Genomic DNA, 115000 nt, shown 5'->3' with positions numbered 1-115000 from the left:
TGTAACCCTCTCTACCATACTATAACCCTGAAACCCCCTGTACCATACTGTAAACCTCTCTACCATACTGTAACCTCCTTCTACCATACTATAACTCCCTATGCCATACTGTAACCCCATCATACATACTTTAATCCCCTCTACCCCCTCTACGATATTATAACCCCCTCTACCATACTGTTACCCCCTCTACCATACTGTAACCCCCTCTACCATACTACAACTCCCTCTACGATACTACAACCCCCTCTACCATACTACAACCCCCTCTACCATATTACAACTCCCTCTACCATACTACAACCCCCTCTACCATACTATAACCCCTCTACCATACTATTACCCCCTCTACCATACTATAACACCCTCTACCATATTATAACCCCCTCTACCATGTTGTAACCCTCTCCACCATACTATAACCCCTTCTACCATACTGTAACCATCTCTACCATACTGTAACCCTCTTCAAACATACTATAACCCCCTCTGCCATACTGTAACCCCCTCCACCATACTATAATCCCCACTACCCCCTCTACCATACTATAACCCTCTCTTCCATACTATAACCCCCTTGACCATACTATAACCCCCTCTACCATACAATTAACCCCCTCTACCATACCTTTAACCAAATCCACCATACTATAACACTCTCTACCATACTATAACCACCTCTACCATACTATAACCCTGCAACCCCTTCTACCATACTGCAAACCTCTCTACCATACTGTAACCCCCTTCTACAATACTATAACCCCTTCCAACATACTATAACTCCCTCTACCATACTGTAACTCCCTCTACCATACTGTAACCCCCTCCACCATAATTTAATTCCCTCTACCCCCTCTTCCATACTATAACCCCCTCTACCATACTATAACCCCCTTTACCATACTATAACCCTCTCTACCATACTATAACCCTCTCTACCATACTATAACCCCCTCTACCATACTATAACCCTGTAAGCCCCTCTACCATACTATAACACCCTCTACCATACTGTAACCCTCTCTCCCATTCTATAACCCTGTAGCCCCCTCTACCACACTGTAACCCTCTCTACCATACTGTAACCCCCTCCACAATACTTTAACTCCCTCTAGCCCCTCTTCCATACTATAACCTCCTACACCAAACTATATCCCCCTCGACCATACTTTGACCCCCTCCACCATACTGTGATCCCCTCTAATCCCTCTACCATACTATAACCCCCTCTACCATACTATAACTCCCTCTACCATACTATAACCTCCACCATACTATAACCTCCACCATACTATAACCCCCTCTACCATACTTTAACCCCCTCCACCATACTGTAATCCCTTCTAATCCCTCTACCATACTATAACCTTCTCTACTGCAACCCCCTCTACCTTACTATAACATCCTTTACCATACTATAACCCCCTCTACCATACTATAACACTCTCTACCATACTATAACCCCCTCTACCATACTATAACACTCTCTACCATATTATAACCCCCTCTACCATGTTGTAACCCTCTCCACCATACTATAACCCCTTCTACCATACTGTAACCATCTCTACCATACTGTAACCCCCTTCAAACATACTATAACCCCCTCTGCCATACTGTAACCCCCTCCACCATACTATAATCCCCACTACCCCCTCTACCATATTATAACCCTCTCTTCCATACTATAACCCCCTTGACCATACTATAACCCCCTCTACCATACAATAACCCCCTCTACCATACCTTTAACCGCATCCACCATACTATAACCCTATCTACCAGACTATAACCACCTCTACCATACTATAACCCTGCAACCCCTTCTACCATACTGCAAACCTCTCTACCATACTGTAACCCCCTTCTACGATACTATAACCCCTTCCACCATACTATAACTCCCTATACCATACTGTAACTCCCTCTACCATACTGTAACCCCCTCCACCATACTTTAATTCCCTCTACCCCCTCTTCCATACTATAACCCCCTCTACCATACTATAACCCCCTTTACCATACTATAACCCTCTCTACCATACTATAACCCTCTCTACCATACTATAACCCCCTCTACCATACTATAACCCTGTAAGCCCCTCTACCATACTATAACACCCTCTACCATACTGTAACCCTCTCTCCCATTCTATAACCCTGTAACCCCCTCTACCACACTGTAACCCTCTCTACCATACTGTAACCCCCTTCACAATACTTTAACTCCCTCTAGCCCCTCTTCCATAATATAACCCCCTCTACCATACTATAACCTCCTCCACCATACTATATCCCCCTCGACCATACTTTGACCCCCTCCACCATAATGTAATCCCCTCTAATCCCACTACCATACTATAACCCCCTCTACCATACTATAACTCCCTCTACTTTACTGCAACCCTCTTTACCATACTATAACATTGTTTACCATACTATAACCCCCTCTACCATACTATAACCCTGTAAGCCCCTCTACCATACTATAAACCCCTCTACCATACTATATACCCCTATTCCATACTATAACCCCTTCTAACATACTATAACCCCCTCTGCCATACTATAACCCCCTCTGCCATACTATAACCCCCTCTGACATACTATAACCCCCTCTGACATACTATAACCAACCTCTGCCATACTATAACCCCCTCTGCCATGCTATAACACCCTCTGCCATACTATAACCCCCTCTGCCATTCTATAACCCCCTCTGCCATTCTATAAACCCCTCTGCCATACTATAACCCCCTCTACCGTACTATAACCACCTCTACCATACTATAACCCCTCTACCATACTATAACCTCCTCTACCATACTGTAACCATCTCTACCATACTGTAACCCCCTTCTACCATACTGTAACCCCCTCTGCCATATGGTAACCCCCGGGGCCATACTGTGATCCCCACTACCCCTTTTACCATACAATAACCCCCTCTACCATACTATAACCCCCTCATCCATACTATAACCCCATATAACATACTAATTCCCCCTCTACCATACCTTTAACCCCCTCTGCCATACTATAACACTCTACCATACTATAACCCCCTCTACCATACTATAACCCTGCAACCCCTTCTACCATACTGTAACCCTCTCTACCATACTGTAACCCCTTTCTACCATACTATAACTCCCTCTACCATACTATATCCCCTTCTACCATACTATAACCCCATCTACCATACTATAACCTCCACCATACTATAACCTCTACCATACTATAACCCCCTCTACCGTACTATAACCACCTCTACCATACTATAACCCCCTCTACCATACTATAACCTCCTCTACCATACTGTAACCCCCTCTGCCATACTATAACCCCTTCTACCATACTATAACCCCCTCTGCCTTACTGTAACCTCCGGGGCCATACTGTGATCCCCACTACCCCCTTTACCATACTATAACCCCCTCTACCATACTATAACCCCGTCATCCATACTATAACCCCATTTAACATACTAATTCCTCCACTACTATACCTTTAACCCCTCTACCATACATTTAACCCCCTCTACCATACTATAACACTCTACCATACTATAACCCCCTCTACCATACTATAACCCTGCAACCCCTTCTACCATACTGTAACCCTCTCTACCATACTGTAACCCCTTTCTACCATACTATAACTCCCTCTACCATACTATATCCCCTTCTACCATACTATAACCCCATCTACCATACTATAACCTCCACCATACTATAACCTCTACCATACTATAACCCCCTCTACCATACTATAACCCCATTTAACATACTAATTCCTCCACTACTATACCTTTAACCCCCTCTACCATACATTTAACCCCCTCTACCATACTATAACCCCGTCATCCATACTATAACCCCATTTAACATACTAATTCCTCCACTACTATACCTTTAACCCCCTCTACCATACATTTAACCCCCTCTACCATACTATAACACTCTACCATACTATAACCCCCTCTACCATACTATAACCCTGCAACCCCTTCTACCATACTGTAACCCTCTCTACCATACTGTAACCCCTTTCTACCATACTATAATCCCTTTCTACCATACTATAACTCCCTCTACCATACTATAACCCCTTCTACCATACTATAACCTCCACCATACTATAACCTCCACCATACTATAACCCCCTCTACCATACTTTAACCCCCTCCACCATACTGTAATCCCCTCTAATCCCTCTACCATACTATAACCCCTTCTACTGCAACCCCCTCTACCTTACTATAACATACTTTACCATACTGTAACCCCCTCTACCATACTATAACACTCTCTACCGTACTATAACCCCCTCTACCATACTATAACCCTGTAACCCCCTCTACCATAATATAACCCCCTCTACCATACTGTAACCCTCTCCACCATTCTATAACCCTGTAACCCCCTCTATCATACTGTAACCATCTCTACCATACTGTAATCCCCTTCTACCATACTATAACCCCCTCTACCTTACTATAACTCCCTCTACCATACTGTAACCCCCTCCATCGTACTTTAATCCCCTCTACCTCCTCTACCATACTATAACCCCCTCTTCCATACTATAACCCCCTCTACCATACTATAACCCCCTCTACCAAACTATAACCCTGCAACCCCTTCTACCATACTGTAACCATCTCTACCATACTGTAACCACTTTCTACCATACTATAACCCCCTCTACCATACTATAACTCCCTCTACCATACTGTAACCCCCTCCACCATACTTTAATCCCCTCTACCCCATCTACCATTCTATAACCCCCTCTACCATACAAAAAACCCTTCTACCATCCCATAACCCCCTCTACCATACTACAACCTCCACCATACTATAACCCCCTCTACCATACTTTAACACCCTCCACCATACTGTAATCCCCTCTAATCCCTCTACCATACCATAACCCCCTCTACCATACTATAACTCCCTCTACTACAACCCCCTCTACCTTACTATAACATGCTTTACCATACTATAACCCCCTCTACCATACTATATAACCCCCTCCACCATACTGTAACCCTCTCTACCATACTGTAACCCCCTTCTACCATACTATAACCCCCTTCTAACATACTATAACCCCCTTCTGCCATACTTTAACTCCTTCTACCATACTGTAACCCCCTCTACCATACTGTAACCGCTTTCTACCATACTATAACCCCCTCTACCATACTATAACTCCCTCTACCATACTGTAACCCCCTCCACCATACGTTAATCCCCTCTACCCCATCTACCATACTATAACCCCCTATACCATACTATAATCCTTCTACCATACTATAACCCCCTCTGCCATACTGTAACCCTCTCTACCATTCTATAACCCTGTAACCCCCTCTACCATACTATAACCCTCTCTACCATACTATAACCCCCCTCTACCATACTATAACTCTGTAACCCCCTCTACCATACTATAACCCCCTCTACCATACTGTAACCCTCTCTACCATTCTATAACCCTGTAACCCCCTCTACCATACTGTAACCCTCTCTACCATACTGTAACCCCCTTCTACCATACTATAACCCCCTTCTACCATACTATAACTCCCTCTACCATAATGTAACCCCCTCCATCATACTGTAATCCCCTCTAATCCCTCTACCATACTATAACCCCCTCTACCTTACTATAACATCCTTTACCATACTATAACCCCCTCTACCATACTATAACCCTCTCTACCATACTGTAACCCTCTCTAACATTATATAACCCTGTAACCCCCTCTACCATACTGTAACCCTCTCTACCATACTGTAACCCCCTTCTACCATACTGTAACCCCCTTCTACCATACTGTAACCCCCTTCTACCATACTGTAACCCCCTCTACCATACTGTAACCCCCTCTACCATACTGTAACCCCCTCTACCATACTATAACCCCCTCTACCATACTGTAACCCCTCTGCCATACTGTAACCCCCTCCGCCATTCTGTAACCCCCTCCGCCATTCTGTAACCCCTCTTCCATACGGTAACCCCCTCTGCCATACTTTAACCCCCTCTACCTTACTATAACCCCCTCTCCATACTGTAACCCCCTCTCCATACTGTAACCCCCTCTCCATACTGTAACCCCCTCCACCATACTGTAACCTCCTCCACCATTTTGTAACCCCCTCCACCATACTGTAACCCACTCTACCATACTGTAACCCACACCATACTGTAACCCACACCATACTGTAACCCACTCCACCATAATGTACCCCTTCTACCTTACTGTTACCCCTTCAAATTCAGATCTAGACTTTGAAGGTTGTTTCATTGATTTGTTTCATTCTTCTCCGCTAAACAGGAACTGATTTAGACCTGGGAGACCAGGTGGTGCATTTAACGATTAGGTAGAACAGAAAACCACCACTAGTCCAGACATCGTAGGGTCAGAGTTGAATATCTCTAGTCTATTACATTCTACTGAGAGGAAGAAGCAGGGTTTTTAACAGCACCAGGACATTTAACAGCATGAGGATATTTAACAGCAGCAGGATATTTACCAGCACCAGGATATTTAACAGCACCAGGATATTTACCAGCACCAGGATATTTAACAGCACCAGGATATTTAACAGCAGCAGGATATTTAAATTAACAGCATTAGGATAGGGTGTAGAAACTCAAAGAAAGCCAAATATCACATGGGACAGGAACAAACATTCAATCCCAGAGTAGATAGGTGAGTATTTAAGAATGGAGATTAGCCAGGGGCTAGAGAGGGTGTTTCAAAATCTGCCAGTTTCCACAGTGTATTCCTTTTTAATATCAGGATAAAGGCCAAGCGTGTTTTTTTAGCATGTATTCTGCGGACAGAAAGGAATCCCTTTGGTGGTTAAGAGACCTGTGCTGGATTTTATTGGGCTGTGGTGGATCAGGCCAGGAAACCTCTCTACCACTTCAAACACATGCCAGGACCTCTTTAATGTCATGAAGTGGAGGGGGGGTGGAGGGGGTGAGGGTGAGACAGAAGAGAGATCAACCTGGAAGGCAGGAGATCTAGGCTTAAACCTTGCTTATGTCAGGGGGAGGGATGGATGGTATGAGGAGGGTGGGAGGTGGGGAGGTGGAAGATGGGAAGAGGGGAGGTGGGGAGGGGCCTCTGTATGCCTATGTAGCTATTCCATAAAAAAATCTGCCATTTCCAGCTACAATAGTCAATAACAACATTAACAATGTCTACACTGTATTTCTGATCAATTTAATGTCATTTTAAGACTTTTTTTTTTAAACAAGGACATTTCTAAGTGACCCCAAACTTTTGAACGATAGTGCATATCTTTTTCAGATATATTTTTAGAAATATTACAATGTTTCTTCCACATCACAGATTATTTTGTGTAAATCGCTGACAAAAAATGACAGTTAAATCAAATGTAATCCCTTTTTGTAACACAACATTTTGAAAAAGTGAACTTCTGCTACCAGTCTCTTATACTACTCAGTTTTATACTCTGACTCAATGGTTGACCTTTTCTTATGGTAGCAGGTCACACATCTTGCTGCTGTGATTGCACACTGCGATTTTTCACCTAACAGATATAGGAGTTAGAGCTCTCACTCACTCACACACACACTCACTCACTCCCCTGGTTTCACTGCTACTCTTTCAATGTATGACTACAGTCATTGCTGTTCTATGTGGATGAGAATAAAGGCTTGAGGGTTGTGGGGTGGAGTGGGCTTGTTGCAGGGTTGTTATGTGGCAATCCCAGGATGTCTTTCTAGTCCTGCCAGCAGTAACGGCAGCGTTTATGGGTGAGAGTTAGACTCAGTTTCTCCGATGTTAATGTCTTTCTGTAAAGACAGCCATGACACATTCCCTCCTCAAGGTTGTTGTTGGAAAACCTAGATGGTCTAGGGATGTCTCTCTCTGTGTCTGTGTCTCTCTCTGTGTCTGTGTCTCTCTCTGTGTCTGTGTCTCTCTCTGTGTCTGTGTCTCTCTCTGTGTCTGTCTCTCTCTCTGTCTCTCTGTCTGTGTCTCTCTGTCTCTGTGTCTGTGTGTCTGACTCTCTGTCTCTGTGTCTCTGTGTCTGTCTGTCTGTCTCTGTGTCTGTCTGTGTCTGTCTGTCTGTCTCTGTGTCTGTCTGTCTTTTTTTTCAAAGTTAGGGTGGAAGAGGACAGAGTTAGTTTCCTGGGGTTTGCAAGGTGTGGTGTGCGCGATGGCTTCTCAGCCTAGCGCGGAGGAGACGCTGTCGATACGGCATGGATTCAGGTGTGTTCCTGAGAATGGAGTTAAGGTGGAGGAGGTTCCGCTCGCGGTCGGTGAACAGGTAGGAGCTGAATTTATACATTCTGCTTCCAGAATGAACAAAGCTGTGGTGGTGTTCATGAAAAGAGAAAAATTTGGTTGGTAGGCTAATTGCAAGCGGAATATTTGTAAGGGATGTGTTGGTGCCAGTTTTTCTCTACCCCTTCGACAAGAGTAGTTGTTGCAAATTTGCCTCCGTTTATTACGAAGGATCAAATCAGGAAAGAGCTGAGTCGTTTTGATAAGTTTGCTAGCGGTTTTCGTGTACTGTCGGCAGGTTTTCAGGCAGATGCCGTTAAGCACGTTGTTTCGTTCCGGAGGCAAGTGTTTATGTTTCTGAACAACAATGAGCAACAGCTAAATATGCATTTTAAAGTGAGGCATGGGGAGGGGCTCTATGAATGGTTTGCCAGCACAGACAGTCTACGGTGTTTTGAGTGTGGGGATTTGGGGCATAAGAGCTTTGCATGCCCACATAAAGGCCGTAGACAAGGTGAGGGTACAAGCGCCAGCGGGGGAAATCGAGGTCAAAGTACAGGGGGTAATGAGATGCAGACAGCAGAGGCTGGGCCTAGTCATGCCAGGGATGGTGGGGTAGATGAGGCTGGGCCTAGTCATGCTATGGAGGGTGGTGTAGAGGATGCTAGGTCTAGTCAAGTTATGCTAGTGGATGAGGAGAGTATAGTGGGGAAGTGTAAGAGACCAGAGGGGAAGGAGGAAGGTGTCAAGCGGAAAAGGAAAAAGGGTGTGGTTAAAGGCACAATGGCAACTTTGCCTTTTGCTGTGGGGATGCCCTGACCAGAGAGGAAGAGCAGGTGTTCAGGGTGGGAGATAAAGATGAGGAGGAAAGTGAGTCTGAGGAAGAGGATGAGGAGTTATTTTTTTCAGACTCCTCTTCAATAGGCCCGGAGCTGACAGCCAGTCAAGCAGAAGGGTCTAAGTACACGTTGAGAGAACTGACAAGGTTCCTGAATGAGACCAAGGGGAAAAAAGTTAATCTTGAAGCTTTTTTCTCTGATCCAAGAAAGTTTGTAAGATCAGTACAACATGCTATGAAAAATGAGGGGCATGGTGTCCTCTCACCCAGGAAACGGTTGAGGAAGTGGGTCACAACAGTGCATAAAGGTTTACATTCAGACACTGTTTAGATGTATATTTTCTTTCTGACATTGGGGCTTTTTGAGCTTTGCTATTGGTCTTTTTCTCTGCTGGCTTTTCTCCCACTTCTTTTAGAGACTCTTCAGGTAGGCTCACTCAATATAAATGGTGCCAGAGATGCGGGAAAGAGGAGTGTGTTGGGTGAATATGTAAAACAAAAAAAAGTACAGGTGTTGTTTCTGCAGGAGACACATAGCGATGTGTTGAATGAAGTCGATTGGGGGCTCTGGTGGAAAGGGGCAAGTGTGTTGAGCCATGGGACAAATCTTAGTGCAGGAGTGGCAGTCCTTTTTGCACCAGGTCTGTCTGTAAAAATTTGCTCCTCAAAGGAGGTGTGTAGGGGTAGGCTCCTTGTTAAAGCAGAAATCAACAACATGGGTTTTGTCTTTATAAATGTGTATGCGCCTAATACAGGGAGAGAAAGAGGGGTTCTATTTGGGAGTCTTAGACAGGAACTCTCACAGGTAGCGCCTGAGGAGATGCTGGTGGTCGGAGGGGACTAGAACTGTACAATGGATTTTACAAAAGACAGAAATGGGGAAGAGCCTCATTCAGTGGGAGTGTTAAGGGACATCATGAATCAGTGCGACCTAGTGGATGTTTGGAGAACTAAACATCCAAACACAAGACAGTATACATGGGTGAAAGTTTTTGGGGCTAGGGTGAAAGTTTTTGGGGCTAGGGTGAGTGCAGCCCGACTTGATCGGTTTTACATGTCTAGAAATCGGAGCAATAGGCTGTTGGGCGCTACCATTCTCCCGGTGGGATTTTCGGATCATCACATAACTTTGGCTCGGCTGTCTATTTCACCAGGGCCTCGGCAGGCATCTTATTGGAAGTTCAATGTAAAGCTCTTACAAGATGCCACTTTTTGCTCAGGTTTCCAGACCTTTTGGGAAAGGTTGGGGCAGCGAAGAGAGGAGTATGAGTCTCTGAGCCAATGGTGGGATGTGGGGAAAGTCCAAATTCGGCTTTTCTGTCAACAGCATACAGCTCTCTCATCCTCAGAGGCAAGGAGAATATTGGGGGACTAGAGCGGTGTATTAGCGAGATGGAGGTAGAGATGGTGGGGCAAGGCAATGTAGGCCTCCCGGCTAATTTAGCTGAATTATGTAGGGACCTGGGCAGTTTTTTCCAGGTTAAAGCAAAGGGAGCACTTGCAAGAGCTAGGTTCTCCATGCTCAAGGAGATGGATGCTCCCAGCTCCTTCTTCTTTGGTTTGGAAAGACAGAGCAGTGAAGCCAAGGGTATGCATTGTCTACAGCTGTCTGATGGGCGGGTGACCTCTGTGGTGGGTGAGATGCGGGAGCGGACTGTGGAGTTTTATACTGAATTGTATAGGGAAGAAGTGTGTGGTCCATTGTGTGCTCAGGTATTGTTCACAGGACTACCTATGGTCCGTCTGGCACAGAGGGATGAAATGGACATTCCTCTGTTGTCCCATGAACTGGCAGAGGCCATAACCCAGATGTTCCCCGGTCGTGCACCGGGGGTCGATGGACTCCCAGTGGAGTCCATCAAAAAATTCTGGGGAATAATTGGACAGGACTTCTTTTGCGTGTTGCGTGACTGCATCGGGGTAGGAGAGTTGCCGATGAGCTGCCGTCAGACGGCTCTGACTCTCCTGCCCAAAAAAAGGGACTTGTGTGAACTTAAGAACTGGAGGCCTGTGGCATTACTCTGTGCGGACTACAAGATATTTGCCAAGGTCCTCTCTAACAGACTGAATTCCCATTTGGACTCGATAGTACATAAGGACCAAACATATTGTGTACCGGGACGCTCAATCACGAACAACTTGTTCTTAATTAGGGACATGTTGGACTTGTCGAGAGGTTCTAATGTGAACTTTGGAATGGTCTCTTTAGATCAAGAAAAGGCTTTTGATAGAGTGGACCATGAGTATCTGTTTAATGTGATGTTTGGGTTTGGGAAGAGTTTTTTGATATGTGTGAAGCTGTTGTATGCTGGGGTGTCATGTATGGTTAAGGTGGGAGGGGGGCTCAGTAGGCCAGTCTGGGTGAGACGGGGCATTAGACAAGGATGCCCTCTATCAGGGCCGTTATATACACTAGCCATTGAGCCTTTTTTAGGACTGCTACGCAGGAGACTGCAGGGAGTGTGCTGGACAGGCATGGATGGGGTGACAGGCATAGCATATGCAGTGTCAGCATATGCAGATGACGTTTCTGTGATGGTCAGGGATGGTCAGGATATGCAGGCACTAGAGACTAGTCTGAAGGTGTACGAGGGAGCTTCATCAGCTAAGGTAAACTGGGGCAAAAGCAAAGCTCTGTTATGTGGGGCAATGGGGGATAGGGCTCCTCCTCTGCTTCCAGGGGGTTTGCAGTAGGGTTGTGAAGGGCTTAAAGTGTTGGGGGTGTACCTGGGCTCAGAGAAGTGGGTCAGGAAGATCTGGGAGGGGCTTTCACAGATCTTCCCCCCCCCCACTGGTCTGCAACTCAAGCTGGTGGACTTCTTCTGGTAGGCCATCACTGGCTGAGGGTGGCAGTGTTGTACATGAGCGTCCACGAAAGAGGACAGGGCCTGGTGGAACTGGAGAGCAGTATGGCTGCTTTCCGGATAAAGGCTGTGCAGAGACTGCTGTACCATACTGATGTTGGCTGGAGGGAACCAGCATGCGAGCTGCTGAGGAGAGCTGGCGGATTAGGTTTGGACCGGCAGCTGTTCCTCATGAAGCTGGAGAGGCTGAGTACAGCAGGTCTCTCAGATTTTTACTCTGCAATGCTGAGGGCCTGGCAGCTGCTAAGGCACACACGAGAAGGGGGTGTGGAGCCTGGGCTGTGGGTGTGGGAGGAGCCTATCTTCCACAACCCAGCCATTCCTTTGAGATCGGTCCAGTCGGCCACCCTGCAGAGGCAACTGATGGCAGGGGGTGTCCAAAGGCTGGGTGACCTGAGACTGCTGGTAGAGGAGGGGTGGAAAAGCCCGGAAGTCTTGGCACAACAAACAGGAATAACGTCTCTTAGGCTGCTGGAGAGATTCCTGGAGGAGTTCCAGGAGGCACTATCTGAGCCGGTAAGGGGGATGTTTGAGCGGCCAAAGGGAGAGGGGCCACCAAGTTTTCCGCCACTGCAGGTGACGGCAGAGACTGGAGACTTGCAAGGGGGTGTGGAGGACTTTTTAGATTTTAACACTCCGAGCCTGGGAGATTTTGAGGGGTTGGGAGGTAAAGCCCTCTACAACCTCTGCCATAAGTTTAGGAATATTAGGAGCCTAACAGGAGTGAGGGCACATCAGTGGCAGGGGGTATGTGGGGCAGAGAGTATGGTGGGTTTTAGATGGAGGGGGCTCTACAAATCCCCAGTACCAAAGAGGTCAGGGGACCTCCAGTGGAGGGTTCTACATGGAGCCCTGGCCACTAACAGCTGGTTGGCACGGGTTGAACCAGGAGTCGGGCAGGGGTGTCCTTTCTGTAAAATGAAAGAAACTGTGATTCATGTGTTTTCTGTGTGCACCAGGTTAATGTCATTAATGTCTCTGTTGGAATGTCTGTGTGAGAGGTTGGGGGTGGGTTTTACTGTTGGGATGTTTATAATGGGATACAGGTATTCGAGCAAGGAGAAGGCCAAATGTGTTTTGTTGAATTTTCTGTTTGCTCAGGCAAAGTTATCTATTTGGCTAACAAGGAGGAACAGGGTCAAAGGTGGGGGGATAACAAACCCTTTATTATTGTTTAATGGGATGGTCTCTGCGCGCCTTAGGGTTGAGTTTGAGTTCTATAAAATGATAAAAAGTGTGGAGATGTTTCAGGAGATACGGTGTGTTGGGGGGGCTGTCTGTCTAGCTGGGGAAGATGTTTTGGATATACGGTTGTAGGAGTGGGTATTGTTTTGGGTATTGTGATGTTGGTTTGTATCATGTGGTAGCTGGAAAGGTGAGTATGGTACATGTATGCAGTACAGGATATATTTTTGGTTTTATTTTTAGGGGGGGGTGAGTTTTAAATGAAATGAGAATGTTTCAGTAAAGACAAAAAGTCTAAAAAAGTCTCTCTCTCTCTCTACCTCTCTCTCTCTCTCTCTCTACACACCTATTTTTGTCTCTCTCTCCCTCCACCTCTCTCTCTCAATTTCAATTTCATTTAAGGGCTTTATTGGCATGGGAAATATATTTTGGTATTGCTTTGGCAATGTTACCTGTCTTTCTCTCTCTACACACCTAGTTTTGTCTCTCTCTCCCTCCACCTCTCTCTCTCAATTTCAATTTCATTTTAAGGGCTTTATTGGCATGGGAAATATATTTTATCATTGCCAAAGCAATGCCACCTCTCGTGCTCTCTCTCTCTCTCCACCTCTTTATTTATCTCTCTCTCTCTCTCACACTACCTCTCTCTCTCTCTCTCTCTCTCACTACCTCGCTCTCTCTACGACTCTCAATTTAAGGGCTTTATTGGCATGGGAAACATATTCACATTGCCAAAGCAAGTTAAATAGATAATAAACAATACAAAAATGAACAGTAAACATTACATAAACAATGTGGAAATAGTTAAACTACAAAAATAAATAAATATGAGTAGTATTTAATTATGGGTTGTATCACTTTTTACTTGTGGCAACAGGCCACAAATCTGACACGCTGTAATCATGCCATACCCTTATCTGTCCAAGTACTTTCCTCTCTGGGATTCCTCGCTACTGGGACATTCCAGAGGGAAATGAGTGACAGGTCGAGTATATCACAGCCATCATTCAGCCGCATCCTGCCACAAGTGATCGAGGCGATTCTACACGTATTGCCCACGAGAAACATTAGTTTCCCAACAACAGGCGCGCAATCAAAGCCAAATTTGTCCACTCATTTAATTTCCCAGGTGTCATAGGTGCGCATATTGCCCTACACGCGCCGTCTATAGCTTAACATGTATATGTTAACAGGAAGAATTTCGGTTCATTGAATGTTCAGATCATCTGCAATGCTCATATGCTCCAAGTGGCCAGGGTCTATGGACAACTCATTCATTCACACCACAGCAGAGTAGGCCTGCGTCTAGAAGCTGGTGAGAGTGGAGGCAGGTGGCTTCTCTGTGAGTTATTTTTTTTTGTTTAAGTGTATAATAGTTTATTAACCGTGCAAAATAATGTAACACAACAGTTTTACCCTATTAGGTGACTGAGGCTATCCACTGAAAACGTGGATTCCGACTCCCGAACAGCAGAGGAAATGCGCTACAATTTGGTGCACGGCAGATCAAGGTTGGCTGTGGAGCATACCATCGGACTGCTGAAGGGCAGGTGGTGTTGCCTTGATGCTTTAGGTGGAAAACTCCTCTACAAGCCAGAGAAGGTAACTTCATTTAATAAAAATACAAAACTTACATTTTGTTTTAAAATTGGTCAACTTAAAGCAACATATACCAACATTCTATATTTAGCATTTTATTGAAATTGAACCCAAAGGTTCCGGCCAAATATCTGAAAACAGTTTTTTTTAACTTGACCCTACGGTTACTGAGATGTCCCCTTGAAGCTTGTTCATTTTGTAGCGATGCTAGTGTAAATGACTGGAATCAGCTGATTCATGTCGTTTCCACTAGCATTGAACAGATTTCAAGGGGACATCTCAGTAACTGTAGTGCCCATCAGTAGTGCAAGTTTGTTTGACAAAAACATTGCGGTGTGCAATTTCAAACCTAAATATAAAATGTTGGCCTGTTTAAGAATCAATGTTTTCCCTTCCCAATCAAAGTTGACACGCATAATACTGGCATGTGGTGTGCTCCACAACATAACCCTGAGGCATGGTATTGAAATGGATGCAGAGATTAGAATGGACTCCCAAGAGCCTCCTAACCCACCACCCAATGGTGCAGTGAGAAGGAGGCGGCAGCTTGTACGGAGATTGGTGGTAAGAAACAGAATGCCAGACAATATACAAAGTATAGGTTTTTTATTCATGTTGTGGAAAACGTTCAACAATTGCATTATGTAAATTAATCAAAACCCTGTGTATTCTCCCGAGTTCAGTCACAATCTGCCAAACCAATGTGTTCAACTCGTTCTGGGTTTGCAGGACTGAGGGGTCAACATGCGAACAGTAGACGTGGACCCAAACGTGGATGGACCCTCGACAACTGTGGCCAAACATTCCCCTTCACTCCTGGCACCTGCGGGTTTGCGACACTTGGGAACCGGGGCCTCACGGACTCCATCCCGGCGCACGGACACAGATGTGGACGGACCCTCGACAGCTGTGGACAAACCTTTCCCCACTCCTGGCACCTGCTTTTTTGGGAGCCTCACACACTTTATCACCGGGGGGGGGGGCGCACATGGGCTGCAATGCAGCTTCCCTTGGTGGATGGGATTCCCTGTTTCTATGTGAATAAAATAATAAAATAAATCAGTGCATGTCTTGTATATTAAGTGACTGACAACCAACTTCCACATTCTCTTAATTACTTACCGTGATCCAGTGATGCAGTCATGGAGGTCTCACGCCTGACTTCACCATTTCCGATGTTACCGCTAATGTAAAAGTTGATATTAAACCATATCAAAAATTAAAAGAAAGCAGAAAAGAAAAATAGAAGAAACTCACCTTTTTTTAAACATTCACTGTTGCCGTCGGAGCATGTGCCAGTGTATGTGCTTCCCCAATGATTGCCCCGATGCGCTAGTCCATTTGTGCTCCGGCGTGCTGCTGGTTATGTTATTTTCCCCCTTGCAGTTTAAGGTCAGACCATTTCTTATTCACATCAGCCACAGTTTCTGTCTTGCTGACCCACCTCGTTCACTGCAGCGGCAACACACTCCCAAGATACCTGTTTGGTCCATCGAATAATGTGTTGCCTCTTCAATCTCCTCTACCATCACCGTGATCTCGTCTTCCAAAAAGTTAGCTTTTCTCTTTTGGTCCATGGCTATTCCTGACGAAACCTTAATTTGTGCTTGCATTCTATAAGGGAAATCACTGATTGCAAGGCATGTTCAGCTACCATAAATTTTAAGTTAATTTGAGATTTATAGATCACAGGTGAGTAAGTTACAAATGGGCTTCTTAGAAGCTGCGTAAGCAGGGTAATTTATGCTCAGTAACTTTTATGAATTGAATGTAAGCATACCGTCGAAAATAATCTTACGACTATGTTCAAGTATAGAAAAAAATCGAATAACATTTTTAAATTAACCTCTACGGGCTAGGGGGCAGCATTGAGAATTTTGGAAAAAATATGTGCCCATTTTTAACTGCCTCCTACACCAACTCAGAAGCTAGAATATGCATATTATTGTTCAGGTTTGGATAGAAAACACCCTAAAGTTTCTAAAACTGTTTGAATGGTGTCTGTGAGTATAACAGAACTCCTATGGCAGGCAAAAACCTGAGAAGGTTTCATGCAGGAAGTACCCTGTCTGACAAGGTGTTGTTGTTCTTGCTTCTGTTTATTGAAGAGTCAGGATCTTAGCTGTAACGTGACAATTCCTAGGGCTCCAATATGCTCTCAGAACCCGGGAAAAACCTGAACGATGACGAGGCAGCCTCAGGCTGAAACACAGAATCCCCTTTTCCAAGTGTCGCATCAGAGGACAATAGAATTAGGCACGTGCGCGATTCGACCCCGTGGAGTATTTACCTTCGGCTGTTTAGCTAATTGCAGATTCCCGGTCGGAATATTATCGCTTTTCTACAAGATAAATTGCATAAAAATTGATTTTAAACAGCGATTGACATGCTTCGAAGTACGGTAATGGAATATTTAGAATTTTTTGTCACGTTCTGCGCCATGCGCACGACCGTGATTTAGCATTCTGATAGTGTCTAGAACGCACGAACAAAACGCCGCTGTTTGGATATAACGATGGATTATTTGGGACCAAACCTACATTTGTTATTGAAGTAGAAGTCCTGGGAGTGCATTCTGACGAAGAACAGGAAAGGTAAGACCATTTTTCTTATAGGAAATGTGATTTTGGTGAAGGCTAAACTTGCGGGGTGTCTAAATAGCTAGCCCGTGATGGCTGGGCTATGTACTTAGAATATTGCAAAATGTGCTTCATCCGAAAAGCTATTTTAAAATCGGACATATCGAGTGCATAGAGGAGTAATGTATCTATAATTCTTAAAATAATTGTTATGCTTTTTGTGAACGTTTATCATGAGTAATTTAGCAAATTGTTAATAAATTCCCCGGAAGTTTGCGGGGGGTATGCTTTTTCTGAACGTCACATGCTAATGTAAAAAGCTGTTTTTTTATATAAATATGAACTTGATTGAACAGACATGCATGTATTGTATAACATAATGTCCTAGGTGTGTCATCTGATGAAGATCATAAAAGGTTAGTGCTGCATTTAGCTGTGGTTTGGGTTTTTGTGACATTATATGCTAGCTTGAAAAATGGGTGTCTGATTATTTCTGGCTGGGCACTCTCCTGACATAATCTAATGTTTTGCTTTCGTTGTAAAGCCTTTTTGAAATCGGACAGTGTGGTTAGATTAACGAGAGTCTTGTCTTTAAATAGCTGTAAAATAGTCATATGTTTGAGAAATTGAAGTAATAGTATTTCAAACGTTTTAAAAATCGCGCCACTGGATTCAACTGGCTGTTACGTAGGTGGGACGAATTCGTCCCGCCGGCCCCATAGAGGTTAAAGTATAAATCTAACGTTTTTATAAATGAGGCACCAGATCATCAGCAAACAGTTGACATTTGGCTACAGATTCTAGTAGGGTGAGGCCGGGTGCTGCAGACTGTTCTAGGTCCCTCGCCAATTCGTTGATATATATGTTGAACAGGGTGGGACTTAACCTGTTTGGGCTAGGGGGCAGTATTGAGAATTTTGGAAAAAATATGTGCCCATTTTTAACTTGTTTCTCAGGAAAGCACATGAGTTCATTGGCGCGCATTCACGTGAGACTTAGCTGTGTTCCAAAACGTTTTTCAAGACACTGGAATCATCCGGTTGGAATATTATTGAAGTTCTAAGTTAAAAAGGCACTAAAGATTGATGCTATACAATGTTTGACATGTTTGAACGAATGTAAATATTACTTTTTTTAACTTTTCGTCGTGACATTTTGGCCGCGCTTCCTACACTTGGAGTAGCTTACTGAACGCGGAAACAACAAGGAGTTATTTGGACTTTATCGAACAAAACAACATTTATTGTGGACCTGGGATTCCTGGACGTGCCTTCTGATGAAGATCATCAAAGGTAAGTGAATATTTCTAATGCTATTTAATATTTTAGATGACTCCAAAATGGCGGGTATCTGTATTGCCTGGTGTATTTTTCTGAGCTCAGTACTCAGATTATTGCAAAGTGTGCTTTCCCCTTGAAGCTTTTTTGAAATCTGTCACAGCGGTTGCATAAAGGAGATGTTCATCTATAATTCTTTGAATAACAGTTTAATATTTTAGCAACGTTTATGATGAGTATTTTTGTAAATTGTTATGCTCATTCACTGGCAGAATTGGAGGCAAAATATTTTCTGAACATCATGCGCCAATGTAAAAGGCTGTTTTTGGATATACAGATCAACTTGATCGAACAAAAAATGCATGTATTGTGTAACATGATGTCCTAGGAGTGTCATCTGATAAAGATCGTCAAAGGTTAGTGCATAATTTTAGCTGAATTTCTGGTATTTGTGATGCCTGTCCTTGCTAGGAAAATGGCTGTGTGGTTTTTCTTGTGATGGAACTGTCCTAACATAATCTAACTTTATGCTTTCGCCATAAAGCCTTTTTGAAATCGGACAACATGGTTACATTAAGGAGACGCGTGTCTTTAAAGTATGGGGATTCATTTTTCTCTGTTAAGATCATTTCCTTTTGAGTTTCTAGCCAAATGTAAAATGTTCCTGTTTTGATTAATTTAATAGAGTGAGTTAGGTCTGCTCTATGTCTCGCTGGTCTGGGCGGGGTGCCTATTGATCTGTTGGTCCTGTGTGAAGTGATGGGGCTGCGTTTGAGGCTGCATTTGAGGCTGCGTTCTCTCTCTTTCGCTCTCTCTCTCTCTCCACCTCTCTCTATCACCTCTCTCTCTCTCTCTCCACTTCTCTTTGTCTCTCTATCACTTCTCTCTCGTCACCTCTCTGTCTCTCTATCACCTCTCTCTCTTTCTCCACCGCACTTTGTCTCTCTATCACCTCTCTTTCTCTCTCTCCACCTCTCTGTCGCTCTATCACCTCTCTCTCTCTCCACCTCTCTCTCTCTTTCTCCATCTTTCTCTTTCTCTCCATCTTGATATATTTTTCTCTCCCATAGGAAGCCTCTTTGTTGTGAATGGGGCCCATCCAATAAACAGAGAGACTCTAAAGACGAAACGTACAACACTGAATGAGGTATTTTTTTTTTAAACACTCAAATGACAAGCTTATCTTCAACATAACTCTTTAAGACAAAACAAAATGTAACTGGACGAGGTTCACTCAGTTTCTGACTCCTTTCTTCTGTTTCGTGTCTACTTTGAACACGATCCTGCTGAACCTAATGTTAACTGTTATAAGGAAAATCCATCAATTTACTGTATCTTCATATTAAAAGACACTTGTAAAATATATCATTCTATAAGCCTGTAACAAATATCCACTTCAGAGAAACAAATGTTTTTTTTTTAAGGCAAATACACTGCAGATATTGTCTGTGTCCCAAATCCCACTCTATTTCCTATCTAGTGCACCACTTTTGTAAATGTAACCCTATTCCAATAGGACTCTGGTCACAAGTAGTGCACTATATAGGGAATGGAGTGGCATTTGGGACGAGGATATGATGTCAAACCAGGACAAACGGCTTATAGTTTAAACTTTGATTTGTGAATGTTAAACTGACAGACATGGTTGAGCGAACTTCTTTCTCTCTCTCGTTTTGAAATGCAATTTTTATAGGTTTGTTTCTACGTGATCCACCCATCTGATGGAACTATATGGATAAGACATTAAAAGGGAAATCTGCAATTTACCTCAAAAGGTGGCAGAGTTACTGCTTTATTGTTCTTTAAACTGCGGATTGCCCCTTTATGCCAATGCTGAGTCATATCCATGTGGTTTTCAATGGGAAAAGATGACATGAAACACAAATGCATAATATATATAAATATTTTGTTTAATATCAAGTTGATCATGTCAATGTACAGTATACGTGTTCACAGTGACATGTGAGTCTTGCAAATGTTCATGTGCACAATAACATCGCACCCCACTCAATGGTCAATGAAAATGTATCAGAAAAAATAAATGGCTTACATTTTTTATTTATTTAACCTTTATTTAGACAGGGAGTCAATGCTGAGACAAGGTTTATTTTACAGATGAGTCTTGTATAGCACCACAATACACATCAAAATACAGTAAACACATTAAACTACACATTCATATACACATTAAAATATGTGTTATTTATACACAACAATACAAGAAAAGCAAAACCCAATCATAAAAAACTGACCGCTAGAATTGCCATAGAGGGTTCCCTAACAACCGTCTGAAATGCCATAGAGGGTTCCCTAACAACCGTCTGAAATGCCATAGAGGGTCCCCTAACAACCATCTGAAATGCCATAGAGGGTTCCCTAACAACCATCTGAAATGCCATAGAGGGTCCCCTAACAACCATCTGAAATGCCATAGAGTATTGCACCCCTTAAGCAAATTAGGGTTAAGTGCCTTGCTCATGGGCACATCAACAGATTTTTCAATGTTGCATTAAACGGTAAGGGAATGGTGATATGCTAGCAACTTTTGTAGTGTAATTTGGATTTTTGAAATATTGTTTGAATGCGAAAGCAAACATTCTCATTGTGGAAACATAGAGCTCTCTACTTCTACTGGAGTGAGTTAGGAGCGAAGCCCCAGTGGAGAGACGCCCCAGGGGAGAGACGCCCCAGGGGAGAGACGCCCCAGGGGAGAGACGCCCCAGGGGAGAGACGCCCCAGGGGAGAGACGGCCCAGGGGAGAGATGCACAAGTGCAGAAAGACATGCAATACTGTAAATGACATTAACACTGATACAAAACAGAGATGTACATCAAATCACAACATTGAAAGATATAACGCTGTTGCAATCCACAAAGTTGAACAAAGTTTTTTTTTTTTCAATGAAATACAAAACCCTTCAGGTGCTCACATATCATATAGGTACACACTGCTATGAAGGTTACAGTACACACTACCATGAATGTACACAGGGTTACAGGTTACAGTACACACTACTATGAAGATACACAGGGTTACAGGTTACAGTACACACTACTATGAAGCTATACAGGGTTACAGTACACAATACAATGAAGCTGTACAGGGTTACAGGTTACAGTACACACTACTATGAAGCTATACAGGGTTACAGGTTACAGTACACACTACTATGAAGATACACAGGGTTACAGGTTACAGTACACACTACTATGAAGCTATACAGGGTTACAGGTTACAGTACACACTACTATGAAGCTGTACAGGGTTACAGGTTACAGGTTACAGTACACAATACTATGAAGCTGTACAGGGTTACAGGTTACAGGTTACAGTACACAATACTATAAAGCTGTACAGGGTTACAGGTTACAGTACACACTACTATGAAGCTATACAGGGTTACAGTGTACAGTACTGTACACACATGTTGTCACTTCCATCAGTTCCCTGAGTGGGGTGTGGAGGGATGGGTTCAGTCTCCAAGGTAGAGTGGATGGGTTCAGTCTCCTAGGTAGAGTGGATGGGTTCAGTCTCCTAGGTAGAGTGGATGGGTTCAGTCTCCTAGGTAAAGTGGATGATGGGTTCAGTCTCCTAGGTAGAGTGGATGATGGGTTCAGTCTCCTAGGTAGAGTGGATGATGGGTTCAGTCTCCTATGGTAGAGTGGATGATAGGTTCAGTCTCCTAGTTAGAGTGGACGATGGGTTCAGTCTCCTAAGTAGAGTGGACGATAGGTTCAGTCTCCTAGGTAGAGTGGATGGGTTCAGTTTCCTAGTTAGAGTGGATGGGCTCAGTTTCCTAGTTAGAGTGGATGGGTTCAGTCTCCTAGTTAGAGTGGATGGGTTCAGTCTCCTAGGTAGAGTGGATGGGTTCAGTCTCCTAGGTAGAGTGGATAGGTTCAGTCTCCTAGGTAGAGTGGATGGGTTCAGTTTCCTAGTTAGGGTGGATGGGTTCAGTTTCCTAGTTAGAGTGGATGGGTTCAGTCTCCTAGTTAGAGTGGATGGGTTCAGTCTCCTAGTTAGAGGATGGGGTCAGTCTCCTAGTTAGTGGATGGGGTCAGTCTCCTAGTTAGAGTGGATGATGGGTTCAGTCTCCTAGTTAGAGTGGATGATGGGTTCAGTCTCCTAGTTAGAGTGGATGGGCTCAGTCTCCTAATGTCCAGCATTATGGTTGTAGTGGTGTTGGTGGCTGCATTTTTCTCAGCCAATGTAGAGTGGATGGGCTCAATTTCCTGGTAGATGGGATCCGCCTGTTGTTGTATAGGATTTCCAAGTGTGGGATGTTTCCCTTGCTGCTCCACTGTGGGGGGACTGGGAGGAGGAGAGCTAGGGGGGGGTCGACTGGGATGGGGACCTGGAGGAGGAGAGCCTGGAGGGGTCTCCTGGGATGGGGACTGGGAGGAGGAGAGCTAGGAGGGGGTCTACTGGGACTGGGACTGAGATGAGAGCTAGGTGGGGGTCTACTGGGACTGGGACTGAGATGAGAGCTAGGAGGGGGTCTACTGGTACTGGGACTGAGATGAGAGCTAGGAGGGGGTCTGCTAGGACTGGGAGGAGGAGAGCTAGGAGGGGGTCTGCTAGGACTGGGAGGAGGAGAGCTAGGAGGGGGTCTGCTAGGACTGGGACTGAGATGAGAGCTAGGAGGGGGTCTGCTAGGACTGGGACTGAGATGAGAGCTAGGAGGGGGTCTGCTAGGACTGGGAGGAGGAGAGCTAGGAGGGGGTCTGCTAGGACTGGGAGGAGGAGAGCTAGGAGGGGGTCTGCTAGGACTGGGAGGAGGAGAGCTAGGAGGGGGTCTGCTAGGACTGGGAAGAGGAGAGCTAGGAGGGGGTTCTACTGGGATGGGGACAATCAGAGGTGGTGTGGATGGATTCAGCCTGGTGGTCAATGGGGTGGTCCAGTGGTGGATGCTGCTCCAGGGAGTAGGAGCTTGGGGTTTGACTAACAGGAGGGTGTCTTTTGGGAGGATGAGGAGCTGGGGGTGGGACTAACAGGAGGGGTCTTCTGGTTCTGGAAGGAGGACTTGTGGTTGGGACTAACAGGAGGGGGGTCTTCTGGGTCTGAGGCTGGAAGGAGGAGGTCTCCTCAGAACCACTATCTGAGCACTGGGTCCCAGGAGGAGGAGGTCTCCTCAGAACCACTATCTGAGCACTGGGTCCCAGGAGGAGGAGGTCTCCTCAGAACCACTATCTGAGCACTGGGTCCCAGGAGGAGTAGGGTGCTCAACTCATGTTCACTGTGGTCCACCACTGGTACCCCGTTTACCTCCACCAATCTAGAGGAGATGCACACATGCAGGTTAGGCCTTATACACAGATGGTACACAAACACTCCTTCTGCATCCAGTTTATTACAGTATTGCAATTTACTATCTGATATGACAACCTGTAACCACGAGCACCTGGCTCACCTTCACTGTCAGCAGCAGTGCCTAAACATTGTAATTTTAGTCATGGTCGAGAAAGTTTTTTAGTTATGGTTGGGACATGTTTTTTAGTTATGGTCGAGACATGTTTTTAGTCATGGTCGGGACAGGTTTTTAGTCATGACAGGTTTTTAGTCATGGTCGGGACAGGTTTTTAGTCATGGTCGGGACAGGTTTTTAGTCATGACAGGTTTTTAGTCACGGTCGGGACAGGTTTTAGTCATGACAGGTTTTTAGTCATGGTCGGGACAGGTTTTTAGTCATGACAGGTTTTTAGTCATGGTCGGGACAGGTTTTTAGTCATGACAGGTTTTTAGTCATGGTCGGGACATGTTTTTAGTCATGACAGTCTTTTAGTCATGGTCGGGACAGGTTTTTAGTCATGGTCGGGACAGGTTTTTAGTCATGGTTGGGACAGATTTCTAGTAATGGTATGGACAGGTTTTTAGTCATTGTCTTGACATGTTATTAGTTATGGTCAGGAGAGTTTTAAGTCATGACAGGTTTTTAGTCATGGTCGGGACAGGTTTTTAGTCATGGTCGGGACAGGTTTTTAGTCATGGTCGGGACAGGTTTTTAGTCATGGCAGGGACAGGTTTTTAGTCATGACAGGTTTTTAGTCATGGTCGGGACAGGTTTTTAGTCATGACAGGTTTTTAGTCATGGTCGGGACAGGTTTTTAGTCATGACAGATTTCTAGTAATGGTATGGACAGGTTTTTAGTCATTGTCTTGACATGTTATTAGTTATGGTCAGGAGAGTTTTAAGTCATGACAGGTTTTTAGTCATGGTCGGGACAGGTTTTTAGTCATGGTCGGGACAGGTTTTTAGTCATGGCAGGGACAGGTTTTTAGTCATGACAGGTTTTTAGTCATGGTCGGGACAGGTTTTTAGTCATGACAGGTTTTTAGTCATGGTCGGGACAGGTTTTTAGTCATGACAGATTTCTAGTAATGGTATGGACAGGTTTTTAGTCATTGTCTTGACATGTTATTAGTTATGGTCAGGAGAGTTTTAAGTCATGACAGGTTTTTATCATGGTCGGGACTGGTTTTTAGTCATGGCAGGGACAGGTTTTTAGTCGGGACATGTTTTTAGTCATAGTCAGGAGAGGTTTCTAGTCATGGATAGGACAGGTTTGTAGTCATGACAGGTCTTTAGTCATTGTCAGAACAGGTTTCTAGTCAGAAGATACAGTTGAAGTCGGAAGTTTACATACACTTAGGTTGAAGTCATTAAAACTCGTTTTTCAACCACTCCACAATTCTTTTGTTCACAAACTGTAGTTATGGCAAGTTGGTTAGGACATCTACTTTGTGCATGACACAAGTAATTTCTTCCAACAATTGTTTATACAGATTATTTCACTTATAATTCACTGTAACACAATTCCAGTGGGTCAGAAGTTTACATACACTAAGTTGAATGTGCCTTTAAACAGCTTGGAATATTCCAGAAAATGATGTCATAGCTTTAGAAGCTTCTTATAGGCTATTTGACATCATTTCAGTACCTGTGGATGTATTTCAAAGCCTACTTTCAAACTCAGTGCCTCTTTGCTTGACATCATTGGAAAATCAAAAGAAATCAGCCAAAACCTCAGAAGAAAAATTGTAGCTCCACAAATCTGGTTCATCCTTGGGAGCAATTTCCAAATGCCTGAAGGTACCACGTTCATCTGTACAAAAAATAGTACACAAGTATAAACACCATGGGACCACCCACCCATCATACCGCTCAGGAAGGACACGCATTATGTCTCCTAGAGATGAACGTACTTTGGTGCGAAAAGTGCAAATCAATCCCAGAACAGCAAAGGACCTTGTGAAGATGCTGGAGGAAACTGGTACAAAAGTATCTATATCCACAGTAAAACAAGTCCTATATTGACAGAAAGGAAGAAGCCACTGCTCCAAAACCCCCATAAAAAAGCCAGACCACGGTTTGCAACTGCACATGGGGACAAAGATCGTACTTAATGACCATCGTTATGTTTGGAGGAAAAAGAGGAAGGCTTGCAAACCAAAGAACACCATCCCAACCGTGAAGCACGGGGGTGGCAGCATCATGTTGTGGGGGTGCTTTGCTGCAGGAGGGACTGGTGCACTTCACAAAATAGATGGCATCATGAGGGAGGGAAATGTGGATATATTGAAGCAAAATCTCAGACAACAGTCAGGAGGTTAAAGCTTGATCGCAAATGGGTCTTCCAAATGGACAATGACCCCAAGCATACTTCCAAAGTTGTGGCAAAATGGCTTAAGGACAACAAAGTCAAGGTATTGGAGTGGCCATCACAAAGCCCTGACCTCAATACTATAGAAAATGTGTGGGCAGAAGGGAAATAGCGTGTGCGAGCAAGGAGGCCTACAAACCTGACTCAGTTACACCATGTCAGGCGGAATGGGCCAAAATTCACCCAACCTATTGTGGGAAGCTTGTGGAAGGCTACCCGAAACATTTGACCCAAGTTAAACAATTTAAAGGCAATGCTACCAAATACTAATTGAGTGTATGTAAACTTCTGACCTACTGGGAATGTGATGAAAAAAATAAAAGCTGAAATAAATAATTCTCTCTACTAAATAAAGTGGTGATCCTAACTGACCTAAGACAGGGAATTTTTACAAGGATTAAATGTCAGGAGTTGTGAAAAACTGAGTTTAAATGTATTTGGCTAAGGTGTATGTAAACTTCCGACTTCATCTGTAAAACAACAGGTAAGAGAGACTGGTTAGATTACTCTCACTTTCCAGCATGAAGTTAAGTTGATAGCCAAATCAATCCAAATCCCTCACCTCTGTAACTGGCACTGTTCTCTCATTCTCACTGCAGGTAACTGGCAAAACTCTAAATACAGGTATAGGCAGAACCTGCACCTACCCATCAATAGTAATTAGACATGGCACAAGAAATATCAAAAGACTTTGGTATTAAAACTAATTAAAGAGTCATGAAACATTAAAAACATCAGTTTAAACGCATAAATCCCAGGTCATGAAATATTCCTTTCGTTAACTTTTATTTATAGACTGTTTAAAAAAAATGAAAAGGAGGGGGGGGGGAACAAGTGAGGCTTTATATTTTTACACTGACTGTGAAAAGATAATTGGCAGAAAATGCTGTGCTCAGCGGGCCAAACATGCAGTAATGTTCAAAGACTTCTCTCGGCGTCTCTCTGTGGGCCTCTGTGGTTGTCTCTGTACTGTCTTGCAGGCTCCTGTCTCATAGTTACTCAGGGCAATCAGTTCAAAGTGAGAGAGCCGCTTCTCATGACGTCAGTCAGACAGCTAAAGGAGGTGTGTGTGTGTGTGTGTGTGTGTCACCCTAGTAATAAAACAATAGCCTAACTAATTGCATGACCGCGTGTTATTCTTGTTTTATCTTGTCCTTCACTCTGCTTAAACATTCCATAGTTCAGCTCTACGTTACATTGGTTTCCTGTTTTGGGCCCTGTCTGTCAGGGGTTTCCATAGTTACAGGGAGGAGGAAGGGGAAAGTAAGGCAGTGGAGGAAGATGAGATGTGAGATGCCAAACACTTCCCAACACTGCTCCCAAACTGGAAACTCTGATGTGGATCTCTGCCTTGTTAAATACAGAGCAAAACAGTGTGCATGTCTTTACAATAATGGCGGTGCTCAGTTGCAACATTACAAAAGTGTTTCATGATTTGGGATACAGCTGGGTTGGTTGGGGGTCAATTTCATTTGGAATTGAAATTTCACTTCAATTCTTGTATTGACAGAATTGAAAGGGAATTGACCCCATTGACTCTAACCCTGGCGTATCAAATACTGTATACCGGGGCTCTTCAGCTCCGGTCCTGGAGACCAAAACACTTCCAGGACCAGAGCTGAAGAGTCCTGATCTATACAGTCCATCCCTATGTTGGCATCTACGGTGTCCTGCTCTGTACAATCCATCCCTATTTTGGCTTCTACGGTGTCCTGCTCTGTACAATCCATCCCTATGTTGGCATCTACAGTGTCCTGCTCTGTACAATCCATCCCTATGTTGGCATCTACGGTGTCCTGCTCTGTACAATCCATCCCTATGTTGGCATCTACGGTGTCCTGCTCTGTACAATCCCATCCCTATGTTGGCATCTAAGGTGTCCTGCTCTGTACAATCCATCCCTATGTTGGCATCTAAGGTGTCCTGCTCTGTACAATCCATCCCTATTTTGGCATCTACGGTGTCCTGCTCTGTACAATCCATCCCTATGTTGGCTTCTACGGTGTCCTGCTCTGTACAATCCATCCCTATGTTGGCATCTACAGTGTCCTGCTCTGTACAATCCATCCCTATGTTGGCATCTACGGTGTCCTGCTCTGTACAATCCATCCCTATGTTGGCATCTACGGTGTCCTGCTCTGTACAATCCCATCCCTATGTTGGCATCTAAGGTGTCCTGCTCTGTACAATCCCATCCCTATGTTGGCATCTAAGGTGTCCTGCTCTGTACAATCCATCCCTATGTTGGCATCTACGGTGTCCTGCTCTGTACAGTCCATCCCTATGTTTGCTTCTACGGTGTCCTGCTCTGTTCAATCCATCCCTATGTTGGCTTCTATGGTGTCCTGCTCTGTACAATCCATCCCTATGTTGGCATCTAAGGTGTCCTGCTCTGTACAATCCCATTGCTATGTTGGCTTCTACGGTGTCCTGTTTAGTATATTTACCTGTTAGTGTACGGTACAGGATAATACAGGGTATTTACAATTGGCTCATTCGTCCCCCCTCCTCTCCCCTGTAACTATTCCCCAGGTCGTTGTTGTAAACGAGAATGTGTTTTCAGTCAACTTACCTGGTAAATTAATGGTAAATTAAATAAAAATGTACCTGTCCTCCAGACAAAGGGGTGAATGTGAGTTGTCCACCTGTATCACCACCAGTCCTCTGTCCTTTGAGAGTTTGAAGGTGAATCTATACCGCCCATCTTCCCCACGGCTCTCCTGGACAACCAGTAGCATGGCTGGACACTGGGGAGTGACCAGTTGGCCCAAGGTAGAACACTTCCTCTGGTGAGACTGGGACTGGAGGGATCTCTCCTGGAAATACAGAACACGGGCGGACAGACAGGCGGAAAGACAGGCGGACAGGGAGATGGGTCGGAAAGACAGACAGGCAGCCGGACAGATGCACGTAAACTCAGGTGTCTGTATTCTGTCTCTAAATGTTGTCTATCACTAGCAGCACCATATCACCAGGTAACATTCTGGGTGTGTTGTCTATCACTAGCAGCACCATATCACCAGGTAACATTCTGAGTATGTTGTCTAGCAGCACCATATCACCAGGTAACATTCTGGGTATGTTGTCTATCAGCACCATATCACCAGGTAACATTCCGGGTGTGTTGTCTATCAGCACCATATCACCAGGTAACATTCTGGGTGTGTTGTCTATCAGCACCATATCATCAGGTAACATTCTGAGTATGTTGTCTATCACTAGCAGCACCATATCACCAGGTAACATTCTGGGTATGTTGTCTATCAGCACCATAACACAAGGTAACATTCCGGGTGTGTTGTCTATCAGCACCATATCACCAGGTAACATCCTGTGTGTGTTGTCTATCAGCACCATATCACCAGGTAACATTCTGGGTGTGTTGTCCATCACTAGCAGCACCATATCACCAGGTAATATTCTGGGTATGTTGTCTATCAGCACCATATCACAAGGTAACATTCTGGGTATGTTGTCTATCAGCACCATATCACCAGGTAACATCCTGAGTGTGTTGTCTATCAGCACCATATCATCAGGTAACATTCTGAGTATGTTGTCTATCACTAGCAGCACCATATCACCAGGTAACATTCTGAGTATGTTGTCTATCACTAGCAGCACCATATCACCAGGTAATATTCTGGGTATGTTGTCTATCAGCACCATATCACCAGGTAACATTCTGGGTGTGTTGTCCATCACTAGCAGCACCATATCACCAGGTAATATTCTGGGTATGTTGTCTATCAGCACCATATCACAAGGTAACATTCTGGGTATGTTGTCTATCAGCACCATATCACCAGGTAACATTCCGGGTGTGTTGTCTATCAGCACCATATCACCAGGTAACATTCTGGGTGTGTTGTCTATCAGCACCATATCACCAGGTAACATTCTGGGTATGTTGTCTAGCAGCACCATATCACCAGGTAACATTCTGGGTATGTTGTCTATCAGCACCATATCACCAGGTAACATTCTGGGTATGTTGTCTATCAGCACCATATCACCAGGTAACATTCTGGGTGTGTTGTCTATCAGCACCATATCACCAGGTAACATTCTGAGTATGTTGTCTAGCAGCACCATATCACCAGGTAACATTCTGGGTATGTTGTCTATCAGCACCATATCACCAGGTAACATTCTGGGTGTGTTGTCCATCACTAGCAGCACCATATCACCAGGTAATATTCTGGGTATGTTGTCTATCAGCACCATATCACAAGGTAACATTCTGGGTATGTTGTCTATCAGCACCATATCACCAGGTAACATTCCGGGTGTGTTGTCTATCAGCACCATATCACCAGGTAACATTCTGGGTGTGTTGTCTATCAGCACCATATCACCAGGTAACATTCTGGGTATGTTGTCTAGCAGCACCATATCACCAGGTAACATTCTGGGTATGTTGTCTATCAGCACCATATCACCAGGTAACATTCTGGGTATGTTGTCTATCAGCACCATATCACCAGGTAACATTCTGGGTGTGTTGTCTATCAGCACCATATCACCAGGTAACATTCTGAGTATGTTGTCTAGCAGCACCGTATCACCAGGTAACATTCTGGGTATGTTGTCTAGCAGCACCATATCACCAGGTCACATTCTGGGTGTGTTGTCTATCACTAGCAGCACCATATCACCAGGTAACATTCTGAGTATGTTGTCTAGCAGCACCATATCACCAGGTAACATTCTGGGTATGTTGTCTATCAGCACCATATCACCAGGTAACATTCTGGGTGTGTTGTCCATCACTAGCAGCACCATATCACCAGGTAACATTCTGGGTATGTTGTCTATCAGCACCATATCACCAGGTAACATTCTGGGTGTGTTGTCTATCAGCACCATATCACCAGGTAACATCCTGGGTGTGTTGTCCATCACTAGCAGCACCATATCACCAGGTAACATTCTGGGTGTGTTGTCTATCAGCACCATATCACCAGGTAACATTCTGGGTGTGTTGTCTATCAGCACCATATCACCAGGTAACATTCTGGGTGTGTCGTCTATCAGCACCATATCACAAGGTAACATTCCGGGTGTGTTGTCTATCAGCACCATATCACCAGGTAACATTCTGGGTATGTTGTCTAGCAGCACCATATCACCAGGTAACATCCTGAGTATGTTGTCTATCACTAACAGCACCATATCACCAGGTAACATTCTGAGTATGTTGTCTATCACTAGCAGCACCATATCACCAGGTAACATTCTGGGTATGTTGTCAAGCAGCACCATATCACCAGGTAACATTCTGTGTATGTTCTCTATCACTATCAGTATGTGTAAATGTACTTGGTGAATAAAGGTGATTCTGAATGAAGAGCAGCAGCCCATTTCTGGAAGCCTATTTTTTTGACATGACAGACAACCTCCTATCTTTATCCACAGCTTTTTATCTCTGGTGATACATCAAATGTGTACAACAGACAACGCTAGCAGGTAACACAATCCTCTCATTATCAATGTAAATGACCTGTGTTGCCAGGGCAATACTCTGAGATATACTGTATGTCCTTCATTCATTCATTCATTCATTCATTCATTCATTCATTCATTCATTCATTCATTCATAGCTCTTTGTTTCCACTAAATAAATACTGTAGTTTCACTTTCATCATGACTAAATACAAGGCTCTTTCATCGTGACTAAATACAAGGCTCTTTCATCGTGACTAAATACAAGGCTCTTTCACCATGACTAAATACAAGGCTCTTTCATCGTGACTAAATACAAGGCTCTTTCATCACGACTAAATACAAGGCTCTTTCATCACAACTAAATACAAGGCTCTTTCATCATGACTAAATACAAGGCTCTTTCATCGTGACTAAATACAAGGCTCTTTCATCGTGACTAAATACAAGGCTCTTTCATCGTGACTAAATACAAGGCTCTTTCATCATGACTAAATACAAGGCTCTTTCATCACGACTAAATACAAGGCTCTTTCATAACGACTAAATACAAGGCTCTTTCATCATGACTAAACACAAGGCTCTTTCATCATGACTAAACAAACATCAGATGTGGGCATCAAAATGTTGAATGAATGAACAACCTCATTTCATGGTCTGCTGTCTTGAATGACAAACACATTCTTCAATCCCTTCTATCTCATTGTCCCTTCAGTCCTCTCTTTTTCATTGTCCCTTCAGTCCTCTCTTTCTCATTGTCCCTTCTGTCCTCTCTCTCACACACACACACACAAACCACATTTTCCCCCCTTCCCCAACACACTTGTAGATATTAGACTATAACTGCGCCTTCCTGTTTTATACTGATGCTAAACTGTTTATTCTATTCTACTGAGTCATTTACTTTATGTTTGTATTCTATTCTTATCTTTGATCATGTCTTATTGTTGTTGCATTGTAGAGAAGGAACTTCAAGTAAGCACACACACACACACACACACACACACACACACAGATGTGTAGAGCTGTGACACCCGAGAGCCTGTGACCGTAGCAACAATGGGATGCTGGTGACAAAAGCCACTGGAGGGACAGGAAGGAGAGAGGGAGAGAGGAGAAAGAAAAGAGAGGGACAGAGGAGGGAGAGAGAGAGAGAGAGGAGGTAGGGAGAGAAGGGGAGAGAGGGGGAGAGAGAGGAGGGAGAGAAGGAGAGAGGTGAGAGGAGAGAGAGAGGAGGAAGAGAGGAGCGAGAGGAGAGAGAAAAGAGAGGGACAGAGGAGGGAGAGAGAGAGGAGAGGGGGAGAGAGAGAGAGGTGAGGGGGAGAGCGAGAGAGGAGGGAGCGAGAGGTGAGGGGGAGAGCGAGAGAGGAGGGAGCGAGAGAGGAGGAGGAGCGAGAGAGGAGGAGGAGAGAGAGGAGGGAGAGATAGAGGAGGGAGAGAGAGAGAGGAGGGACAGAGATTGGAGGGAGAGAGAGAGGGAGAAGACAGAGAGAGAGAGAGAGAGAGAGGACTAGGTGTGTAAAGCTCTCATCCCCAGAGGAGTCAGAGAACCTTCTTCTCTCTTGTCTTTTTCTTTTTAATGTTCTGTTATCCTGGTGGAGGAGCAGCTAACGAAGTGCTATGAAAGGACACACAAGGCTCTCTCTTTGAACAGAGGCCCTGTGTCATGTTACTGTGGCCCCAGGGGTTTTAGGGCCCATACCAAGGCCTAGTCTCTTTCAGAGCAGCAAAGCCTTTTTAGGTGGTGAGTTGGTGGGAAAAGCGGCCAAGCTAATGTTTATCATATGACCTAATCAGAGACAGGGTCAGGTTCACAGACCGGAGGGTGGGGTGGGGGTGGGGGGGCAGCCTGGGAACTAATAGATTCAGGTGTGTGTGTGTGTGTGTGTGTGTGTTTGATTAGCTCTCTCTTGTCTCTCTGGCTGCGGCTGTGGATAACAGACAATAAGGAACTATTTCATCAACTTGAGAGTACCAGTCTAAGGGGTGCAATCTGGATCAATACAACTGGAGAGTACTGGGGGGGGGGGGTGGAAGGAAGCAATCTGGATCAATACAACTGGAGTACCAGGGGGGTGGAAGGAAGCAATCTGGATCAATACAACTGGAGTACCAGGGGGGTGGAAGGAAGCAATCTGGATCAATACAACTGGAGAGTACCAGGCGGGTGGAAAGAAGCAATCTGGATCAATACAACTGGAGAGTACCAGGCGGGTGGAAAGAAGCAATCTGGATCAATACAACTGGAGAGTACCAGGGGGGTGGAAGGAAGGCGCAGGAAAGTCAGGCTACAGGGGTAGAGCGGACGGAAAGTAGGCGAAATGTAAGGAGAGTCGAGGGAAGGAGGGAAGAAACAACAAATGCCGGAAACTATTTGAAAAGATCTGTGTGATTTGAGCTTTAGACAGGCAATATAAGGGAGGGGGTGAAAGAATGACCCTCCCTTCCCCCTCTCTTCCCTCTGTCTCTATTTCCATCTCTCCAATATCTAATTTCTTTGAACCTGGATTGATTGTGGGACAGCTGTGCTACCTCTCCTTCCTGTGGTTAGTCAGGCTACAGAGCTGAGTAGGGTGTCTGAGGTTAGGTTAGTCAGGCTACAGAGCTGAGTAGGGTGTCTGAGATTAGGTTAGTCAGGCTACAGAGCTGAGTAGGGTGTCTGAGATTAGGTTAGTCAGGCTACAGAGCTGAGTATGGTGTCTGAGATTAGGTTAGTCAGGCTACACAGAGACAGACAGACAGAGATACTCCTTTTCCACAACTTATTCCACATTTTGATACGTTACAGCCTTATTCTAAAATGGATTAAATAAAAAATGTTCCTCATCAAACTACACACAATACCCCATAATGACACAGCGAAAACAGGTTCAGATATTTTTGGAACTTTATTTTTTTTAAAGACAGAAATACATTATTTGCATATGAATTCAGACCTTTTGCTTTGAGACTCCAAATTGAGATCAGGTGCATCCTGTTTCCATCAATCATCCTTGAGATGTTTCTACAACTTGACTGGAGTCCACCTGTTGTCAATTCAGTTGATTGGACATGATGTGGAAAGGAACACACCTGTTTATAAAAGGTACCACAGTAGACAGTGCATGTCAAAGAAAAAACCAAGCCATGAGGTTGAAGGAATTGTCCGTAGAGCTCCGAGACAGGATTGTATTGAGGCACAAATCTTTGGATGGGTACCAAAAAATGTCTGCACCATTGAAGGTCCCCAAGAACATAGTGGCCTCCATAATTCTTAAATGGGAGAAGTTTGGAACCACCCAGACTCTTCCTAGAGCTGGCCGCCCGGCCAAACTGAGCAATCGGGGGAGAAGGGCCTTAGTCAGGGAGGTGACCAAGAACCCGATGGTCACTCTGACAGAGCTCCAGAGTTCCTCTTTTGAGCTGGGAGAACCTTCCAGAAGGACAACCATCTCTGCTGCACTCCACCAATCAGGCCTTTATGGTAGAGTGGCCAGACGGAAGCCACTCCTCAGTAAAAGGCACATGACATCCCGCTTGGAGTTTGCCAAACATCACCTAAAGACTCTCAGACCATGAGAAACAAGATTCTCTGGTCTGATGAAACCAATATTTAACTATTTGGCCTGAATGCCAAGTGTCAAGTAAGGAGGAAACCAGGCACCATCCCTACGGTGAAGAATGGTGGTGGCAGCATCGTGCTGTGGGGATGTTTTTCAGCAGCAGGAAATGGGAGACTAGTCAGGATCGGGGGAAAGATCAACATAGCAAAGAACAAAGAGATCCTTAATAAAAACCTGCTCCAGAGCGCTCAGGACCTCAAACTGGGGTGAAGATTTACCTTCCAAAAGGACATCAAACCTAAGCACACAGCCAAGACAATTCAGAAGAGGCTTCAGGACAAGTCTCAGAATATCCTTGAGTGGCCCAGTTTAAGGCCAGACTTTAAACATATCTAACATCTCTGGAGACGCTTCCCTTCTAACCTGACAGAGCTTGAAAGAATTGGCAGAGAAGAATGGGAGAAACTCCCCAAATACAGGTGTGCCAAGCTTGTAGCGTCATACCCAACAAAGTACTGAGTAAAGGTTTGAGTACTTATTTTAAAACCTCTTAATAAGGATCGTACCCATTTTTCAATTTCAGCCTAAAATGACATACCCAAATCTAACTGCCTTTAGTTCAGGACCTGAAGCAAGCATATGTATATTCTTGATACTATTTGAAAGGAAACACTTTGAAGTTTGTGGAAATGTGAAATTAATGTAGGAGAATATAACACATTAGATATGTTAAAAGATAATACAAACAAATGCATGCGTTTTATTTTTATTTACTTTCAGATAGGAGTCTAGGTGTAATTTAGATTTTGGCCACCAGGTGGCATCAGTGTGTGTGCAAAGTTTCAGACTGATCCAGTGAAGAATTACATCACAGCACAATATTTTGTATCAAGTCTGCCAGGAGTTTGTCCAATGTGCCGAATTTGACATTTGATACATTTAAGTACATAACTATAGAGAACATACAAAAATGATATGGTAATAAAAAATGTATGTTTACACACTCCCAGGAGTGTCATACATGATCGATCATTAAATTATACATTAACTTTCACACATATAGATGAATGGGCTATGTGGGTTTGGCGCCAGAAACAGCAGTGGGGTAAAACTGTAGACACCAGTTCCTACATTTGAACATAAAAATGGATTATATCAAACAAAACAATGCTACATTTTATCTCTGGGACACCCAGGATGACAAATCAGAGCAAGATTACTGAATGTAAGTACGTTATTTACCTTCAGAGGTGAATGTATCAAACGAGTTGCCGTGACAAAAGTTTGTTGTTGTGCACTCTCCTCAAAGAATAGAATGGTATTTTTTCACTGTAAAAGCTACTGTTAATTGGACACCGCAGTTAGATTAAGAATAATTTAAGTTTTCTGCCCATATAAGACCTGTCTATGTCTAGGAAAGTTGGCTGTTGTATACAACGTCATTCTAGTCACATTAGCGTATGTTAGCAACAACCGTCCCAATTTAGGGAAACCCATCCCGTAGAGGTTAATGTGATGTTTTTTACATATTTAATTATACATTTGCATAAACAGTTACACAAATCTGTTTATGCTTTGTCATTGTGGGGTATTGTGTATAGATTAATGAGGGGGGGTGTCTCCTGTCTCCTGTCTAGCTACCAAGGGATTTACCACGGCTCATCTAGACTTCTGGAATGTCTCCTGTCTAGCTATCAAGGGATTTACCCTGGCTCATCTAGACAAACACACTGAAATTGAAAAAAATGAAAATGTCTAGGCCAGCTAAATAAATGGTTAGGGTTAGGCCAGCTAATGAAATGGTTAGGGTTAGGGTTAGGCCAGCTAAATAAATGGTTAGGGTTAGGCCAGCTAATGAAATGGTTAGGGTTAGGGTTAGGCCAGCTAAATAAATGGTTAGGGTTAGGCCAGCTAATCAAATGGTTAGGGTTAGGCCAGCTAAAGAAAGGGAAACCAGAGCCAGAGTAAGAGGGTGACGCAGAGCATTATGGGATATATTATGCTCTGTTTTTCAAGGGGCTTGTGCTGTGTTTCTGTGGAGGTATCCTGTCTGGCTCTCATGTCTGTGGAGAGGCCTTAGAGTTTCACCTACGACCCCAACCTGCTAAATGGCAGCCAACGCTCCGAGGCATTCATACGCCCTAGTCGGGGGGTTGTCGGGGGGAAAGGGGGACGTTGGGTGAGGGTTGAGACGGAGGGGAAGGGGGAGGGTGGGGCAGAGAAGGTGGGGTCGAGAGGCAGGGCGTTGAATGGTGGAATTTAGTGGACTTCCACTCTTAGAAAATAAAATGCTATCTAGAAACTAATTCTTCAAGTGTTCTACGTTTCTTTCGCCTATACCTTATCTTGGTTGTCCTGCAGTGCAGTCTGGCGGTGTGCTATGGTTAGATGTCAGGGGTTAGGACTAACTTGTCTTGGTTGTCCTGCAGTGCAGACGGGTGGTGTGCTATGGTTAGATGTCAGGGGTTAGGACTAACTTGTCTTGGTTGTCCTGCAGTGCAGACTGGTGGTGTGCTATGGTTAGATGTCAGGGGTTAGGACTAACTTGACTTGGTTGTCCTGCAGTGCTGCCTGTCGATGAGCTAGCTGTCTCTTGAGGTGAACCAGGTAGGTTCAAGGTTGGGTTAACACAGTAACAAACAGGTAAAGTAGGTAAATGTACCTTGTCTTGGCTGTCCTGAAGTGCTTGCTGTAGATGGGCTACCTGTCGATTGAGGTGCACCAGAGAGATTTCTTCTTTAAACACTTGACAGTTCAGTTTCATCTTATCCAGAAGACGAACCTCTGATCGCCTGTAAGGTAAAGATTACATAAACTCAGCAAAAAAAGAAACGTCCTCTCACTGTCAACTGCATTTATTTTCAGCAAACTTAACATGTGTAAATATTTGTATGAACATAGAAAGATTCAACAACTGATACATAAACTGAACAAGTTCCACAGACATGTGACTAACAGAAATTGAATAATGTGTCCCTTAACAAAGTAACACTCAGTATCTGGTGTGGCCACCAGCTGCATTAAGTACTGCAGTGCATCTACTCCTCATGGACTGTGCCAGATTTGCTAGTTCTTGCTGTGAGATGTTACTCCACTCTTCCACCAAGGCACCTGCAAGTTCCTGGACATTTCTGGGAGGAATGGCCCTAGCTCTCACCCTCCGATCCAACAGGTCCCAGACGTGCTCAATGGGATTGAGATCCGGGCTCTTCGCTGGCCATGGCAGAACACTGACATTCCTGTTTTGCAGGAAATCATGCACAGAACGAGCAGTATGGCTGTTGGCATTGTCATGCTGGAGGGTCATGTCAGGATGAGCCTGCAGGAAGGGTACCTTCCCTGTAATGCACAGCGTTGAGATTGCCTGGAATGACAACAAGCTCAGTCCGATGATGCTGTGACACACCGCCCCAGACCATGACGGACCCTCCACCTCCAAATCGATCCCAGAGTACAGGCCTTGGTGTAACGCTCATTCCTTCAACAATAAATGCGAATCCGACCATCACCCCTGGTGAGAAAATACCACGACTCATCAGTGAAGAGCTCTTTTTGCCAGTCCTGTCTTGTCCAGCGACGGTGGATTTGTGCCCATAGGCGACGTTGTTGCCAATGATGTCTGATGAGGACCTGCCTTACAACAGGCCTACAAGCCGTCAGTCCAGCCTCTCTCAGCCTATTGCGGACAGTCTGAGCACTGATGGAGGGATTGTGCTTTCTTGGTGTAACTCGGGCAGTTGTTGTTGCCATCCTGTACCTGTCCCGCAGGTGTGATGCTCAGATGTACCAATCCTCTGCAGGTGTTGTTACACGTGGTCTTCTACTGCGAGGATGATCAGCTGTCTGTCCTTTCTCCCTGTATCACTGTCTTAGGCGTCTCACAGTATGGACATTGCAATTTATTGCCCTGGCCACATCTGTAGTCCTCATGCCTCCTTGCAGCATGCCTAAGGCACATTCATGCAGATGAGCAGGGACCCTGGGCATCTTTCTTTTGGCGTTTTTCAGAGTCAGTAGAAAGGCCTCTTTAGTGTCCTAAGTTTTCATAACTGTGACCTTAATTGCCTACCGTCTGTAAGCTGTTAGTGTCTTAACGACCGTTCCAAAGGTGCATGTTCATTAAGGTGCATGTTCATTAATTGTTTATGGTTCACTGAACAAGCATGGGAAACAGTGTTCAAACCCTTTACAATGAGGATCTGTGAAGTTATTTGGATTTTTATGAATTATCTTTGAAAGACAGGGTTCTGAAAAAGTGACGTTTCTTTTTTTGCTGAGTTTATTATATTCCTTGGGACGGCAGGTAGCGTAACGGTTAGAGCATTGGGCCAGTAACCGAAAGGTTGCTAGATTGAATCCCTGAGCTGACAAGCTAAAAATCTGTTGATTTGCCGCTGAACAAGGTTGTTCCTAGGCTGTCATTGTAAATAAGAATGTGTATGTAACTGACTTGCCAAGTTAAATAAAGGTTCAATTAAAAATACAGGTATATACACAAATAATGAGGACATACAGTACATGCTTATAACAAGTCATAAAGCATCTCTGATCACCTGGATGACACAGTAAAGTAATGTTTACCAGGTAGTTACAGGGAGAAATGTAATTGTGTTTACCAGGTAGTTACAGGGAGAAATAAAGTAATGTTTACCAGGCAGTTACAGGGGTAAATAAAGTCATGTTTAGTAGGCAGTTACAGGGAAAAAGTAAAGCAAATAAAGGTTGACCAGGTAGTTACAGGGAGAAATAAATGTAAGAAATGTTTACCATGTAGTTACAGGGATAAATAAAGTCATGTTTAGTAGGCAGTTACAGGGAGAAATAAAGTGATATTTACAAGGCAGTTACAGAAAGCAATAATGTAATGTGTACCAGGTAGTTACAGGGAGCAAATAACATTTATGATAGCAAATTTCAATTTACAAAAAACCCTGAAGTTTTCATCTTTTGAGCTCCTAGTCATGAAATCTATGCAGCCTACTCAATCACTTTTTATAGCAAATATTTACAGGCCTCCTGGGCCGTATACAGCGTTCCTCACTGAGTTCCTATCGGATCTTGTAGTCATGGCAGATAATATTCACATTTTTGGTGACTTTAATATTCACATGGAAAGTTCCACAGACCCACTCCAAAAGGCTTTCGGAGCCATCATCGACTCAGTGGGTTTTGTCCAACATGTCCCCGGACCTACTCACTGCCACAGTCATACTCTGGACCTAGTTTGGTCCCATGGAATAAATGTTGTGGATCTTAATGTTTTTCCTCATAATCCTGAACTATCGGACCACCATTTTATTACGTTTGCAATCACAACAAATAATCTGCACAGACCCCAACCAAGGATCATCAAAAGTCATGCTATAAATTCTCGGACAACCCAAAGATTCCTAGATGCCCATCAAGACTCCCTCCGCCTACCCAAGGACCTCAGAGTACAAAAATCAGTTAACCACCTAACTGAGGATCTCAATTTAACCTTGCGCAATACCTAAGATGCACTCTAAAAACAAAAAACATTTGTAACAGGAAACTAGCTCCCTGGTATACAGATAATTCACGAGCTCTGAAGGAAGCTTCCAGAAAATTGGAACGGAAATGGCGCTACACCAAACTGGAAGTCTTCCGACTAGCTTGGAAAGACAGTACCATGCAGTATCGAAGAGCCCTCACTGCTGCTCCATCATTCTATTTTTACAACTTAATTGAGGAAAATAAGAACAATCCAAAATTCACAAGCACTTTCTGTTCTTTATTTTTTTGAAACAAGTAATTTTTAAAATTTCACTTCACCAATTTGGACTATTTTGTGTATGTCCATTACATGAAATCCAAATAAAATCAATTTAAATAACAGGTTGTAATTCAACAAAATCAGGAAAACGCCAAGAGGGGTGAATACTTTTGCAAGTCACTGTAGTTACAGTGAGAATTAAAGTAAAGGAATGTTTACCAGGTAGTTACAGGGAGACAATCACATAACATAGACACAGGAGGAAATATGCTTTATGTTAATAACTGTACTTGTAAATTCAGGGGTAGTCCCTAAACGTCAGTAGAGCTCATCTCCCTGCTACTGTCAGTTCAACACCTTAACTGTTGCACAAATAGGTCCACGCTCTTTGAGAAGGTTACTAGCTGTTGCATTAACTTGGCTACAATGGGCTACCAATTCACACTTATTGTGCAAGTGCACAAATTATTTCAAAAGCATCAAGTATGTACGCATGAGCGAGTGAGGAAGTGAGTGAGTTGATTTGAAATATGAGAATATTTATTTATTTTAACCTTTATTTAACTAGGAAAGTCAGTTATGAAGAAATTATTCTTTACAATGATGGCCTACCCTGGCCAAACCCTAACCTGGACAACGCTGGGCCAATTGTGCCAGAGACCAATATGACACTACTTAATTGGGCCAGCAACCGATGTGATCTCACATAAGTTACATTTTCTTTGGCTCATTGCATTATGGGAACAATAGTTTTGTTATGAACATACTTGTTCCTGTGAGCGGCTGTGTCTCTCATGGACTCTCGGAGGCTCTGTAGACCGTGTCTCTTGTCCCTGAGCAGTCCCAGTGCCAGCCCAAGGCGCTGCTCCAGCTCTGGAGATCTCAACCCCGACGCATCCACCTCCCCATCCATTCTCTTCAGCTCTGAACAGAACGCTACCAGGCCGTGGTGTATCTCCTGCACCTAGTGTCAACATTAGATGTCAACAATGAATTAAAGGCCCCTCGATGCTATGCTATTATATGCTAGCAGTAGGCTACCAGGCCGTGGTGGATCTCCAGACCATGGGGTCAACATGAGGAGTCAACAAAGAAGACAAAGAAGAAGAAGACAATGACAAGACAATTACCGGGATGATGGAGAATACTCTACTTTATTTCACCTGCAGGATGACGTTCTGTAGAGAGTCCACCTGTTCATTGAGTTCACGTATCTTTTCCTCTTTACCTGGCTGGCTGACCACCTGTACCTGGCGGGTTTGATTGACTGGGCCGTTGCCAAGGGACCCGTTGAAAGTAGGAGCTAGGGATTGGGGCTGGACAATACTTTTAGGTTTCTCCTGGTGGGTTTTAAAACAAAAAGACAATTAGTTCACGACCCACAACAGTCTACCTAGCAGTATCTAGTGCCAGACAGAACAGCAGTAGGTCAGTAGTCTCTAGTTTCAGACAGAACAGTACAGCAGTAGATCAGTAGTCTCTAGTGTCAGACAGAACAGTACAGCAGTAGATCAGTAGTCTCTAGTATCAGACAGAACAGTACAGCAGTAGGTCAGTAGTCTCTAGTATCAGACAGAACAGAACAGCAGTAGATCAGTAGTCTCTAGTGTCAGACTGGACAGCAGTACATCAGTAGTCTCTAGTGTCAGACAGTACAGCAGTACATCAGTAGTCTCTAGTGTCAGACTGGACAGCAGTACATCAGTAGTCTCTAGTGTCAGACAGGACAGCAGTACATCAGTAGTCTCTAGTGTCAGACTGGACAGCAGTACATCAGTAGTCTCTAGTGTCAGACAGGACAGCAGTACATTAGTAGTCTCTAGTGTCAGACAGGACAGCAGTACATCAGTAGTCTCGAGTGTCAGACAGGACAGCAGTACATCAGTAGTCTCTAGTGTCAGACAGGACAGCAGTACATCAGTAGTCTCTAGTGTCATACAGGACAGCAGTACATCAGTAGTCTCTAGTGTCAGACAGGACAGCAGTACATCAGTAGTCTCTAGTGTCAGACAGGACAGCAGTACATAAACTAAGTTTGAGCCTATTCCTGGAAACATTGAACCACTGTAGTTTACATCAATTATCATTTCTAAAGTGGAAGTTGGAAAAGTTATATTTGAGTGTTTCAGTGAATGGTTAGTGAGGGAGGCCCTGCTCTCTCACTTCCCCAGTTGTTTAGTTAATTTTCATTCCAATCTCCTTAGCGTAGCCTCTCCTGTAGCCTGTTAACTATGTGTCTGTCTATCCCTGTTCTCTCCTCTCTGCACAGGCAACACAAACGCTTCACACCGCATGGCCGCTGCCACTCTAACCTGGTGGTCCCAGCGAGCACAACCCACGTGGAGTTCCAGGTCTCCGGCAGCCTCTGCAACTGCTGGTCTGCAGCCAACAAGGAAGAGTTCATCTCAGCCTATGCTACCCTCCAGTCCCTCGACTTCTTGGAGCTGACGGAAACATGGATTACCACAGAAAACACTGCTACTCCTACTGCTCTCTCCTCGTCTGATCACGTGTTCTCGCATATCCCGAGAGCATCTGGTCAGCGGGATGGTGGCACTGGAATCCTCATCTCTCCTAAGTGGACATTTTCTCTTTCTCCCCTGACCCATCTGTCTATCTCCTCCTTTGAATTCCATGCTGTCACAGTCACTAGCCCATTCAAGCATAACATCCTTATCCTTTATCGCCCTCCAGGTTCCCTTGGAGAGTTCATCAATGAGCTTGATGCCTTGATAAGTTCCTTTCCTGAGGATGGCTCACCCCTCACAATTCTGGGTGACTTTAACCTCCCTACGTCTACCTTTGACTCATTTCTCTCTGCCTCCTTCTTTCCACTCCTCTCCTCTTTTTACCTCACCGTCCCCCCCCTACTCACAAGGCAGGCAATACGCTTGACCTCATCTTTACTAGATGCTGTTCTTCTACTAATCTCACTGCAACTCCCCTCCAAGTCTCCGACCACTACCTTGTATCCTTTTCCCTCTCGCTCTCCTCCAACACTACTCACTCTGCCCCTACTCAGATGGTATTGCGCCATCGCAACCTTCGCTCTCTCTCTCCTGCTACTCTCTCCTCTTCCATCCTATCATCTCTTCCCTCTGCTCAATCCTTCTCCAACCAATCTCCTGATTCTGCCTCCTCAACCCTCCTCTCCTCCCTTTCTGCATCATTTGACTCTCTATGTCCCCTATCCTCCCAGTCGTCTCTGTCCTCCCCTCCTGCTCTGTGGCTTGACGACTCATTGCGAGCTCACAGAACAGGGCTCCGGGCAGCCGAGTGGAAATGGAGGAAAACTAGCCTCCCTGCGGACCTGGCATCTTTTCACTCCCTCCTCTCCACATTTCCTTTCTCTGTTTCTGCTGCTAAAGCCACTTTCTACCACTCTAAATTCCAAGCATCTGCCTCTAACCCTAGGAAGCTCTTTGCCACCTTCTCCTCCCTCCTGAATCCCCCCCCGCCCCCTCCTCCCTCACTGCGAATGACTTTGTCAACCATTTTGAAAAGAAGGTTGATGACATCCGATCCTCGTTTGTTAAGTCAAACGCTACCGCTGGTCCTGCTTACATTGCCCTACCCTATGCTTTGACCTCTTTCTCCCCTCTCTCTCCAGATGAAATCTTGCGACTTGTGACGGCCGGCCGCCCAACAACCTGCCCGCTTGACCCTATCCCCTCCTCTCTTCTCCAGACCATTTCCGGAGACCTTCTCCCTTACCTCACCTCGCTCATCAACTCATCCTTGACCGCTGGCTACGTCCCTTCCGTCTTCAAGAGAGCGAGAGTTGCACCCCTTCTCAAAAAACCTACACTCGATCCCTCCGATGTCAACAACTATAGACGAGTATCCCTTCTTTCTTTTCTCTCCAAAACTCTTGAGCGTGCCGTCCTTGGCCAGCTCTCTTGCTATCTCTCTCAGAATGACCTTCTTGATCCAAATCAGTCAGGTTTCAAGACTGGTCATTCAACTGAGACTGCTCTTCTCTGTGTCACGGAGGCTCTCCCCACTGCTAAAGCTAACTCTCTCTCCTCTGCTCTCATCCTTCTAGACCTATCTGCTGCCTTTGATACTGTGAACCATCAGATCCTCCTCTCCACCCTCTCCGAGTTGGGCATCTCCGGCGCAGCTCACTCTTGGATTGCGTCCTACCTGACGGTTGACAACTCCATTGTGTCCTCCTTCCAGAGGGCTAAGAGCCTTGGCGTGACCCTGGACAACACCCTGTCGTTCTCCGCTAACATCAAGGCAGTGACTCGATCCTGTAGGTTCATGCTCTACAACATTCGTAGAGTACGACCCTGCCTCACACAGGAAGCAGCGCAGGTCCTAATCCAGGCACTTGTCATCTCCCTTCTGGATTACTGCAACTCGCTGTTGGCGGGGCTCCCTGCCTGTGCCATTAAACCCCTACAACTCATCCAGAATGCCTCAGCCCGTCTGGTGTTCAACCTTCCCAAGTTCTCTCACGTCACCCCGCTCCTCTGCACACTCCACTGGCTTCCAGTTGAAGCTCGCATCTGCTACAAGACCATGGTGCTTGCCTATGGAGCTGTGAGGGGAACGGCACCTCCGTACCTTCAGGCTCTGATCAGTCCCTACACCCAAAGAAGGGCACTGCTGCTCGCCTCCCTACCTCTGCGGAAGCACAGTTCCCGCTCAGCCCAGTCAAAACTGTTCGCTGCTCTGGCACCCCAATGGTGGAACAAGCTCCCTCACGACGCCAGGACAGCGGAGTCAATCACCACCTTCCAGAGACACCTGAAACCCCACCTCTTTAAGGAATACCTGGGATAGGATTAAGTAAACCTTCTAACCCCCCCCGTACCCTCGCCCCCATAAAATATATAGATGTACTATTGTAAAGTGGTTGTTCCACTGGATATCATAAGGTGAATGCACCAATTTGTAAGTCGCTCTGGATAAGAGCGTCTGCTAAATTACGTAAATGTAAAATGTAAATGTACATTAGTAGTCTCTAGTGTCAGACAGTACAGCAGTACATCAGTAGTCTATAGTGTCAGACAGGACAGACAGCAGTAGATCAGTAGTCTCTAGTGTCAGACAGTAGAAACAGCAGTACATCAGTAGTCTCTAGTGTCAGACAGTAGAAACAGCAGTAGATCATTAGTCTTTAGTGTCAGACAGGACAGCAGTAGATCAGTATTCTGAATGACACTAGAGACTACTGTTCTAATGCTGTCCTGTCTGACACTAGAGACTACTTTTCTAATGCTGTCCTGTCTGACACTAGAGACTACTTTTCTAATACTGTCCTGTCTGACACTAGATACTACTGTTCTAATGCTTTCCTGTCTGACACTAGAGACTACTGTTCTAATGCTGTCCTGTCTGAAACTAGAGACTACTGTCTGTGACTTCAACAACACTGTTCTGTTTGGCACTAGATCCTACTGTCTGTGACTTCAACAACACTGTCCTGTCTGACACTAGATCGTACTGTCTGTGACTTCAACAACACTGTCCTGTCTGACACTAGATTGTACTGTTTGTGACTTCAACAACAGTGTCCTGTCTGACACTAGATCGTACTGTCTGTGACTTCAACAACACTGTTCTGTTTGGCACTAGATCGTACTGTCTGTGACTTCAACAACACTGTTCTGTTTGATACTATATCGTTCTGTCTGTGACTTCAACAACACTGTCCTGTCTGACACTAGATCGTACTGTCTGTGACTTCAACAACACTGTTCTGTTTGGCACTAGATCGTTCTGTCTGTGACTTCAACAACACTGTTCTCTTTGGCACTAGATCGTACTGTCAGCCTTCCCTGTAGCTCAGTTGGTAGAGCATGGTGTTTGCAACACCAGGGTTGTGGGTTCGATTCCCACGGGGGCCCAGCACAGAAAAAAATGTATGCTATGTATGAAATTGTATGAAATGTATGCATTCACTACTGTAAGTCGCTCTGGATAAGAGCATCTGCTAAATGACTAAAATGTAAAATGTCTGACTTCAACAATGCTGTTCTGTTTGATACTAGAACAGGTTGTCTGTGACTAGTAAGACTGTACATTGTAAGTGGCAATGGTATGCAAGTCTTACCTTTTTGCACAGGTACAACTCTAGATATTTGTTCTCTGAGCTTGCCAAGTCAACTATCTGTTGGTCTGATGACAGCTCCTCTGAAGAACCTTCAAAGCACAGACATAAACATAATTTATTGTCTCCTGTCAATGATATGGCCATTAAATGATATAGTATGTCACAACCCTACTAAAAGCAGTAGACTGGTCCCAGATCTGTTTGTGCTGTCTTGTCATCTCTATATTCGTTGTCAATGTTTGACGTGGCAATGACTAGGAGTTAGCTCTAGAGCACAAACAGATCTGGACCAGGCTTGCGTAACCCTCTGCCTTTACTACAAGTACAGAACAAACAGATCTGGACCAGGCTTGCGTAACCCTCTGCCTTTACTACAAGTACAGAACAAACAGATCTGGACCAGGCTTGCGTAACCCTCTGCCTTTACTACAAGTATAGAACAAACAGATCTGGGACCAGTCTAGTGTAAACCTATACTACAAGACCTGAAGAGGTCTTTGCCTACAGTCAGCCAGCCAGTCAGTCAGTCAGTTAGCCAGCCAGTAAGTCAGCCAGTCAGCCAGTCAGTCTCAGCCAGCCTGTTAGCCAGTCAGTCTCAGCCAGTCAGTCTCAGCCTTGTCAGCCAGTCAGCCAGTTAGCCAGTTAGTCTCAGCTAGTCAGCCAGCCATTTAGCCAGTCAGTCTCAACCAGTCAGCCAGTCAGTCAGCCAGTTAGCCAGCCTGTCCATCTCAGCCTGTGAGCCAGTCATTCAGCCCGTCAGTCATAGCCATTCAGCCAGTCAGCCATTCAGCCAGCCAGTCAGTCAGCCATTCAGCCAGCCATTCAGCCAGTCAGCCATTCAGCCAGTCAGCCATTCAGCCAGTCAGTCAGCCAGTCAGCCAGTCAGTCAGCCAGTCAGCCAGTCAGTCAGCCAGCCAGCCAGCCAGTCAGCCAGTCAGCCAGTCAGTCGGCCAGCCAGTCAGTCAGTCAGCCAGCCAGTCAGCCATTCAGCCAGTCAGCCAGTCAGTCAGCCAGTCAGTCAGCCAGTCAGCCAGCCAGCCAGTCAGTCAGTCAGTCCATCTTTCATACTATGAGTGGTTAACACAGACCTGGTTTGTCTGTGAGGCTGAAGAGTTCCTTGTCCTCTGTCATTCCTAGCATCCTTAGACAGGACTCCATCACCTTCCCCACTGTGGTCTCTCTGGGGGTCCGCAGGTGGACTATCTGCACTGACGCTGAATCACACGCCATGACATTATGATCAGGGGCAGTCCATATGGAATCACTAGCTAGTTGTATGTGCAAGTTATAGTGCCAGTAAAATGACCAGTCCTGAGATATATAGAAGTAATGCACACATTGATTCTTAACAGATTTAATATCAAGAAACCATTTATGGTGATCTCCATCAGCAGAGAGGTCCTCTGGTTCATAGGGTTAGGGTTTTTGCATCTATTACAGGGAGAAAAGAAAAATACTCACTCAGGTCATATTGACAGTATAGAACATAATAGAATATAAAATAGAATAGAATATAGAACAGAATAGAATATAGAACAGAATAGAATAGAATATAGAACAGAATATAGAACAGAATAGAATATAGAACAGAAAATAATAGAACATAGAACAGAATAGAATATAGAACAGAATAGAATATAGAACAGAATATAGAACAGAATAGAATATAGAACAGAATAGAACATAGAACATAATAGAATAGAATAGAACAGAATAGAATAGAATAGAATAGAATAGAATATAGAACAGAATTGAATATAGAAGAGAACAGAATAGAATAGAATATACAGCAGAATAGAATATAGAACAGAATAGAATATAAAACAGAATAGAATATAGAACAGAATGGAAAAGAATATAGAACAGAATAGAATATAGAACAGAATAGAATATAGAACAGAATAGAACAGAATTGAATATAGAACAGAACAGAATAGAATATAGAACAGAACAGAATATAGAACAGAACATATATACAACAGAATTGAATATAGAAAAGAAAATAATAGAATATAGAATATAGAGCGAATAGAATATAGAACTGAATAGAATAGAATATAGAACAGAATAGAATATAGAACAGAATAGAGTATAGAACAGAATATAATATAGAATAGAATAGAACAGAATATAGAACAGAACAGAATATAGAACAGAACAGAATAGAATAGAATATAAGAATAGAATAGAATATAGAACAGAATACAATATAGAACAGAATACAATATAGAACAGAATTGAATATAGAACAGAACAGAACAGAATAGAATATAGAACAGAATATAGACCATAATAGAATGATGGGTCAGTACTGAGAATAGCTAAGCATACATACCTGAATTTAAAGGATTTCTTTTGATTCACGTTAAGGCAGCTTACACGCTGGGAGGACTTTGATTGGCTCATGGTCACCAATGCTGCTGTGAATTTCTGTATGTTGTTAGGACCAAAGGTTTCTACGAGGAGAGAAAACAGCTAGCTACTTGAAGGAGGATTGGGGGAGTAACATTGAAAAGCGCTTTGATAATCTGGAAAAAGACTATATAAATCCAATCAACTATTATTTTTATTACTTATGAATGCCGTACATGCTGAGATGACACATTCAACAATCAAGGGAAATATGTGATTGATTGATGGGTTGGTTGACTGATTGATTGACTGATTGGCAGATAGATTGATAGATAGATGGATCTTCTGATCGATTAACCCCCCAAAAAAGTGTCACATACACTGGAAAGCTGCAGTGTAATGTGTTGTTTTACAGGGTCAGCCATAGTAGTATGATAGGTACAGTGTAATGTGTTGTTTTACAGGGTCAGCCATAGTAGTATGATAGGTGTTGTTTTACGGGGTCAGCTATAGTAGTATGATAGGTGTTGTTGTACAGGGTCAGCCATAGTAGTATGATAGGTGCAGTGTAATGTGTTGTTGTACAGGGTCAGCCATAGCAGTATGATAGGTGTTGTTTTACAGGGTCAGTCATAGTAGTATGATAGGTGTTGTTTTACAGGGTCAGTCATAGTAGTATGATAGGTGTTGTTTTACAGGGTCAGTCATAGTAGTATGATAGGTGTCGTTTTACAGGGTCAGCCACTGTAGTATGGCAGGTGCAGTGTAATGTGTTGTTTTACAGGGTCAGCCGTAGTAGTATGATAGATGTTGTTTTACAGGGTCAGCCATAGTAGTATGATAGGTGCAGTGTAATGTGTTGTTTTACAGGGTCAGCCGTAGTAGTATGATAGGTGTTGTTTAACAGGGTCAGCCATGGAAGTATGATAGGTGCAGTGTAATGTGTTGTTATACAGGGTCAGCCGTAGTAGTATGATAGGTGTTGTTTTACAGGGTCAGCCATAGTAGTATGATAGGTGCAGTGTAATGTGTTGTTTTACAGGGTCAGCCATAGTAGTATGATAGGTGTTGTTTTACAGGGTCAGCCATAGTAGTATGATAGGTACAGTGTAATGTGTTGTTTTACAGGGTCAGCCATAGTAGTATGATAGGTGTTGTTTTACAGGGTCAGCCATAGTAGTGTAGTAGGTGCAGTGTAATGTGTTGTTTTACAGGGTCAGCCGTAGTAGTATGATAGGTATTGTTTTACAGGGTCAGCCATAGTAATATGATAGGTGTTGTTTTACATTGTCAGCCATAGTTGTATGATAGGTGTTGTTTTATAGTGTCAGTCATAGTAGTATGATAGTTGTTGTTTTACAGGGTCAGCCATAGTAGTATTATAGGTGTTGTTTTACAGGGTCAGCCATAGTAGTATGATAGGTGCAGCGTAATGTGTTGTTTTACAGGGTCAGCCGTAGTAGTATGATAGGTGTTGTTTTACAGGGTCAGTCGTAGTAGTATGATAGGTGTTGTTTTACAGGGTCAGCCACTGTAGTATGACAGGTGCAGTGTAATGTGTTGTTTTACAGGGTCAGCCGTAGTAGTATGATAGGTGTTGTTTTACAGGGTCAGTCATAGTAGTACGATAGGTGCATTGTAATGTGTTGTTTTACAGGGTCAGCCGTAGTAGTATGATAGGTGTTGTTTAACAGGGTCAGCCATGGAAGTATGATAGGTGCAGTGTAATGTGTTGTTATACAGGGTCAGCCGTAGTAGTATGATAGGTGTTGTTTTACAGGGTCAGCCATAGTAGTATGATAGGTGCAGTGTAATGTGTTGTTTTACAGGGTCAGCCATAGTAGTATGATAGGTGTTGTTTTACAGGGTCAGCCATAGTAGTATGATAGGTACAGTGTAATGTGTTGTTTTACAGGGTCAGCCATAGTAGTATGATAGGTGTTGTTTTACAGGGTCAGCCATAGTAGTGTAGTAGGTGCAGTGTAATGTGTTGTTTTACAGGGTCAGCCGTAGTAGTATAATAGGTATTGTTTTACAGGGTCAGCCATAGTAATATGATAGGTGTTGTTTTACATTGTCAGCCATAGTTGTATGATAGGTGTTGTTTTATAGTGTCAGTCATAGTAGTATGATAGTTGTTGTTTTACAGGGTCAGCCATAGTAGTATTATAGGTGTTGTTTTACAGGGTCAGCCATAGTAGTATGATAGGTGCAGTGTAATGTGTTGTTTTACAGGGTCAGCCGTAGTAGTATGATAGGTGTTGTTTTACAGGGTCAGTCGTAGTAGTATGATAGGTGTTGTTTTACAGGGTCAGCCACTGTAGTATGACAGGTGCAGTGTAATGTGTTGTTTTACAGGGTCAGCCGTAGTAGTATGATAGGTGTTGTTTTACAGGGTCAGTCATAGTAGTACGATAGGTGCATTGTAATGTGTTGTTTTACAGGGTCAGCCGTAGTAGTATGATAGGTGTTGTTTAACAGGGTCAGCCATGGAAGTATGATAGGTGCAGTGTAATGTGTTGTTGTACAGAGTCAGCCATAGTAGTATGATAGGTGTTGTTTTACAGGGTCAGCCATAGTAGTATTATAGGTGTTGTTTTACAGGGTCAGCCATAGTAGTATGATAGGTGCAGTGTAATGTGTTGTTTTACAGGGTCAGCCATAGTAGTATGTTAGGTGTTGTTTTACAGGGTCAGCCATAGTAATATGATACGTGTTGTTGTACAGAGTCAGCCATAGAAGTATGATAGGTGCAGTGGAATGTGTTGTTTTACAGGGTCATCCGTAGTAGTATGATAGGTGTTGTTTTACAGGGTCAGTCATAGTAGTACGATAGGTGCAGTGTAATGTGTTGTTTTACAGGGTCAGCCATAGTAGTATGATAGGTGTTGTTTTACAGGGTCAGCCATAGTAATATGATAGTTGTTGTTGTACAGGGTCAGCCATAGTAGTATGACAGGTGCTGTTTTACAGGGTCAGCCATAGAAATATGATAGGTGTTGTTTTACAGGGTCAGCCATAGTAGTATGATAGGTGTTGTTTGACAGCGTCAGTCATAGTAGTATGATAGGTATTGTTTTACAGGGTCAGCCATAGTAATATGATAGGTGTTGTTGTACAGGGTCAGCCATAGTAGTATGATAGGTGTTGTTTTACAGGGTCAGCCATAGAAATATGATAGGTGTTGTTTTACAGGGTCAGCCATAGTAGTATGATAGGTGTTGTTTGACAGCGTCAGTCGTAGTAGTATGATAGGTGTTGTTTTACAGGGTCAGCCTTGGTAGTATGATAGGTGTTGTTTTACAGGGTCAGTCATAGTAGTATGATAGGTGCAGTGTAATGTGTTGTTTTACAGGGTCAGCCATAGTAATATGATAGGTGTTGTTTTACATTGTCAGCCATAGTAGTATGATAGGTGTTGTTTTATAGTGTCAGTCATAGTAGCATGATAGTTGTTGTTTTACAGGGTCAGCCATAGTAGTATTATAGGTGTTGTTTTACAGGGTCAGCCATAGTAGTATGATAGGTGCAGTGTAATGTGTTGTTTTACAGGGTCAGCCGTAGTAGTATGATAGGTGTTGTTTTACAGGGTCAGTCGTAGTAGTATGATAGGTGTTGTTTTACAGGGTCAGCCACTGTAGTATGACAGGTGCAGTGTAATGTGTTGTTTTACAGGGTCAGCCGTAGTAGTATGATAGATGTTGTTTTACAGGGTCAGTCATAGTAGTACGATAGGTGCAGTGTAATGTGTTGTTTTACAGGGTCAGCCGTAGTAGTATGATAGGTGTTGTTTAACAGGGTCAGCCATGGAAGTATGATAGGTGCAGTGTAATGTGTTGTTGTACAGAGTCAGCCATAGTAGTATGATAGGTGTTGTTTTACAGGGTCAGCCATAGTATTATTATATGTGTTGTTTTACAGGGTCAGCCATAGTAATATGATAGGTGTTGTTTTACAGGGTCAGCCATAGTAGTATGATAGGTGTTGTTTTACAGGGTCAGCCATAGAAATATGATAGGTGTTGTTTTACAGGGTCAGCCATAGTAGTATGATAGGTGTTGTTTTATAGTGTCAGTCATAGTAGTATGATAGCTGTTGTTTTACAGGGTCAGCCATAGTAGTATTATAGGTTTTGTTTTACAGGGTCAGCCATAGTAGTATGATAGGTGCAGTGTAATGTGTTGTTTTACAGGGTCAGCCGTAGTAGTATGATAGGTGTTGTTTTACAGGGTCAGTCGTAGTAGTATGATAGGTGTTGTTTTACAGGGTCAGCCACTGTAGTATGACAGGTGCAGTGTAATGTGTTGTTTTACAGGGTCAGCCGTAGTAGTATGATAGGTGTTGTTTTACAGGGTCAGTCATAGTAGTACGATAGGTGCAGTGTAATGTGTTGTTTTACAGGGTCAGCCGTAGTAGTATGATAGGTGTTGTTTAACAGGGTCAGCCATGGAAGTATGATAGGTGCAGTGTAATGTGTTGTTGTACAGAGTCAGCCATAGTAGTATGATAGGTGTTGTTTTACAGGGTCAGCCATAGTAGTATTATAGGTGTTGTTTTACAGGGTCAGCCATAGTAGTATGATAGGCGCAGTGTAATATGTTGTTTTACAGGGTCAGCCATAGTAGTATGTTAGGTGTTGTTTTACAGGGTCAGCCATAGTAATATGATACGTGTTGTTGTACAGAGTCAGCCATAGAAGTATGATAGGTGCAGTGGAATGTGTTGTTTTACAGGGTCATCCGTAGTAGTATGATAGGTGTTGTTTTACAGGGTCAGTCATAGTAGTACGATAGGTGCAGTGTAATGTGTTGTTTTACAGGGTCAGCCATAGTAGTATGATAGGTGTTGTTTTACAGGGTCAGCCATAGTAATATGATAGGTGTTGTTGTACAGGGTCAGCCATAGTAGTATGACAGGTGCTGCTTTACAGGGTCAGCCATAGAAATATGATAGGTGTTGTTTTACAGGGTCAGCCATAGTAGTATGATAGGTGTTGTTTGACAGCGTCAGTCATAGTAGTATGATAGGTATTGTTTTACAGGGTCAGCCATAGTAATATGATAGGTGTTGTTGTACAGAGTCAGCCATAGTAGAATGATAGGTGTTGTTTTACAAGGTCAGCCATAGTAATATGATAGGTGTTGTTTTACAGGGTCAGCCATGGTAGTATGAAAGGTGTTGTTTTACAGGGTCAGTCATAGTAGTATGATAGCTGCAGTGTAATGTGTTGTTTTACAGGGTCAGCCATAGTAATATGATAGGTGTTGTTTTACATTGTCAGCCATAGTACTATGATAGGTGTTGTTTTACAGTGTCAGTCATAGTAATATGATAGGTGTTGTTTTACAGTGTCAGCCATAGTAGTATTATAGGTGTTGTTTTACAGGGTCAGCCATAGTGGTTTGATAGGTGCAGTGTAATGTGTTGTTTTACAGGGTCAGCCGTAGTAGAATGATAGGTGTTGTTTTACAGGGTCAGCCATAGTAGTGTATTAGGTGCAGTGTAATGTGTTGTTTTACAGGGTCAGCCGTAGTAGTATAATAGGTATTGTTTTACAGGGTCAGCCATAGTAATATGATAGGTGTTGTTGTACAGAGTCAGCCATAGTAGTATGATAGGTGTTGTTTTACAGGGTCAGCCATAGTAATATGATAGGTGTTGTGTTACAGGGTCAGCCATGGTAGGATGATAGGTGTTGTTTTACAGGGTCAGTCATAGTAGTATGATAGGTGCAGTGTAATGTGTTGTTTTACTGGGTCAGCCATAGTAATATGATAGGTGTTGTTTTACATTGTCAGCCATAGTAGTATGATAGGTGTTGTTTTACAGTGTCAGTCATAGTAGTATGATAGGTGTTGTTTTACAGGGTCAGCCATAGTAGTATTATAGGTGTTGTTTTACAGGGTCAGCCATAGTAGTATGATAGGTGCAGTGTAATGTGTTGTTTTACAGGGTCAGCCGTAGCAGTATGATAGGTATTATTTTACAAGGTCAGCCATAGTAACATTATAGGTGTTGTTGTACAGAGTCAGCCATAGAAGTATGATAGGTGCAGTGGAATGTGTTGTTTTACAGGGTCAGCCGTAGTAGTATTATAGGTGTTGTTTTACAGGGTCAGTCATAGTAGTATGATAGGTGTTGTTTTACAGGGTCAGCTACTGTAGTATGACAGGTGCCTTGTAATGTGTTGTTTTACAGGGTCAGCCGTAGTAGTATGATAGGTGTTGTTTTACAGGGTCAGTCATAGAAGTACGATAGGTGCAGTGTAATGTGTTGTTGAACAGGGTCAGCCGTAGTAGTATGATAGGTGTTGTTTAACAGGGTCAGCCATGGAAGTATGATAGGTGCAGTGTAATGTGTTGTTGTACAGAGTCAGCCATAGTAGTATGATAGGTGTTGTTTTACAGGGTCAGCCATAGTAGTATGATAGGTGCAGTGTAATGTGTCGTTGTACAGAGTCAGCCATAGTAGTATGATAGGTGTTGTTTTACAGGGTCAGCCATAGTAATATGATAGGTGTTGTGTTACAGGGTCAGCCATGGTAGTATGATAGGTGTTGTTTTACAGGGTCAGTCATAGTAGTATGATAGGTGCAGTGTAATGTGTTGTTTTACTGGGTCAGCCATAGTAATATGATAGGTGTTGTTTTACAGGGTCAGCCATAGTCATATTATAGGTGTTGTTTTACAGGGTCAGCCATAGTAGTATGATAGGTGCAGTGTAATGTGTTATTTTACAGTGTCAGCCGTAGTAGTATGATAGGTGTTGTTTTACAGGGTCAGCCATAGTAATATGATAGGTGTTGTTGTAAAGAGTCAGCCATAGAAGTATGATAGGTGCAGTGGAATGTGAGGTTTTACAGGGTCAGCCATAGTAGTATGATAGGTGTTGTTTTACAGGGTCAGCCATAGTAATATGATAGGTGTTGTTGTACAGGGTCAGCCATAGTAGTATGATAGGTGTTGTTTTACAGGGTCAGCCATAGAAATATGATAGGTGTTGTTTTACAGGGTCAGCCATAGTAGTATGATAGGTGTTGTTTGACAGAGTCAGTCGTAGTAGTATGTGTCGTGTCTTTGGCTATGCCGGATTAAGTGATATGACATGCTAACTTATAAAATTATTTCTCTGTAATTAATATTACCTGATTAAGCTAATCATGTAAATGTAATTAACTAGAAAGTCGGGGCACCACAGAAGAACGTTTATAGAGCTGTTATCCTCTGAATAAACTCTTAAAATACTTAGTAATATTTTACCTCGATAGCAGTCAATCTTAACCCGTATGTTGTTTCAGTCTCATCATGAAAGTTGTAATTCTTGGTTATCTGCACGAACCCAGTCTTTACTAAAATCATCCATACATCAATTGTCTTAAAATCATTTATTTACTACACTAAGTAATTAACAGAAAACATACAAACAGTAATTATCGTCACACAGGATTGGTAGGGGAATGGGCCCTACTGGCTAACAAGCATGGCTGGTCTGTTAGACAATGGGTCATAAAACGGTAAGCTGAGAAGTTACACAGAGTTCATTAATATTAACAATTGACAATTGAAGGCTCACTCATTCGGGAACGTTTGCAATCAATATATATTTACGCTCATGTGTCGTCGGGATTCTTGTTGGAGAGTTTTGTTCTGATGGAGAGTTTGTCAGCGTTCTCTCTCTCTCTCTCTCGGTTAGAATGGATCGTTCAGAGCGACATTCATGAATGTCGTCATAGAATGGATGTGGTTGGTCTTCGCGTTCGATGATATAATTTACTTAGCTGCAGACTAATAATTAATATCAAAGACTTGTTCTTATTCTGTCGGTCTCGATAGTAAAAGTTAACCACGTGGTATAGTTCACTTTCAGTAGAGTACTTGGCTGGTCAAACCTATGGGCCAAACTCACGATGGAGTGTAGGCCTGGTCTGTAGAAATGTAAATCAGGGGGTGTTTTATAGTACCCAGAGAACAGGCTTGTCAAATGACGCCTGGTCCTGTATGTGTCCCTGGGGGCGTGCCTATGACTGGGCTAGACTTGGTTACAGAAATATGATTCTATCACATTAACATCAGTACATAGCATCTCAATGTATTACAAATAGCTTTATCCTTAATAATACATTGTATACACCCATGTGGATTCAGTCTCATCGCTGAGGCTATCATGTAGACCGTTTTAGGGTAATATGGCTATATTGTCTCTTCTGAGTATCACAAAATTGTACCAAGTGGATCAGTTCGTAGCTGGAGTCTTCATCAATCTTCCATATCTTCTCCAGAACACACATGTCGCTAGGTTCTCCAATTCTATGAGTTGGAAGAATTTCCTTTGTCTCTCTATGAAACATGTTGTAGTAGATTCTCCTCTTGGAATTTTTACAACCCTGGGTTGGGGGGGAAGGTAGGTTGGGTGATGGTACAAAGGGGAGGGGGTCAACTGTCCTTCCTGTACCCAAAGAGGCCAACGTCATGACATATGATAGGTGTTGTTTTACAGGGTCAGCCATGGTAGTATGATAGGTGTTGTTTTACAGGGTCAGTCATAGTAGTATGATAGGTGCAGTGTAATGTGTTGTTTTACAGGGTCAGCCATAGTAATATGATAGGTGTTGTTGTACAGAGTCAGCCATAGTAGTATGATAGGTGTTGTTTTACAGGGTCAGCCATAGTAATATGATAGGTGTTGTTTTACAGGGTCAGCCATAGTAGTATGATAGGTGTTGTTTTACAGGGTCAGCCATAGAAATATGATAGGTGTTGTTTTACAGGGTCAGCCATAGTAGTATGATAGGTGTTGTTTGACAGCATCAGTCATAGTAGTATGATAGGTGTTGTTTTACAGGGTCAGCCTTGGTAGTATGATAGGTGTTGTTTTACAGGGTCAGTCATAGTAGTATGATAGGTGCAGTGTAATGTGTTGTTTTACAGGGTCAGCCATAGTAATATGATAGGTGTTGTTGTACAGAGTCAGCCATAGTAGTATGATAGGTGTTGTTTTACAGGGTCAGCCATAGTAAAATTATAGGTGTTGTTTTACAGGGTCAGCCATGGTAGTATGATAGGTGTTGTTTTACAGGGTCAGTCATAGTAGTATGATAGGTGTTGTTTTACAGGGTCAGCCATAGTAGTATGATAGGTGCAGTGTAATGTGTTGTTTTACAGGGTCAGCCATAGTAATATGATAGGTGTTGTTTTACATTGTCAGCCATAGTAGTAGGATAGGTGTTGTTTTATAGTGTCAGTCATAGTAGTATGATAGTTGTTGTTTTACAGGGTCAGCCATAGTAGTATTATAGGTGTTGTTTTACAGGGTCAGCCATAGTAGTATGTTAGGTGCAGTGTAATGTGTTGTTTTACAGGGTCAGCCGTAGTAGTATGATAGGTGTTGTTTTACAGGGTCAGTCATAGTAGTATGATAGGTGTTGTTTTACAGGGTCAGCCACTGTAGTATGAGAGGTGCCTTGTAATGTGTTGTTTTACAGGGTCAGTCATAGTAGTACGATAGGTGCAGTGTAATGTGTTGTTGAACAGGGTCAGCCGTAGTAGTATGATAGGTGTTGTTTAACAGGGTCAGCCATGGAAGTATGATAGGTGCAGTGTAATGTGTTGTTGTACAGAGTCAGCCATAGTAGTATGATAGGTGTTGTTTTACAGGGTCAGCCATAGTAGTATGATAGGTGCAGTATAATGTGTCGTTGTACAGAGTCAGCCATAGTAGTATGATAGGTGTTGTTTTACAGGGTCAGCCATAGTAATATGATAGGTGTTGTGTTACAGGGTCAGCCATGGTAGTATGATAGGTGTTGTTTTACAGGGTCAGTCATAGTAGTATGATAGGTGCAGTGTAATGTGTTGTTTTACTGGGTCAGCCATAGTAATATGATAGGTGTTGTTTTACAGGGTCAGCCATAGTCATATTATAGGTGTTGTTTTACAGGGTCAGCCATAGTAATATGATACGTGTTGTTGTACAGAGTCAGCCATAGAAGTATGATAGGTGCAGTGGAATGTGTTGTTTTACAGGGTCATCCGTAGTAGTATTATAGGTGTTATTTTACAGGGTCAGTCATAGTAGTACGATAGGTGCAGTGTAATGTGTTGTTTTACAGGGTCAGCCATAGTAGTATGATAGGTGTTGTTTTACAGGGTCAGCCATAGTAATATGATAGGTGTTGTTGTACAGGGTCAGCCATAGTAGTATGACAGGTGCTGCTTTACAGGGTCAGCCATAGAAATATGATAGGTGTTGTTTTACAGGGTCAGCCATAGTAGTATGATAGGTGTTGTTTGACAGCGTCAGTCATAGTAGTATGATAGGTATTGTTTTACAGGGTCAGCCATAGTAATATGATAGGTGTTGTTGTACAGAGTCAGCCATAGTAGAATGATAGGTGTTGTTTTACAAGGTCAGCCATAGTAATATGATAGGTGTTGTTTTACAGGGTCAGCCATGGTAGAATGAAAGGTGTTGTTTTACAGGGTCAGTCATAGTAGTATGATAGCTGCAGTGTAATGTGTTGTTTTACAGGGTCAGCCATAGTAATATGATAGGTGTTGTTTTACATTGTCAGCCATAGTAGTATGATAGGTGTTGTTTTACAGTGTCAGTCATAGTAATATGATAGGTGTTGTTTTACAGTGTCAGCCATAGTAGTATTATAGGTGTTGTTTTACAGGGTCAGCCATAGTGGTTTGATAGGTGCAGTGTAATGTGTTGTTTTACAGGGTCAGCCGTAGTAGAATGATAGGTGTTGTTTTACAGGGTCAGCCATAGTAGTGTATTAGGTGCAGTGTAATGTGTTGTTTTACAGGGTCAGCCGTAGTAGTATAATAGGTATTGTTTTACAGGGTCAGCCATAGTAATATGATAGGTGTTGTTGTACAGAGTCAGCCATAGTAGTATGATAGGTGTTGTTTTACAGGGTCAGCCATAGTAATATGATAGGTGTTGTGTTACAGGGTCAGCCATGGTAGGATGATAGGTGTTGTTTTACAGGGTCAGTCATAGTAGTATGATAGGTGCAGTGTAATGTGTTGTTTTACTGGGTCAGCCATAGTAATATGATAGGTGTTGTTTTACATTGTCAGCCATAGTAGTATGATAGGTGTTGTTTTACAGTGTCAGTCATAGTAGTATGATAGGTGTTGTTTTACAGGGTCAGCCATAGTAGTATTATAGGTGTTGTTTTACAGGGTCAGCCATAGTAGTATGATAGGTGCAGTGTAATGTGTTGTTTTACAGGGTCAGCCGTAGTAGTATGATAGGTATTATTTTACAAGGTCAGCCATAGTAACATTATAGGTGTTGTTGTACAGAGTCAGCCATAGAAGTATGATAGGTGCAGTGGAATGTGTTGTTTTACAGGGTCAGCCGTAGTAGTATTATAGGTGTTGTTTTACAGGGTCAGTCATAGTAGTATGATAGGTGTTGTTTTACAGGGTCAGCTACTGTAGTATGACAGGTGCCTTGTAATGTGTTGTTTTACAGGGTCAGCCGTAGTAGTATGATAGGTGTTGTTTTACAGGGTCAGTCATAGAAGTACGATAGGTGCAGTGTAATGTGTTGTTGAACAGGGTCAGCCGTAGTAGTATGATAGGTGTTGTTTAACAGGGTCAGCCATGGAAGTATGATAGGTGCAGTGTAATGTGTTGTTGTACAGAGTCAGCCATAGTAGTATGATAGGTGTTGTTTTACAGGGTCAGCCATAGTAGTATGATAGGTGCAGTGTAATGTGTCGTTGTACAGAGTCAGCCATAGTAGTATGATAGGTGTTGTTTTACAGGGTCAGCCATAGTAATATGATAGGTGTTGTGTTACAGGGTCAGCCATGGTAGTATGATAGGTGTTGTTTTACAGGGTCAGTCATAGTAGTATGATAGGTGCAGTGTAATGTGTTGTTTTACTGGGTCAGCCATAGTAATATGATAGGTGTTGTTTTACAGGGTCAGCCATAGTCATATTATAGGTGTTGTTTTACAGGGTCAGCCATAGTAGTATGATAGGTGCAGTGTAATGTGTTATTTTACAGTGTCAGCCGTAGTAGTATGATAGGTGTTGTTTTACAGGGTCAGCCATAGTAATATGATAGGTGTTGTTGTAAAGAGTCAGCCATAGAAGTATGATAGGTGCAGTGGAATGTGAGGTTTTACAGGGTCAGCCATAGTAGTATGATAGGTGTTGTTTTACAGGGTCAGCCATAGTAATATGATAGGTGTTGTTGTACAGGGTCAGCCATAGTAGTATGATAGGTGTTGTTTTACAGGGTCAGCCATAGAAATATGATAGGTGTTGTTTTACAGGGTCAGCCATAGTAGTATGATAGGTGTTGTTTGACAGAGTCAGTCGTAGTAGTATGTGTCGTGTCTTTGGCTATGCCGGATTAAGTGATATGACATGCTAACTTATAAAATTATTTCTCTGTAATTAATATTACCTGATTAAGCTAATCATGTAAATGTAATTAACTAGAAAGTCGGGGCACCACAGAAGAACGTTTATAGAGCTGTTATCCTCTGAATAAACTCTTAAAATACTTAGTAATATTTTACCTCGATAGCAGTCAATCTTAACCCGTATGTTGTTTCAGTCTCATCATGAAAGTTGTAATTCTTGGTTATCTGCACGAACCCAGTCTTTACTAAAATCATCCATACATCAATTGTCTTAAAATCATTTATTTACTACACTAAGTAATTAACAGAAAACATACAAACAGTAATTATCGTCACACAGGATTGGTAGGGGAATGGGCCCTACTGGCTAACAAGCATGGCTGGTCTGTTAGACAATGGGTCATAAAACGGTAAGCTGAGAAGTTACACAGAGTTCATTAATATTAACAATTGACAATTGAAGGCTCACTCATTCGGGAACGTTTGCAATCAATATATATTTACGCTCATGTGTCGTCGGGATTCTTGTTGGAGAGTTTTGTTCTGATGGAGAGTTTGTCAGCGTTCTCTCTCTCTCTCTCTCGGTTAGAATGGATCGTTCAGAGCGACATTCATGAATGTCGTCATAGAATGGATGTGGTTGGTCTTCGCGTTCGATGATATAATTTACTTAGCTGCAGACTAATAATTAATATCAAAGACTTGTTCTTATTCTGTCGGTCTCGATAGTAAAAGTTAACCACGTGGTATAGTTCACTTTCAGTAGAGTACTTGGCTGGTCAAACCTATGGGCCAAACTCACGATGGAGTGTAGGCCTGGTCTGTAGAAATGTAAATCAGGGGGTGTTTTATAGTACCCAGAGAACAGGCTTGTCAAATGACGCCTGGTCCTGTATGTGTCCCTGGGGGCGTGCCTATGACTGGGCTAGACTTGGTTACAGAAATATGATTCTATCACATTAACATCAGTACATAGCATCTCAATGTATTACAAATAGCTTTATCCTTAATAATACATTGTATACACCCATGTGGATTCAGTCTCATCGCTGAGGCTATCATGTAGACCGTTTTAGGGTAATATGGCTATATTGTCTCTTCTGAGTATCACAAAATTGTACCAAGTGGATCAGTTCGTAGCTGGAGTCTTCATCAATCTTCCATATCTTCTCCAGAACACACATGTCGCTAGGTTCTCCAATTCTATGAGTTGGAAGAATTTCCTTTGTCTCTCTATGAAACATGTTGTAGTAGATTCTCCTCTTGGAATTTTTACAACCCTGGGTTGGGGGGGAAGGTAGGTTGGGTGATGGTACAAAGGGGAGGGGGTCAACTGTCCTTCCTGTACCCAAAGAGGCCAACGTCATGACATATGATAGGTGTTGTTTTACAGGGTCAGCCATGGTAGTATGATAGGTGTTGTTTTACAGGGTCAGTCATAGTAGTATGATAGGTGCAGTGTAATGTGTTGTTTTACAGGGTCAGCCATAGTAATATGATAGGTGTTGTTGTACAGAGTCAGCCATAGTAGTATGATAGGTGTTGTTTTACAGGGTCAGCCATAGTAATATGATAGGTGTTGTTTTACAGGGTCAGCCATAGTAGTATGATAGGTGTTGTTTTACAGGGTCAGCCATAGAAATATGATAGGTGTTGTTTTACAGGGTCAGCCATAGTAGTATGATAGGTGTTGTTTGACAGCATCAGTCATAGTAGTATGATAGGTGTTGTTTTACAGGGTCAGCCTTGGTAGTATGATAGGTGTTGTTTTACAGGGTCAGTCATAGTAGTATGATAGGTGCAGTGTAATGTGTTGTTTTACAGGGTCAGCCATAGTAATATGATAGGTGTTGTTGTACAGAGTCAGCCATAGTAGTATGATAGGTGTTGTTTTACAGGGTCAGCCATAGTAAAATTATAGGTGTTGTTTTACAGGGTCAGCCATGGTAGTATGATAGGTGTTGTTTTACAGGGTCAGTCATAGTAGTATGATAGGTGTTGTTTTACAGGGTCAGCCATAGTAGTATGATAGGTGCAGTGTAATGTGTTGTTTTACAGGGTCAGCCATAGTAATATGATAGGTGTTGTTTTACATTGTCAGCCATAGTAGTAGGATAGGTGTTGTTTTATAGTGTCAGTCATAGTAGTATGATAGTTGTTGTTTTACAGGGTCAGCCATAGTAGTATTATAGGTGTTGTTTTACAGGGTCAGCCATAGTAGTATGTTAGGTGCAGTGTAATGTGTTGTTTTACAGGGTCAGCCGTAGTAGTATGATAGGTGTTGTTTTACAGGGTCAGTCATAGTAGTATGATAGGTGTTGTTTTACAGGGTCAGCCACTGTAGTATGAGAGGTGCCTTGTAATGTGTTGTTTTACAGGGTCAGTCATAGTAGTACGATAGGTGCAGTGTAATGTGTTGTTGAACAGGGTCAGCCGTAGTAGTATGATAGGTGTTGTTTAACAGGGTCAGCCATGGAAGTATGATAGGTGCAGTGTAATGTGTTGTTGTACAGAGTCAGCCATAGTAGTATGATAGGTGTTGTTTTACAGGGTCAGCCATAGTAGTATGATAGGTGCAGTATAATGTGTCGTTGTACAGAGTCAGCCATAGTAGTATGATAGGTGTTGTTTTACAGGGTCAGCCATAGTAATATGATAGGTGTTGTGTTACAGGGTCAGCCATGGTAGTATGATAGGTGTTGTTTTACAGGGTCAGTCATAGTAGTATGATAGGTGCAGTGTAATGTGTTGTTTTACTGGGTCAGCCATAGTAATATGATAGGTGTTGTTTTACAGGGTCAGCCATAGTCATATTATAGGTGTTGTTTTACAGGGTCAGCCATAGTAGTATGATAGGTGCAGTGTAATGTGTTGTTTTACAGGGTCAGCCGTAGTAGTATGATAGGTGTTGTTTTACAGGGTCAGCCATAGTAATATGATAGGTGTTGTTGTAAAGAGTCAGCCTTAGAAGTATGATAGGTGCATTGGAATGTGAGGTTTTACAGGGTCAGCCGTAGTAGTATGATAGGTGTTGTTTTACAGGGTCAGCCATAGTAATATGATAGGTGTTGTTGTACAGGGTCAGCCATAGTAGTATGATAGGTGTTGTTTTACAGGGTCAGCCATAGAAATATGATAGGTGTTGTTTTACAGGGTCAGCCATAGTAGTATGATAGGTGTTGTTTGACAGAGTCAGTCGTAGTAGTATGATAGGTGTTGTTTTACAGGGTCAGCCATGGTAGTATGATAGGTGTTGTTTGACAGCGTCATTCGTCGTAGTATGATAGGTGTTGTTTTACAGGGTCAGTCATGGTAGTATGATAGGTGTTGTTTTACAGGGTCAGTCATAGTAGTATGATAGGTGCAGTGTAATGTGTTGTTTTACAGGGTCAGCCATAGTAATATGATAGGTGTTGTTGTACAGAGTCAGCCATAGTAGTATGATAGGTGTTGTTTTACAGGGTCAGCCATAGTAATATGATAGGTGTTGTTTTACAGGGTCAGCCATGGTAGTATGATAGGTGTTGTTTTACAGGGTCAGTCATAGTAGTATGATAGGTGTTGTTTTACAGGGTCAGCCATAGTAGTATGATAGGTGTTGTTTGACAGCGTCAGTCATAGTAGTATGATAGGTGTTGTTTTACAGGGTCAGCCATGGTAGTATGATAGGTGTTGTTTTACAGGGTCAGTCATAGTAGTATGATAGGTGCAGTGTAATGTGTTGTTTTACAGGGTCAGCCATAGTAATATGATAGGTGTTGTTGTACAGAGTCAGCCATAGTAGTATGATAGGTGTTGTTTTACAGGGTCAGCCATAGTAATATGATAGGTGTTGTTTTACAGGGTTAACCATAGTAGTATGATAGGTGTTGTTTTACAGGGTCAGCCATAGAAATATGATAGGTGTTGTTTTACAGGGTCAGCCATAGTAGTATGATAGGTGTTGTTTGACAGCGTCAGTCATAGTAGTATGATAGGTGTTGTTTTACAGGGTCAGCCTTGGTAGTATGATAGGTGTTGTTTTACAGGGTCAATCATAGTAGTATGATAGGTGCAGTGTAATGTGTTGTTTTACAGGGTCAGCCATAGTAATATGATAGGTGTTGTTGTACAGAGTCAGCCATAGTAGTATGATAGGTGTTGTTTTACAGGGTCAGCCATAGTAAAATTATAGGTGTTGTTTTACAGGGTCAGCCATGGTAGTATGATAGGTGTTGTTTTACAGGTTCAGTCATAGTAGTATGATAGGTGTTGTTTTACAGGGTCAGCCATAGTAGTATGATAGGTGCAGTGTAATGTGTTGTTTTACAGGGTCAGCCATAGTAATATGATAGGTGTTGTTTTACGTTGTCAGCCATAGTAGTATGATAGGTGTTGTTTTATAGTGTCAGTCATAGTAGTATGATAGTTGTTGTTTTACAGGGTCAGCCATAGTAGTATTATAGGTGTTGTTTTACAGGGTCAGCCATAGTAGTATGATAGGTGCAGTGTAATGTGTTGTTTTACAGGGTCAGCCGTAGTAGTATGATAGGTGTTGTTTTACAGGGTCAGTCATAGTAGTATGATAGGTGTTGTTTTACAGGGTCAGCCACTGTAGTATTACAGGTGCAGTGTAATGTGTTGTTTTACAGGGTCAGCCGTAGTAGTATGATAGGTGTTGTTTTACAGGGTCAGTCATAGTAGTACGATAGGTGCAGTGTAATGTGTTGTTGAACAGGGTCAGCCGTAGTAGTATGATAGGTGTTGTTTAACAGGGTCAGCCATGGAAGTATGATAGGTGCAGTGTAATGTGTTGTTGTACAGAGTCAGCCATAGTAGTATGATAGGTCCTGTTTTACAGGGTCAGCCATAGTAGTATGATAGGTGCAGTGTAATGTGTCATTGTACAGAGTCAGCCATAGTAGTATGATAGGTGTTGTTTTACAGGGTCAGCCATAGTAATATGATTGGTGTTGTGTTACAGGGTCAGCCATTGTAGTATGATAGGTGTTGTTTTACAGGGTCAGTCATAGTAGTATGATAGGTGCAGTGTAATGTGTTGTTTTACTGGGTCAGCCATAGTAATATGATAGGTGTTGTTTTACATTGTCAGCCATAGTAGTATGATAGGTGTTGTTTTACAGTGTCAGTCATAGTAGTATAATAGGTGTTGTTTTACAGGGTCAGCCATAGTCATATTATAGGTGTTGTTTTACAGGGTCAGCCATAGTAGTATGATAGGTGCAGTGTAATGTGTTGTTTTACAGGGTCAGCCGTAGTAGTATGATAGGTGTTGTTTTACAGGGTCAGCCATAGTAATATGATAGGTGTTGTTGTAAAGAGTCAGCCATAGAAGTATGATAGGTGCAGTGGAATGTGTTGTTTTACAGGGTCAGCCGTAGTAGTATGATAGGTGTTGTTTTACAGGGTCAGCCATAGTAATATGATAGGTGTTGTTGTACAGGGTCAGCCATAGTAGTATGATAGGTGTTGTTTTACAGGGTCAGCCATAGAAATATGATAGGTGTTGTTTTATAGGGTCAGCCATGGTAGTATGATAGGTGTTGTTTTACAGGTTCAGTCATAGTAGTATGATAGGTGCAGTGTAATGTGTTGTTTTACAAGGTCAGCCATCGTAATATGATAGGTGTTGTTGTACAGAGTCAGCCATAGTAGTATGATAGGTGTTGTTTTACAGGGTCAGCCATAGTAATATGATAGGTGTTGTTTTACATGGTCAGCCATGGTAGTATGATAGGTGTTGTTTTACAGGTTCAGTCATAGTAGTATGATAGGTGCAGTGTAATGTGTTGTTTTACAGGGTCAGCCATCGTAATATGATAGGTGTTGTTTTACAGGTTCAGCCATAGTAATATGATAGGTGTTGTTTTACATTGTCAGCCATAGCAGTATGATAGGTGTTGTTTTACAGGGTCAGTCATAGTAGTACGATAGGTGCAGTGTAATGTGTTGTTTTACAGGGTCATCTGTAGTAGTATGATAGGTGTTGTTTTACAGGGTCAGTCATAGTAGTACGATAGGTGCAGTGTAATGTGTTGTTTTACAGGGTCAGCCGTAGTAGTATGATAGGTGTTGTTTTACAGGGTCAGCCATAGTAATATGATAGGTGTTGTTGTACAGGGTCAGCCATAGTAGTATAATAGGTGTTGTTTTACAGGGTCAGCCATAGAAATATGATAGGTGTTGTTTTACAGGGTCAGCCATAGTAGTATGATAGGTGTTGTTTGACAGCGTCATTCGTCGTAGTATGATAGGTGTTGTTTTACAGGGTCAGTCATGGTAGTATGATAGTTGTTGTTTTACAGGGTCAGTCATAGTAGTATGATAGGTGCAGTGTAATGTGTTGTTTTACAGGGTCAGCCGTAGTAGTATGATAGGTGTTGTTTTACAGGGTCAGCCATAGTAATATGATAGGTGTTGTTGTACAGGGTCAGCCATAGTAGTATAATAGGTGTTGTTTTACAGGGTCAGCCATAGAAATATGATAGGTGTTGTTTTACAGGGTCAGCCATAGTAGTATGATAGGTGTTGTTTGACAGCGTCATTCGTCGTAGTATGATAGGTGTTGTTTTACAGGGTCAGTCATGGTAGTATGATAGGTGTTGTTTTACAGGGTCAGTCATAGTAGTATGATAGGTGCAGTGTAATGTGTTGTTTTACAGGGTCAGCCATAGTAATATGATAGGTGTTGTTGTACAGAGTCAGCCATAGTAGTATGATAGGTGTTGTTTTACAGGGTCAGCCATAGTAATATAATAGGTGTTGTTTTACAGGGTCAGCCATGGTAGTATGATAGGTGTTGTTTTACAGGGTCAGTCATAGTAGTATGATAGGTGTTGTTTTACACGGTCAGTCATAGTAGTATGATAGGTGTTGTTTTACAGGGTCAGCCACTCTAGTATGACAGGTGCAGTGTAATGTGTTGTTTTACAGGGTCAGCCGTAGTAGTATGATAGGAGTTGTTGTACGGGGTCAGCCATAGTAGTATGATAGATGTTGTTTTACAGGGTCAACCATAGTAGTATGATAGGTGCAGTGTAATGTGTTGTTTTACAGGGTCAGCCGTAGTAGTATGATAGGTGTTGTTTAACAGGGTCAGCCATGGAAGTATGATAGGTGCAGTGTCATGTGTTGTTTTACAGTGTCAGCCGTAGTAGAATGATAGGTGTTGTTTTACAGGGTCAGTCATAGTAGTACGATAGGTGCGGTGTAATGTGTTGTTTTACAGGGTCATCCATAGTAGTATGATAGGTGTTGTTTTACAGGGTCAGCCATAGCAATATGATAGGTGCAGTGTAATGTGTTGTTTTACAGGGTCAGCCATAGTAGTATGATAGGTGTTGTTTTACATTGTCAGCCATAGTAGTGTAGTAGGTGCAGTGTAATGTGTTGTTTTACAGGGTCAGCCGTAGTAATATAATAGGTATTGTTTTACAGGGTCAGCCATAGTAATATGATAGGTGTTGTTGTACAGAGTCAGCCATAGTAGTATGATAGGTGTTGTTTTACAGTGTCAGTCATAGTAGTATGATAGGTGTTGTTTTACAGGGTCAGCCATAGTAGTATTATAGGTGTTGTTTTACAGGGTCAGCCATAGTAGTATGATAGGTGCAGTGTAATGTGTTGTTTTACAGGGTCAGCCGTAGTAGTATGATAGGTGTTGTTTTACAGGGTCAGCCATAGTAATATGATAGGTGTTGTTGTACAGAGTCAGCCATAGCAGTATGATAGGTGTTGTTTTACAGGGTCAGCCATTGTAATATGATAGGTGTTGTTTTACAGGGTCAGCCATAGTAATATGATAGGTGTTGTTGTACAGAGTCAGCCATAGTATTATGATAGGTGTTGTTTTACAGGGTCAGCCATAGTAGTACAGAACCCCTGGAGCAAATTAAGTTTAAGTGCCTTGCTCAAGGGCACATCAGCAGATGTTTCACCTTGTCGGCTCAGGTATTTGAACCAGCCACCTTTCGGTTACTGGCCCAATGATCTAAACGCTTGGCTACCTTCTACCCGGGGTCGGAAGTGATGAGAGATTGATTGATCGATTGATCGGCTGATTAATTGATCATACCCAACAAGGAGTCCAGTTTCCGTGAGGTGGTGCTGGGCGGGTGTAGCTCTCTGTATACAGCTGATAGGAGCTGCTCTCTCTCCTCCAGACTGGAGATGTGAAGGACCTCCAGGGTAGTCAGGTCTATTGAGGCTATATCAGTTCCACACAGCTCTGCCTCTGTCAGGGGTCAAGGGTCAGGAACAGACAGAGATCAGAGATCAGCCCCCATGGAACCCCCCAAACAGCCCTCATAGAACCCCAAACCTGTCCCAATGGAAACCCAAAACAGCCCTCATAGAACCCCAAACCTGTCCCAATGGAAACCCAAAACAGCCCTCATAGAACCCCAAACCTGTCCCAATGGAAATCCAAAACAGCTCTCATAGAACCCCAAACCTGTCCCAATGGAAACCCAAAACAGCCCTCATTGAACCCCCAACCTGTCCCAATGGAAACCCAAAACAGCCCTCATAGAACCCCCAAACCTGTCCCAATTGAAACCCAAAACAGCCCTCATAGAACCCCAAACCTGTCCCAATGGAAATCCAAAACAGCCCTCATAGAACACCAAACCTGTCCCAATGGAAACCCAAAACAGTCCCAAACAAATCTTCAGCTCCCTCAAATATGGAACCCACAACAGACCACATAGAACTGAGAAAACAGTCAGAATGAAACCTTGCATGACCATTTACAAGTTAATACTTTTACAATTACATCTTCCATACATTTTCAAAAAGATCTAGAACCTGTAGAGAAAAATCATTAATTCAACATACATTTCCTAAAAAGGATGTAATTATGGTCTGAGAAAAAATTAATCTATGTTGTAGAAAAATATGTTTTAAGATAAGCAAATTGGCAAAGTCAGCATGGAATGTTTTGGGAAGATAAAAGAACAAGAGATTATGCAATAGAGATGGGAGAGGAGAGGGATGGGAGGATAGGGGAGAAGAGAGAGGAGGAGGAGGAGGAGGAGAGAGGAGGAAGAGGAGAGGGAGGAGGAGGAGAGAGGAGGAGAGATGAGGAGGAAGAGGAGAGAGAGGGGGAGGAGGAGGAGAGAGAGGAGGGGGAGGAAGAGGAGAGAGAGAGGAGAGGAATGAGAGGATAGGGGAGACGAGAGAGAAGGAGGAGAGAGAGGAGGAGGGGGAGGAAGAGGAGAGAGAGGAGGGGAGGAGGAGAGAGGGGAGAGGGATGGGAGGAGAGAGGAGGAGAGAGAGGAGGAGGGAGGAGGAGAGAGAGGAGAAGGGGGAGGAAGAGGAGAGAGAGGAGGAGGGGAGGAGGAGAGAGAGAGGAGGAGGAGGAGAGAGAGGAGGAGAGTAGGAGGGGGAGGAAGAGGAGAGGGATGGGAGGATAGGGAAGAAGAGAGAGGAGGATGGGGAGGAGGAGGAGAGAGAGGAGGAGGAGGGGGAGGAAGAGGAGAGAGTGGAGGAGGGGGAGGAAGAGGAGAGAGGAGGAGGGGGAGGAGGAGGAGGGGGAGGAAGAGGAGAGAGTGGAGGAGGGGGAGGAAGAGGAGAGAGAGGAGGAGGGGGAGGAGGAGAGAGGAGGAGGAGGGGGAGAGAGGAGGAGGGGAGGAAGAGGAGAGAGAGGAGGAGGGTGAGGAAGAGGAAAGGGATGGGAGGATAGGGAAGGATGGGGAGGAGGCGGAGAAAGAGGAGGGGGAGGAAGAGGAGAGAGTGGAGGAGGGGGAGAAGGAGAGAGCGGAGGAGGGGGAGGAGAGAGGAGGAGGGGGAGGAGGGGGAGGAAGAGGAGAGAGAGGAGGAGGGGGAGGAGGGGGAGGAGGGGGAGGAAGAGGAGAGAGGAGGAGGGGGAGGAGGAGAGAGGAGGAGAGAGAGGAGGAGGGGGAGGAAGAGGAGAGAGTGAAGGAGGAGGAGGAGGAGGAGGAGGAGAGAGAGGAGTGAGAGGATTTTTTTAAGAATAGACAACCTGCACACTGTTGAAAATTAATTTAGCTTTAGTCTTAGTCTTAGCCCATGTAAAAAAGTAGTACAAAAACACAATAATGAATTATATACATTATTGTGTGTGTGTGTGTTACCTCTGATGTAAGTAAGGCATTTGTGCAGGCCGATGCTGCTGAACCATTGGCAGACTTCTTCAGTGTTGAACTCTCCAAGAGGTTTAGCTCCCTGTCTGTCTGAGTCCTGTGCCACACACACACACACCACACCACACCACACACACACACACGAACATAAAGGTCAATTTTTTTTATCAATTTCCTATTTCATAATGATGTGTAGTATGTCTGTGTTCTAATGTACAATCCTATAAATTATGTTGTTACCTTGCAGTTCGTCTACCGATCTACACAACCTTCCCTAGGAGGGCGTTATTAATGTTTGTTCAGACGAGGGATCCAAGGTCAATACAGAGCCTCCTTTGATAGAATAGGGAAAATGCCAATTTTTTAATGTGTTCTCTGACATTAAAATTGATTATGATTTGGCCTGCAGTGGAACACCTGTTTCCAGCAGCAGACTTGGCCAGGCATATAATCTTAGTTGAAGTGTGTGTGTGTGTGTGTGTGTGTGTGTGTGTGTGTGTGTGTGTGTGTGTGTGTGTGTGTGTGTGTGAGTGTGAGTGTGTAATCATAGGAGTTGAAGTGTGTGTGTGTGTGTGTGAGTGTGAGTGTGTGTGTGTAATCATAGGAGTTGAAGTGTGTGGTTTTGGCACCTTGGTGATATAATTTCTCCTACAGTCCAATATAATGGTGCAGCGTTTAGGAAATGGACAACTATTACTTCATCATTTTACACGATCGGCAATTTTTTCTTTATCGTATTTCAGCCACTTTATCCCTAAGCACATACAGAAACAGTACTCCTTGTCCTCCTCTGAGGAGCCTCCACTGATGTAGAAATTGATATATAATATATTACATTATGTGCAGAAGGTGATTGAGAAAAATAATGGGTGAGTTGCTATTATGCTGTAGGTCGTCATGAATGCAAAGACGTGAGCGTAACTGTAATTTATCAATTTTGATTCCTGAAAACGTTTTTGAACACCGACTCATTAAAGGGTTTTTCTTAATTTTTTACTGTTTTCTACATTGTAGACTAATAGTGAAGATATCAAAACTATGAAATAACACATATGGAATCATGTAGTAACCAAAAAAGGTGTTAAACAAATCAAAATATATGTTATATTTGAGATTCTTCAAAGTATTTTATATTTTATTAGGATCCCCAGTAGCAACTGCTACTCTTCCACACAAAACATGAAACATGACATGATACAGAACATCAATAGACAAGAATAGCTCAAGTACAGAACTACATAAATAAATGTTAAAGGCACACGTAGCCTACATATCAATGCATACACATCTAGCAAACTATCTAGATCAAATAGGGGAGAGGTGTTGTGCCGTGAGGTGCTACTTTACCTGTTTTTTTTTAAACCAGGTTTGCTGTTTATTTGAGCAATATGCAATAAGGGCTCTATGTAATACTGTACGCTTTCTTGAATTTGTTCTGGATTTGGGGACTATGAAAAGACCCCTGGTGGCATGTCTGGTGGGATAAGTGTGTGTGTCAGAGCTGTGTGTAAATTGACTATGCAAACTATTTGGGATTTTCAACACAATAATGTTTCTTCTAAAAAGAAGAAGTGATACAGTCAGTCTCTCCTCAACTCTTAGCCAAGAGAGACTGGCATGCGTAGTATTTATATCAGCCCTCTGATTACAATGAAGAGCAAAACATGCCGCTCTGTTCTGGACCAGCTGCAGCTTTCCTTGCAGAACTGGACCACACGACTGAACAATAATCAGGACTAGACAAAACTAGAGCCAGCAGAACTTGCTTTTTGGAGTGTGGTGTCAAAAAAGCAGAGTATCTCTTTATTGCGGACATACCTCTCCCCATCTTTACAACCATTGAATCTATATGTTTTGACCATGACAGTTTACAATCTAAGGTAAAGCCAAGTAATGTAGTCTCCTCAACTTGTTCAACAGCCACACCATTCATTACTAGATTTGGCTGAGGTCTAGAACAAGGAATGATTTGTACCAAATACAGTGCTCTTAGATTTAGAGATGTTCAGGACCAGTTTATTACTGGCCACCCAGTGCAACTCTTTGTTAAGGGTTTCAGTGACTGTGGTTGCTGATGCGTATATGGTTGAATCATCAGCAAACATGGCATTCATGCTTTGCTGAATGCCAGTGACAGGTCATTGGTAAAAATCGAAAAGAGTAGAGGGCCTAGAGAGCTGCCCTGCGGTACACCACACTTTAAATGTTTGACATTAGAGAAGCTTCCATTAAAGAAAACCCTTTGAGCACTGTTGGATAGATAGCTCTGAATCCACAATATACCAGAGGTTGAAAAGCCATAACACATTCATTTTTTTCAAAAACAGGTTATGGTCAATAATATCAAAGGCTGCACTGAAATCTAACAATACAGCTCCCACAATCTTATTATTATCAATTTATTTCGACCAATCATCAGTCATTTGTGTCAGTGCAGTACATGTTGAGTGCCCTTCTCTATAAGCATGATGAAAGTCTGTTGTTAATTTGTTTACAGAGAAATAGCATTATATTTGGTCATACACTATTTTTTCCAACAGTTTGCTAAGAGCTGGCAGCAAGCTTAAAGGTCTGCTCTTAGAACCAGTAAGGCCACTTTACCACTCTTTGGTAGTGGAATTACTTTGGCTTCCCTCCAGGCCCGAGGACAAAAACTTTCCTCTAGGCTCAGATTAAAGATACGACAGATAGGAGTGGCTATAGAGTCAGCTACCATCCTCAGTAGCTTTCCAACTAACTTGTCAATGCCAGGAGGTTGTCATTATTGATCGATTTTTCCACCTCTCCCACAATAACTTCACAAAATTCAAACTTGCAATGCTTTCTTTCATACATTTTTTTATGCATGAATACGATGGCTCGCTGTTTGTTGTTGTTATTTCCTGCCTAAATTTGCTCACTTTGCCAATGAAGTAATCATTAAAATAATTGGCAACAAAACCATTTGATGTGATGAATAAGCTATCTGATTCGATGAAAGATGGAGATGAATGTCTTTTTGGCCATAATTTAATTTAAAGTACTCTAAAGTTTTTTTTTTATCATCATTCTTTATATCATTGATTTTGGCTTCATAATACAGTTTCTTATTTTTGTCTTTCTGCCTATAATTTCATTTAAAGTACTAATATGTTTATTTCCTTTATTCTATATGTCGTTACATACAGTTTCTTCTTCTTCTTCTTCTTCTTACATTTAGTCATATAATTTCTCAAGACTGCAGTAAGTCAGCCAGTCACATGTGCAGCCATATTTATTAGCCACTCCCTTTGCCCCATCTCTTTCAACAATACAGCTTTCAACAATACAACTTGTGGCTCAGTTGGTAGAGCATGGTGTTTGCAACACCAGGGTTGTGGGTTTGATTCCCACGGGGGACCAGTACAGAGAAAAAATATATGCATTCACTACTGTTAGTCGCTCTGGATAAGAGCATCTGCTAAATGACTAAAATGTCATGTAAATGTAGATTCCTCATCAATCCATGGAGCCTTTACAGTTCTAACAGTCAGTTTCTTAACAGGTGCATGTTTATCAATAATTGGTAGAAGAAACTTCATAAATCCATTTTAGTGCAGTGTCTGGATGCTCCTCATTAATCACATCAGACCAACAAATATTTTTAACATCATCCACTTAAGAGTCACATTAAAATATTTTGTATGATCTCTTATATACAATTTTAGGTCCAGCTGTTGGAACTTTGGCTTTCCTGGATATAGCCACTATATCACAGCATCCAATGGGTACAGATACAGCTTTATAATGAAGTTCTACAGTATTAGTAAAAATGTGATCAATACATGTGGGTGATCTTGTTCCTGTAGTGTTTGTAAACACCCTGGTAGGTTGATTAATAACCTGAACCAGATTACAGGCACTGGTTACAGTAAGAAGCTTCCTCTTGAATGGACAGCTTAATGAAAACCAGTCAATATTCAGTTCCCAAAGAAAGCAGACCTCTCTGTATACATGACATACACCATCAAGTATTTCGCACATATTATTTAGATACTGACTGTTAGCACTTGGTGGCCTATAGCAACACCCCAAAAGAAAATGCTTTAGATGTGCCAAGTGAACCTCTAACCACAACACTTCAATAACACTTGACATAAGATATTCTCTAAGCATTACATGGATATGGCTCTGAATATATACAGCAACACCCCCCTCCCCTTCTATTGATGTTAGAGTGGCTTGCGAAAGTATTCACCCCCCTTCGAATCTGTCCTATTTTGTTGCCTTACAACCTGGAAATAAAATAGATTGGTTGGTATCATTCGATTTACACAACATGCTTACCACTTTGAAGATGCCATGTTTTTTTATTGTGAAACAAACAAGAAATAAGACAAAAAACAAAGACTTTAGTGTGCATAACTATTCACCCCCCCAAAGTTAATACTTTGTAGAGCCACCTTTTGCAGAAATTACAACTGCAAGTCTCTTGGGGTATGTCTCTATAAGCTTGGCACATCTAGTCACTGGGATTTTTGCCCATTCTTCAAGGCAAAACTACTCCAGCTCCTTCAAGTTGGATTGGTTCCGCTGGTGTACAGCAATCTTTAAGTGATACCACAGATTCTCAATTGGACTGAGGTCTGGGCTTTGACTAGGCCATTCCAAGACATTTAAATGTGTCCCCTTAAACCACTCGAGTGTTGCTTTAGCAGTATGCTTAGGGTCATTGTCCTGCTGGAAGGTGAACCTACATCCCAGTCTCAAATCTCCGGAAGACTGAAACAGGTTTCCCTCAAGAATTTCCCTGTATTTAGCGCCATCCATCATTCCTTCAATTCTGACCAGTTTCCCAGTCCCTGCCGATGAAAAACATCCCCACAGCATGATGCTGCCACCACCACGCTTCACTGTGTGGTGATGAGGGGTGATGAGAGGTGTTGGGTTTGCACCAGACATAGCGTTTTCCTTGATGGCGTTTTCCTTGATGGCCAAAAAAAAGCTACATTTTAGTCTCATCTGACTTGAGTACCTTCTTCCATATGTTTGAGGAATCTCCCACATGCATTTTGGCGAACACCAAACATGTTTGCAAATGTTTGGTAAACGGCAAATGTTTGGCAAACGGCCCCTCTTCCGTAAAGCTTAAATTATCCTATGAACAGACACTCCAATCTCCACTGTGGAGCTTTGCAGCTCCTTCAGGGTTATATTTGGTGTCTTTGTTGCCTCTCTGATTAATGCCCTCTTTGCCTTCTCCATGAGTTTTAGTGGGCAGCCCTCTCTTGGCAGATTTGTTGTGGTGCCATATTCTTAACATTTTTTAAGAATGGATTTAATGGTGCTCCGTGGGATGTTCAAAGTTTCAGATGTTTTCTTATAACCGAACCCTGATCTGTACTTCTCCACAATGTTGTCCCTGACCTGTTTGGAGAGCTCCTTGGTCTTTATAGTGCCGCTTGCTTGGTGGTGTTGCAGACTCTGGCGCCTTTCAGCACAGGTGTATATATACTGAGATTATGTGACAGATCATGTGACAGTTAGATTGCACACAGGTGGACTTTATTTAAGTAATGTGTGACTTCTGAAGGTAATTGGTTGGACCAGATCTTATTTAGGGGCTTCATAGCAAAGGTGGTGAATACATATGCATGCACCACTTTTCGATTTTTTATTTTTAAGAATGATTTTGAAACAAGTAATTTTTTAAATTTCACTCACGCACTACTTTTCAATTTTTTATTTGTTAGAATTTTTTGAAAAAAGTAATTTTTTACATTTTACATTTTGCTTCACCAATTTGGACTGTTTTGTGTATGTCCATTACATGACATTCAAATATAAATACAATTTAAATTACAGTGTTATGCAACAAAATAGGAAAAATGCCAAGGGGGTGAATACTTTTGCAAGGCACTGTATATCCTTGTATTGCTACTGCTGTATCATCAAATGAATTATCTCAGTGAGTCAGAAATGGTTAATAAGTGAATGTTATCTGATGTTAGCCAGTTATTGATTTCATGAACCTTATTTCTAAGGCTACATATATTAATATGGGCTATTTTCAGCCCTTTCCTGGGTAATTTATCAGAAATAGACATAATATGGAAAAGAGCAAACAAAGCAAGAGAAAAACATATACATTCAGCAGTCCATTAATCAAATGGTGTGTGTGTGTGTGTGTGCTGCGGGGTTGAAGCTACGAACCCATAGGTTTGGCTCTTTCATCCCTTCCACGCTTCTGGGAGGGAGGGTGGACAATGAGCCTCTCATAGTGGATGTAAGCAATGTCCCCAAGCCCTCTGGCAGCTTTCATGGCTGAGATCAGTTCTTTCCTCTTCTGGGGCACAGCTTCAGGACAGTCCTCGTTGAGGAAGATATATGTTCCTCTCAAGTTCTTGGCTCTTTCCAGAACAGCTACCTTGTCCTTGAACCTCAGGAACTTGACCACTATCAGCCTGGGCCTGTCACCTGGGCTGGTGGTTGGTTTTACAGTCACATAGCCACCCTTTGCCTTGATGACAACTTTGCACATGCTTCAATATCTGTTATTTCATAGTTTTGATGTCTTCACTATTATATATCACTTCTTTGCAGTGAACAATCCCATACTAACCCCCAGATGTATCGCTACGGACACCAAGGGTGCATAAAAAATCTCTCCCAATTGCCAACATTAGGCACTACTTTTGACCAGGGCCTTGGGCTCTGAACAGGGAATAGGATGTCCTTTTGGCTAAACCTGGGCGCAGAGACGGAGATTCTGAGTCTATTTGCTGAGTCGTTACTTTGAGTAGATTAGGTGGTATTTTCTGAAATATAAACACATCGTGTTCTATAATTGTAATTGCGGCAGCTTTCTGTTTTCGTGTCGTTGCCACCCTGAAGACCCTGATTTTGTCTGATTGGCTGTCTTACTGTACCTTCTCTGGAAAGTTTCCATTCTGGTCTTTGGACTGTGGCGTGTACGACGCTGTGAGAGGAAAGAGAGAGAGAGAGAGGAGAAAGCTCTGTTCATTTTTAGAATCATGTCACAAGACAGGAATGTTGTGAGGTGCTATACACTCTTTGAAGTTTTTTTTAGAGGGTATCAGTTACAGTAACACTTCATGTAGACTGGTGTGTAACACAAATATGTGGGCAGTTATAGGGAGGATGTCATGTAAAAAACCTGGGGTTCAATCAGTATTTGTTTTCTTTCAAAAACTTTAGCTGTGCAGGATTGATTTTGCTTGGCACATCAGGAACAATGGAATAGTCCCAAAAGTGCAAAACCCAACCCTAGATCTGGCAATCACACTGCATAAGTGAGGGAAAAAAAGTATTTGATCCCCTGCTGATTTTGTATGTTTGCCCACTGACAAAGAAATGATCAGTCTATAATTTTAATGGTAGGTTTATTTGAACAGTGAGAGAGAATAACAACAAAAAATCCAGAAAAACGTATGTCAAAATTGTTGTAAACTGATTTGCATTTTAATGAGGGATATAAGTATTTGACCCCCTCTCAATCAGAAAGATTTCTGGCTCCCAGGTGTCTTTTATACAGGTAACGAGCTGAGATTAGGAGCACACTCTTAAAGGGAGTGCTCCTAATCTCAGCTTGTTACCTGTATAAAAAGACACCTGTCCACAGAAGCAATCAATCAATCAGATTCCAAACTCTCCACCATGGCCAAGACCAAAGAGCTCTCCAAGGATTTCAGGGACAAGATTGTAGACCTACACAAGGCTGGAATGGGCTACAAGACAATCCGCTAAGCAGCTTGGTGAGAAGGTGACAACAGCTGGTGCGATTATTCGCAAATGGAAGAAACACAAAATAACTGTCAATCTCCCTCGGCCTGGGGCTCTATGCAAGATCTCACCTCGTGGAGTTGCAATGATCATGAGAATGGTGAGGAATCAGCCCAGAACTACACGGGAGGATCTTGTCAATGATCTCAAGGCAGCTGGGACCATAGTCACCAAGAAAACAATTGGTAACACACTACACCGTGAAGGACTGAAATCCTGCAGCGCCCGCAAGGTCCCCCTGCTCAAGAAAGCACATATACATGCCCGTCTGAAGTTTGCCAATGAACATCTGAGTGATTCAGAGGACAACTGGGTGAAAGTGTTGTGGTCAGATGAGACCAAAATGGAGCTCGTTGGCATCAACTCAACTCTCCGTGTTTGGAGGAGGAGGAATGCTGCCTATGTCCCAAAGAACACCATTCCCACCGTCAAACATGGAGGTGGAAACATTATGCTTTGGGGGTGTTTTTCTGCTAAGGGGACAGGACAACTTCACCGCATCAACGGGATGATGGACGGGGCCGTGTACCGTCAAATCTTGGGTGAGAACCTCCTTCCCTCAGCCAGGGCATTGAAAATGGGTCGTGGATGGGTATTCCAGCATGACAATGACCGAAAACACACGGCCAAGGAGTGGCTCAAGAAAAAGCACATTAAGGTCCTGGAGTGGCCTAGCCAGTCTCCAGACCTTAATCCCATAGAAAATTTGTGGAGGGAGCTGAAGGTTCGAGTTGCCAAATGTCAGCCTCGAAATCTTAATGACTTGGAGAAGATCTGCAAAGAGGAGTGGGACAAAATCCCTCCTGAGATGTGTGCAAACCTGGTGGCCAACTACATAAAACGTCTGACCTCTGTGATTGCCAACAAGGGTTTTGCCACCAAGTACTAAGCCATGTTTTGCAGAGGGGTCAAATACTTATTTACCTCCTTAAAATGCAAATCAATTTATAACATTTTTGACATGCATTTTTCTGATTTGTTTTGTTGTTATTCTGTCTCTCCCTGTTCAAATAACACTACCAAATACACTACCATTGTACTGTAGACCTCACCAATGGTGATTTGTCGTTGTTGTGTTGATCCGTCCTCCTCCTGGACGTGGTCAGGGCTCTGATTGGATAAAGAATGGAAGGTGTGGCTACCTGGGACGATCATACCAGTGGCCCTGCCCAGACGAGCTGCTCCAGGCTTCTACATGGACAACCAGATACAGACTATTTTATCCAAAACACATCCCTTTACTTTTTCCACATTTTGTTATTTTGCAGGCTGAATTTAAAATGTATGACATTGAGATTTGTGTATAATGTCAAAGTGGAACTATGTTTTTAGATTGTTTTACAAGTTACAAAATTAAAAGTAAAAAAATATTGAAACCCCTTTGTTACCTCAAGCCTAAATAGGTTCAGGAGTAAAAATGTGCTGAACAAGTCACATAATAAGTCGCATGTTTAACATAATATTTTATTGACTGCCTCGTCTTTGTACCCCCCACACATACAATTATCGAGCAGTGAATTTCAAACACAGATTCAACCACGAAGACCAGGGAGGTTTTCCAATGCCTCGCAAAGAAGGGCACCTATTGGTAGATGGTAAAAAAAAACAGACATTGAATATCCCTTTGAGCATGGTTTTGTTATTAATTACACTTTGGATGGTATATCAATACGCCCAGTCACTACAAATATACAGGCTTCCTTCCTAACTCTGTTGCCGGATAAGAAGGAAACTGCTCAGGGATTTCACGATAAGGCCAATGATGGCTTTAAAACATTTACAGAGTAAAATGGCTGTGGTAGAAGAAAACTGAGGACGGATCAACAACATTGTAGTTACTCCACAATACTAACCTAATTGACAGAGTGAAAAGAAGGAAGCCTGTACAGAATAAAAATATTCCAAAACATGCATCCTGTTTGCAACAAGGCACTAATGTAATACTGCAAAAAATGTGACAAAGCAATTCACTTTTTGTCCTGAATACAAAGTGTCATCCTTGGGGTAAATCCAATACATGTAACGACTGTCGTAGAGAGGGGACCAAAGCGCAGCGTGTTGAGTGCTCATGATGATGATGATTTATTATAACTCAAAATACTGAAGCAAAATAACAAAGAAGAAAAATGACAGCGCACAGTTCTGTCAGGTACAGAGACTAAACAGAAAATAACTACCCACAAACACAAGTGGAAAAAAAACCTACTTAAGTATGATATCCAATTAGAGACAACGAGGACCAGCTGCCTCTAATTGGAGATCATCCCCAAAAAACAACATAGAAATAGAAACCTAGAAGTTAAACATTGAAATACAAAACATAGAAAAACACAAAACACCCCCTGTCACGCCCTGACCTACTCTACCATAGAAAATCACATCTTACTAAGGTCAGGACGTGACAATACAACACATTACTGAGTACCACTCTCCATATTTTCAAGCATAGTGGTGGCTGCATCATGTTATGGGTATGCTTGAAATAATTAAGGATTGGGGAGTTTTTAAGGATAAACAATAAATGGAATGAAACTAAGCACAGGCAAAATCCTAGAGGAAAACCTGGTTCAGTCTGCTTTCCACCAGACACTGGGAGATTAATTCACCTTTCAGCAGGACAATAACCTAAAACACAAGGCAAAATATACACTGGAGTTGCTTACCAAGACAACATTGAATGTTCATGAGTGGCCTAGTTACAGTTTTGACTTAAATTGGCTTGAAATTCTATGGCAAGACTTTAAAAAGGCTGTCTAACAATGATCAACAACCAACTTGTCAGAGCTTGAAAAATGTAAAAAAATTATAACGTGAAAATATTGCACAATCCAGGTGAGCCAAGCTCTTAGAGACTTACCCAGAAATACTCACAGCTGTAATGCTAAAGGTAATCCTATTAGTATTGACTCAAGGGTGTGAATACTTACATACATTTGATATTTCTGTATTTCATTTTCAATACATTTGCAAACATTTTGAAAAACGGTATAAGTTTGTCAGGATGGAGTATTGTGTGTAGATGGTTGAGAAGTAATATCTATGTAATATATATATACATACATATATACACTGCTCCAAAAAATAAAGGGAACACTAAAATAACACATCCTAGATCTGAATGAATGAAATAATCTTATTAAATAATTTTTTCTTTACATAGTTGAATGTGCTGACAACAAAATCACACAAAAATAATCAATGGAAATCCAATTTATCAACCCATGAAGGTCTGGATTTGGAGTCACACTCAAAATTAAAGTGGAAAACCACACTACAGGCTGATCCAACTTTAATGTAATGTCCTTAAAACAAGTCAAAATGAGGCTCAGTAGTGTGTGTGCCCTCCACGTGCCTGTATGACCTCCCTACAATGCCTGGGCATGCTCCTGATGAGGTGGCTGATGGTCTCCTGAGGGATCTCCTCCAAGACCTGGACTAAAGCATCTGCCAACTCCTGGACAGTCTGTGGTGCAACATGGTGTTGGTGGATGCAGCAAGACATGATGTCCCAGATGTGCTCAATTGGATTCAGGTCTGGGGAACGGGCGGGCCAGACCATAGCATCAATGCCTTCCTCTTGCAGGAACTGCTGACACACTCCAGTCACATGAGGTCTAGCATTGTCTTGCATTAGGAGGAACCCAGGGCTAACTGCACCAGCATATGGTCTCACAAGGGGTCTGAGGATCTCATCTCGGTACCTAATGGCAGTCAGGCTACCTCTGGAAAGCACATGGAGGGCTGTGCGGCCACCCAAAGAAATGCCACCCCACTCCATGACTGACCCACCGCCAAACCAGTCATGCTGGAGGATGTTGCAGGCAGCAGAACGTTCTCCACGGCATCTCCAGACTATGTCATGTCTGTCACAGGTGCTGTGTGAACCTGCTTTCATCTGTGAAGAGCACAGGGCGCCAGTGGGGCGAATTTGCCAATCTTGGTGTTCTCTGGCAAATGCCAAACGTCCTGCACGGTGTTGGGCTGTAAGCACAACCCCCACCTGTGGACGTCGGGCCCTCATACCACCCTCATGGAGTCTGTTTTTGACCGTTTGAGCAGACACATGCACATTTGTGGCCTGCTGGAGGTCATTTTTCAGGGCTCTGGCAGTGCTCCTCCAGTCCTCCTTGCACAAAGGCAGAGGTAGCGGTCCTGCTGCTGGGTTGTTGCCCTCCTACGGCCTCCTCCACGTCTCCTGATGTACTGGCCTGTCTCCTGGTAGCGCCTCCATGCTCTGGACACTACGCTGACAGACACAGCAAACCTTCTTGTCACAGCTCGTATTGATGTGCCATCCTGGATGAGCTGCACTACCTGAGCCACTTGTGTGGGTTGTAGACTCCGTCTCATGCTACCACTAGAGTGAAAGCACCGCCAGCATTCAAAAGTGACCAAAACATCAGCCAGGAAGCATAGGAACTGAGAAGTGGTCTGTGGTTACCACCTGCAGAACCACTCCTTTATTGGGGGTGTCTTGCTAATTGCCTATAATTTCCACCTGTTGTCTATTCCATTTGCACAACAGCATGTGAAATTTACTGTCAATCAGTGTTGCTTCCTAAGTGGACAGTTTGATTTCACAGAAGTGTAATTGACTTGGAGTTACATTGAGTTGTTTAAGTGTTCCCTTTATTTTTTTGAGCAGTATATTTTCTATCATTATGTATAGTATAATAATCACTGCGTTGTTGGGAAAGAGCTCTCAACGTCAAAATATCACTGCACTGTTATTATATATATATATATTTATTTATCCTTTATTTAACCAGGTAGGCCAGTTGAGAACAAGTTCTCATTTACAACTGGTACCTGGCCAAGATAAAGCAAAGCAGTGCGACTTAAACAACAACACAGAGTTACACATGGGATAAACAAACGTACGGTCAATAACACAGTAGAAAAGTCTATATACAGTGTGTGCAAATGAAGTAAGGAGGTAAGGCAATAAATAGGCCATAGTGGCGAAATAATTACAATTTAGTAATTAACACTGGAGTGATAGATGTGCAGATGAGGATGTGCAAGTAGAAATACTGGTGTGTAAAAGAGCAGAAAAAATAAATACAAAATTAAATATGGGGAAAAGGTAGGTAGTTGGTTGGATGGGTTAAACAACTGTTGAATACTGTACTGTTATACACCTGTTGAATAATGTACTGTTATTCAACTGTTGAATAATGTACTGTTATACACCTGTTGTATCCTGTACTGTTATACACCTGTTGTGTCCTGTACTGTTTACACCTGTTGAATACTGTACTGTTATACACCTGTTGTTTCCTGTACTGTTATACACCTGTTGAATACTGTACTGTTATACACCTGTTGAATACTGTACTGTTATACACCTATTGAATACTGTACTGTTATACACCTGTTGTTTCCTGTACTGTTTTACACCTGTTGTATCCTGTAGTGTTAAACATCCCGTGGCGAATAAACTTTGAAACTTGAAACTCCTAACTAGCTAGTACTTTCTCTAAAAACTTTTCCAACTCTAACTTAATACATTTAATTAAATCATTAATAACCTGAAAAGCTAAATCGGATCAGGGTGAAATGTTATTCTGTAGACGTACTACTAAGAGAGATTAGAAAGAAACTCTGAATAATGTTTTTCAGGAATGTTTGTTACAAAGCATGTGATTGATTACGCATGAAGGTCTAAGTCCGTTCGAGGGTGTCTGTTGTCCATACTCGTTGGAAGAACAAAGTGTGACGCTGTACCAGATCTATCAGAAACTCAGAAACTCAGGGCTAAAACTGCCTTAAAGCACCTGGACACGTCATAACTCAGAGCTGCCATCTGAAACTATTCTTACTGAACTTCAATTGATAGCATCGTTGTTCCCTCAGTTTCCCAGAGAGCATCGCTGTTCCCTGAGTTTCCCAGATAGCATCGCTGTTCCCTGAGTTTCCCAGATAGCATCGCTGTTCCCTGAGTTTCCCAGAGAGCATCGTTGTTCCCTGAGTTTCCCAGAGAGCATCGTTGTTCCCTGAGTTTCCCAGAGAGCATCGTTGTTCCCTGAGTTTCCCAGAGAGCATTGCTGTTTCCTGACCTTCCCGGATAGCATCGTTGTTCCCTGAGTTTCCCAGAGAGCATCGTTGTTCCCTGAGTTTCCCAGAGGGTATCGTTGTTCCCTGAGTTTCCCAGAGAGCATTGTTGTTTCCTGACCTTCCCGGATAGCATCGTTGTTCCCTGAGTTTCCCAGAGAGCATTGCTGTTTCCTGACCTTCCCGGATAGCATCGTTGTTCCCTGACTTTCCCAGACAGCATTGCTGTTTCCTGACTTTCCCAGATAGCATTGCTGTTCCCTGATTTTCCTGTATGACTGTCCTCTTACCCACAGGTGGATAAAGTTCATACAGTATGTGATGCTGTATGACTGTCCTCTTACCCGCAGGTGGATAAAGGACTCCAGCTTGGTGCTAAAAGGGACCGGTTGTAGCTCTGCTCTCATTAATTCATGGCAAATAGTGTCCTTGTTGCTCCAGTAATCTACAGAGAAACAGCATACCATCATACAACATCAACAACAGGACAATATCTGTGTCATTATTGGATCTACTGAACCCTAACCCTGTGTTATTCTTGGATCTACTGAACCCTAACCCTGTGTCATTCTTGGATCTAATGAACCCTACCCCTGTGTTATTCTTGGATCTCCTGAACCCTAACCCTGTGTCATTCTTGGATCTAATGAACCCTACCCCTGTGTTATTCTTGGATCTAATGAACCCTACCCCTGTGTTATTCTTGGATCTCCTGAACCCTAACCCTGCGTCATTCTTGAGAGATCTAAAAGATCATGCTTGTCTGCTGTAGAGAGACATGTTCAGACAGAGACATGGGATTAAAGGCTTGTGTGGAAAGAAAGACGCATCTTGAGTAATAATCTCTCTGTGCACTTTGAGTAAAGTGTTTCACTTCTCTCTAGAGTCCTTAGGGTTCACTTTCACCATAAATGTTTTCCCTGGGATGGTTAGTTACCCTCCTGTGTCTGTAGCTCCAGCTCATTAGCCAGGTCTTTACTGTAGCTCCAGCTCTTTAGCCAGTTATTTATCCAGGTCTTTACTGTAGCTCCAGATCTTTAGCCAGTTCTTTAGCCAGGTCTTAACTGTAGCTCCAGCTCTTTAGCCAGTTCTTTAGCCAGGTCTTTACTGTAGCTCCAGTTCTTTAGCCAGGTCTTTAGTTCCAGCTCTTTAGCCAGGTCTTTACTGTAGCTCCAGGTCTTTATCCAGGTCTTTACCGTAGCTCCAGTTATTTAACCAGGTCTTTACTGTAGCTCCAGCTCTTTAGCCAGTTCTTTAGCCAGGTCTTTACTGTAGCTCCAGCTCTTTAGCCAGTTCTTTAGCCAGGTCTTTACTGTTGCTCCAGCTCTTTAGCCAGTTCTTTAGCCAGGTCTTTACTGTAGCTCCAGCTCTTTATCCAGGTCTTTATCCAGGTCTTTACTGTAGCTCCAGCTCTTTAGCCAGTTATTTAAAAAGGTCTTTACTGTTGCTCCAGCTCTTTAGCCAGGTCTTTACTGTAGCTCCAGCTCTTTAGCCAGTTATTTAGCCAGGTCTTTACTGTAGCTCCAGCTCTTTAGCCAGTTATTTACTCAGGTCTTTACTGTAGCTCCAGTTATTTAGCCAGGTTTTTACTGTAGCTCCAGCTCTTTAGACAGTTATTTTTTATTTTATTTAACCTTTATTTAACCTTTATTTAACTAGGCAAGTTAGTTAAGAATAAATTCTTAAATTCTTATTTACAATGACTGCCTAGGAACAGTGGGTTAACTGCCTTGTTCAGGGGCAGAACAACATATTTCTACCTTGTCAGCTAGGGAAATCGATCCAGCAACCTTTCAGATACTGTCCCAACGCTCTAACCACTAGACTATCTGCCTGGTCACCTAGCCAGCTCTTTAGTCAGTTATTTAGCCAGGTCTTTACTGTAGCTACAGGTCTTTAGTCAGTTATTTAGCCAGGTATTTGCTGTAACTCTAGCTCTTTAGTCAGTTATTCATCCAGGTCTTTATTGTAGCTCCAGGTCTTTATCCAGGTCTTTACTGTAGCTCCCGTTATTTATCCAGGTCTTTACTGTAGCTCCAGCTCATAGGTCCAGTTTTATCCCACTTAAGGTGACTTTTCCTCTACTACAGTTGTGGCCAAAAGTTGAGAATTACACAAATATTAATTTTCACAAAGTCTGCTGCCTCAGTTTGTATGATGGAAATTTGCATATACTCCAGAATGTTATGAAGAGTGATCAGATGAGTCCCTCTTTGCCATGCAAATGAACTGAATCCCCCAAAAACATTTCCACTGCATTTCAGCCCTGAATAAAAGTACCTGCTGACATCATGTCAGTGATTCTCTACATTAACACAGGAGTGAGTGTTGATGAGGAGAAAGCTGGAGCTCACTCTGTCATGCTGATTGAGTAAAAAAAAAACAGACGCTTCAAAAGGAGGGTGGTGTTTGAAATCATTGTTCTTCCTCTTTCAACCGTGGTTACCTGCAAGGAAATATGTGCCGTCATCATTGCTTTGCACAAAAAGGGCTTCACAGGCAAGGATATTGTTGCCAGTAAGATTGCACCTTTAATCAACCATTTATCGGATCATCAAGAACTTCAAGGAGAGCGGTTCAATTGTTGTGAAGAAGGCTTCAGGGCGCCCAAGAAAGTCCAGCAAGCGCCAGGACCGTCTCCTAAAGTTGATTCAGTTGCGGGATCGGGGCACCACCAGTACAGAGCTTGCTCAGGAATGGCAGCAGGCAGGTGTGAGTGCATCTCCACGCACAGTGAGGTGAAGACTTTTGGAGGATGGCCTGGTGTCAAGGGCAGCAAAGAAGCCACTTTTCCCCAGGAAAAAACATCAGGGACAGACTGATATTCTGCAAAAGGTATAAGGATTGGACTGCTGAGGACTGGGGTAAAGTCATTTTCTCTGATGAATCCCCTTTCCGATTGTTTGGGGCATCCGGAAAAAGACTTGTCCAGAGAAGACAAGCCAGGAAACTCCCCAGACCTTAATCCCATTGAGAACTTGTGGTCAATCCTCAAGAGGCGGGTGGACAAACAAAAATCAACAAATTCTGACAAACTCCAAGCATTGATTATGCAAGAATGGGCTGCCATCAGTCATCATGTGGCCCAGAAGTTAATTGACAGTATGCCAGGGCGGATTGCAGATGTCTTGAAAAAGAAGGGTCAACACTGCAAATATTGACTATTTACATCAACTTCATGTAATTGTCAATAAAAGTCTTTGACACTTATGAAATGCTTATAATTATACTTCAGTGTTCCATAGTAACATCTGACAAAAATATCTAAAGACACTGAAGCAGCAAACTTTTTGGAAATTAATATTTGTGTCATTCTCAAAACTTTTGGCCACAACTGTACTTATAATACAGTCATTACTTCTACTACTACGCTAACCTAAAATATTCAACACTAGCCAATAGCAATTAAGCTTCTAAACTTTTTACATTTACCATAAAATGACTTTTGAATAGTTGAAGCAAGTCACACAAATGATCTGTTCTAGTTAGTAAAATGCTTTTCTCCTTAGAGGCCCATGTATTTAACCCTTATTTAACCAGGGAAAGCCCATTGAGATACAATCTCTTTTGCAAGGGAAACCTAGCCAAGAAGGCAGCAGCAATCAAAACAAAAGTACAACATTAAAAACAACATACAATACAATCAGTACAACAACAACATGATCCAGCTTACAGGAAACATTTACACTCTTCCTGAACACAGGAACTAATACATTTACATTTACATCTAGGTGAAGCATGCCTTAGGGGCACTAATACATCTTGCTGAAGCATGCTTTAGGGGCACTAATACATCTAGGTGAAGCATGCCCTAGGGGCACTAATACATCTAGGTGAAGCATGCCCTCGGGGCACTAATACATCTAGGTGAAGCATGCCTTAGGGGCACTAATATATCTTGCTGAGCATGCCTTAGGGGCACTCATATATCTCGCTGAAGCATGCATTAGGGACACTAATGCATCTAGGTGAAGCATGCCTTAGGGGCACTAATATATCTAGTTGAAGCATGCCTTAGGGGCACTAATACATATAGGTAAAGCATTGCTTAGGGGCACTAATACATCTAGGTGAAGCATGCCCTAGGGTCACTAATACATATAGGTGAAACATTGCCTAGGGGCACTAATACATCTTGCTGAAGCATGCCTTAGGGGCACTAATATAGCTAGGTGAAGCATGCCCTAGGGGCACTAATACATATGGGTGAAGCATTGCTTAGGGGCTCTAATACATCTAGGTGAAGCATGCCTTAGGGGCACTAATACATCGAGGTGAAGCATGCCTCATGTGCACAATAGGAGAAGGCAGTCTTGCCTAACTCAGTAAAGTTCCTGGGGACTTAAAGTCCACGTCTGGCAACTGCTAGTTGTAAAAGAAGGGCTTTGTAAATGAATAAGTATGAATGTATACTGAACAAACATATAAATGCAACATCCAACAATTTCAACCGTTTTACAGAGTTCCAGTTCAGTCAATTGAAATAAATTCATTTGGCCCTAATCTATGGATTTCACATTACTGGGCAGGGGCACAGCCATGAGTGGGCCTGGGAGGGCATAGGCCCACCCACTTGGGAGCCAGGCCCAGCTAATCAGAATAAGTTTAAAAATACTTTAAAGTACTCCTTAAGTAGTTTATTGGGGTATCTGTACTTTACTTTACTATTTCTATTTTTGACAACATTTACTTTTACTTCACTGCATTCCTAAAGAAAATAATGTACGTTTCACTCCATACATTTTCCCTGACACCCAAAAGTACTTGTTACATATTGAATGCTTAGCAGGACAGGAAAATGGTCCAATCAACGCACATATCAAGAGAACATCCCTGGTCATCCCTACTGCCACTGATCTGGTGGACTCTCCAAACACAATTGCTCAGTTTGTAAATGATGTGTGAGGGTTGGAGTGTGCCCCTAACTATCCGTAAATTTAAAAAAGCAAGAATATCGTGCCGTCTGGTTTGTTTAATATAAGGAATTTGAAATGATTTATACTTTTAGCAATTACATTTACTTTTGATACTTAAGTAGATTTAAAACCAAATACTTTTAGACTTTTACTCAGTAGTATTTTACTGGGTGACTTTCACTTTTACTTGAGTCATTTTTTATGAAGGTATCTTTACTTTTACTCAAGTATGACAATTGGGTAGTTTTTACACCACTGCAGACGATCCCACAGGTGAATAAGTCAGATGTGGAAATCCTGGGCTGGCGTGGTTATGTGGTTGGGAGGCCAGTTGGACATACTGCCAAATTCTCTAAAATGACATTGGAGGCGGCTTATTGTAGAGAAATTAACATTCCATTATCTGGTAACAGTTCTGGTGGACATTCCTGCATTCAGCACGCCAATTGTATGCTCCCTCTAAACTTCAGACATCTGTGACATTATGTTGTCTGACAAAACTGCACATTTTATAGTGGCCTTTTATTGTCCCCAGCAGAAGGTGCTCCTGTGTAATGATCATGCTGTTTAATCAGCTTGTTGATATGCCACATCTGTCAGGCGGATGGATTATCTTGGCAAAGGAGAAATGCTCACTAACAGGGATGTAAACAAATGTGTGCACAACATTTGAGAGAAAAAAGCTTTTTGTGTCAATGGAAACATATATGTAATCTTTTATTTCAGCTCATGAAACATGGGACCAACACTTTACATGTTGCGTTTATATTTTTGGTTCAGTACAGCTGCCTGTGAGTATAAAGTGAGGTCCAACCCACCATTTGGTACAAGGTGCAATGGTGGGTGAATGACTTAGCATTAGTAACAAAGCGTAAGGATGCATGATAAACAGAGGCCAAGTCTCTGTAGCACAGAAGAGGCTGCATGCATGTACAATGAATCACCATAATCAATTCCAGAAAGAAAAGTGGCTTGAACAAGATTATTTCTAGCCTTGAATGGTAAGCTAGCCTTATCACAAAAAATAAAAACACATTTTCAGTTTTAGCTTCCCCACAAGATTATCCATATGAACTTTGAAGGACAGCTTGTCATCCAACTGTATACCTAGGTATTTGTAGGATGACACTTTTTTAATGGATGTGCCTCCATATGTGAAAATGCTAACCTTCTCTGGCTGAGAGCGAGCTCTGGTAAAGATCATGAATGTATTTTTTTTATGCATTCATCACTAGTTTAAGACCATATAGGGAGGCCTGCAGTTACTAAAGGGCAGCCTGGAGCTCTTCAGCAGCCTGAACCAGAGCAGGAACATTTGAATAGATGATCGTATCATCTACATGCAGATGCAACTTGGCTGGTTGCATCCCATTTCCCAGGTCGTTAATAAAAATGGAGAACGACACAGGACCTAAAATGGGCACAAAGATCTCAAGGAAGCTTAACTTGTGATTCTCAGCGTAGACAAACTGTGATCTGTCAGCAATATAGTTTCTAAACCAATTGACAGCCCCTTCAATAACCATGTTTCCATCCATAGTTGTTATGTGAGTAAAGTCATACCGTATATAAAAAATGATGGTGTGATGGTGTCACGTCCTGATCAGTAAAAGGGGTTATTTGATATTGTAGTTTGGTCAGGGCGTGGCAGGGGGTGTTTGTTTAGTGTGTATCGGGGTTTTTGGTTTATGTTCTATGTTTTCTATTTCAATGTGGGTTTTCTAGTTTTTCTATATCTATGTTAGTTTTGGGAACGACCTCCAATTAGAGGCAGCTGGTTGTCGTTGCTTCTAATTGGAGTCCATATTTAAGTGGGTTTATTTTCTCTTGTGTTTGTGGGTGGTTATTTCCCTTGTATAGTCTGAGCACCTTACGGGACTGTTTTTCGTTGTTTGTGTTGTGTAAGTGTATTTCGTTTTTTTCTTCAATAAAAGGAAGATGAGCATTCACGTACTCGCTGCATTTTGGTCTACCTTTAACAACGTTTATGACAGATGGAAACAGGAAGTTTTGGTACAATTTTATAAATGCGGACATAATGTGTTCGTTCAAAATCGTTTAGTGTCTGTGAAAGTAATAATGTGAGAAATGGCGGTGGAAACGCCTTTATGAGCAAACATTGGTATAATAGCCATCATATCGAAGTAAACCTGGGGTCACATGATAATATGGTGTGTGGTCCACCCCCTCCAATTACAACTCTGGAAAACATGCAGTTTATTAGGCTACAGATTAAATAAATTATGATAAACTTCACAGGGTGGTGAAAGTGCATGGTGATGAGCTTGATGCTCCTTTCCATTAAATATTGAGGGTCTTATTCTGGTGACATGATGAGAAATGCTTGACTGCCATTTGACAAATAAAAATATTCTCGCTCTTATCCATAATAATCCTGTCATGTAGTCTAGCCTACCCGCGCATTTGACCCACACAGCCTGCCCGCACTGTATCTGCGAGCTGTTGGCTAGAGGGCATGTGCCATGACCAGAGTAGACAGATTTGCTATTTGTGACAAAACTATCGTTAGAGCTGAAAATGCAATGGAAACACATTGAACTTTAGATTTTATTCGGTGCATGAAAACTTAAGCGAAAGAGTACATTTTGTGTTCACTACATCGTCACACACTTAGTTTTATCCACAACAAGTCAGCTTGGTGGAAACACACCACTAGTGGAAAATGTAATATATTTTCTTTATGAGGATATTAGAATATTCCAAGTGGATAGAAACCTATCTACTGAGACCAATGTTACGGAGTGTGGCTAGGAACAAATGTTGGTCAATTGAATCAAATCAAATTGTATTTTATTATTTGTCACATGCACCGAATACAACAAGTGTTGACCTTCCCGGAAAAGGTTATTTACATCGAATAGCCCCTGCGTTATGCAACTTTTCAGGGAAGTTAGGAACCAATATACACAGGCAGTTAAGAAAGCAAAGGCTAACTATTTCAAACAGAAATTTGCATCCTGTAGCACAAACTCCCAAAAGTTCTGGGACACTGTAAAGTCCATGGAGAATAAGAGCATCTCATCTCAGCTGCCCACTGCACTGAGGCTAGGAAACACTGTCACCACCGATAAATCTAAGATAATCGAGAATTTCAATAAGCATTTTTATACTGCTGGCCATGCTTTCCACCTCGCTACCCCTAGCCCGGTCAACAGCTCTGCACCCCCAACAGCAACTTGCCAAATCCTCCCCATTTCACCTTCACCCAAATCCAGATACAGTAGCTGATGTTATGAAAGAGCTGCTAAAATCTGGACCCTAGACAATCTGGAACCTTTCTTTCTAAATGTATCCGCTGCAATTGCTGCAACCCCTATTACTAGCCTGTTCAACCTCTTTCGTATCGTCTGAGATCCCCAAAGATTGGAAAGCTGGCGTGGTCATCCCCCTCTTCAAAAGGGGAGACACTCTAGACCCAAACTGTTACAGATCTATATCTATTCTACCCTGCCTTTCTAAGGTCTTCGAAAACCAAGTTAACAAACAGATCACCGACCATTTAGAATCCCAACGTACCTTCTCCGCTATGCAATCTGGTTTCAGAGCTGGTCATGGGTGCACCTCAGCCATGCTCAAGGTCCTAAACAATATAATTACCACCATCGACAAAAGACAATACTGTGCAGCTGTATTCATCGACCTGGCTAAGGCTTTCGACTCTGTCAATCACTGCATTCTTATCGGCTGACTCAACAGCCTTGGTTTCTCAAATGACTGCCTCGCCTGGGTCTCCAACTACTTCTCAGAGAGAGTTCAGTGTGTCTGGACCTCTAGCAGTCGCTATGGGGGTGCCACAGGGTTCAATTCTCGGGCCGACTCTCTTCTCTGTATACATCAATGATGTCGCTCTTGCTGCTGGTGATTCTCTGATCCACCTCTACGCAGACAACACCATTCTGTATACTTCTGGCCCTTCTTTGGAAACTGTGTTAACTAACCTCCAGACGAGCTTCAATGCCATACAACTCTCCTTCCATGGCCTCCAACTGCTCTTAAATGTAAGTAAAACTAAATGCATGCTCTTCAACCAATCGCTGCCTGCACTTGCCCGCCCGCCTAGCATCACTACTCTGGACGATTTTGACTTAGAATATGTGGACAACTACAAATACCTAGGTGTCTGGTTAGACTGTAAACTCTCCTTCCACAATCATATTAAGCATCTCCAATCCAAAATTAAATCTAGAATCGGCTTCCTATTTCACAACAAAGCATCCTTCACTCACGCTGGCAAACATACCCTCGTATAACTGACTATCCTACTGATCCTTGACTTTTGCGATGTCATTTAGAAAATAGCCTCCAACATTCTACTCAGCAAATTGGATGCAGTCTACCACAGTGCCATCCGTTTCGTCATCAAAGCCCCATATACTACCCACCACTGCTACCTGTATGCTCTTGATGGCTGGCCCTCGCTTCATATTCGTCGCCAAACCCACTGGCTCCAGGTCATCTATAAGTCTTTGCTAGGTAAAGCCCCGCCTTATCTCAGCTCACTGGTCACCATAGCAACACCCACCCATAGCACGCACTCCAGCAGGTATATTTCACAGGGTCACCGCCAAAGCCAATTCCACCTTTGGCCGCCTTTCCTTCCAGTTCTCTGCTGCCAATGACTGGAATTAATTGCAAAAATCACTGAAGCTGGAGACTCATATCTCCCTCACTAACTTTAAGCATCAGCTATCAGAGCAGCTTACAGATCATTGCACCTGTACATAGCTCATCTGTAAATAGCACACCCTACTACCTCCTCCACATATTGTTATTAGTTTTGCTCCTTTGCACCCCAGTATTTCTACTTGTACATTCATCTTCTGCACATCAATCACTCCAGTGTTTAATTGCTAAATTGTACTTATTTCGCCACAAAGGCCTATTTATTGCCTTACCTCCCTAATCTTACCTCATTTGCACACACTGTATATAGACTTTTCTATTGTGTTATTGACTGTACGTTTGTTTATTCCATGTGTAACTCCGTATTGTTGTTTGTGTCACTGCGCTTTGCTTTATCTTAAAATGCAAATCAATTTATAACATTTTTGACATGCGTTTTTCTGGATTTTTTTGTTGTTATTCTGTCTCTCACTGTTCAATAAACCTACCATTAAAATTATAGACTGATCATTTCTTTGTCAGTGGGCAAACGTACAAAATCAGCAGGGGATCAAATACTTTTTTCCCTCACTGTAAATACTGCTTTAGCTGAGAGTTCACAAGGGAATCAAAGACTTTGGCATGGATAGGGAGCTTAGAGATAGGGTGATTGAAGTCCTTCTCCCTGGGGTTATCATAACCCAGTCATGTCAAACCCTCTGTTTCCATTTCACAGTGTTTATACATAGCATATTTCGCCGGTTTGTGACAGACAGTGACACAGAAAGTGTGGTTGCTTGGCAACCTGTACTGTAACTGAAGGACTCTGTCTGGCTGAGGACAATAAAATGCATCCCAAAAGCCCACCATATTCCCTTGTATAATCCACTATTTTGACCAGGGCCCTATGGGCTGGGCTATGGTCCATAGTCAAAGTAGTGCACTACATAAGGAATAGGGTGCCATTTGGGACGTAGAATAGTTTTGTGACACAATCCCAGCTCTTTTCCCACAGAACGCTGACGTTCTAACATTCCCACAACAGAACCAATCACTTTGATCTGTGGAGCTTCAAAAATGTTTTATTTACATAACAAGCATGAAGAATGAACGAAGCTAGGAAATCAGTCTGGTATGAGATACGGTCCTGTAATGTTTAGGCACGATACTGCAGCAACGTTGATTACATTGTTTAGAACAGCACTAGTGTACTACGACACACTCATAGTGGATCGTTGCTATTAAAGTTTATGCTAGGCGGTCAACCACTAACCGTGTATGTGTGAATCACGCAACGCTTCTAGATAAACAACCATCAACTCAACTTGTCTGAACATGACGTTATTACTCATATTCATTCATATGAAACTTAAGACTTTATACAAATGCAGTAAGAATAAACTGTTCACAGTTCAGATCCCGAATGATGTACCATGTACAGTTGGAAGTCTGAAGTTTACATACACTTAGGTTGGAGTCATTAAAACTTGTTTTTCAACCACTCCACAAATGTCTTGCTAAGAAATTATAGTTTTGGCAAGTTGGTTAGGACATCTACTTTATGCATGACAAAAGCAATTTTTCACAAAAATTGTTTACAGACAGATTATTTCACTTATAATTCACTGTATCACAATTCTAGTGGGTCAGAAGTTTACATTCACTAAGTTGACTGTGCATTTAAACAGCTTGGAAAATTCCCGAAAATGATGTCATGGCTTTAGAAGCTTCTGATAGCCTAATTGACATCATTTGAGTCAATTGGATGTGTACCTGTGGATGTATTTCAAGGCCTACCTTCAAACTCAGTGGCTCTTTGCTTGACATCATGGGAAAAACACAAGAAATCAGCGAAGACCTCAGAAAAAAATTGTAGACCTCCACAAGTCTGGTTCATCCTTGGGAGCAATTTCCAAACGCCTGAAGGTACCACGTTCATCTGTAAAAACAATAGTACGCAAGTATAAACACCATGGGACCACGCAGCCGTCATACCGCTCAGGAAGGAGACGTGTTCTGTCTCCTAGAGATGAACGTACTTTGGTGCGAAAAGTACAAATCAATCCCAGAACAACAGCAAAGGACCTTGTGAAGATGCTGGAGGAAACTGGTACAAAAGTATCTATATCCACAGTCAAACGAGTCCAAAATCAACATAACCTGAAAGGCAGCTCAGCAAGGTAGTGCCATAAAAAAGCCAGACTAATGTTTGCAACTGCACATGGGGACAAAGATCGTACTTTTTGGAGAAATGTCCTCTGGTCTGATGAAACAAAAATAGAACTGTTTGGCCATAATGACCATCGTTACGTTAGGAGGAAAAAAGGGGAGGCTTGCAAGCCGAAGAACACCATCCCAACCGTGAAGCATGGGGGTGGCAGCATCATGTTGTGGGGGTGCTTTGCTGCAGGAGGGACTGGTGCACTTCACAAAATAGATGGCATCATGACAATGGACAATTATGTGGATATATTGAAGCAACATCTCAAGACATCAGTCAGGAAGTTAAAGCTTGGTCGCAAATGGGTCTTCCAAATGAACAATGACCCCAAGCATAGTTTCAAAGTTGTGTAAAAATGGCTTAAGGACAACAAAGTCAAGGAATTGGAGTGGCCATCACAAATCCCTGATCTCAATCCCATAGAAAATTTGTGGGCAGAACTGAAAAAGCGTGTGCGAGCAAGGAGGCTTACAAACCTGACTCAGTTCCACCAGCTCTGTCAGGAGGAATGGGCCAAAATTCACCCAACTTATTGTGGGAAGCTTGTGGAAGGCTACCCAAAATGTTTGACCCAAGTTAAACAAGTTAAAGGCAATGCTACCAAATATTAATTGAGTGTATGTAAACTTCTGACCCACTGGGAATGTGGTGAAAGAAATAAAAGCTGAAATAAATCATTCTCTCTACTATTATTTTGACATTTCTTTAAAAAAGTGGTGATCCTAACTGACCTAAGACAGGAACTTTTTACTAGGATTAATTGTCAGGAATTGTGAGAAAAAAAACTGAGGAAATAACATTTGCAACCAGGAAGACTTATATTCTGAAAAACCGTCAAGGTTTTCTTCATCACTACTCAAGAAAAGTTTTTGTTTTTGTTGTTGCATTTTTTTCAAATAAGGTTGCTCTCAAATCATCATCTGAAGTACAGTAAAATAAACAGTGCAGTTCATTCTCCACCTCCCTTAAATCACACACTGTACATAGCCACTCTTCTTCATCTATGCCATTGAACATACCTACTTCTATTTCCAGAGACCGTATCCCGGTTCTTAGCTGGGCACACAAGGATCTTTGGCTTCTTGTCAGGTGACTTGGGGTTTTGGATCATAGCTATTTTTGATCTGATTAGACGTTTGTGGTTTATTATTATTATTATGACAATTTTTCTTGTGTTTTACTACTTTTTATGACTTATTGTCTATTTTGTATACATACGTAATGCAGAGTTTAGGAGAGCTTGCAAGTAAGCATTTCACTGTACTGTTTACACATGTATCCTGTGCACACCAATAAACTTGGATTAGGGTTTTAAAGCTCCTGGGAGGGCTACTGTACAGTAGGCTACAGCTGTCCTGTAACAAGCACTGTCCCCATCTCAGCACAGCACAGCCCTGTCTCAGTCCAACCCCTATCTCAGCCCTCAGACATGCTTCCAGGAAAGCCCCAAGCAGAAGACAGAAAGACAGGAAAGTCTGGGCTGAGGCAGGCTGAGGGTGTACACAATGCTTGCCGCGAGTGTCGAGCTGGGCGGGCCCGGTTTCCAGCAGCCAGCAGGGAAACCACCGGTAATGGAGAGATGAACATCATCCTCAAGAAACCTACTCAGTCAAGACGAACAGGGTGAGAGAGTTCTTACTGTGCTCCTTCCAAGAGACACACACACACAAATAAATGCTGTAAGGAAAGTGATTTAGAAAGGGAACCAGACCCAACATTTTTCAACACATACTCGACTTCTTCTCTTCCCGCCTCATGGACTATGTAGTTCTCACAGCCACTTGTTGTTTTTCCCTGTACTTGATAGCAGTAACTGTACAGTATGTATTGAGGTTGATCTCATCTTTGTCCTCCCTTAGTTTGAAGTTGAAATGAGAGAAAGGCAACTAGCTCTGTGGGGAGAGGAGACCTTTGAGAGAGGAAGATGAGGAAGAGGAAGGAATAGAGGGATGAAGGGTGCAGAGTTACAGCAAACCAAGGCCTGGGAACAGGCTGTGAAGCCACACCAAGCCTGGCAACATTAGAGACCTTTGAGTTAACTTAGAGGCATTTGAGACAACAGTAGAGGCCTTTGAGGCAACATTAGAGGCCTTGAGGCAACATTAGAGGCCTTTGAGGCAATATTAGAAAACGTTAAGGCTACAGAGGCATTTGACGTACTATACTGTCACATCATCATTGCAATTGACTCTGAATGGAGAACCAAGTTCAAAACAAAAAGGCAAACAGCTCAAAGGCCATATTGGAGAAACCCAAATGTGTTTCCATCTACCACACATACATCAGTCTGATCACCTGATGAATGCCCTAGCCTCAACCCCAATGACTATCTGAGTCGTTACAACGTCATTGTCCACCACAAACAGAACAGCAGAGTATTGAGTGTCACTCACCCAGGTTGTGCTCAGTGAACAACAGCAGGTTAAAGGTTGTGTTGCAGCTCCCTAGAATAGAAATGATGAGAAAAAAACATCCATTTGGATCATAACTTTTTCAGAGATCAGCATTATGCACTAAAACAAAAATAGCAATAGTTGAATTCCTATGAAAAGGTGTGCGAAGAGACAGAAAGGGTGTGAAGTTGCTGGTACTGTAGTAAAGATATATTTTCATCTTTGTTTTTATATTATCCCGATGCCATACTGTTATTATCTCAGCCATACTGTTATTATCCCAATCCATAATGTTATTATCTCAGCCATACTGTTATTATCCCGATGCCATACTGTTATTATCTCAGCCATACTGTTATTATCCCAATCCATACTGTCATTATCCCAATGCCATACTGTTATTATCTCAGCCATACTGTTATTATCCCAATGCCATACTGTTATTATCCCAATGCCATATTGTTACTATCCCAATGCCACACTGTTATTATTCCAATGCCATACTGTTATTATCTCAGCCATACTGTTAATATCTCAATGCCATACTGTTATTATACCAATGCCTTACTGTTATTATCCCAATGCCATACTGTTACCATCCCATTGCCATACTGTTATTATCCCAATGCCACACTGTTATTATCCCAATGCCATACTGTTATTATCCCAATGCCACACTGTTATTATCCCAATGCCACACTGTTATTATCCCAATGCCACACTGTTATTATCCCAATGCCACACTGGTATTATCCCAATGCCATACTGTTATTATCTCAGCCTCTCAGACATACTGTTATTATCCCAATGCCATACTGTTAATATCATAAGGTGAATGCACCAATTTGTAAGTCACTCTGGATAAGAACGTCTGCTAAATGACGTAAATGTAATGTAAATCTCAGCCACACTGTTATTATCTCAGTCATACTGTTATTATCTCAATGCCATACTGTTATTATCCCAATGCCATACTGTTATTATCCCAATGCCATACTGTTATTATCCCAATGCCATACTGTTATTATCTCAATGCCATACTGTTATTATCCCAATGCCATACTGTTATTATCCCAATGCCATACTGTTATTATCCCAATGCCATACTGTTATTATCCCAATGCCATACTGTTATTATCCCAATGCCATACTGTTATTATCTCAATGCCATACTGTTATTATCTCAATGCCATACTGTTATTGTCCCAATGCCATACTGTTATTATCTCAGCCATACTGTTATTATCCCAATGCCATACTGTTATTATCTCAGCCATACTGTTATTATCCCAATGCCATACTGTTATTATCTCAATGCCATACTGTTATTATCTCAGCCATACTGTTATTATCGCAATGCCATACTGTTACTATCCCAATGCCATACTGTTATTATCTCAGCCATACTGTTATTATCCCAATGCCACACTGTTATTATCCCAATGCCATACTGTTATTATCCCAATGCCATACTGGTATTATCTCAATGCCATACTGTTATTATCTCAATGCCATACTGTTATTATCTCAATGCCATACTGTTATTATCTCAATGCCATACTGTTATTGTCCCAATGCCATACTGTTATTATCTCAGCCATACTGTTATTATCTCAGCCATACTGTTATTATCCCAATGCCAAACTGTTATTATCTCAGACATACTGTTATTATCCCAATGCCATACTGTTATTATCTCAATGCCATACTGTTATTATCTCAGCCATACTGTTATTATGCCAATGCCATACTGTTATTATCCCAATGCCATACTGTTATTATCTCAATGCCATACTGTTATTATCCCAATGCCATACTGTTATTATCCCAATGCCATACTGTTATTATCCCAATGCCATACTGTTATTATCTCAATGCCATACTGTTATTATCTCAATGCCATACTGTTATTGTCCCAATGCCATACTGTTATTATCTCAGCCATACTGTTATTATCCCAATGCCATACTGTTATTATCTCAGCCATACTGTTATTATCCCAATGCCATACTGTTATTATCTCAATGCCATACTGTTATTATCTCAGCCATACTGTTATTATCGCAATGCCATACTGTTACTATCCCAATGCCATACTGTTATTATCTCAGCCATACTGTTATTATCCCAATGCCACACTGTTATTATCCCAATGCCATACTGTTATTATCCCAATGCCATACTGGTATTATCTCAATGCCATACTGTTATTATCTCAATGCCATACTGTTATTATCTCAATGCCATACTGTTATTATCTCAATGCCATACTGTTATTGTCCCAATGCCATACTGTTATTATCTCAGCCATACTGTTATTATCTCAGCCATACTGTTATTATCCCAATGCCAAACTGTTATTATCTCAGCCATACTGTTATTATCCCAATGCCATACTGTTATTATCTCAATGCCATACTGTTATTATCTCAGCCATACTGTTATTATGCCAATGCCATACTGTTATTATCCCAATGCCATACTGTTATTATCTCAATGCCATACTGTTATTATCTCAATGCCATACTGTTATAATCTCAGCCATACTGTTATTACCTCAATGCCATACTGTTATTATCTCAATGCCATACTGTTATTATCTCAGTGCCATACTGTTATTATCCAATGCCATACTGTTATTATCTCAACGCCATACTGGTATTATCCCAATGCCATAATGTTATTATCCCAATGCCACACTGTTATTATCTCAATGCCATACTGTTATTATCTTAATGCCATACTGTTATTATCTCAATGCCATACTGTTATTATCTCAGCCATACTGTTATTATCTCAATGTCATACTGTTATTATCCCAATGCCACACTGTTATTATCCCAATGCCATACTGTTATTATCCCAATGCCATACTGTCATTATCCCAATGCCATACTGTTATTATCTCAATGCCATACTGTTATTATCTTAATACCATACTGTTATTATCTCAATGCCATACTGTTATTATCTCAATGCCATACTGTTATTATCTCAATGCCACACTGTTATTATCTCAATGCCATACTGTTATTTTCCCAATCCATACTGTCATTATCCCAATACCATACTGTTATTATCTCAATGCCATACTGTTATTATCTCAATGCCATACTGTTATTATCCCAATGCCATACTGTTATTATCTCAATGCCATACTGTTATTATCCCAATGCCATACTGTTATTATCTCAGCCATACTGTTATTATGCCAATGCCATACTGTTATTATCTCAGCTATACTGTTATTATCTCAGCCATACTGTTATTATGCCAATGCCATACTGTTATTATCTCAGCTATACTGTTATTATCTCAGCCATACTGTTATTAAGCCAATGCCATACTGTTATTATCTCAGCTATACTGTTATTATCTCAATGCCATACTGTTATGATCCCAATGCCATACTGTTATTATCTCAATGCTATACTATTATCATCTCAATGCCATACTATTATTATCCCAATGCCATACTGTTATTACCTCAGCCATACTGTTATTATGCCAATGCCATACTGTTATTATCTCAGCTATACTGTTATTATCTCAGCCATACTGTTATTATCGCAATGCCATACTGTTATTATCTCAACGCCATACTTTTATTATCTCAATGCCATACTGTTATTATCCCAATGCCATACTGTTATTATCTCAGCCATACTGTTATTATCCCAATGCCACACTGTTATTATCCCAATGCCATACTGTTATTATCTCAGCCATACTGTTATTATCCCAATGCCATACTGTTATTATCTCAGCCATACTGTTATTATGCCAATGCCATACTGTTATTATCTCAGCTATACTGTTATTATCTCAGCCATACTGTTATTATCCCAATGCCATACTGTTATTATCCCGATGCCATACTGTTATTATCTCAATGCCATACTGTTATTATCTTAATGCCATACTGTTATTATCTCAATGTCATACTGTTATTATCCCAATGCCACACTGTTATTATCCCAATGCCATACTGTTATTATCCCAATGCCATACTGTCATTATCCCAATGCCATACTGTTATTATCTCAATGCCATACTGTTATTATCTTAATACCATACTGTTATTATCTCAATGCCATACTGTTATTATCTCAATGCCATACTGTTATTATCTCAATGCCACACTGTTATTATCTCAATGCCATACTGTTATTATCCCAATGCCATACTGTTATTATCTCAATGCCATACTGTTATTATCCCAATGCCATACTGTTATTATCTCAGCCATACTGTTATTATGCCAATGCCATACTGTTATTATCCCAATGCCATACTGTTATTATCTCAGCCATACTGTTATTATGCCAATGCCATACTGTTATTATCTCAGCTATACTGTTATTATCTCAGCCATACTGTTATTAAGCCAATGCCATACTGTTATTATCTCAGCTATACTGTTATTATCTCAATGCCATACTGTTATGATCCCAATGCCATACTGTTATTATCTCAATGCCATACTATTATCATCTCAATGCCATACTATTATTATGCCAATGCCATACTGTTATTATCTCAGCTATACTGTTATTATCTCAGCCATACTGTTATTATCGCAATGCCATACTGTTATTATCTCAACGCCATACTTTTATTATCTCAATGCCATACTGTTATTATCCCAATGCCATACTGTTATTATCTCAGCCATACTGTTATTATCCCAATGCCACACTGTTATTATCCCAATGCCATACTGTTATTATCTCAGCCATACTGTTATTATCCCAATGCCATACTGTTATTATCTCAGCCATACTGTTATTATGCCAATGCCATACTGTTATTATCTCAGCTATACTGTTATTATCTCAGCCATACTGTTATTATCCCAATGCCATACTGTTATTATCCCGATGCCATACTGTTATTATCTCAATGCCATACTGTTATTATCTTAATGCCATACTGTTATTATCTCAATGCCATACTGTTATTATTCCAATGCGATACTGTTATTATCTCAATGCCATACTGTTATTATCTTAATGCGATTCTGTTATTTCTCAATGCCATACTGTTATTATCTCAATGCCATACTGTTATTATCTCAATGCCATACTATTATTATCCCAATGCCCTACTGTTATTATCCCAATGCCATACTGTTATTATCGCAATGCCATACTGTTATTATGCCAATGCCATACTGTTATTATCTCAGCTATACTGTTATTATCTCAGCCATACTGTTATTATCGCAATGCCATACTGTTATTATCTCAACGTCAGACTTTTATTATCTCAATGCCATACTGTTATTATCCCAAAGCCATACTGTTATTACCTCAGCCATACTGTTATTATGCCAATGCCATACTGTTATTATCTCAGCTATACTGTTATTATCTCAGCCATACTGTTATTATCGCAATGCCATACTGTTATTATCCCAGTGCCATACTGTTATTATCTCAGCCATACTGTTATTATCTCAATGCCATATTGTTATTATCTTAGCAATACTGTTCTTATCCCAATGCCATACTTTTATTATCTCAATGCCATACTGTTATTATCTCAGCCATACTGTTATTATCTCAATGCCATACTGTTATTATCCCAATGCCATACTGTTATTATCTCAGCCATACTGTTATTATCCCAGTGCCACACTGTTATTATCCCAATGCCATACTGTTATTATCCCAATGCCATACTGTTATTATCTCAGCCATACTGTTATTATCCCAATGCCATACTGTTATTATCTCAGCCATACTGTTATTATGCCAAATGCCATACTGTTATTATCTCAGCTATACTTTTATTATCTCAGCCATACTGTTATTATCCCAATGCCATACTGTTATTATCCCAGTGCCACACTGTTATTATCCCAATGCCACACTGTTATTATCCCAATGCCATACTGTTATTATCTCAGCCATACTGTTATTATCCCAATGCCATACTGTTATTATCTCAGCCATACTGTTATTATGCCAATGCCATACTGTTATTATCTCAGCTATACTGTTATTATCTCAGCCATACTGTTATTATCCCAATGCCATACTGTTATTATCCCGATGCCATACTGTTATTATCTCAATGCCATACTGTTATTATCTTAATGCCATACTGTTATTATCTCAATGTCATACTGTTACTATCCCAATGCCACACTGTTATTATCCCAATGCCATACTGTTATTATCCCAATGCCATACTGTCATTATCCCAATGCCATACTGTTATTATCTCAATGCCATACTGTTATTATCTTAATACCATACTGTTATTATCTCAATGCCATACTGTTATTATCTCAATGCCATACTGTTATTATCTCAATGCCACACTGTTATTATCTCAATGCCATACTGTTATTTTCCCAATCCATACTGTCATTATCCCAATGCCATACTGTTATTATCTCAATGCCATACTGTTATTATCTCAATGCCATACTGTTATTATCCCAATGCCATACTTTTATTATCTCAATGCCATACTGTTATTATCCCAATGCCATACTGTTATTATCTCAGCCATACTGTTATTATGCCAATGCCATACTGTTATTATCTCAGCTATACTGTTATTATCTCAGCCATACTGTTATTATGCCAATGACATACTGTTATTATCTCAGCTATACTGTTATTATCTCAATGCCATACTGTTATTATCCCAATGCCATACTGTTATTATCTCAGCCATACTGTTATTATCCCAATGCCACACTGTTATTATCCCAATGCCATACTGTTATTATCTCAGCCATACTGTTATTATCAAAATGCCATACTGTTATTATCTCAGCCATACTGTTATCATGCCAATGCCATACTGTTATTATCTCAGCTATACTGTTATTATCTCAGCAATACTGTTATTATCTCAATGCCATACTGTTATTATCCCGATGCCATACTGTTATTATCTCAATGCCATACTGTTATTATCCCAATGCCATACTGTTATTATCTCAATGCCATACTGTTATTATCCCAATGCCATACTGTTATTATCTCAGCCATACTGTTATTATGCCAATGCCATACTGTTATTATCTCAGCTATACTGTTATTATCTCAGCCATACTGTTATTATGCCAATGCCATACTGTTATTATCTCAGCTATACTGTTATTATCTCAACCATACTGTTATTAAGCCAATGCCATACTGTTATTATCTCAGCTATACTGTTATTATCTCAATGCCATACTGTTATGATCCCAATGCCATACTGTTATTATCTCAATGCCATACTATTATCATCTCAATGCCATACTATTATTATGCCAATGCCATACTGTTATTATCCCAATGCCATACTGTTATTATCTCAGCCATACTGTTATTATCAAAATGCCATACTGTTATTATCTCAGCCATACTGTTATTATCGCAATGCCATACTGTTATTATCTCAACGCCATACTTTTATTATCTCAATGCCATACTGTTATTATCCCAATGCCATACTGTTATTATCTCAGCCATACTGTTATTATCCCAATGCCACACTGTTATTATCCCAATGCCATACTGTTATTATCTCAGCCATACTGTTATTATCAAAATGCCATACTGTTATTATCTCAGCCATACTGTTATTATGCCAATGCCATACTGTTATTATCTCAGCTATACTGTTATTATCTCAGCCATACTGTTATTATCCCAATGCCATACTGTTATTATCCCGATGCCATACTGTTATTATCTCAATGCCATACTGTTATTATCTTAATGCCATACTGTTATTATCTCAATGCCATACTGTTATTATTCCAATGCGATACTGTTATTATCTCAATGCCATACTGTTATTATCTTAATGCGATTCTGTTATTTCTCAATGCCATACTGTTATTATCTCAATGCCATACTGTTATTATCCCAATGCCCTACTGTTATTATCCCAATGCCATACTGTTATTATCGCAATGCCATACTGTTATTATGCCAATGCCATACTGTTATTATCTCAGCTATACTGTTATTATCTCAGCCATACTGTTATTATCGCAATGCCATACTGTTATTATCTCAACGTCAGACTTTTATTATCTCAATGCCATACTGTTATTATCCCAATGCCATACTGTTATTACCTCAGCCATACTGTTATTATGCCAATGCCATACTGTTATTATCTCAGCTATACTGTTATTATCTCAGCCATACTGTTATTATCGCAATGCCATACTGTTATTATCCCAGTGCCATACTTTTATTATCTCAGCCATACTGTTATTATCTCAATGCCATATTGTTATTATCTCAGCAATACTGATCTTATCCCAATGCCATACTTTTATTATCTCAATGCCATACTGTTATTATCTCAGCCATACTGTTATTATCTCAATGCCATACTGTTATTATCCCAATGCCATACTGTTATTATCTCAGCCATACTGTTATTATGCCAATGCCATACTGTAATTATCTCAGCTATACTGTTATTATCTCAGCCATACTGTTATTATCCCAATGCCATACTGTTATTATCTTAATGCCATACTGTTATTATCTCAATGCCATACTGTTATTATTCAAATGCCATACTGTTATTATCCCAGTGCCATACTTTTATTATCTCAGCCATACTGTTATTATCTCAGCCATACTGTTATTATCGCAATGCCATACTGTTATTATCTTAATGCCATACTGTTATTATCTCAATGCCATACTGTTATTATTCCAATGCGATACTGTTATTATCTCAATGCCATACTGTTATTATCTTAATGCGATTCTGTTATTTCTCAATGCCATACTGTTATTATCTCAATGCCATACTGTTATTATCTCAATGCCATACTATTATTATCCCAATGCCCTACTGTTATTATCCCAATGCCATACTGTTATTATCGCAATGCCATACTGTTATTATGCCAATGCCATACTGTTATTATCTCAGCTATACTGTTATTATCTCAGCCATACTGTTATTATCGCAATGCCATACTGTTATTATCTCAACGTCAGACTTTTATTATCTCAATGCCATACTGTTATTATCCCAATGCCATACTGTTATTACCTCAGCCATACTGTTATTATGCCAATGCCATACTGTTATTATCTCAGCTATACTGTTATTATCTCAGCCATACTGTTATTATCGCAATGCCATACTGTTATTATCCCAGTGCCATACTTTTATTATCTCAGCCATACTGTTATTATCTCAATGCCATATTGTTATCATCTCAGCAATACTGATCTTATCCCAATGCCATACTTTTATTATCTCAATGCCATACTGTTATTATCTCAGCCATACTGTTATTATCTCAATGCCATACTGTTATTATCCCAATGCCATACTGTTATTATCTCAGCCATACTGTTATTATGCCAATGCCATACTGTAATTATCTCAGCTATACTGTTATTATCTCAGCCATACTGTTATTATCCCAATGCCATACTGTTATTATCTTAATGCCATACTGTTATTATCTCAATGCCATACTGTTATTATTCAAATGCCATACTGTTATTATCTCAGCCATACTGTTATTATCTCAATGCCATACTGTTATTATCCCAATGCCATACTGTTATTATCTCAGCCATACTGTTATTATGCCAATGCCATACTGTAATTATCTCAGCTATACTGTTATTATCTCAGCCATACTGTTATTATCCCAATGCCATACCGTTATTATCTTAATGCCATACTGTTATTATCTCAATGCCATACTGTTATTATCTCAATGCCATACTGTTATTGTCCCAATGCCATACTGTTATTATCTCAGCCATACTGTTATTATCCCAATGCCATACTGTTATTATCTCAGCCATACTGTTATTATCCCAATGCCATACTGTTATTATCCCAATGCCATACTGTTATTATCTCAACGCCATACTGGTATTATCCCAATGCCATAATGTTATTATCCCAATGCCACACTGTTATTATCTCAATGCCATACTGTTATTATCTTAATGCCATATTGTTATTATCTCAATGCCATACTGTTATTATCTCAGCCATACTGTTATTATCTCAATGTCATACTGTTATTATCCCAATGCCACACTGTTATTATCCCAATGCCATATTGTTATTATCCCAATGCCATACTGTCATTATCCCAATGCCATACTGTTATTATCTCAATGCCATGCTGTTATTATCTTAATACCATACTGTTATTATCTCAATGCCATACTGTTATTATCTCAATGCCATACTGTTATTATCTCAATGCCACACTGTTATTATCTCAATGCCGTACTGTTATTTTCCCAATCCATACTGTCATTATCCCAATGCCATACTGTTATTATCTCAATGCCATACTGTTATTATCTCAATGCCATACTGTTATTATCCCAATGCCATACTGTTATTATCTCAATGCCATACTGTTATTATCCCAATGCCATACTGTTATTATCTCAGCCATACTGTTATTATGCCAATGCCATACTGTTATTATCTCAGCTATACTGTTATTATCTCAGCCATACTGTTATTATGCCAATGCCATACTGTTATTATCTCAGCTATACTGTTATTATCTCAGCCATACTGTTATTAAGCCAATGCCATACTGTTATTATCTCAGCTATACTGTTATTATCTCAATGCCATACTGTTATGATCCCAATGCCATACTGTTATTATCTCAATGCCATACTGTTATCATCTCAATGCCATACTATTATTATCCCAATGCCATACTGTTATTACCTCAGCCATACTGTTATTATGCCAATGCCATACTGTTATTATCTCAGCTATACTGTTATTATCTCAGCCATACTGTTATTATCGCAATGCCATACTGTTATTATCTCAACGCCATACTTTTATTATCTCAATGCCATACTGTTATTATCCCAATGCCATACTGTTATTATCTCAGCCATACTGTTATTATCCCAATGCCACACTGTTATTATCCCAATGCCATACTGTTATTATCTCAGCCATACTGTTATTATCCCAATGCCATACTGTTATTATCTCAGCCATACTGTTATTATGCCAATGCCATACTGTTATTATCTCAGCTATACTGTTATTATCTCAGCCATACTGTTGTTATCCCAATGCCATACTGTTATTATCCCGATGCCATACTGTTATTATCTCAATGCCATACTGTTATTATCTTAATGCCATACTGTTATTATCTCAATGCCATACTGTTATTATTCCAATGCGATACTGTTATTATCTCAATGCCATACTGTTATTATCTTAATGCGATTCTGTTATTTCTCAATCCCATACTGTTATTATCTCAATGCCCTACTGTTATTATCCCAATGCCATACTGTTATTATCGCAATGCCATACTGTTATTATGCCAATGCCATACTGTTATTATCTCAGCTATACTGTTATTATCTCAGCCATACTGTTATTATCGCAATGCCATACTGTTATTATCTCAACGTCAGACTTTTATTATCTCAATGCCATACTGTTATTATCCCAATGCCATGCTGTTATTATCTCAGCCATACTGTTATTATGCCAATGCCATACTGTTATTATCTCAGCTATACTGTTATTATCTCAGCCATACTGTTATTATCCCAATGCCATACTGTTATTATCCCAATGCCATACTGTTATTATCTCAATGCCATACTGTTATTATCTTAATGCCATACTGTTATTATCTCAATGCCATACTGTTATTATTCCAATGCGATACTGTTATTATCTCAATGCCATACTGTTATTATCTTAATGCGATTCTGTTATTTCTCAATGCCATACTGTTATTATCTCAAGGCCATACTGTTATTATCTCAATGCCATACTGTTATTATCCCAATGCCATACTGTTATTACCTCAGCCATACTGTTATTATGCCAATGCCATACTGTTATTATCTCAGCTATACTGTTATTATCTCAGCCATACTGTTATTATCGCAATGCCATACTGTTATTATCCCAGTGCCATACTGTTATTATCTCAGCCATACTGTTATTATCTCAATGCCATATTGTTATTATCTCAGCAATACTGTTCTTATCCCAATGCCATACTGTTATTATCTCAATGCCATACTGTTATTATCTCAGCCATACTGTTATTATCTCAATGCCATACTGTTATTATCCCAATGCCATACTGTTATTATCTCAGCCATACTGTTATTATCCCAGTGCCACACTGTTATTATCCCAATGCCATACTGTTATTATCTCAGCCATACTGTTATTATGCCAATGCCATACTGTAATTATCTCAGCCATACTGTTATTATCCCAATGCCATACTGTTATTATCCCAATGCCATACTGTTATTCTCTCAATGCCATACTGTTATTATCTTAATGCCATACTGTTATTATCTCAATGCCATACTGTTATTATTCAAATGCCATACTGTTATTATCCCAATGCCATACTGTTATTATCTTAATGCGATTCTGTTATTTCTCAATGCCATACTGTTATTATCTCAATGCCATACTGTTATTATCTCAATGCCATACTGTTATTATCGCAATGCCATACTGTTATTATCCCAGTGCCATACTTTTATTATCTCAGCCATACTGTTATTATCTCAATGCCATATTGTTATTATCTCAGCAATACTGTTCTTATCCCAATGCCATACTTTTATTATCTCAATGCCATACTGTTATTATCTCAGCCATACTGTTATTATCTCAATGCCATACTGTTATTATCCCAATGCCATACTGTTATTATCTCAGCCATACTGTTATTATGCCAATGCCATACTGTAATTATCTCAGCTATACTGTTATTATCTCAGCCATACTGTTATTATCCCAATGCCATACTGTTATTATCTTATTGGCATACTGTTATTATCTCAATGCCATACTGTTATTATTCAAATGCCATACTGTTATTATCCCAGTGCCATACTTTTATTATCTCAGCCATACTGTTATTATCTCAATGCCATACTGTTATTATCTCAATGCCATACTGTTATTATCTCAGCCATACTGTTATTATCTCAATGCCATACTGTTATTATCCCAATGCCATACTGTTATTATCTCAATGCCATACTGTTATTATCTCAATGCCATACTGTTATAATCTCAGCCATACTGTTATTACCTCAATGCCATACTGTTATTATCTCAATGCCATACTGTTATTATCTCAATGCCATACTGTTATTATCCAATGCCATACTGTTATTATCTCAACGCCATACTGGTATTATCCCAATGCCATAATGTTATTATCCCAATGCCACACTGTTATTATCTCAATGCCATACTGTTATTATCTTAATGCCATATTGTTATTATCTCAATGCCATACTGTTATTATCTCAGCCATACTGTTATTATCTCAATGTCATACTGTTATTATCCCAATGCCACACTGTTATTATCCCAATGCCATACTGTTATTATCCCAATGCCATACTGTCATTATCCCAATGCCATACTGTTATTATCTCAATGCCATGCTGTTATTATCTTAATACCATACTGTTATTATCTCAATGCCATACTGTTATTATCTCAATGCCATACTGTTATTATCTCAATGCCACACTGTTATTATCTCAATGCCGTACTGTTATTTTCCCAATCCATACTGTCATTATCCCAATGCCATACTGTTATTATCTCAATGCCATACTGTTATTATCTCAATGCCATACTGTTATTATCCCAATGCCATACTGTTATTATCTCAATGCCATACTGTTATTATCCCAATGCCATACTGTTATTATCTCAGCCATACTGTTATTATGCCAATGCCATACTGTTATTATCTCAGCTATACTGTTATTATCTCAGCCATACTGTTATTATGCCAATGCCATACTGTTATTATCTCAGCTATACTGTTATTATCTCAGCAATACTGTTATTAAGCCAATGCCATACTGTTATTATCTCAGCTATACTGTTATTATCTCAATGCCATACTGTTATGATCCCAATGCCATACTGTTATTATCTCAATGCCATACTGTTATCATCTCAATGCCATACTATTATTATCCCAATGCCATACTGTTATTACCTCAGCCATACTGTTATTATGCCAATGCCATACTGTTATTATCTCAGCTATACTGTTATTATCTCAGCCATACTGTTATTATCGCAATGCCATACTGTTATTATCTCAGCCATACTTTTATTATCTCAATGCCATACTGTTATTATCTCAATGCCAGCCTCAATGCCATACTGTTATTATCTCAGCCATACTGGTTATTATCCCAATGCCACACTGTTTATTATCCCAATGCCATACTGTTATTACCTCAGCCATACTGTTTATTATCCCAATGCCATACTGTTATTATCTCAGCCATACTGTTATTATGCCAATGCCATACTGTTATTATCTCAGCTATACTGTTATTATCTCAGCCATACTGTTGTTATCCCAATGCCATACTGGTTATTATCCCGATGCCATACTGTTATTATCTCAATGCCATACTGTTATTATCTTAATGCCATACTGTTATTATCTCAATGCCATACTGTTATTATTCCAATGCGATACTGTTATTATCTCAATGCCATACTGTTATTATCTTAATGCGATTCTGTTATTTCTCAATCCCATACTGTTATTATCTCAATGCCCTACTGTTTTATCCCGAATGCCCATACTGTTATTATCGCAATGCCATACTGTTATTATGCCAATGCCATACTGTTATTATCTCAGCTATACTGTTATTATCTCAGCCATACTGTTATTATCGCAATGCCATACTGTTATTTATCTCAACGTCAGACTTTTATTATCTCATGCCATACTGTTATTATCCCAATGCCATGCTGTTATTATCTCAGCCATACTGTTATTATGCCAATGCCATACTGTTATTATCTCAGCTATACTGTTATTATCTCAGCCATACTGTTATTATCCCAATGCCATACTGTTATTATCCCAATGCCATACTGTTATTATCTCAGCCATACTGTTATTATCTCAATGCCATATTGTTATTATCTCAGCAATACTGTTCTTATCCCAATGCCATACTTTTATTATCTCAATGCCATACTTTTATTATCTCAGCCATACTGTTATTATCTCATGCCATACTGTTATTATCCCAATGCCATACTGTTTATTATCTCAGCCATACTGTTATTATGCCAATGC

The 115000-nt window shown here is 41.6% G+C and overlaps 1 protein-coding gene and 1 long non-coding RNA gene across 2 annotated transcripts; one reads left to right on the top strand and one right to left on the bottom strand.

The window, feature by feature from the left end:
* The first annotated feature begins 8281 nt into the window (after positions 1-8281).
* On the top strand, positions 8282-15996 carry LOC115148433 (uncharacterized). Its single transcript, XR_003866675.1, has 4 exons — positions 8282-8321; positions 14590-14767; positions 15170-15328; positions 15494-15996. It is a non-coding gene; the product is annotated as an uncharacterized LOC115148433 (long non-coding RNA).
* A 7607-nt stretch (positions 15997-23603) lies between these two features.
* Positions 23604-99975, bottom strand: LOC115155567 (uncharacterized). The gene is made up of 14 exons (XM_029702286.1): positions 99880-99975; positions 80725-80863; positions 78799-78848; positions 71903-72008; positions 69883-70041; positions 49400-49520; positions 48434-48495; positions 48153-48278; positions 47065-47153; positions 42164-42340; positions 41768-41964; positions 37929-38058; positions 28887-29095; positions 23604-23893 (listed from the first exon to the last, which is right to left on the bottom strand). The coding sequence occupies exons 2-14, from the start codon at positions 80825-80827 to the stop codon at positions 23713-23715; spliced, it is 1710 nt and encodes a 569-aa protein (XP_029558146.1). The 5' UTR covers positions 80828-80863; positions 99880-99975; the 3' UTR covers positions 23604-23712.
* Positions 99976-115000: the final 15025 nt, after the last annotated feature.

This window comes from Salmo trutta, chromosome 2 (assembly GCF_901001165.1).
Source record: "Salmo trutta chromosome 2, fSalTru1.1, whole genome shotgun sequence".
NCBI classification, from domain to species: Eukaryota; Metazoa; Chordata; class Actinopteri; order Salmoniformes; family Salmonidae; genus Salmo; species Salmo trutta.
Note: the sequence above shows the minus strand (reverse complement) of the source record. Positions and strands in the feature narration are given on the sequence as shown.

What these genes read in the sequence shown, in the direction of transcription:
- LOC115155567 (XM_029702286.1), bottom strand. Translation starts at nt 80,827, where the DNA reads ATGATCGTCCCAGGTAGCCACACCTTCCATTCTTTATCCAATCAGAGC. An exon ending in ATGGAAACTTTCCAGAGAAG is followed by an intron (nt 72,009 to 78,798) that starts GTACAGTAAGAC and finishes TGTGTGGCACAG; the next exon opens with GACTCAGACAGACAGGGAGC. An exon ending in CCCCTTTGTCTGGAGGACAG is followed by an intron (nt 23,894 to 28,886) that starts GTACATTTTTAT and finishes CATCTCCTCTAG; the next exon opens with ATTGGTGGAGGTAAACGGGG.